We start from the raw sequence: 114,683 nt of genomic DNA on the forward strand, positions 1-114,683 counted from the left end.
AATTCTGCAACCAATGTTTTTCCTTTTTTTCCCCTTCTTCTCTCTGTTGTTATTGTTTGTTTTTCTGCTATTGTTGTTGTTTTTGTGTGCCCCCCCCCCCCCCCCCCCCTTGTCTTCCCTATCCTGTCCCTGTTCTCTCTTCCTATCCACTCCTGAGCCTCAGTCCGGTAGCTTTATCAAAGCACCAATACCATTCCAAATAAAATTATGCACAAATGGCGATAGGAGTTTATCAGATTCCTCCTTTGCAGAGTAAAACTGCTTCAGTACAACAAGGCACCAGGAACATTGATACTGCTTGCCCCAGCTGCTGAAAAGGACAGGTTAAAAAAAAACAAACAAAACCCACAAGTGGCGATAGCTCAAAGGCAGACAATAAAGTCCGTCCACTGAGATCATAATCTACCCATTCCAAAGAGGTATATTCTGAATAGAACTGGGTGGCTGTCATCATCAGTGATCATCACAAGGGATAGCGCAGGTTTTGGTCATCAAAGACAGCCCCCTCAAGGTGTAATGATGACACCATCAGTGACATTCCAGATTCCGGATATAAGAAAGTGCTCAGTGTTTGTCTGAGATCAGTATTTTTTGCTCACTTGAGATCTGTATGTGTTTTTTTCAAGTAACACAGCCGTGACATTTCTTTTGCTTATTTGTATACACTCTGATCATGTTTCAACACAAGACGTTTCAACATAAGACGATTCGTCATATTCAGTCCTCCAAAGAAAACATGCTGACAGCAAGGGACAATGAAATTGTACAGCTTAGGGGGGAAGTCCTACATGAAAAAGCGGCCCGAGCCACAGAGAGAGTCAGGGCATCACTGCGTGAGCAGAAGCTTAAAGAGGAAATAGAGGAGTATCAGACAAAGATGGCGGAATATCATGGCATGCTCAAAAAGTTGGAAAAACACAGGCTGCAGACTCCCGAGTGGGACAATAACATGGAGTCTTTGGCAGATTTTAAAATTAAAATGAAGATGAGATCAGTACTGAAAACTGAACAGATAAAAGAGGCACATAGGAAGGGGTCCCCTCATGGTAACCTGGAATCTGAAATTAACCTCATGATGAAGAAAATAAAAATGCTTGAGGAAAGTATCCAAAAAGGAAAGCAGCAGACAGGGAATCTGGGTGCCTGGCTTAGGTTGAAGACGACCGACCTGTTGACGGATGTCTCCATATTAGAGAGGGAGAAAAAGCAACTTCACCTCAACCTGGAGTCTGTGGCTGAAGAAAATAACCTCAGGAAAAAAGAAGTGCAACTCCTTAAGGTTGAGGTTTCAACGATGAAGGCAAAGTTGAGGGATCTGGAGAAGGAGAGGGACCAACTTTCCCATGAGCTGAAAAATGAACGGGCATTAACACACTGCTTAAAAAGGGAAAACCAGCAACTAATGGAAATGGCAGAGAAGCTTCAGGAAGAAACTGAGAAGCTTGGATCAAGTCCACTGAGAGATAAGAAGAAGAAGAAGTGGAAGTGTGCTTGTGTGTTCCCTTCTCCTTGCAACCATGCAAGACAAGTGCAACCCCTGAACGTCAAGGATTCAACCATGAAGGCAAAGTTGAGGGATCTGGAGAAGGAGAGGGACCAACTTTCCCATGAGCTGAAAAATGAACGGGCATTAACACACAGCTTAAAAATAGAAAACCAGCAACTAATGGAAATGGCAGAGAAGCTTCAGGAAGAAACTGAGAAGCTTGGATCAAGTCCATTGAGAGATAAGAAGAAGAAGAAGAGGAAGTGTGCTTGTGTGTTCTCTCAGCCGAGCTAACTTTAGCATCTGAAGCTAGCAAGAGCTAACGGCAAGCCAGCTAATTGGTGACCATCTGAGGGCCTGATGCTGGGTCTAACACCATTTACGCTCATGAATCTCTCTCCTCCAAGTGGCTGGAGCTCATGAACAGAGCAGGCTGTCAAGCAGGAGCAGCAAGCAAGAACCTCCAATCCCCGAGCCGGAACTAACGACGTTGGCACCAGCTGGTGTTCTATCCCACCCTCCCGGGTGGACTCACACGGACCTTTTGTCTTAACATGGCTTCAGGAGATAAAAGACCAAGAGGCCCAGATAGCAAAATTCTTCTGGCTCATATCTGGGCCACACTTCACAACTTCATGCAGCCCTTATACCGTATGGAATGATGGCACTTTGGCTAAGTGGAAGTGTGCTTGTTTGTTCCCTTCTCCTTACAACCATGCAAGAGAAGTGCAACTCCTGAATATCAAGGGTTCAACGATGAAGGCAAAATTGAGGCATCTAGAGAACGAGGTACCAACTTTCCCATGAGCCAAAAAATGAATAGGCATAAACATCCAGCTTAAAAATAGAAAACCAACTGTTACGTGTGGCCAAGTATCGGCCTGTCACACGTCAAGGTGTGTCTTCTGCTGCTGCTCTCTCTCTGCTCTTTTTTTGTCCTCCTCTTCCCTCTTTGTCCCTGCCTCCGCAGGATGGTTCCAATTCGTGATCAGGCTATAGAAGGGAGGAGGAAGGGGGGGGACTGGCTACTCTGGGGCAGCAGCAGCAGCAGCAGCAGGGAGAAGGTTTGACTTCGTTTTGTTCCATCATTCGTGGGCCTTAATCCTGATTTTTACTCTACCCTTTGTGGCGGAGTTAATTTTGTTGTTGTTTTAGTTTGAGTTGGAGACCACCGGTAGTTCAGTTTTGTCGTGGCTTTTGGGTTAAATCTGATTGTTTTCTTAGTTGGAGGGAAGTGCAGGGTGCGACGGCCACAGAGTGGTTGGCCCTGTTTTACCTCCCTTTTGTTCTTTTTGGCTGGGGTCTCCATCTCGTTTAGGTTCATTACTTTTGGTTGATATTATTTTTTTCCCCCCCTTTGTGTTATTCTTTCATTCCCCAGTGTTCAAATTTATGAATAAAGAATCTGAGGCATTTAAAAATCCTGAAATTCGTGTGTGTGGTCCTCCTTTATGTCACGGTCTCATTTTAACCCAGACATGTTTTCTTTTGATTGCTTGAAAACTTTGTGGTTGTAACACCAACAACCAATGGAAATGGCAGAGAAGCTTCAGAAAGAAACTGAGAAGCTTGGATCAAGTCCATTTACAGCTAAGAGGAAGAAGAAGTGGAAGTGTGCTTGTGTGTTCTCTCAGCCGAGCTAACTTTAGCATCTGAAGCTAGCAAGAGCTAATGATGAGCCAGCTAATTGGTGACCATCTGAGGACCTGCTGCTGGGTCTAACACCGTTTATGCTCCCGTTTCTCTCTCTCTCTCTCCTCCGAGTGGCTGGAGCTGCTGAACTGAGCAGGCTCTCAAAATTAAATTTACAATGAAAGCAACATTAGCGTATCGGCTATAAAGTGTTTTTCTTGGTACCCATGAAAAGATTTTGGAATTGTAACACAGGCGTTACCAATTTGAACAAGTGGGAGACAGATATAATAACAAACTTAAGGTAACCAAGAATGCATGCACCAGGAATCACACTTTATTTCATGTAACTTCAACTTTGTCATCAGAAATAGAGGTCGCAATGTTGTACCAGTGTGGGCATTGCAGAATATGACGCACACTAAAGTCATTTTCATGGTTTGAAGTCCGTTTGAGTGGATGTTGGTGTTGTCCTCTTCATGTTGGTTCACTTAGAAAACTACAAGTAATGACAGCCGAGTGGGGTCAGCCACACAGTCTTCTTTGCTATTGGTTTACGCCCAGTCAGTCACAGTTCACCAGGTTTTTCTCGGCATGAAGCAAAGATGTGAATATGCTTTGATATCTAGTGAAAGTTTTATTTCAGGCAGAATTGGCATTGCTTGGTTCCACATTTTGGAATTAGTTGGAAGTCAAGTCTCTTGTTAACCTCAAACTGTGCTACTGCTACGAGGTAACCGCTACATGCTAAAGGGCTGGTCAGTTGTTCATTGCTGTTAGTTTCATGCTGCAAACTTTTGTTTTGTTTCTGAGGTTTTGCTTTGCTTAACTCATTGTTTCGTAGTGGTATTACTTATTTAAAATGTAACGGGTTAACTATTGATGCAAACTTCACTGTACATGAGTTTTAATAAGATATGTTTTTAATGATGCCTGTCTCAGTTGTTACTGTGAGGTGGTAAAACAGAATAATTCTGATAATGTAATGCTAAGGACAACTAACCCTTAAGGTGTGTTCACACCAAACTTTATTCACGTGAATTTGATCGCATCATCCTGTTTATATTTGCGTCACAAACTTTTTTCCCCTGCGAGAAGAATTTCTTTCTATTGTCAACCATGGCTGACCTAACAACTGTTGCTGGCTTATATCTATTGTGGAAATCCCAGATACGGTGGAAAACCAAATGCCGCTGTATCCGAATCCATGACACAATCCGGAGGAGCACACAGCTGGGTGAATTTCATTGCTTTCTCCAGGAACTGCACCTGGACGACAGCCGTTTCCAGCGGTACTTCAGGCTGACGAGGGCCCAGTTCGATGACCTGTTAGTGAGGATCAGTGCCAGGATACCACGGTCGGACACCAACTACAGTCAGGACCGTTATTTCGTGACTTCGCAGACGCCAGGGGAATCTCAATGCTGATAGGTTCTCTCGATACAACATCATGCGAATTTGTCGTGCAAGTTGAATATTTTCAAGTTGAATATTTTCAACTTGCCCGTAGACGCGAATATGTGAAATTCTCGCCGCCAAATTCGCTTCGCGCTATTCGCGTATTCACATCGCCCCGTGAGTGCACATGCGAATTCGCGTTAAAATTGCCTCTCTCTATTGACTTTACATGTAAACTTGTCATGCGAAAAATTCGCGTTCGGTTTGAACACACTTTTACTTAATAAAAAATTACTTACAATGAAAATACATAGACCTATGTAACATAATTGTTTGGGAAACGTCTTTATTTGAATTTGGTTAGTTGGTAACATACAGGTAATCACTTCACTGTAATCACTGGAGCCTATCCCAGCAGCTGAAACCCACAAGTGGCGATAGCTCAAAGGCAGACAATAAAGTCCGTCCACTGAGATCATAATCTACCCATTCCAAAGAGGTATATTCTGAATAGAACTGGGTGGCTGTCATCATCAGTGATCATCACAAGGGATAGCGCAGGTTTTGGTCATCAAAGACAGCCCCCTCAAGGTGTAATGATGACACCATCAGTGACATTCCAGATTCCGGATATAAGAAAGTGCTCAGTGTTTGTCTGAGATCAGTATTTTTTGCTCACTTGAGATCTGTATGTGTGTTTTTCAAGTAACACAGCCGTGACATTTCTTTTGCTTATTTGTATACACTCTGATCATGTTTCAACACAAGACGTTTCAACATAAGACGATTCGTCATATTCAGTCCTCCAAAGAAAACATGCGGACAGCAAGGGACAATGAAATTGTACAGCTTAGGGGGGAAGTCCTACATGAAAAAGCGGCCCGAGCCACAGAGAGAGTCAGGGCATCACTGCGTGAGCAGAAGCTTAAAGAGGAAATAGAGGAGTATCAGACAAAGATGGCGGAATATCATGGCATGCTCAAAAAGTTGGAAAAACACAGGCTGCAGACTTCCGAATGGGACAATAACATGGAGTCTTTGGCAGATTTTAAAATTAAAATGAAGATGAGATCAGTACTGAAAACTGAACAGATAAAAGAGGCACATAGGAAGGGGTCCCCTCATGGTAACCTGGAATCTGAAATTAACCTCATGATGAAGAAAATAAAAATGCTTGAGGAAAGTATCCAAAAAGGAAAGCAGCAGACAGGGAATCTGGGTGCCTGGCTTAGGTTGAAGACGACCGACCTGTTGACGGATGTCTCCATATTAGAGAGGGAGAAAAAGCAACTTCACCTCAACCTGGAGTCTGTGGCTGAAGAAAATAACCTCAGGAAAAAAGAAGTGCAACTCCTTAAGGTTGAGGTTTCAACGATGAAGGCAAAGTTGAGGGATCTGGAGAAGGAGAGGGACCAACTTTCCCATGAGCTGAAAAATGAACGGGCATTAACACACTGCTTAAAAAGGGAAAACCAGCAACTAATGGAAATGGCAGAGAAGCTTCAGGAAGAAACTGAGAAGCTTGGATCAAGTCCACTGAGAGATAAGAAGAAGAAGAAGTGGAAGTGTGCTTGTGTGTTCCCTTCTCCTTGCAACCATGCAAGACAAGTGCAACCCCTGAACGTCAAGGATTCAACCGTGAAGGCAAAGTTGAGGGATCTGGAGAAGGAGAGGGACCAACTTTCCCATGAGCTGAAAAATGAACGGGCATTAACACACAGCTTAAAAATAGAAAACCAGCAACTAATGGAAATGACAGAGAAGCTTCAGGAAGAAACTGAGAAGCTTGGATCAAGTCCATTGAGAGATAAGAAGAAGAAGAAGAGGAAGTGTGCTTGTGTGTTCTCTCAGCCGAGCTAACTTTAGCATCTGAAGCTAGCAAGAGCTAACGGCAAGCCAGCTAATTGGTGACCATCTGAGGGCCTGATGCTGGGTCTAACACCATTTACGCTCATGAATCTCTCTCCTCCGAGCAGCTGGAGCTCATGAACAGAGCAGGCTGTCAAGCAGGAGCATCAAGCAAGAACCTCCAATCCCCGAGCCGGAACTAACGACGTTGGCACCAGCTGGTGTTCTATCCCACCCTCCCGGGTGGACTCACACGGACCTTTTGTCTTAACATGGCTTCAGGAGATAAAAGACCAAGAGGCCCAGATAGCAAAATTCTTCTGGCTCATATCTGGGCCACACTTCACAACTTCATCCAGCCCTTATACCGTATGGAATGATGGCACTGGAGCACTTCACTCCTGTTTGCCAAAGGTGGGCCACAACCAATCCATCACATTGCTAAATGTCAACCAAAAGCAGACCAAATAGACCACTACTCACCCAAATGTGGCCAATATACATTTTTATTCTGGCCCATATCTGGGCCACAATCCATGTCTTCATTCGGTCCACATACCTTACCGAATGATGGGACATAAACATGGCTTCAGGAGATAAAAGACCAAGAGGCTGGAAATAATTCTCAATGTTCTGTCATTTTAACAACGCATTTTGCTCCCATAAAGGAGAAAAAAGCTATATTTTACTCATTAAAAAAAGCATACAGTTTTCACAGACAGTCTTGGCGCCAGCGTTATTTCATGTTGCCTTCAGTGGTTCGCGTACGCATCCTCCTTTATTCGGCTACCTCTATACTAAACATGTAATCCATGGAACACATTATTTACCATATCAGCTATTAACCTGTCTGGATGTCTGTCGTCTACCTTTATGTCTGATATCAAATATATGTATTTATTGTATATTTTAAAACTCTATTTTTTCACAATAAAAACTCCCCTATTTTGTCCGACATCACCTAAAAGCAGCATTGAGGGTCTTTGCGCAGCCGCAGTGCCATGTAAACAAACTGTCGGGGCAGGCTGTGATTGTTGAAGAGGCTTTTATAGTTGGTTAGGTTGAACGAACAGAATTTTAGTCTCTCTTGGTCTTTGGTGAAGACTTTATAGGGCTTTCATAGTAGGAACTAAACGAGTTTGAATAGTAATTTGCTGTAAACAGCTATATAAGCGCCTCTGCCAAGAAGGTTAGCTAGCGGGGACGTAAGCTAACACTATGTGTCAGCTAGCGTTTTAGCCTTTTTCTGACATCGCTAACTAACTAGCTTCTTAATGCTCGATATTTTTGCATTTTGGCCAGCAGGATACATAAAGTATTCGTGTAGTTTTCCTATTTGATTTCATTTTGTTGATGTTGCCAGGATGGCTAATTTTATAACATAATTTTTAACCTAATTAGCTAGTCAAGTAAGACTATTCTGCTAACTCATATGATAGGCCATCGACTATCTGAAAACAAGCTAACAAGCCGCTAACGTCAACCAGCCGGGTTCTCCAGTCTGGACTGAAACTCATCGAGTTGGGTGTATTTAGTGTCATCACATGTTGACTGAAAACAGGCGAGTGTGTCACACAATACTTTACGTAACGCAAATAATGAAATGGAGCTATCTTGTATTATATTGGGTGACGTAGTTGGCGTGTTTTGGCTTCAACAATGGGAGCAGCCATTGAACATACTGGGTAATGGATAAGTGATGATAGCATTATTATATCGTATATAAACATTGTGGCAGGACTAAATAAGGGTGCTTACTTTTTGCGTCAATGGCTGCCTCTGTTATCAGATTAGTTTTTGTAGGGTGTAACCATCACATGTCTGGCTCAGTGATAGATTAGTTTCGTGCTTGCTTTATAATACTGTGTTTATCTATCTACATGTACCCATACAGAAAACGACAGCACAGTGGCAGCGATGAGGAGAGCGGCCACCTGGTGCCTCAAGCCAAAAGGCAGAACAGAGCTCACCCTCTCTCCCCTGAACCAGGACGGGATGCCTGGGACCCAGAGGTAACATTACAAGCAAAAGCCAAGTCTTTGTTTTAAGATAACATATGTTTGCAAAACATTGCCTTGTCATAATAATTGTTGTACATGAACTCGTAGCAATTTGCAGCGATTATGGTAGATGTGAGGCTCCTTATGAATTAGTAAAATCATCCTGTTTCATTCACAACTGCAAATTAAGGGATGATCTAGGTGTGACGTTGATGTTTTATAAATGTGAACCAGCCAAGAGCAGGATGAACATTAAGTGTCCCGTTTCCCTGCATTATCATGTCGCACCACTTCAGCTCTCATGATTATATTCATTTTTAATGCACAGCACTTATTGACTTTCTCAAGTTCTACCCCCAGAAAATCATATCATTGTATTCACACTAAAAATACACAAATTTTCGTGTTGGTAGTTGGTTGTTTGAATTGAACCATGACACCACTATAAGATCATGTCTATTACTACTCTTAACCATGTTTTGCCATTTTAATTTTAGCCAAGTATAGTTATGCAAGTTTCTCTCACATGACAGTGCAGGATCTTTAGATATCAATGTATCCACATCTCTCTGGTCTAGTTCAGGATGATTTGGAACCTCAAATCACAGACAGACCAGTGTTTGCTGGTTACGTAAATGAAAGCTGAATGCAACCCCCACCCCCCCAAAAAAAACAAAGAAAAATGAAATGTAAAAAAAAAAAACAGTTATAAAAATTATGTTTGACAAAGGCAGACATAATTAATGTTACGAGTGTCATCAGAGATCAGAGCGGAGAGTTTCTGACTGGTAATTTCTGAGTTCGACAACATAAAATGTATTTTTCTCAACTGAGAGCTGTGTTTTGTCTCAACTTCTGAGTTGTCTTGAATGCTGAATACATTTGTGTATTGGTTTGTCAGTACCCTGCTAATGTGTTGACCATCGTCACAGTCATCCAACAGTGAGAGCAGCAGCAGCATCAGTAGTCCAGAACATGCAGTTGGGAGCTGTAGCAGTCAGTGCGTGGTGGGCCCCTGCAGTCCCCTCAGCTCTGGCGACTCCTCAGAACTGGTCGGCCACACAGACCTGGTGTCCTACCTGCAGATCAACCGCATCCTGAAGGAAGCCCATTTCCAGAGCCTGCAGAGCAGAGGTCAGGTCAGAGACGCACGATGACCTAATGTCCCGCGGTCGGCTATCAGAACCCCTGAAGCCTCATGGGGAGTCACTTCACTCAGCTCTTCCTCGCCCATCTCCTGTTACTGTGATATCTCACAGCTCTCTTCTCAACATATTTCCAGATTGTGTGTGTGAGCACGTGTGTCGGGACAGTGTTCATCATTCAAATAAAACAAAAAGATAATCATTTTAGCAATAATGACTGTGGTCAACATTTTTTGCAATCCACCTGTTTTGTAACCAGTCTGTTTACATGCTGCTCAAAGAGCCTCTAGATTTACTGATTGATGATGAATCCCTGCGATTTGTCTCAAATGGATGAAAACAGGAGCTACGGAAAATCTCACCAAACCCAATTTTAGGCCGGTCAGTGTGACTCGTTTAGTCTCCTAGTAGATACTCGTGTTGTATAATGCTGAATCTGACGTCTGTGTTAAGTACATGGGCCAGTCTCAGGGAGGATTTGCACTTGTTGAGGATTGCTCATTTCCTTTCATACTCAGACAGGGACGACTTCTTCACAGGGGGATGTAGAGGCCATGGCTGTTAACTTTTCTCTCCTGTCTCTTTGGTTTTTGTTCATAGAATATCTCCCGATCCTGTTGACAGATTAAAAAAAAGAATTCTAATCGTGAAGTAAAAGCGTGGAACAAGTAGACGTAGGGAATTGGGGACACATTTCTCAAGTGCCATAGTTGACTTAGATCCGTCAGGGTGAATCCTTTATTTTTATTAGGTAATAACAGTGTAGGAACAGGTTGATGCCATAAATTAAAAGAAAAACAAAACTAGTGCTACAACTGATGGTTCACCTTTTGATAGTAGACCTACAAACACAAAAACATGTCAGTCAGAGAGAGATGCAACAATTAGTCTTTTAGTTGAGACGGATTTGGACATTTGCTGGTTCCACACTCTTCATTCTGAGAATTTGCTGGGGTTCCTTCTGCTAGTTTGTTTTCTTTATGTTTTGTTTCCTTTTTTTTTGTTCAGAGAACAATGAGTCTTTTTGTTGTAGAGTGGAAAAAAAACAAAACAAGCAATTCTTTGTCAGTTTGGCCTCGGCGCTACTTCCTGACATGTTGCAGGTTAAACAATTAATCGATTCATTTTTGGAAGTAATCAACAGATGAATCAATAATAAAATGATGGTCAGCTGCTGTCCTAGTCTGAGATGGCCTTGTTTGTGGTCGTTCGATGTAGCTGAGAACGTGCATATTTTTCATTAATAATGCGAGTAATTGGTGAATTTCAAATTTGATCACATATTTATGAATTAAGATGACTATACAGAGGTCAGAAATAATCTTTTTTATTCTCATGCAATAATTTCAGCTATGTTAGATTGTTTTTCTTTGTTTTCATGCAATGCTTTGTTTTCTCATAATAGCACAGAAAGCCTCAGTTACACCCATGAACTCTACAACCCTCTATACATTTTAGGCTGTGCTTTTATTGTTTGTTTGTGTGTGTGAGAGCTGTTTGATGTGGCATGTACGGAAAGAAGTTCTGTCTGTTCAGAGAGTGTTAAAGCCTTTAGGAACCAAAAGTCATTCTCATGGCTTGCATGGTTTGCAATATTACAAGAGCAGCACTAAAAAGCTGTTATTGCAGACGAGCCTCTCTGCCTGTGCACTATCGTTTTATGATTTCTGTACACAAGTGTCCCTGTGCACTGAACATCCAGGTACAAGCACTGACCGTAAGGTTGTGCATCTCTCCTTGCTGTTAACCCGGGGTTTGGTTTCACCGCTGATCCCGTAACCTTGGAGGAGAAAGCTCAGCTTTTCATTTCAGCTTTTATTTCCAGACCGCTGTGTCAGAAATGAAAGTATTTTGAAGATGTGGTTTGTTATTATTTTTTTAATTAAATATATTTTTTTTTGTAATTAGTAATTTACATGACATTAACATGCCATTGACTTTTTTTCTTGTAAATCATTCATTTCAAAAATAAAGATTAATGTTTTGGAACAAAGGCATTCTGTTGTTTGTAGGTGATGAATGAAGCACGGTGAAATGTTGGCATTCGAAAAACTCCATTGTATATGATCGGTATGTGTATTATCATCTGTGAGGACGTGATTATATGCAGCATGATTGTGTTCCATACATCGCGTCGCCTTACAGAAATTCCCTCCATTCTGCTTCCTCCCTCCAAATAGCCATTAATGAATGACTGGCCGTGCGTTGAGATGGTCATTAATGAGCTATGACCTGTGTCTGAGGGAGGAGCAGTGAGGGGTTTCTTTAATTAGCTCACTACACGTCCTTGTCTTTGTCACAGGCACACACACACACACACACACACTAGCAGATTACATACATTAATGCACTGCACGTAACCACGGTTACCTTGACTGCTACTGTGGGTGCTCATTATTTAGCTCCCCGGTCTTCACCAGTCCGCCTCTGCTAAGTTAAGAGATGACGGATGAGCCAAAGATAATTCAGGATTAGAGGTGTTTCTGATCCCTGACAGCGTAGCGCTCTCTGCTCTTAAAGTGCGCAACTTCTCATTATCTACAGAGGCGTATCAAATAGAGAGGGACAAATAGTGACTGGTAAGTGAACGTCTCACGTGTCCTAGTATGTGTCTTTGAAGGCAGGTTTATGTACAGAAGGACAAATGTAATATTACATCCAGGAAAGTGGATGCAATTCAGGGCATCTTTTGGAGTTTCCCAGGTTGTCTTTCGCAAAAAATATTGCATATTAAACTTGGATTTCCACAGCAAAATGCAAAAGCAGTTAATTCCCTGTCAATCTGATGTTAAGGCATAATGACCTTACAACATGTAAATCACTCACCAAGAATGTCTACTTCTAGTGTTTATTGTTATTTACTACTGTCTATACAACAGTACATGCAGGATAGTCACTCATGGACCAGGTGCAGTATAAATACACGTAGACACACGTTAACAATACAACCGTTGAAGCCTTACATAGAAATAGAAAAGTATACTGTGTAGAATATATTCCAAACAGTATGGCGGTAAAAATAAAGATTTTGTGTCTGCTATATTTCATATAAATGGAATGGAAGTTGGAAGGAGATAAAGCTAGATTATTATGGTGAATTAAACTTAAACTTATAAAAATAGGTGACTGCAGTAGATCTCTGCCAAGAGCCAATCAGCCCCCTCAGCCAATCAGAAAGAGTCCTGCTGGTTTACAGGTGGGATAACGCATAGATCAAATGAATGTCCATTAAAAAAAAGAATATACAAAGAATTTCAGTTACAGGTGGGTAAGTGTGATGCCGCCTCTTAACACCCGGCCAAAGCGGATGTTCTGAGTTGTTCATAAAATGCTCAGCAGAGGGCAGCACACTCAAAAAACCCAACACACAATCTTATACATTCAGGAGAATCCTACAACTGAATCAAAATCGTATTTATCCTTAATCTGTTTGCACGCAGACACACACACTCAATCACACGCTCACGCACACACTGTCCTTTCCCTGCAGGAGCACACCGATACGAAGGTGGGCGGTGATGAATGGCTCATATCAGTTGAGTAGGGAGGCAGGAGAGAGTTAAATGAACTGTCCTTGTTCTTGGGTCTATGTATGCGCATACATTGTTATATTTTTACCTTGGCTAGCAAAAAAAAAAAAAAAAATCTGGGTTAGTCTCCTTTTCTTTGTGTCCTTTCTGCTAAGATTCCCATCTCTCTTCAATGGTAAAAGCACAGAGAATCAGCTCCACTCAGCGAGGCAGTTCTGTATGTTTCTTATTTATCAGTGTCCACTTTACCTTCAACTTTCACACTTGACCGTGAATAATCAAGATTCTTTTGGGGGAAAAACTTCAGAAGACTGCCCTTCAAGTTGAAGAACCTTAAAAAAAAAGATTAATAAATCTCACAGCTCAAGGGACATGAGGGTAAAATTTAAAAAAAAAAAAAAAAAAAAAGGAAAAACAAACGGGAGTTAAATCTGATCTGGTCACCCTTTGCTCCTCTTTGCCAGACTTTGGCTGTATTTGGGCAGCTGTTGCCTGGCATGAGATGGTGATTGGGTTGGCATCTGAGTATCCAAGCTTTCCCTCACCAGCCAACACAAACATCTGCTTTGCCTCCCCACAGCCATTTCACCCAGAATCAAACAACAACGCTCGCTGCTCTGCCGCTCTGCTGCTCCTATGGCCATCCTAAGAATTAATGACCCACCAAGCACATTAGCGGAGCCCTATGGCCCCGTCCTGGCTGGAGTAGGGGGTGGGCGGACGGGGCGGTGCTGGGGTATGGCAGGAGAACAAGGAGAAGAGAGGGTTAGCGGGGGTTAGTGGGTCAGGATGGTACGGTGCTTTACAGGTCGAGGTTTTAGATGGATATTCAGCCATAGTAAGTTCTGTCTCATTCAGAACTAGACCGAGAGATTGAATAAATTATGGGTTTCATGTAAAAAGGGCTGCAATTTTGGAGGAAAGCGCTTGTGAGCAGTACAATTGTGTCACTTCACCAGTAGCCACAAGGTGAGGCTAAACACCAGTTTGTTCGAATTTATCAAATACGGTGAGTTCGTGAAAATATCAAATATGTGCCAAGAGAAGGGAAATATTTGAATGAATAAAATTTTTAATGGCAGAAACAAATTCTAAGCAGAAATGGGCGTGGCCTATATGAGTCTTCTTAGCAGCCTACAAGGAACACACTGAGCAAGTACTGTCTTAATAGGCCTCATGGCTCACCACTTATGAGCCAAAACACATAACATTTACAAACTGACCACATGGTGGCGCTTTTGGTTTCCCCCCCCCCTTTTTTTTTTAGCATGTCCCCAGTGCACACTTATGTGAAACTGGAACCGATTAGCACTTGTAATTTATTAGGTATAAGCTTTCAAACTGTCTTTCCATTGATTTTCCATACTAAAATGAAATGTCTTTTTTTTTTTTAAATATACACTATAGTCGTATTGTATACGATCATCGAAACATATTAAATTAAAGATAATAAATGTCCTTTTGACTTTGAGACAAAGATTAAACAGTAAGTTGTGTCGTATAATATATGAAATTATCTGAAAATATTCATAATAATTACTACCAGTAATTACTACCAGTAATTCCTTTTGAATTGAAGATGCATTCAAAATACAAAACATAAGACTACACATGCCCAGAACTGAGAATACTTGCTCCTCATGGGGAGGATCTTCTTCCAGCCTGCTGGGCTCCTGAGAATCCTCTTGGTTGCTGTCAAGGTCCAGAGAGGAGGACTGGGTTATCTCACTGACTGAAGCCTAAACATGTTTCTCCAGTGCCGCTGAGAAACACTCGTCATTTCCCCGAGCAGAGGACTTCTACAGTCCAACCCCTTTCTGCAGAACTTTAGCCTGGCTGTTCTGAACGCGGATAACCGGCAGGCTTGGCATGCTTGGGTCAGTGTCTCCGGTTCCACTTTATGGCCTCTATTCAATTTCACACAATGTGCTCCAGAGACGATGTACAGTAGACTGTTTTCATTGCACAGCGAAGTTACCGTCAAGGCCCCTATCGATCATAATAAATGTTCACCCCAGAAGACAGGAAGACAGTCTGAGCAGTTTTTTTGTCCCAAAGGCCACAGACGTTCCTCCTTTTATGGTTGCTTGTGAGGTGGTCTTACTGTAGCTGAAACTTGTGCTGCCTTGTATCTGTAGAACGTGATGTTTTTACACGATTCGGTTTTTCCTTGTTCACTAACAGCCTTTCCACCCAGAGCGCGCCGTGCAGCAGAGGAGCAACAGTTCAGAGAGACTCGTGCTAAGTGGGACTGTTTAGGGTTGCATGGGTGGGGAGAACATGCACTCAGTGCATCACCATATAGACCACTGCTTCCTAAATGGCCCCCATTAACTGAATTGGCGTAGGCTGCACTCAGTGAGCTCAGAGAGGGACAGGCTATAGGAGTCACATGGCCTGGCTGATGGCGAAACTGCCACGCTGCCATGTTTCATCACCAGAGGACTGATATGGCGCCGCTCACAGCCACCGAGGTACAATTTGATGCATTTGGACTATAACTGTCAAGAAGAGATATACTCTCACTTAAATAGCTGCCCATAATCTGCCCCTCTCCCTGTATTATCCTAATTGAACCCATGGGCGGCCAGCACCATCAATAGCTGAGCTCATCTGCAAATTAATAAAACATGGGCGCTCACCAAATCTATGCCTGTGATAGAGCTCGAAGCTACTTAGACACACTAAAGGAAAGAGTGTTTGGAGCAGTTATTTGCAAAAGAAATGGACGCGCAATAAAATGTTCTCATTTGGTTTTTCAGCAGGGACGAGTTCTTATGGCTCCCACAGTCCGACATTTAGTCCCAAATGAGCTCCTCTTTCTCTTTTTCATATGTGAAATGCTTATTAAACCCATCACACGCCACTTACCTAAACATGCTTCCGCTGCCAACACATCCCATGATGTGATGAGGTTACATCAGTGGCTCGCAAAATTCCAAGTGATTCAACAGGTGATCACCACCCATGCTGGATGTTGACGACAGTGGAGCCACTTATTCCTTGGTCAGGGCTGAGACATGCTGGCACCATCAACAAGTCAAGTGCCTCATCAGCAGAAGCAAAAAGGGGGGGGGGGGGGCTTTTTTTGAGTTGTGTTTATTTTGACTGTCTGGACCTAAGCCCAGCATGATGTAGGAGATGATGAAAGGGGTGGTCATCATAATAAGACCTTGGTCTTAATAACAACAAATCTTTGAGGACACTAAAAAAGCAGCCAGAGGTTATTAAAGACATCTATCATGTCTGCTGGGCTGATGATCACTCCTCTGTCGAACATGAAACCAAGGCCACTGCGAACAAACTTTCTGCTGCTATCTCTTTTTTTCCGTCTCCCACACAGTTTTCTCCCATGTAGTCCCTTTTGTTTTCACACATATAAAACCCAAGGCAGACTTTCAAAAGACTGTGAACTCCTCTAAAAAGAAGGCCAAGAACAAAGTGGCATCACACTCTGCAGGATTCCTCCAATATCAACAGAACTTTACCTGGCCTTGAGTTCACCTCAAAGCTTTCGGTCTACTATTCGTGGTATTATTCTACAGCGCGGTGTTCAGTGTGCACAACTGTAAAACGGAAAAAAAAAAAAAAAATCATCTTAGGACATAAAGAAAGGTATGCTGTAAAAACGGGAAGGCCGTGACAACTTAATGAGCCATCAAGACCGAGCGTGAACAACCAGAGATATAAGAGAGAGAGAAAAGGCTGAGGTTGGGTGGATGGGGTAATGGATGCATGGACAAAATAGAAGAAGCAAATAGATACATCCAAAGAAAACAGTGAGTAATACTTGGACAGAGTATTGTTGGGCAGTAGTGGTGCTACGAGTTACTGGTGTAAGTACATTCGCTCACTAGCGTAGCTTAGCAAAGCTCCAAGTAGCATCCGAACAGGATACCTGCTAAACCCCTGTTCCACAGCACATACCTGCGCTCATGCATCTCTTTTTAGTCCAGTCCAGGTAAACCCTCTCAAATAACGGATCGTTCTCTTTTCTGTGTTGAGTAAAAAAGTTGCCTTGCTCGTTTTTTTTTTCTTTTTCCTGGTGCATCACAAGGACGCCAGATAACGGCGTTACTCACTGGTGTAGTCAAAAGCAGCATGGAGAGCTGTGACGGTGCTTTTGTAGTTTTTCCTACATTCTCTTCCTTAAACTTAATACAGACGGAACAATGTTAGAATGCTTCTTGAATGCAGACGCCACAACATCCACAGCAAATTCGCACATTAGCCTGGGATGTGTCTTCTGATCAGTGCTGATCAGAGCTGAAGCCAAAAAAATAACCGTTGTCTTGCTGCAGGTTCAATCGACTCCATGCAGAGAAACATCTTTCCCGCTGCAGACAAAAGCCAGATGTTAGCAAGTGTTAGCATGTTTTTGGCTAGCGGACGGGGCTTCAGACACCCGAGTGGGACTACAGTTTAGGTCATGTTGTTGAACACAACTCTGCAACACCAAAGTCAAGCTCCTGCATTCTCGCTTGCCACCTGATTTAATGTCGGGCTGTAGCCTCTCAGGTGTGACTGTGTATGTTTTCCTGGTGCACAATCCCGGTAGGCCCCCAGGGCGGTCAGGGTCCCTGTAGGACCCCAGGGGGATCAGGGTCAAGGTATTCTGCAAGTTTACTCGTCATATTATTCTTCACCATATTATATATTGCATGCAAATTTATACAATATTCATGTTTTTTTTGTTTTGTTTTACACAGATTGCAAAACACGCTTTAAATAACAAAAAAAGCTCACACGTCATTTGATTTGCAAGTAGAGTTGGGATAAAACTAAATGCATTTACTCAAATCTGTCCTTGTGTTTAATATTACTGGCACTGTCTTGAATATTCCAACATTTTGTGACTTCGTTTCCCGTCAATTTCAGGGAAATATTGCACATTTAGAGAGTCACTCCACTGGTTTTACGCATGACAGTCACTTTAGTCATCACGAAGAACACTTCTAATAACAGTTGAATTGTTTCACTTGTGGCTCTGGAGGGAGCTTTTCAGAGTAAAATAAAAACAAATATTGGGTTTTCTAACTGCAAACCCACATTACAATTGTGTAGTTGACAAAAGCCGTCAATCTGTAAGCAGGCGGTGTCTTAAAATGCAAAGTATCAAGTTACATAAGGAAAATTATGTTTTGGGAGACGTTCAATTAAATATCAGTACGTGCGCATTCATTTTTAATAATTCCATATGTATTCTAATAACTTCGCACAGCGCAATTGCTCTATTTTCCACTCCTCGTGTGAAAATGTAATATTTTTAACACTTATGTTTGATCTGATATACCGATCCAACCACCCTCTTCACAGTATCCTTAGTGATATTTTACCCCGCTGAAATCAAACTTCTTCAGAATATAAACTTATCTCGGCACATGAACTGTAGATTTCAAGTATAAGAAATCACAACCTCTTCATTCATATTGTGTGTGTATGGTTAAGTATCATTAATAAGACTACAATCAATGCCAAAAAAGATGGACTAACACATTTATCTCATCAAGTGTTGCCCTCTCGATGGCGTAGTCTTCTGGGTTGTCTGGATTCAATTGAATGATTTGCATATTTAAAACTTCAGTGGAAACATAATATTTGACTATGAATGTCTTTTGTTGCGCAACAGAGCGTAATGTCAGCTTTCATTACCGGAATGGTAGTTTTTAAGAGTTAACCTTGGAGTTTGTCCAGAAAGCCGTGTAAAAATTTGCTGTATTGATTAACTTTTTTTTTTTCTTTCCAAAAAATAAAAGAAGTCACTCACTCACTCACTCACTGTCATTGTCACTACCCATAAAATGTGGAGCCCAGAGGACATTAAGTGGAGGATTTATGACGGTGATATATTTAAGAAGAGGGCTGCTAAACCTTATGAAGTCTCTCTTGGCGCTGGAAGGTTTTGCTTTCTCTGTCTCTCTCTTTAAGTTTTTTTTCCCTGTTGCTTCAGAGTGCCTACAATTTCCCTCTCTTTATTTTCATTGGCATTTAAAGAGCATGGCGCTCTGTTGAATGTACTCATTCAATAGTGAGCTTTTCAACACACACACACGCGCGCGCGCACTCACACACGCTCACACAGTACATTAGAACACACATGCACAAAGAAAGCTGCCGCGTACATTCAGAGATTTTTTATTTATTTATTTATTTTTGCCTGCTCAATGCCACATGCTGTTAGACCTCAGCAAGTTTCGGACGCTCCGGCTCTGAATAGCGTTTTTTGCTGTCTGTGCTCATCATTGTTGTTGGGTATTAATTGATTGGCTTGGTTTCTATTCCCTTTTGTGAAGTGACTTTAGTCCTGGCTTTATGAAGGTTGCTGAAATCTATTCACACCTTTCTCTTTGCTGAGAACCACCCCTCCCTCTCTCCCTCTCTCCCTCTCTCTCTCTCTCTCTCTTTCTTCACCTTTATTAGTGGAAATCACCCCCGCACATTTTAATCTGCCATTTCCTCGGGTCTCATAACACTTTATAGCTTTATATGTCTCATCAGGTTTTATATTCGAAGGGAAGCACAAAAGATAACTTTACTTTTTCTGTCCCTTCCATCATCTGCTTTTCAGTTGCTTCCTATTTATACATATGACATTGCTCGTAGAAGGGCCTTGTTTTGGGTACTTAAATTCACCTTCACATATGAATGCTGTCAGTGTGTCGCCGATTCGTGAAAGTAGCGTCCGGCCTTCATGATATAACTGACCACACATGAGATCAAAATGTATTTATGCAGTACAGATTTTTATGATCTGCTTTTCCAGTAGAGAAATGTGACAAGATGCTGAAAGCCTATGTACACACTCCAAAATATGTTCCAGGCATTAAACATTTAGCTGTTTTTGCTTCCATAAAACAGCCGATGTGCACCTTGAGGCTCCACAATAATCCTGACAGGGTGTAATTGGAGAGGTTTCAGAACTGAATCGTCAAAAATAGGAACGTTACTCCATTTGAGCTGCGTGTGTGTGTGTGTGTGTGTGTGTGTGTGTGTGCGAGCGTGCCTGCTTTCTAAACACACATCCACTCATGCAGATGGTTCTATATCCACAACAGCTGGAGTTATGAGCACATCTGTTCCATCCTCAGTGGAAATACAGAGAGTTGCCGCTGCTACTGCTTTAATGCTGACCTTCTATCACATATTTTCAATGCACAGTTGTACCACAGCAGCCCAAACCCAACACTTGCAGTTATAATCTCCTGATTCAGACAGAATGACCTATCAAACTCACCCAGGGGGAACAAATGTCTACCCAAATCATGTCGTTTAGACTCTCTTTCACATTGTTTTCCCCTTTCTTTGTGCTCTCGCTTCCACAGCTCCACTGACTTTCACTCCTTCTTCTCCTTCTTCTTCCCTCTCATGTCGACATTGAGGCGAAAGCTGAATCCACTCAAGCTGCTTTGTTTTGTGCACATTTTCTATAGTTACAATGATGCGATTGTCTACGAACCACCTCTGTATCTCAGCATAACAGAGCTACACTGTCCTTGGTCATGGTGGGAAGAATATAGATTGAAAAGATGCATACAGAATGTGACACGCAGCCCAAGAAACATGGCCTGTCTGGTATTCGTTTAATTTTTACGCCGCCATTCTTCTTTCTGGAGCTCCATGAGACCTATTTCCTTTCTCCTCCATCACCTTCTACCTCGCTACATCTTACTTTTTACTTGCCCCATTTCGCAATCAATCTGCTGTTCATCTTATCTAATGAGCTCATTAGGGTGTCTTGAGCAATGGTGATTGATAATAACGGCTCAGAAATGTCCCATTGATTCACGTCTTCATCAGGCCTTTAAAGTAAAAAGCTCTGCATTAAAAATCATGGCGAGTCAACCAAACCCTCTCTTCTTCCATGGGAAATCCTTTGTTTTCTACTGCCCCCATCCCCCTCTCTCCACTTCATGATGGGGTTTTGCAGTTTTGTAGCAAATGCATCTGTCCTGCCTGACAGTACATGTTCATAAAGCTTCCTGAAGAAGAGCGTGGAAATACAGTTTGAAGGATATATGACCAACCTTGGCAATACAATGCTTTTTCCTTCAACAGGCTAACAATTCTCTGTGTTTACCCGTAAAATATAGAGAAATATGTGAAACCATGTTGACAGTGGCACTCCTCTAGAGGCCCCCCCCCCCAAAAAAAGACGTGTTACAGTTGCTGGAAGTCTTTAATTTTTATGGCTAGGCTTCTTAACAGCCATGACTGATGGAGCCATTTGACTTTTAAGCTGCCAGAGCTCCTTCTTGTAATGCAAGCAAGTTTGCGAGGCCTCTAGCAGTATGTCTGAGGATATATGTGTGTGTGTGTGTGTGTGTGTGTGTGTGTGTGTGTGTGTGTGTGTGTGTGTGTCTGTTTCTGTATGTGTGGTTGCATTATGTGCATCAGAGAGGTTACGATAAAGAGAAAGAAGCAGCCTGCTAATAATCATTTGGGAGCGAATAATGCACAGTCAGCACTGCAAGCTCAGGGTCACATCAGTAGTTTCACGTCAACCAATTTAATAGCACAATCCCAGCCAGTGAAGTTTTTATTCCAAATCCTGTCCGTAATCTAATGGCCTTTGAAAGTCTGCCACTTCCCCCTGGCTGACAGGTTGTGCATTTGGATCTAATTGAATCCATTTACATCCTGCGCAAATGGAAAGCACATGGTGGCCTACCCACCTGGTTCTGATCAGCTACTGGAGTACTCCGAACCACACGCTCCAGAGTACGCCCGGTGCCAACAGGGGATTCACTACACAGCCTAGTGAGAGAGACAGAGAGGGAGAGAGAACACCTTCAGTCTTTTCTATCTGTCTGGCAGCGCTCTCCCAACAGTCTGGGGTGATTTTCTACCACAAGGGGGAGTCCAGCGACGTGTGTCACTGAACTGATGAGGATTTAATATTTGGAATTTGTCATCAAGGCACAGTCAGACATCAGGGCAAAGTCTTCCCTAAGTTAAATGTTTTATATATATATATATATAAACTAGAAAATTACAAGGAGTAGACAAAATACATAACAACAAATTAAATTAATAGATTAATAAAGTCCCTAATTAACATTTCACAGGCTGCTACAAAGGTCTGGAATATTAAGTTGAGGGCTAATTAAGAGGTTTGGACGGATAAAGGAGATTTGACACTTTGAAAATATGGTACTTGGCAACAAATAGAGTTCTGACGAAGGAAAATGCTGGACTCAAAATACAAGAAGGTATAAAAAAAGAGCAATGATTCAAAGATATAATTATTGCAGTGTACAAAAACTGCCTCGACACAGATGTTGGACTCAAACTGAAGCTAATCGCAGTAAAATAACTTAGCAACCTGATGCCTCACCGTAAACTACCACGTATTTATAGTGTTCAAACATCAGCAGCAGATGAATAAATTAGCTGAATCAGTATTAGCCTACCAAAGTTAGCTTCTCTTCCCAACGTCTGCTAAGAGTTAATATCAGGCACTAACATTACAGTTCATGTTAGCATGTCAGTGTAGTAGTTAGCCTCTTCAGCTTGGTCAGGGGACAACTTTTGTTGTTATTTGGAGCTATAGATAAAAGTGACTTGACACTAAATTTGTATCAGATTGTCTTTGTGCAACTATTTTTACTTAAAGAAAACATCTCCACATCATTTCAAAGTTATGCTGACTTATAACAAAGACAAATGTGTCTATTGTTGGACTTTAAATAAGACTATATATTAGATTTAGAGTGGGGCGGCACGGTGGTGCAGTGGTCAGCACTGTCGCCTCACAGCAAGAAGGTTCCGGGTTTGAGCCCCGGCTCGGATACAGGATCTTTCTGTGTGAGTCTCCATGTTCTCCCTGTTCCTGTGTGGGTTCTCTCTGGTACTCCATCTTCCTCCCACAGTCCAAAGACATCAAGAGGGGACGAGACTGATTGATACTCTACATTGACCGTAGGTGTGACTGTGAGTGTGAATGGTTGTCTGTCTCTATGTGTTGACCCTGTGATGGACTGGTGACCCATCCAGGGTGAACCCCGCCTCTCGCATGAAAGCTGCTGGGATAGGCTCCAGCCCCTTGTGACCCTTAACAGGATAAGGAGATGGATGGATGGATTAGATTTAGTCACATTTTTAGTTATTTCAACTTTCATAGGATTTTTGTTGTTGTTGTTGACACTTAACATTTAATTTAAGTATAAAATCAAGTCCATGAACATTGTTAGTTGCGTGACCAACCCATGGGAACTATCTTTATCCATTCAAGGAAAATATCAACTTCTGGGAAATACTTTTATTTGCCATCCTCCCCAGAGTCAGACAAGTAGATAGTGTTCCCTCATAGGTTTGTGTTTTAGTGAGCTGAGACCCACAGAGACCAGCTCACTGCTAGTTAGCTTAGCGCAAGTAATTGTAATGATGGTTGTAGGTGGAAACTGAAGCATACCTCAATGAAGAGTACTTAAATACATTTTCCTTTAAAACCTATTAATAAAAACATTAATATAACTAGGAGCAGGACATTCACTCTGAAATAATTTGAATTTGCAAGACATTTTGGAATCACATTCTTAACAAGGACTACTTTTCTAGCTAAATTTCACCAAATATCGAGACTGGATATCTGGTTCGAAAATGACAATAACCCCTAACTTAAGATTGTTATTTCATAGCCAACATTTTGTCCAAACTTTGTCCATCCATTTTCTACTGCTTATCCTGTTAAGGGTCGCGGGGGGCTGGAGCCTATCCCAGCAGCTTTCAGGCAAGAGGCGGGGTTCACCCTGGACAGGTCCAAACTTATTTTCTGTATATTAATGCAGGCATGGACTGTTTGAGGAAAAGTGTATTTCATATTTTTGACTGAGGAATGCTACCCTGTCCACCCACTCTATTTGTTGCACTAAGCTAACTAGCAGTCAGCCGGTCTGTGTGGCTCTCAGTAACGCTCACACAGAGGAGAGAAGGATATCTATCTTCTCGTTTGACTCTGGGGAGGACAGGAAAAAACTGTATTTCCCAAACAGCTGGTATGTTCTTTTAAGGTGAAGGAAAACAAGGCAATACAGTGACAAGCAGACCATCAGAGGTGCTCTGACACTAACAAATGAGCATAATGCAGCTGAAAAATAGCACTAAATTGACAGTAGTAAATCAAAATTCAGGTCCGTCCATCTTAAGTGAGCCTTGGTTGAAATTTCAAGCTTCAGGACAAGCCACCTTCACATTAAACTAGTGCTTAGCAAAACATGGGAACACAAAGATATGACAAGAGAAAAGTCCTTAAACGTGCCATGCTATTTAGACACCATCACATCATATCTGTTGGCCTGTTTCTCTTTTTTTGAAGCACAAGATTGCTGTTACATTCGCGCTACTCCATGCTCATCTTACACACCACATACTGTTAGTATGCTGGCTGGTAATGCTACTGTTCGTGTAAGTAGTGATTTTGTTTGTTTTTTTGTTTTTTAAATATGAGATGGAATACACAGTTTAATCTCTGTGTGTAGGCAACATTCATGTGTATCTGCTTGTGAATATGTTTAATGAGGGCATTGGATAACATCGTGACCTTCATCAGGCCCCCACTGTGGTCCATCCTAGCCCCTTCTCACGCCACATCTGGTTTGACCATCTCCACCCCAAACCCCTGCTAGCCACCCCCGCCTGCACCTCATCAATCCTCCATGTCATCATTGTCACACTTCTGGCTATTGCCAAAGTAATCCATGGCACTAAGACGTGAAAATGATGAATGGACTTTTCCGGACAGGATGCAGCGAGACACCCCACCCTCACTCATCTTTCCTCTCCATTTTTCACTTTCTTTCCTCTGCCGTGTCTCGGTTGTCCATCCCTCTTGAGTCAATATGAACCAAGTGGTTATGTTCCACAAATATACCCGTCGGCTGCTGTATAACTCCTCCTGCGCTCGTTGTTAACAATTCACAGAGAGCATTCTATTTATTTGTTTCATTAATTGACAATCTAAAAGGAAATATGTCACTTGAAAGTTTTCATACACATTGTAATTACGTTATATTTAATCCATTTTATGCTCCATTTTCAGGTTTGACACTTGAGATTTCACTGCGATCACAAATTTTTATCTATGTTTGTCTTCACTTCCATAACCACAGTTGAGTGTTACAGTCACGGCTGTACACCATTTGTTTGTCTGCCTTCTCATTACATGTCCTGCTTTCACAAAAGCAACATTCACAGTCTCTATTTCCATACTACTGGCTTTGATGTTCAATAATTATTGCTACTTTATGCTGCAGAGCTTCTTCAATTTATCAATTTAAAACCATTCTTGGGACAAAAACCCACAATAACCCGTGAGAGCGAGCCAACAGGAAGTGTCACCAACCAGATGTAGCATTAGAAAATAAGTAGTGGCAAGCATTAGCTCCTTTAGAGACGGTAAGCATTCGTCCAGTTGTTTCCTTGTTACCGTCTGACAAAGTTTATGAGAATGTCTTGAATGCCTGCTCTGAAATTGTATTACCTGAATCTTTTAAGGCTCACAGTTTTTGACGGCCTCCCTTCCTAACTTTGATTCTACAAAATGTGGTGCCGTTTCACTGTCTTAAGGATTTATATTCCATATATTTTATTTTAAGTTTATGGCTTCTTCTTCTTAAGTGAAGTTGGCCTCTCAATATTTGCCCCTGAACTCACAAGGAAAACCTAAGGTCACTTAACAAGTTGAAAACTTTCAGAAACACGGCTGGTATATGTGATGCCTCAACTCCCAATTTTTTTTCTTTTTACAAAGAAGCCCATGCTTTCCCACACTTTTTCACTAGGCATTAAACTTTGGTCAGATTTGGTTGTTGACTTCCCAAACTTTGAGTATTTTTCCTCCGTCATATGATTTGAATGTTTCTCGGGTGTGTGTTAAGGCTTTAGGGGTAATTTTTGCAAGCAGAAACAACTGAGAGGCATTTTACCCTCGTGAACTTTCACTTCCAGCATCAGACCAAATGCCTCCTTGTTTCTATTCTCCTTCAGGGCAAAATGGCTCTGATAGATATTGAAAAGATTTAAGCTTCCTTTGTTTAAGAGTCTGAATCTGCTCCTCTAGCCCACTAAAGCACACTGCTTTAGCAAAACCAAGGTGCTTTTGTGCAATATCTTAATCATCTATACATCTAATTTAAGCTAGGGAAGACTTATGTCTCCGTCGAAGGGCTAATGAATAAAACATCCGATGAAGTTATATACAAGATTCCTTGAGAACATTTGTTTTCTGAGCCTTTCAAAAATAATTCTCCATGGATTTAATGCAGTTTGTCTGACATCAATTATTTCGAATAAGACAAACTGCTCTCATTAAAGTCACGATACACAGCAGGACAGATGTGAAGATTCAATAAAAGACATAAAACTGCAGGTTAAACATTCCCCAAAGTACAAGTTTTCTGATGCTCATATTTTGTTTAATTTATCTTGCACATAAAAATTATTCTTCTGCAGTATTTCAGCGTGTGATGAGAGATTCCCTTTCATGTAATTTGATTAGTGGACCAAGATTACAGACAGCCCTTCCTCATTTTTATTACTAAGAAGGAAAACAATTAGGCTATACATGTTAGTTATCAAGGAGACAACGTAGCCATGCACACATACACACACAAGTCTCATTTAATCCTTTATGATGCGCCTGGAATTTGTAATGATTTTAATTAGGAAAGGTGCAGTAGGACTCTACTCCGTGGCAACACTGACACTCTAGGGGGCCTGGAGCCAATTAAAAATATGTGCTGATCAAACAGCCTGCCCTCGCTATGCACAACTATCCCCAGAGCCTCTGCTGCTGCTGCAGAGGGACGGCCAACCTCAGGGCCTCTTGCTCCCACCAAACATGCTGCAGAGGAGAAGGCAGAGCTCCACCCGACACCCTAAATCTGGTTCAGGGTTCAGCTACTCCCATTAGCTGCATATTACGGAGGGCAATGACCAGCAAGCGGCGAGTGGAAGCCCCGTAAGAGTGAAATCCTCGAATTCACAATCAAACGTCTGTGAAAAAAATGTCACACACCCATTGGATGCCCACAGAGATTCCTTTATTTCCACGTGGAGACTGGCTCAGCCCAGTTTTCTCTCACACTCTGGCAGAGATCATTGCATTAAATTAGAATTATATGACAATTCAGAGTGACAATTAAAACTGGTATTAATTGCAATGTTCTTTTTTGTTTCACGTGGTGCCAGCAACCCAAAATAGATGAATTCAAATGAATCCAAAATATATTTTCCAAATGTTAATAATCTTGAGGAATCCTTAATCTCTGTCACATCCTTCGCCTCCCCCTCTCCCTGTGTGAAGCCCCTCATCCCTCTATCATTAGGCATCTCTGACTCTGGTGATTAATGATACTAATGAGCATGTGCAGCCATTCACTCTACCACACATTATTCTATCCTCTGGCCTAGGCCATGTGTCATGTCCTCCTGAGAGCACAGAACATGGACGCCTGCATATTCATCCCAACAATAACATTAACTTTTGCAGTATCAGTATCAGTATCTTTGTCAGGAGGGCAAATGATGGACGCATGAGAGCATGCAGAAACGTGCACACGGCCCAGCTTCATTTTGGACAATCGCAAAGACATAGATGGTCTAAAAAATAAGAACAAAATCACTATATATTCCTGTACATTTATGGTAAACAGTATTATTGATAAGACATTGAAATAACTTTTCTTTGCCTCTACCTTTGTGTGCACCCGCTTGGAAATCAGCATATAAGCTGATTTTAATGATAAATGCACAAATTCTTGCGTATATAATCTCAGCTCGTCCATATAAAGGATCATTCTGAGGTTTTTCGTTCACACGTTATGCCGTGTCTTCATTCCCACTTTGTTTTAATGATCCATCACTGTAAAAATACGTTGTTGTGGACTTATCAGGTGGGCAGCAACGAGAGATAACTGCATATTTTAAGATCCATTCAAAAGACCCTCATATCTTTGGGGCGTCGTATCAGCGTGGACCCTGAAATAAAGAGACGTAACTTTTATGTCAGAACTACAATCAGCCGTTGGGATGTGAAATTAATGTGACAGGAGGGCCGTTTACCATACGGGGCGCAAAGGCATCCATGAAAACTGTGTTTCAGAGGTTAACAGAGGACATTTTTAATAGGACACTTCACACAAAAAGCATATATATGTCATATAAACTGATTTGTTGGTATAATGACTTACAGTGGGAGAGAAAGAGATGTGCTTAGGAGGAATGGAGGATGGATACTTTGCAATAAGTGCAACACATCTCCCTCTCCCTCTCCCTCTCCCTCTCTCTCTCTCTCTCTGTCTCTCTCTCTCAGGTTTTGTTTCATTGTTGCATCCGTTAACTGTTTAATGTTGTATAGGCTGCTATACTGACACCCATTATCTACATATTCCCTGATAAAAAAAAAATTACAAGAGCAACCAAATCCATCTGAATGCTGATGATTTGGAGTGTTCTGTTACGCAGCAGTCAACCTGAAGGAGCCTCAGCAGCATGACACAATCTCCTTTATATCACTATGTACACATGACAAATGTCTGGCCTTTGTTTGCAGCTCTTCGCTGCCAACAAAAATCCTGCGGTAATCTTCCATGGTGAAACTGGCAGGAGAAATCAGAACATCCTAATAAATCAGGCCTAACATGCATTTAGGGTGTGGTAAAAGAAGGAAGAGGACGAGAAGGAGGAGGATAAAGCGTTAGTTGTGTGGAATAAATGCAGGGTCTCTTCTGTGAATATAAAAAAAGGGAAGCCCAGAGCTGGATTTCCCATGAACAGACTTAGATTTAGGAGATACCCAGCCTGTGCATGGGACCCTGCAACTACATGATCACCGCCCCAGTTCAGCCATGTGATGCTTATGCAATGCTCCTCAAACCTGCAGCTGTGTGTGTGCGTGTGTGTGTGTGTGTGTGTGTGTGCCTGTGTGTGCGTGTGTGTGAGGGGGGTCTATCACACCACAAATCCCCCTTTCTTCTCTCAAAGAAGAGCTTTTAGTGACAGCAGCCATCTTGGTCACATGATCCCTGGTGCATCATGCAAATCCCCAGTGTCTCCTATAGCACCCCTCGCTGCAGATGTTGGGTAAGAACATGGATGACGAGCTCAATCATGGAGGCACAATGTTGTTCTTGTGTTGTTAAGCCTTCGACAGCTGTTTTCTACCATCACAAGACATCTTCAAGTGACACGATGAGTTAACGTGTGATACAGTTGGAGGCAATCAGGCCGATTCCACTAGGCCTGCAAAGACAAAGGCCCTCAACACATATTAGAGTTTAATATTCAATGATTGATGGAGTCTAATATTATGTGTTTTTACATGGCCAACAATCTCTAGCTGCACCTCGGCGTGCAATGCCATTATAGCTGTAGGCCTACAGTGCAGTGCTGGCCTCCTGTAATCCCCGGTTTGGCAAAGAAAGGGTTAAACTATGATGTCAGGTTCCCTGGGCGGCTGAACTTAAAGGTAAAGAAGGGCAAACATGCCAGAGTGTTTCAGAGTCAACAGGAATGTTGGCTGGCTGCTGCAAATGATTATGATCCTGCATTTATGTGGACAAATGTCAATCACGCTTCAGCACTGAGATCAGTGACTTCAAAATGCTGTAATGTTCTTTTTTTTTAGCATTAATTGTTAATTGTTCAGGGGTTCAGAACATCCTTGTTCTTCCTGATGAATGTCACAGATCAGTGCATTGTGTGTGTGTGCGCGTGTGTGTGTGTGCATGCGTGTGCACGTGTGCGTGTCTGTCTATGGCTTTTTGTGTGCGCTCACGCTTCGAATGATCTTTTGTTTTCAGTTTGAGCCAACAGAGGAAGTATGATGTGAATTAACAGGACCTGGTTTAAACAGACTACCTTTTTGGTTCAAGCTGGAGAGAAAAGTGTGTGTGCGTGTGTATGTGTGCATCTCTGCAAGAATGAACGAAGAATTAAATCATTTTATTACTATGTAAGATTCTCAAAGTGTTGACAAATGCATTTTAGATGCAGTTTAAAAAAAAAAACAGTGCCAGGCTTTTCTTCTAGTTATACCACTACAATTTTAGTAGTTCTTATAAAGCTCCTACACACACACACACACACACACACACACACACACACACACACACACACACACACACACACACACACACACACACACACACTTACCTCAATCCATCTTCCAAACCTTGATGATGCCAACCCATTCATGACAATCATAAAGAATATTTTGTTATGTACATGCAAATTACGAGCTGCTTAATTCGCTTCCGAATGGATGTAAAGTTATTATATATGTTAAACGCTCCATATTTCAACTGACAATCAATAAGATCATGTGTGCACAAATGAACCATTACGAAAACATGCACACAAACACAGAGGTCAAAGGTTAACCATTGTCAAACCAATACATTTGTTTTTCTGGTTTGAGGTCTTAGCTTGACCGAAGGAACCATGTAAAATCAAGTCATGCTTTCAAACATCATGAATGAAATGCAACCCAAAAATAACCAAAAAACAAATATTTAACTATGTAGGTAAATTATACAAAATATTTGTTAAGAACACAAGACATATTTCACATAAATAACATCCTCCTTTGTAGAAATAAAAACATACATATCCATATATGGACTTATACATATGCATGTATATGTGAGTATATGAGTGTGTGTATCTTTAATATCCATGAGCCCTTTATCCGCCCGTAGAGGTGGGTGGGAGTCACAGCCTGTCATTCATCAACGCTTCATTGATCAAGGACAATCGTCGTCTAAAAAAATGGCCTTTTTCTTGAGAAATCACTCACTCCGCTTTAATTATCAGTCAGCCTGTCTTGTGTGTGTGTGTATGTGTGTGTATGTGTGTGTGTGTGTGTGTGTAAGAGTGTGTGTATGTGTGTAAGTGTGTCTGCGTGCACATGGGTATAAGTGAATATGTGTGTATGTGTGTGAGTGTTCAATGAAGGAGCACCTCTATGACTTCACGTTGAATACAATCCTTTGAGGCTGACACATGATGAATTAAACCAAGTTCCAACACTTCACGTTAAAATACAAGTTCGCTAGTATTCCAACAGAGCACACAACTTTTTTTTTTGTAAAAGCTCAATTCAGTCTTTGGTACATTACAATGTGGTGAATGAGCGGGCACAAAAAAAAAATCCCACAAAAATATATTAAAACATGAAAAAACAAATTCAATTCTGCCACATTAATTTTTACAAATTAAATATAATTTCAGAATTATCCTGTACACTTGTCTTGTATTGTTATTGTTTTATGACTAATTAGGATTAATTAATCTAGACTACAAACATTTAAAATTGATAAATAGGGTTTTACCTTGCCAAAATAAACACATATAAAGCACACTTATACTGATAAATAAATGTTTATTTTTCATTTTTATTGTTGTCAAGCCATTTATAATGCTTAAATAATAAATAAAAATACTGTCCAGGTCAAGGATCACACAGAGTGGTGGAAATAAACAAAAATATTCTTGGTAAAAATAGTTATACCCTTCATATATCATTTGATATTATATTTTCCTGTGACCTGACAATTTAAAAATAGATATATTTCCAAACCATGTTTTCCTTGCAGTATTTTTTTGGCGCTTCAGTTGTTCTAAAAATTATAATAATTACAAATACATTAAAAAAATATGAAAGCAATATTGAGCAAAAAATGACCAAATGAACACATAATACTAACAATGTTATCAATCTTGAAATAAAGATATAAAATTGAAAAATGAATGAATAAACGTCAGGCTCCATAATATGGTGGCGGATATTGAGGCTATACAAGTAAATCGGTAACAGGAGGCCTCCAAGTGGAAAAACTTGAATAAATCTTGAATAAACGTCTACTGAAGAGGCAGGAACCTTGGTAAAATATTCCAAATATTCTAGCTACGCCATTATGGTCTCTGTTTCAACCTTACATGTGCTCCATACGAACAATTTACACCCTAAACTTGAATAAAAAAAACAAAACAACACACCACAACTATTACAAACATCCGAGTCACTCAAACTATTTACTTCAAACAAATTACGCTGGCTTTTATTTGCACCGCACTAACCCACTGCGACAAACCTCATGCAGCCACACGTTAAAATGGTGAAAAGACTCCATGCAGATTTTCTCCATTAGAGAAGAGCGGACTTCGGCGGGGCGATCCACTACCAACCCGATCTGCTCTCCTCCCCCTTTCACCCTCGCGCACTAAAAACCTGTTTCGAGGCTCGTTTCACCTGTTTTCCTAAATTTTCATGATGGTCCACATTTAGCCGAAAACGAACCTCGATTATTCTAAATAGCCAACATATAATTCCCCCCCCCCTCCCCCCCGTCTGCAGTATTCCCTTTGATTCACGCTTGACTCATATGGCTCCAGGGCCAATAGGGGTCCGCCTTTGGGGCGCCTTGAAACCGCTTCTTCTTATCCCCTTTCATCATCTAACCCCGGACGCCTTGAAACCGCAGGGCCAGTTATTGCCTTTTTTTTTTTTTCAGACAGCCCAATGCGGACTGGCCAACAGCCAATCAGAATCTTGTTTACACTCGGTGACTGACAATGCTCTGGCGCCGTGCCAGCCAATCAGAGCCGCACACACAGGGGCTGCATTTGTAAACATTTAGCATAATGTAATAACCTGAGTCCATTGTAATAACATGAAGGGGATATTGGAATTGCTGTCTAGTCTGCATGATTCAGTGTAGAGTTGGGAGGAATTGGCTTTGAAAACATTTGTCAAAAGCCTCTATACTTCCTCTGTGGAGGAAGCAGAGCTGAAGCCACAGGAAAAACAACAAGTGATTTAATGTGATTTCATATATATATATATATATATATATATATATATATATATATATATATATATATATGATTGAATAATTGTGTTTAATTTATTCTATTATATTTATTTATCTTCTTTTGACCTATAGATTTGAATATATTTAGAGATTATTCAACAATTGAAGCCTGGCATTCATGAATACATGCCTGAATTAATGCGTCTAAATCTGATGTAAACACTTTATTAGATTGGATGATTCTTCTTTCTTATTAACTGCCTGTGTTTTTTTTTTAATCTGAAAGCAGCCTGGCATGTATGTAACTCTTTGGTTATTTGCTTTTCTTTCTTTTGTTTTCGCTATTGTTTGAGGTCGTTGAGGAATCATCAGGCCTCATTCATGAAATGTTCTTCACAGGACTTTTTTTTCAGGACAAGTTATTCTATTTGAGTTTTCCAGATGAGAAATAATATCATATATATATATATATACATATATATATACATATATATATACATATATATATATATATATATATATATATATATATATATATATATATATATATATATATATATATATATATATATATATTTGCAATCCTGACTGGTAGCCAGTGACAAGAAGCAAGGGTGTTGCTATAAGATGGGCAAACCAAGCAGGTACCTGGGGCCCTAAACTAGAAGGGGGCCCTCAAAGATGCCTCTACTAATTTTCTAATATTGAGTCATTTTGATTTTATCAGTATAAACACATTTGTATATGATGATCACTTTTTTTGTAGACTGAAAAATACATGTAAACATCTGATGATGTTCTTTTTTTATTTCATTTTAATGACTGCAACTAACCTAAGCCATGCTACTAGCCTGAGGTTAGGTTGGGTTGGTTTGGGTTGGTCAAGACTGGTCAGGTTGGAGGTTGGGGGGCCACCAGGTCCCCTTTGCCTGGGGCTTCCAGAGTACCTAGAGCTGTCCCTGACAAAGAAGTATATAATAGATGTCGGAGGATTGTCAACAGGCTTTACTTCCTGTCTGTAAGACTCAATACTGGGTTTAAAACTTTGATGCTGGTCTTCTAATAATGTGTATTTGTGAGGTGCCACGTAAAGCTTTGTGTAAATCTCTTCTTTTCTATTTGGAGCATTATCCAAGTCCACTATTGTGAGTAAAGTTTGGATTTTGTGGAAACACACAGCTGTGATCATTTGCTCTACCGTCATTTGTTTTCATATTACATCATCATTGCTGGTATCTGCATTTTCAGCTGCACCTTGGCTGCTTCCAGCACCATCGTGAGGGATTCCGTGCTTTAAATCTGGCGCTCTTCTCTCTGTTTAGCATTCCCAGTCACCACACCATTGGACTGCGCTGCCGGCCAATCAGAACCGCTCATATCCCCGGGCGGCCGGCGTGAGCTCATCAACATGCAGTTATCCCACCAATGGGAGGGCGTGTTTACCCTGCGCGAGACGCGAGGTACGCATTTGCACGGGGAGAGAAACCGCTGCTTGAAGATCCGAGCCGCGATCCAGCCAGGCCGGAAGCCTCAGTGCCACTGCATCCGTAGACTGAAGCAGGCAGCGGGCTACTGCACATGCAGCCTCAGATGGAGATACTGTAGGACTCACTCTAGAGCCGCCACATGCTTTACTGCATATCTCGATTTTAAATGGGCGTCGCACCTGGCATTGTACCCTCATTCCCAGTGTTTTGTGATTTTATAATTTATTGGTATGCAAGGATTTAACATGCCAGTAAGTAGTCATTTTATATACTTGATTTTATTTATTTATTTTTTTCATCAAATAAAACATTCTAGGCTTGTTTCTTATTTGTAAGACTACAGAGGTTGTATTTCGTCCAAAACGCTGTGGACATGTTATGCATTTATATATGTAGGATATATATATATATATATATATATATATATATATATATATATATATATATATATATATATATATATATATATATATATACACACACACACAGTGCATTGCTAAAGGCCTAATTTCCATTCAAATATTTAAAAACAAAACAATAAAAGTGAGATACACGATATACATATTTTATAATTCAAGTTATGAGTTGACAAACAAGAAATTGCTACAGCGCAATTATTCTAAGAATCATTAATATATTATTGTTATTTAAAAAAAACCCGATTGTTTTGTTTAAGGTTAAGGTCAGATATATTTTTGTGTCAAAAATGTAAAATGATCATCAAATGAGCCCCTTGTAGGCGTTTGTTTATTATTAATATTCTGTTTACAGTATCAGCTACGTAGGGTTTTTTTTGTATTTGGTTAAAATATAAGAGTCTAGTCCTCTATTTAACCGTATGTTGTGGTAACATCGATGGGATGTATAGACTCTCAGGCCGGTGCTATATAAAGTTAGTGCCGAAATGTGAACGGAGAGGAGGGGAGGCGTGTTGCTACTCGCCCCGGCCGGGGTGCACTCCCTCCCGGTCAACTTCTTCTCGGAGGGCCGCTTGTCTCGCAGCACGATCCGGACTACTGTATACGACATAATTTGATTTATCAACTTCATTTCTGCTCTCGATTGATATCTGAAAATGAAATCGACAGCAGCTTAAGGAATAGCATTAAGGGCGTCGATCATTTTGAGGTTTTTTTTATATATATATTTATATACATTTGTGGAGAGAATTCGCATATTTAGAGGCTCGACGTGGAAGAAAGCGGTGAATATTTGACGCTACTGCAATCGAATCCTTGTCGATTGTGTAGGGTTCCTACAGCAGCAGCTTCTTGCCAGGTTGTTAATGCAGAATAATTTTTTATACTACGGTTGTTAAGAGGACTGAGCTGGATGCAACTGCATGGCGAGGTAATGGCTGACTGCAGAGCTCTTTCTCGGTGTGGAGGAGACAAAGGCAGCCCTGCTGACGGGCGGCCATTCACCTTGGATCTCCACACACACACACACACACATACACACACACACACACGCACAGTCCAGCTTTCACGCGAGCCATAGCAGGCCCTGTTATACATTTTTTATGATATGGACCACGGGCATGCATAAACATTGGCTCACAAAACTCCACTTGATCCTGTTTTGTTCCAGGTAGCTTCGAGTGGAGGGATTTTATTGTTGTTGATGTAGCACTGGGTTGCAGGCTGCAGGCTCCTAACTGGTTCCATGTGGAGATAATGGTGCTGGGGGAGCAAATTGCTTTATATGACAAGAATGTTTGCTGCTCATTTATCGTACAGTTTTGATATTTTACTTAATTTACTTTATAGTGAAATCCTACATTTATTACCACTTGCAACTCATTAAAAACTTGTATGACTTGACAGTGGAGCTGTATTTAAAAAAATATAAATGAGAAATATTCAATTTATTAAATCATTTAGCAAATTAATTCAGTTTATTCGCTTTAACCGGGGCAGATAGTGCGTTAAAGACAAAATAAAGCTTACTTTTTTTTTCTCATCTCAACAAAAATAATGCTTTTTTTGTGACATGGCAGAAGATTTGGTCCGTAATGTATTTACTACTTCATTTGATTACCTGACCTGAAATAGGTCAAGACATGATGTAGGCAGTGAGAGTGCAGTTATTCATATGCACGCACGCACGCGCACGCACACACACGCACACACACACACAGACACACAAGGCACGGGTGCGCGTGCACATGCAGGCACACACGCTTAAGGGGAGAGAGAGAGAGAGAGAGAGATTCCATTTTTAGGAGATTGTTATGGAAGGTATCATATTGTAAATTTTAGGCAATTTTATTGTTTGAAAATGTCACGACTTGACAGTAAAGATATAAATATACATCTTTTAAGGTTATTTCATTGCGTGTAGATGATGCAAAGTATAATTCAGGTATATTTAACGCCAAGTAAGTGTGAATTGTATTACGGGTTTGAAGAGGCAGAAAGACGCCTAATCAATAGGAGACAATAGGACGAGCAGGGGGAGGACAGGCACCTTGAGATGTGGGCTGCTATCACTCGAACACAACAGCACATGCACGTCCTCGGCGCAATGTCTCATATTGCAGCGATCACCATTTCATAAAAATGTTAATATTCTCGCCACGGCTTTGACAAAGAGTGACAGCTGCTGACGTGGTGTGCTTGAATGGATTGTTTCCACATATAGAATAGGAAACAATATTAAAGCCCCCCCCCCCCAAAAAAAAAAAAAATGTGTCAATGTGCTTGTTATGGCCGAGTGTGTGGAATATGAAGTGGGTTTTTTCTCTCCGTATCAGGCAGGCCTGTGTCCCAGGTTGATCAATAGAGCTGAGTGTGAGCCCGGCTCAGTGGGCTGCTGCTGCTGGAGGACGCCTCGCTGCCCGCTTATTTTCTAACACCACTTTCTGGTTGGAAAGGTTTCTTGCAGCTTTTACGCACAAGATAATGCAGCAATTGATTCATGATTAGGTTGTTTTGTTTTTTTTTTTTAGCATCGATTTTTATGGGACTACAGTGAATTTGTCATCGTGTGATTCTTAAACCGGGCTGCTCATCTTTGTTGATAACGACCTCGAATCTCTCCTTTGACAGAAAAGATGATCGGGGGCGACGTTTTTGGCTGGAGAAGCCTGCGATCGACTGGATGCAACACATAGATCTGACGGAAAGGATTATTATATGGGCTGCATTTGATTTTCCTGACCCGCCCAATCCGGATTTCGGATTATTCGACATTCTTCGGAATGGAAGGACGGGATTTCACTGCTCCGGCCCACCTCCTATCAGAGCGGGGCGCCCTGGTGCACCGAGCCGCCTCTCGGATCGCTCCCTCCGGCCACAGCTCTGTACAGCACGCCGGTCACTTCCCGCCGGGGAAATACTACCCGTCACACATACCAATGGCTCCCCACTCAGGTTAGAACCAAAATCTAATATAACTTCAGAAATGTGTTTTAATCTCATGACATTAATGTTTCAAATGTTCTTTAATATCTTTGCGCATTTATCAGCGATGATAATGAGCTATGGCCTGCAGGCAGAATGGAAAGGTGATTATTAATATCTATTATTATTATGATTATTATTGTTATTATTTTGCACAAAAGGAAAGGGTCTTTCTGTCTGTGTCGAATGAGTGGTTGCTCGTGTGTGTTTGTTGACAGACTTACACTGCTCAAATATCAGCTAATGAATCAGATGAAATTGTATTTACACTGATTAGTCATTTTGATGAAGCTGATTCAACATTTATAGCTCAAATATCCCAAAGGTGATAAAAGGCATCTTAGTCAAACACATTGGATAAGTCAGGGAAATGCTAGGATATTTAAAAAATGCCATTTATAGGTTTTGATCCAAGAAAGTTGAAGCACTGGTTTTTACTCTTAATCTGAAATGAGATTTTGTCACTTCACATCAGATTGATTAGTGCCATCACTGAACCAAAACCTTGAGCCAAGATTTGGTATAAACTGTGTGAGCATTCAAGTGTGCATGCGCACGTGTGTGTGTGTGCGTGTGTGTTTGTGTAAGTATGTGTGTGTGTGGTGGATTTCGAAGAAGAAGAGCAGGACTACAGGATGGAGCTCTATATTGAGCTTGGAAGTGACGGGGTGCAAATGTGTTCACGGTGCATGCATCAGGTTTAACAAGTGACTTGGGTATGTAGTGTACCCGTATGTGCACTTTTGCAAACATCAGGAACCCCCCCCCCCCTCCACACACACACACACACATACTTGTTTCCACATAGAACAGCTCAAATATTTCAACAAAACATAAATAGTGGACACTTGCAGTCAAATAAACCTCCAGAACTTTATCATCTTCAATGAATGTGTCACCTCATTTAACTTCAGGGGCATTTTAAGCCAAACTGTGAAATTGTAGCAGCTTAATTATTATGAGTAAATATCTGGGTTTTCTTTGTGTTTTTTTTCTCTCCTTCTTTTCCAGGAAGGGTAGGGGTGGTGGGAGTGGGGGTGGGCAAACACAGAAACTAGTTGGATCAATGGATCAGTTTATTAAAAACTGCCAGAATTCTGATCCTTAGAGTAAAATACTTTTGTACATTAAGCTGTTTCTCTTTTTTATTTTTTTATTGTTTTGGATATATTTTATTTTATTTATTACCACGGGCAACGCATTATGTGTGTAATCAATAATAATTGTCAAATTACATCATATTACAAAGAATGAATGGGTTTGGAAACTAATGGAAAACATGAGGTAGAATTAGTCATTCAGGAGAATTCATGGATGCTGTTCACCATTCATCTCTCACGTTCATGTTTGCTTTTGGCAGTATTCTCTCTCTCTCTATCTTTATCTCTCTCCCTCTCTCTCTCTCTCTCTCTCTCTCTCTCTCACACACACACACACACACACACACACTGTTTGTTGTTGTTTTTTTTTTTTGTTTTGTTTTTTTTGGTCATTTGTCATAGATATTTTGTTGAGAGCATGCAGGCTACTACTGGCTGGCTAGAAGGGTTCAGGTTCTCCCCCAAACCAGATCTACTGTTCTCTTTTGTAGTTTTGTTCTCCGCCAACACGAGGACATACCGTCCAAATGTCATCACTGTTCAATGAGCAGCACAGGTGGTTTATTGTTCTCCCCAGTCTTCTCATTAACACATGGGCGTGACTGGTGAGAAGAAGAAGAACCTAATCTCCCCCTAAAGATTTAGAAAATTAGTTAATTCTCTGCATTCCGGGTATCTGAGCGAATGAACATGGAGAATCATTTCTAGATCAGTCGCGTAGAGGCTCTGTCACAACGTTTCTACTACCTTTGATTTATGAGTTTGATAATATTCAAAAGTGTCACAATGCAAATTGGCGGACAAATTCGCAATTATACATGTTGTATATTTTCATGGTGGTAATTCATCAAAAGAAAAAAAAAAACACATATGGGAAATTTATTATCCATATCATTTAAAACATTTTTTGTTGTTGTTGTTGTTTGCAACTTATGCGACATATTACCTGTACATCCCCAGGCAACATTTTCATGTTTCTCCTTTTAAGACTTAATATGACGTCCATGTCTATTTTTTTTAATTAAAAAAAAAAAAGAGATTGACTGAACAGAAGTGCAAAGGTGAGGAATTTTAGATGGTAAGATGTTTATTTCCTGTTTTAATCAGCAAGAGAGGCTGAGAAATGAAGGTTTTAGTGGATGTCGACAAATCTATCAAGGATATTTATGAAAATGCCAGATTAATTTTTTTCTTGTGTCGGAACGAGTTAAAATCGACCCATCTTTAGTTTTTATTTTCATATCTAAAATAAGAAAAGAATGTATTTATTTAGTTAGTTTTTTTGGGTGTTTCTTTTCCAGAAAGCAGTTTTTAAACTCATAAGTGCCACACACACTCCATGTCACACCTCACTGGTAGGTTGCCTGACCAAAAATGCTCCTCGACTGTTGTTCTCCTTGACAGCTCAGGTCATTAGTGTCCCTTCAAGTGTCCTGTACACTAGCTACATTAGCACAACTGAGCATGTTGTTTGCTGTGTGCGTTGGATCCCCTGCATTTCCCTGCACCTTTCCTCCAGGGACTAACTTGCACACTGGTTCACATGAATACTTTACAAAGAGAATGAATATTTCAGGGTTGATGTAAAAATGCATTCAGAGGCAGGTTTCTGATGTGGCTCGTTGAGAAGGCTCCGCTGACTTTGCAGAGGTTTTTTTTTCTTTTTCTTTTTCTTTTTGTGTGTGTGTGTGTGTGTGTGTGTGTGTGTGTGTGTGTGTGTGTGTGTGTGTGTGAGAGAGAGAGAGAGAGAGCGCTTCCTTCATCTTCGCTGCTGAGAAGAGTGATAGCAGTGGCAACACCCTCCCTTGGCATTGTTTCTTGCTAGGTTGCAGGAATTTTTTTTTATTATTATTTTTATTTTCTGAGGTGAAATTTCTTTCTGCGCAGACTTTGGTTGCTTGTTGCCCACTGAACCATGTTACCTAGCGCCAGGTTCACTGTGCATTTGCCTCCGTCCATCTTCACCTACTACAAGCCAGTCATTTGTAATGCGTGTCAGGTGGTCGATTTATAGTTTGCACCGTGTTCTTGGAATGTGACATTGGAGCAACTTTTCCTCTGCGTTCTGTTGTGCAGCGACACCTGTAATCTCATCTAATGTGTTTTAATTTAGACAGTTCATTTACAAGGTCGTTGAAATAGTAATTTTATCTTCTGTTGGCTCCGGTGAAGAATTCGAGACAGTTTTGACTTGGCTGCGAGGCCGGTATTCAGATGTTGGATGGTGTCAAGGCAGGAGACACAGTGGAGCTGTCTTTACTGCTGGCATTTATGGCTGGAGGCTCATCTTTCAGCCATATTGTTCTGATCAGTCTCCTTTGGTGGAGGTGTGGTTGTGTGAAAGCAGCAGGGGGGTTCAGAGGCTGGCCATGGCTGAGATCTGTTCTAAACACCCCATGTAATCAAAGGTCATATTTGTGTCATCTCGCTGGCTCAAGCTCCGCTTCCTTTACATCTCCCCTGTTTTCCCTTTCCATAAGCTGTCCCCTCTCTCCTCCTCTCCATTTCTGCGTCTGCTTTCTTTGCAGCAGGAAGACCCTTGTGTCTGGGAAGCGGTGGTCTTCCTGCCACTTGTGTTCAAACCACCCTCCCCTGCCCCGGGCCATTGTTGCAGACCCCAGCTTTGTGTGTGTTTTACGGCTGCTGCTAAAGATAAAAACAGTCCCTTCCACCCCCTTTATTGTTTTCTGGTAGGATGTCCCTGTCATTCCCTTGGTTTTTATGTCCTTGCTGGATGTCCGAGCAGCTTCCCCCTTCAAAGGTTAGCTGTGCTGTCTGCCGTCTCTCTTTTTTTTTTTCAAAAGGGGAATAAATAACTTTACTGAGACTTTTATTGAAGGTCTCATTGGTGGAATATCCCATGGGTCTGTGGTTGTTAGGACGATGCTTCAAAGACAAACACAGGTGTTTGGTGGAGTTAGCAAAGGGCTGGTTACAACCAAGGTCTTTAAAAAAGAATAAACTTCAGTGAATGGGTGAGGGTTGTTTGTGGGAATGGACACTTCTTAAGTTTGGCCTTGTGGTTAGTGACCAGCGCGTACCGTGCGACTCACTCATGTTGACCTTGGCTACATCACTCATACAAATTCTTCTTCTTTTTTTTTTTTTTTAAGTAAACTACAGTTAAGCATTTTATCACCAGTTCAGTCCGTAAAATGACAGTTTACATAAACTGGGCATGTATGGCGTAAAACTACCGCTAGTCAGTGGAGCTAGCTCGTTAGCAGCTCCATTTGGACACGGTCACATGAGGTAACGTGATCCATTTAGAACCAAGAATTGTTCAACCTCACGTTAAAATATGTTTCTGTTCTTCTGCGACCCTTCCGGTTTTGTCCTCACTATCATATTCAATTGGAAACATGTTAAAATAGCGCGGTACTCCGCTAATTTTTTTTACAGCAAACACATTATTATGCATCAATGACCTTCTCTTTTAGGTCATGTTGTAAATTACACTTCCACACGCAGACATTTCATCCTGTGCTGACATTGAGACTTAATGCTCAGTTACATTTCAATATGAGGACAAAAAAAAACTGCTGTTCCAAGAAATGACTGATATGGATAAAAGTGGAAATGATAGCCTCTAAGTAACAAACTAATATTTAATAATTCGAATGCTTTGATGGACTAAATAAATGAGGAAATTAAACAGTGTGTCTGGCTCTGTCAGAAAGATGAAAGACAGAAAATCAGCACTTGTCTTGATGGTCCAACTCCTAATAATCACATTACAGTTTGCGGATGAAGGAAGAATGCATAAATTCCTATTTGCCTTTGCCAGTTATTTGTTAAATTTATGAAAACTTAATCTCATTTACTCTGTGAGACTAGGACACGGTTAAAACTCAAAGGCCAGAGTTGCGCTGATGCAAAACACATGAATTTTAAAATGAAAACGTGTAAATGTAGCCTTCATGGTAATTTTTTTATTTTTTTTTTAGATGTGGCAGTTGAAATTTGGGTTAAAAAAAGTTTTCTTGAATCTTAATTGATCAAGACATTAAATAACTGTATGAGTGAGCTGCTGTGGTGATTATAGAGTGACAGAATGTGAGCCTTATGTGTTCCCTCTCTGCAAAACAAGAGACCCTCAGCCTGTTGGGGGGGGGGGGGGGTGGTTTGTGGATTGTTGCAAGATTACACAGTTCACACGCAATGACAGAGGAGCCCTCCTGAATTGTCAGGCGTTGCTTGGCATTCTACAGCTTACTGAAATAGCACCTTGCCTGGTGTTGCCGTCATCTATCACCTTCCCATGACTCTCCCATGGGAAACCCAAATGACTGAAGTGTATTTCGGCATCAAAAGTCTTGCATCTTTGTACCAGGTGTGCAAAAACATCAAAAATAGCACTGCAATTCTTGCTCAAGTAATTGATTCCTTTCCCTTTATTTGAATATTTAATAAAGGTGACTAATCAGCAAACCTGTCGACAGAAAGTAAGGGTCTTCACAAGAGGACTTTGGCAAGTAAGTGGCCATGCTGTCCCAGAGAAGGCTCTTCAAACAAAGCCGCCACCCACACTACACCGTGTGCATGGTGCCACCAAGCCCTTGCTCCAGCACGGGGCGTGTACACAGGACAAACACAAAGGAGACCCACGGGTGAGAGCGACGGGCAGGGTAATACCTTCTTGGTATCGGCTTTCGAGGAATTGAATTTCAAAAACCTTCCTTTTTTTTTTGCTTTCTTTTTTTAACGTAAAAAAGTACAAATCCTGTGAGGATATGAAAGAATTATTGCTTTTCCCAAGATGAACACACAGAAAACCTAAAGGAAAAGAAACATGCCCTCAATATATTGTTGTGAGATTGAATAGACGGATAGATTTGCCCAAGTCAGCCATTATGTTTCGTTTGTGATTTAGATCTGTTTTGCTGCCTTTGCCCCCCCCCCCCCCCCCCCCCCCCCACACACACACACACACACATACACCCTCCCCTAATGTCCTCTTCAGTATCAGGCTGCTTCTCATCAGCCCACCTAAGCGCACGGCCGCGTTGCATGTGACAGCTGTGAGACATTATTAACGGCTCAAGCAGAAAATCCAGATTACTTGTTTTTTTAATTTCAATTTTATTATTGTAATCGCTCATTGACAAGAACAAAAAAAAGGAAAAAAAAAGCAGTTGCCCTATTGTTGGCCGCGTATTTGTGGTCAGTCACAATATTGCACAAATACAAGAGTGTGTGAGTGGTGTGTGGTTATGTTTGGGTGGGTGGTTTTGGCATGTGTGTGTGTGTGTGTGTGTGTACGTGTGCACGGCAGACTATGTTCTCCAGACACCCCCTACTAGAGCTGAAGCCCCCCTGTGGTTGGCTGTGAGGCCTAGACAGGTGCATTGTTAACCCTCTAACGTCCTGAGTCTGTCCATGCTCCTGCTCCTGGCTAGATTTCACGCTCATGATGCAGTGTTTGTGTAGCTGCACCACCTTTTTTTTTTTTTTTTTTATAGCTGCATGCTCAGCAACCAGTAGTTCTGCGCTAATGATGTGCTCTCTAAGAGGAGTTTTAATTTCCTTCTTTAAGCCTTGAAAGCACAGTCTTGTGTCTTCTTCAGTTACGTGATTTAAGAACAGGCTGAAGGTTTCATCATGTTTAGCACTAACTGTTCATGTATGGAAGGCAACATATTAGCTTTCCAATTTTAATTGATAAACTATGAACCACAGATGTAGATAGTGTGTGTTGGAAGGCCAGATAAACTTAAATAATGGGCCATGATTCACTGACTGCCAGTGGAACAGCGGTGACAACACAGTACCAAACAATGAGATGCACTAACTATATGCAGGGATTTGGCATTAAATATACATGCAGTATGCCTCTCAAGGATGTGTCAACCCTTTCGTGAGAAAACAAAGATTAGCATCAGGAATTCCATTTTAATAAGTCTCTTGGGATCGTGCAACCAGCTGCCTAGTCCTCAATCCCATGGGACTTGTTGCTCTCTCATTTTTCTTCTTCTCTATCTTGGTCTCTCTCCCTCTCTCCCTGTCCCTCTCTCTCCCATGCATGGATTTCCTGTATTCCCTCTGACATTGATTACAAAAGAAACCTAAAAAAAAAATTCATCCTCCTTCTGATTTTTTATGTCAAATCGCTTGTGTTACAGCCTCAATTCTTTCATGTCAGCACATTGTTTCTTGATGATCCACGTCTGTCTCTGACGTTACTCAGCTTGGATTGTTTTTTTGTTGTTGTTTGTCCTTCTGCCTGGTGTGACCACTAGGCTACACTGCCTCCCTCTCTCTGTTACAGTATATGTCCTGAGGATCTGGGGCAAATGACTGGCTCCTCAGCAACAGATGTGTGTTTGTCTGCCGGTGCAGCGTGCATTAGCTCTCTCTTAGCTTGCCGTGCTCGACTACTGACCTACCCTCTGGTGAATGTGGGGGAGGGGGACTGAGTGAGAGTGTTGTGTTTGCACAAAAGAGAGAGAGAGAGAGAGAGAGAGAGAGAGAGAGAGAGAGAGAGAGTGAGAGAGAGAGAAGAGAGAGACGGGTAGCAGCGAGACTAGATGCACACTGTCACATGCTGTCATACACTTACTAGCGCATGGCGAGCAAATGCATACAATTGTGCGCGTGCACACAAACTCACATGTCATACACGCTAACACGTCTTGCCTCCCAGGAGGCCATGGGGCAAGTGGGACAGAGCGAGCTTGAGAGTCTGGTTCGTCTGTTTACATCTAATTATAGAGACGGGACTATTTCTGCAACCACTACTCCAGCTTTTTATATTCTTACGAGAGAGAGAGAGCGATAAAGAGAGAGCGAGGGGAGAAAAAAAAACAAAGCTTTGACAGCCTTTTCTCACATGGTAAGCGGTTATCTCATACCCTCAGCGCTGCTACTGTCTGCAGGCTCTCAGTACTGTACAACATGAGACGGGGGGGGGGGGGGCAGAAGGGGAGGGGAAGAATGTCCTGCATCATAAGCCCGCTCATCCTCATGTAACATGATTGTGCACATTTACGAGACGCGAGCCTGTGGAGAAGGAGACGATGTAGTTTTCCCATTAGCCTCTGCAACACATTCAGTTGACAATCACACCCGATAAAGAGAGATTAATTCCTTCACCTCCGCCCACCGTCGGCTCTCTCCGCGACCCAGCGTAAAGGACTGTCCATCACAACAGTCAAAACAAAAGAAGGAGTTGAAGTTGGGGATTAGATTTGCATAAAATATCTTTTGTATTAAAGAGACAGAGATGGTGCAGGAGTTTATCCTCTGGTCGGCCTGAAGATCCAGGGAGATGTTGGACCTCCTGGCCTCAGGGGTCTTGTGTCTTGACCAAGCAGGTTGCAGTTTTCTTGCAGGTGCTTTCATAAAGAGCAGCCCTTTGGCAAAATTCACAGCTTATACAGAATGCAGCCTAAACCAGTTGTGCCCCACCCCCCGGGTGCGGGTTGCATACGTCCCCGCTCCACCCCTTATATTCTACGACAGGTAAATTAATTGGCGGTGAGTATGTAACATATACGCGGAGATAAAGTGTGCTGTCTGGCCGAGGCGTAGCGTAACGGCTGTAATGATAGCTCTATTGTGTTGATGTTGAAGGGGGTAGTTAGCGGCACAGCTAGCAGGGTCCTTGCTGGAGGGCTGGGTAGTCTGATTAATAGTGTGGAATGCTTTGAAGTGACACCCAAGTACAGTAGCTCTCAGGCTAATAGCAATACCATGAGGACTGGGAATGCCCCCCCCTCCTCAGTCTTCATTAACTAACATTTCCCCAGCACATATTCTCACCTATCTCTCTCCCTCTCCCTCTCTCTCTGTCTCTCTCTCTCTCTCTCTCTCTCTGTCTCTCTCTCTCTCTCTCTCTCTCACACACACACACACACACACACACACACACACACACACACACACTCTCTCACACACACACACACACACACACACACACACACAGCCAAAAGGAACTCAGGATTTTTTTTTTATTTTTGCAACTGCATCATGCTTCTGCTGCCGTTTCTCTCTGTCATGTTTAGTAAAACAAGAGATTTATTTATTTATTAGTTTGTCCCCCCCCCCCCCCCCCTTGAAGGCGCTAGAGAAGGGAGCTCTGGCGCACAGGTGAACTGCAGCACACCGTAAACACTCATGGGATTGATGTGGCACAAGTGGGACATGACTGGGGACTATTCCCAGGATCCATTTTGATCTCCCCATACTGACAGACGAGCTACAGCTGTGGCTGTTTCTATGTGTGTGTGCGTGTGTGTGTGTGTGTGTGTGTGTGTGTGTGTGTGTGTGTGTGTGTGTGTTTGGGGAAAGCGAGGCAGGGAGGCTGGGTTGGGTCTGTCAGCTGTTTGAGTAAAGTAAACTATTAGTGGTGGGAGAAGGCAGTGTTTCCAGTGAAGAATTAGAACCGCTTCTAATTGCAGCGAGGTTGTGCTATGATTACATGCTGGCTAATGCACTGACAGACCCCTCACTTGGCTGGCGCTCAGAATACTGCTGAAATGGCTGAATGCCTTTTGGTTATACAGCGTAATGGGAGGGTGTGTACTTGCACACACGTGTGTGTTTGTGTGTGTATGTGTGGGGTGGCTCCTATTCTGTATCTTGGAGTTGTTTTCCATGATTTCTGCATGGCTTTTTTTTGTGGATTTTTTTTGTGGATTTTTGTTTTCTGTGCTCTGCTTGTTTCTCCTGTACCCTTCATTATTTGTAATGGAGACAACCTTTCTTTCCAAATCAAAACTGGTGCAAATGCCTCCTAACATTGTGGAAGAAGTGTGTGTATTTGCTTGTTTTGGTAAATATATATATATATATATATATATATATATATATATATATATATATATATATACCGGTATATGTGTGTGTGAGTGTCTTCTGTGTGTGTGTGTGTGTGTGTGTGTGTGTGTGTGTGTGTGTGTGCGCACGCGTGCGCGCGTGTGTGTGTGTGTGCCCACGGGGAAGAGCAATCAAAGAAGCTGTGTGGTGAAGAAATGGCGTGTAAAGGAGTGAGAGAGGAAACCGAGTGGAAGGCAACTGAGAGGGCAGCGTGTGGGGGTGGACAGGGGGCTGATGCAGGTGCCTAATTCTACTTCAGCCTCTGGCATGTTTTATTCCAACCATCTCTCTCTCTTCTCAGCACTTCTGCATGGGGAGGATGAAGTAATAGTGGTGATATTTCTGTGACATCAGAATAAAATGCAGAGACAGAGGGATGTTGTTGTGGCATCTCCAGGAGGTCAGGAGGTTACAGAGATCTCTCAGTGCTTGCGTGCAGCTCCGCTGATTACTCCTGGGTTTGCTCATTGATAGGCCGGAGTGTTTCCAAGGACTAGTCAAGAGGTTCTATGAGGTTTCTGTAAGGAAGGAGTTCAAGGTTAGCGGTGGATCTCGGCTGCTGTTACCCGACTTGTTTATGGAGATGCATCCATCCGCAGTTTTCAGTTCAGTTCAATTTTTACCTGATTATTATCACTGTTATTGTTTGTATTGTGTTTAAGGTTACATAATTATTTATGATTAAAAGAGAAAATGAAAAAAATATCCACAAATGCATCAAATTTAAATAAATCAAATAAGCAGTTTATTTGAATAGTATCAACTGACTGGTCTGGTGTTAAAAATGAATTAAACAGGACTCTCTCTGGATTATTGGGGCAGAATATTTTTATTAATATTATGATTTTATATCTTATATCTTTTGCTTTAGTTGGTTTTTAACAATCAATGCTGACTGATCGGTGTTAGAGGACGACACATTTTAAACGCGGCATAGCTCGACACCGATTAATAACCACATTGACGTCGATGCCGATGAGCGCCGGAGCCGTATCTACTGCAGGATCACGGGACGGGGAGCTGAATCTGATCCCAATCTGTTCCTATTCCAGACAAAAGCCAGATGTTAGCGTGTTTTGGGTTGTCCTGGCCAATGAGAAAATGAACATTAGTAAAAGGACACCACCAGCCACACCAAAGTCACGTAGAGACTGGACGGATCGATATCACCAGCGCGGTGGAGGTGGAATAAACTGTGCAGCTGTAGAGGACAATGGTGTCACAATGGTGGTGGCTTGTCACAACGTGGAACATCACGTGACCGTGAAGCAGATGTCTGTTATTTGGAATTTTATTTATGCTGAGAGATCGGCATTGTGTTATCGCCTTTTTTTCCCCTCTCCGTGTGTGTGTGTGTGTGTATGTGTGTGCGTGCATGTGTGTGTGTGTATAAATGTGTGTATCCCCATTTGACAGATCTCCTTTCAGAAAGTGGAGCTGCTTTGAGGATCAATACTGACACACTGCCTGCGCACATACACACTCTTTCACGCTCACTGTCTCATCTGTCACATGACAGTTTTCTCCACATCCATGGCTTCTCTTTCCAGCCAAGCAGATGGCGAACATTCACAATGAAAACAGATCCTAAATCCTTTTGGATCTTCATCAATCCGCCGGTCTCTGAGACGGTCCTGTACGGCGATGGGGTGGGGAGTTTCGGGGTGGGGGTGGGGGGCTCAAGTTTCTCAACAACTAACCGAGCCTTCATTTCCCACCGCAGTTCAATCTGACTGCAGTACTTTTTGATGGTCATTTACCTGGACAGGCTGAAAAAAGGTCTTCACACAGCAACAGAGTGCCTCTCTCTGGTTCCTTTCCAAACATGTGGTGCCCCTTGTGCGCATATTGCGAATAAAAATCTAAATTCACACGTCTTCCATCATCTGCAGTCTTGCAGCCCTTCACCGCTGTGTTTTTATAAGACAGAACATGCAGGACATATTTTAACACAGGTGCGTAGACCCTGAAGCAGAGCTGTTTTTTTTCAAGGTTTTTTTTGTTGTTGTTGTTTTTTTGGGGGGGGGGGGGCACTTTGAAGACCGCACCGCTCCTAAATGTAAGTGTTTTATGAGTCGTGCATCTGTGCCAGTCATCCAGGCCAAACGCTACACCCAGATTGGTAGGGAGCAATGGGGGATGCCATTCCAGCTCACACCATCTGGGAGTGTGTGTGCAAAGGCAGAAAGTGCGCCTTCGTGTGTACGTGAGTATTCACATATGTTTGCGTAGGTGTGTGTTTGCATGCATGTAAAGGCATAGCGGTGGTTTGCGCTAGCAGTGAAGAAAAAAACAACAACAAAAAAACCCCCGTCTTGGCCGTTCGACGGAGGCCTCGTATTGCCCCTGCCCAATTCTACTGATTTATTGTACTTGTGAAGGAAATCTCTCATTTGTCACTTTTCATTTCTTTTCTTCACATCATCCTCTTTTTTTCTCCTTCTTTTCCCTCACTCTCATCGGAATTCAGCTTATTCTTAAATCTTCCACTGGTTCCAAAAAAACTGAGAGGAAGGGAAAAAAAAGAATGACGAAAGAAAGACAGAAAAGGGGAGCGAGAGCGAATGGGAGGGAGCCAATTTCTGCTTGAAACCATGTTAAACAAAAAGCTTGTCTTAGCGGACATGTTTCAGTAAAAAAAAAAGAAAAGAAAGAAATTGTAGGTGTTGACATGCCAGCCTGATGCATTTTGTTTGTGATGAGAATGGGTGTCATTAGTGTATACTCCCTTCCTGTAAACAATTCAAAGTCTCTGCTGCTCGGTGGTTTGGAGCGTTATGGTGGGGAATCAAGGAGAAGAGGAGACATGAGGTCTGAATCTGCTGCTGTGGGTCTCTGTTATACTTCTGACCACAGGGACACATGCACATAGATATGCTGCTAATAACTGGAAGTCAGTGCATTACCACACTGAGGTCACAGTCAGGTCAACTGCAGTCTGGAGACTTTGGCGTGAGTGTGTGTGTGTGTGTGTGTGTGTGTGTGTGTGTGTGTGTGTGTGTGTGTGTGTGTGTGTGTGTGTGTGTGTGTGTGTGTGTGTGTGTGCACCTTACTCAGGTGCCGGGCTATAAATCTGCTTCAGCCTTCCCTGGCCTGCTGAGGACACGGCAGGGGTGGTGGTTGGGGTTTCACCTGTTTTCAAAAGCAGGGGAGGAAAGAGGAAAGGGGGAGGGAAGGAGGGAGGGAGGGGTTGGGTTAGAGGGGAAGGTAGATAAATCAGGGAGGGGGCTTAATGAAAGCTCTTGCTCATATGATTATGGGACTGGCTGATAGAAATCAGGATCTTTCTCAAAGAAGTCAATTAACCCCCCCCCCCCCCCCCCCCCCCCCCCCCCACACACACACACACACTCCCCCACCCCCTTGCCTAATTATGCATGGATTGCACCACTGGCTCTTTACTGATATGGCTGCTCAACTCAGCTCGATATGCAGACTCATGCTGTCTTGTCTACCAGCCTTGTGTCCCGTGAGAAGCATGTTCAGAATCTTTTGGCTTAAAATTCAAGATTTGTGTTTTTTGGGAATTGTTTTCTGCGCCACTCACAATAATTATTATACAATAAATAGACATTAACCCCAATATATTCCCTCATTTCTTTGTGTGTGTTTGCTTCCATAAAACAAAGAAATACTTTGAGCATCCGCTTTAATAGGCATTCGCATAAGAGAAAGGTTCGTCAATGAAATAGTTTTTTTTAGCAAAATTAGCACTAAAACATTGCAAAAATTAATGATACATTGCAAAGTTAACACAATGTGATTCCTTTATTAATCATTTTTGGATCAGAAAATTTGTCTCCAGTTAATTTTTTTTCTTTCTTTCTTATGTCTTCTTTGAAAGGGTGCATTTGAATTATGTTATTTTATTATCATTAAATCAGAGTCATAATACGCTCTTAAAATAATTTATTGCAATAATTTCAGGCACAATTTATCATTCCAACAACATTTATCACCCCCCCCCCCCCCGACATCTTCCTCCAGTCCACCAGATAAACCAGTACTGGGCAGAGCCAGGAGGGGGCTCCACAAGGGGAAGCCTTCTGGTCATTAGAGCATTAGATGGATAGATGATGGCTGATCTCTGTGGTCAGAGTAAATAAGCAGTGTTGTAGAATGTCAACACGACCAGGCGGCTTTTTCACAGCACCCAATGTTGACATAACTGCTCTCTTATCTGAGAAGTGCAAAGCCCAACCCCGCAATAGAGAACTGTGCCAGAACAAATACAGTAAGGAGATAGATACCACACTCTGCAACACACACATGCGCGTGCGCACACACACACACACACACACACACACACACACACACACACACACACACACGTTAGCTACAATGGAATGTGTCCCCTGGTGATACAAGGTGTCAAAATGGCACAATGCATAAATGATAATACAGGGTAATACAGCAGCGATATAATCAAGTATAGGCAGGGATTTTCATGCTTCTAGACTGCCTCGTGTTCATGTGAGCTCGTGAAAATAATGATGTGTTTAGGATCTTGGGTAGTCTGGGTGATGATCCTGGACTCGGCCTGCACCGCTCAGGAACCACGGCCAGTTTGGCAGCGATGAGACAAGCTCTGCCATCAAGGCTTGTGCGTGAAGGAGCGGTTTGTAGAGGTTGCGGCTGTAACTATCGCTTGTGTAGGTGTGTGTCAGACTGAAAAGGGAGGAAAGGAGTGTGGGGGTGCGGGGTGGTGGTTGATGGTGGTTGGGGGGGGGGGGGGGGTTGAGGTGGTGGTTTGCTTTTCAAGCCCACATTTAAGTACCTGTGTCACATTTGCTATATCTCTGTGTCAAAACATTTCAGTAGGCTCTTTTCCCCTCATTGACTTACATCACCCTAATAACTCTTTTTTATTCTTCATCCCTGTCTCTCTCCAACACTCCCCCCCCCCCCCCTCCACCCTCCCCCTTTTGCTCCATTATGGCTTCTGCCTCATCTGGAATGAGCTCAACTGTTTGCATTGTGATAACCTGCTCTAAGGTGTCACCCCCCCCCCCCCCCCCAGTTCCCTTTACCTCCACAGCTGTTGTCCTTAACACAGGTTCTCTGAATTATTCCACCAGTCAGGCCCCGTCACTTAGCTTCTGGTTTGTAGGCGCTGACATGTTTTATAGCCAGTAGAGCTAAGCGTATATTAAAGAAAAATAAGAAAAGCCAACGTGCGTACTCATAAGCACGCTGCTAATGGTTACTCTGGGATGTCAAGTTTTTGGTTTTTTTTTGAGAACTAAAATGCAGCCAGTAGGTCTGCTGAGCTGGAGACCATGTTTTTGTTTTTTCAAAAATCTGCTAACATATAGGGAAAAATCTTCTTCTCTGCGAGCCTGCGCGTGTGTTTCTGAACATGTTGTGACAAACAAAGCGAGCAGCTGCAACACATCTGTTAACTCCGATCAGATGTCGTAACCGCGTTTCCTCCTCTTTGCCATTTCTGAATACAACCTGGAGACAAATAACAGAGCGAGGGGCGGGTATCATGTGCACGCCGCCCACCTGTCCAGCCGACCTCATGCGATCACAAGGGGGGGGGGGGGGAGAAAGGAAGAAAGAAAGACGACCGCTATGGTTCCTGTGCAGCCAAGCACCTAAACAGAGAAGCCATGCGCAGTTGATCAAGATGATGTCCTTCTGCTGTCTCCCTGCTTTGACCTTGGATTGTGCCTTTTTCCTATTCCAAGCTGTTAAAGCCCACATCAGTCTAACCAGCTGCAGGAGAAGGGAGTGGAGAGGGATTTTTTTTTGTTTTGTTTTTTTATGACTGCTCTGCTCTGTGTAAAAACTCTTGCGCTCATGTGCGAGGTGAGGATGACCTCTCATCTGTTCAAAAAAAGAGAGAAAAAAGAAAAGAAAAAAATGTCAGGAAGTGCTACTAATTTTACTCATCTGTGTATGTGTTGCTGCAGATGTGGAGCAGGCTGCACCCTGTCAGCAGCTGGGGCGGAGCTGGAGGGTTTTTTTTTCGGTAAGGGCGCGTTCATACTTGGCTCAGTTGCCGTATACAGTTAAGAAGAATGATTGGCCCTCGTCCCCACCCCCACCCACCCACTCCGCCGGCCTGTGTTTCTTACATCATCACTGAGCTGTACATTAAGGCCAGAAATACAGAGTGCATCTGCAACACATAACACGGACGGTTGTTGCAATCAATAATCCTTGTCGGAGCAGCGATACTGACCACATTACTGGTGTGAAACAAGCGAATGACCACATGACGGATTGCCGTTTTGGTTTTTTTTGGACATGCAGTGACGTAGTTCTCCGAGCACTTCTAACAACAGAATCTCCACAGAATCTGCTCAGCAGCCTGGATTTACATGGCCCTGGTGTATTTTAGCCGTAAGATTAGGTGAGACGGGCAGGTCCACTCCCATGTCAGGCTGTAGCCTACACACTTTGACACACACTTTATCCAAAGGTGACAAGTTTGGCCTCCAAACTGTTGTTTCGATACTTGATTTAACACACATGGCCCATAAAAAATATTGTCATACCCTCATCACGCTGAGTATGTGTTGGCAATTTTTTGTTCTTCTGATGACAATGCTGTAACCGCTGGAATTGATCCGCCAGATTATGACCACGTTGCGTGACTATACACGTGCTCACATACCGCTCTGAAACCCACTATGTCCAACTGTGCCAGAGCAAAGAAGCCTGAATCTGCCAGCATGAGTGCACCCCAGCAGCGTGTGTGTGCGTGTGTGTGTGTGTGTGTGTGTGTGTGTGTGTGTTGGGCGGGGGGTCTAATGGCTAACATGAGCACCACAACTGTTGTTTCAGTCTCCACAACATGCCAAATTAGAATGAATGACATAGATTTCTAACATTTTTAGTGCACCAGGGATATAAAAGCTGTCTGAAAATTGCTCACGGCTGTAAACATGCTGTTTACCTGTGAAAATTCTATATTTGGCTTGAATTTAGGATGATGAATGACTAAAAACATGTTTTAGGTTGAATGGCTGATCACAAAACAAGACAAGCCATTTCACACTTTTTTATTCCTTAATATGATATCAATCATCAGAGAGAGACAGAAGCACCATTTCCTGAGATCTTAGTTGTCCTGTGACATCCGATGGTGACATAACACAACTTCAAACCCCAAAATGCAATTCAAAAAAAGTGTTTATTGTGTGTTTTGACCTTATATGCACTTGAAAGTGGAGGCTGATATGGCAGCAGGAGGGAAGGTTGTACCTGTTTTGGCCCGCTGGAGTATTGGGCTGAGAGGCTTTACAACAACAGAAGTGAAAGAACAGCACTGGTGATCATACAGCGTTCTCTTTACAAGGTAATTCTGTTTGGCCTTGGCTGTGCAGGTGCCTTCCCTCCCGTTTGTCTGTAGGTTATCAGAACAAAAAAATGCTTGCATTTCTTTTAGCCAATGCTACAAGAATTAAACACGTCTCCTTTGTTCCCCCTTATGAACAAGCAGCAAATTATATTCAGGGCTGCAGAAAGACCTTGGGCTGGCCTGTGCGGCGGCTCTCGGCTCCGTTATCTGCTCTGTTCTGTCTCTACGTCTCTGGCAGGGCACATCAGACAGAGAGAAGCCAGAGCAGGGAGCTGCCTTCTGTTTCTTTTGCACACATCACTCCAGGACGTTATCATATTACAGGCCAATCCAAGAGAATTCAGAGGACAGCAGCAAGGCAGTCACTTCAAACAGGGCCCCTAATGTCCAGCTCTGCTTTCTGTGACCCTAAAGGAGGAGCTGGGCCGCAGATGCAAGAGGGAGGGAGAGAGAATGGGAGGACGAGAGAGAACAGGACATTCCAATGATCTCTGGTTGCTGGTATAAAGCTGGGATGCTGATTTATGGGTGGTTCTGATGGAGGGAGGGGTGAACCTGTGACTTTCCATAAAACAAGACGTTCATTATCCTCCCAGGCCTCTGGAAAACTGATGGACAAACAAGAGCAGAGAGAAACAAGAGTAGGACGACAGAGTGGGAGGGAAAAGTGGTTTTTAAAAAAAACCCTCAAAATAAAGAGAACGTGTTTCCATTTTGAAGCACGTGCATGACAGCAACTAAGTGAAGAGAGCGAGGTGATTAGGGAGGACAGGAATATAGAATTGAACATCAGATGGAGGATGGGAGAGTGATGGAAGGATGATGGAAAGGGTGTGAGGACATAGAGGGAAAACTGAGAAGAGGAAATAAGTGATGGGGAAGGAGGGGAAAAGAAAGACAGCAGGCGAAATCTACCCAAATGAATGGAGCTGCTCGTAGATTTATGTAGTGTTGAGGGTATCATTATACATCAAGCAGAGGAGGAGGCAGACTTTAGCAATGTGACGCCTATTGGGCTGTGTGTGTGTGTGTGTGTGTGTGTGTGTGTGTTTTTATTTGAGTGTGTATTGCACAGCACTTTTCTTCTACCCTCTGTTCATGTCTCCTCCAAAGCAAACTGACTTCTGAGTTTGACAGAACATGCTAGTCTGTGGCGGGGGTAACATCCACCCACATTCACTCTCCACTTTTCCAAAGCCTATCTATCCAGCACTGCTGGTTTAGAGAAGACCACCCAGGACTCAGTAATCAAAGAGCCCCTTTGATGTGGCAAAAGCATATGTGCAGTGTATGGGCACAATCTCTGCTAAAACACACTCACGTACAGTTTTACTGCCTCCTGCGCGGCACCATTACTCCTCAACGGTGGAGTGGTGGGATGCTCCAAAAAAAAAGAAGAAAAAAGAGAGAGAAATACAAGGAACCACCTCCTGCGCCAGCCAGTGCCAAGCTGAAAAACTGGAGCCGTATGGTCACCCTGAGGGAGGGGAAATCTGCCCAGTCTAACCACATCTCTATTATCTAATTAAGTTCAAAAGTTAATACGGGACTAGTTCGAGAGAATAGTGCTGAGTACTTGTTTCCCACTACCAGGCGTGTCTGTGTCCGTGACCGGCATCACCTGGATCACCATACCGCCACGGGTCACCCACCCATCACTTACAGGACGGATGTAGGCAGATCAGTCATCAGCAGAGTATTCCTTGTGATGACTCCAGTGGAAAATGAGAACCATGAGAATGGATCTGGACTTGTGAAAGAATGTGGAGGACAGTTTTTAGTCATATCTGGCTATTTCCTGTTCGCCCCCTCATATTTTGCTCCTGCAGATGGGTTTTAATGGATGCCAAATGGGAGGTTTAGTGCCTCGCTATTGGCCCGCTGGAGTCTTCTGTTTAACGCCGTCATATTAAATGACTTTGGACTTGAGGCTGCAGCCTTGTCATCAACATGACATGGGACAGAAAGTGTTTGTAACTTAGCTCCAAATGTAAAACTGTTATCCCTGTGGTCACGAGGGGGGGGGGGGGGGGGGGGGTTTGCCATATTGGCTGCTACCAGCAAGTAAAACCTTGTGGTGCTGTACGACACCATCATAGCCCAGCTGATCTGAGCCACAGAGCAGTTTACAGGGAGAGAGAGGTGAGAAATCCCTCTTTGACTCTGCTGCTGCTACAGCGGGGACATCTGTGCGCTCGGATATTTTGACTTTATTTGAAGGCTGTGACAATTTAGGTTCCTGCATGGTTGATTAACTGTGTTCCTGTGTGTGTGTGTGTGTGTGTGTGTGTGTTTGTGTGTGGTAAGGGGAGGGGGGTGGGGGTGAGGAAGAGGGTGAGAAGAGTCTTGGATGTCAGCGTACAGTTTGAGGGGGTGAAGAACTCCCCTGTTGTATGTAAGACCCTGGAGGACACCCCCCCTCCTCCTCTTCTTCCTCTCTTTTCCTCTTCCTCCCCCTCCTTACACTCATCTCTTCCTCTGTGAGATCCACAATGCTGGGAAGAAATGTGTCATTAACAGGGGAGACCAAAATAATGTTTATGGGCTCAAGCAGGACTGAAATCATTTTCCATATCAGTGCAACTGCATGGGTCCTGTGGGGGAGTAAATCAGATTTCCTCCTCCCTGTGCCAATGGGAAACATCATGGGAAAGAAAACAGATTGGATTGTTAGAGAGATGGCCTGACACAGCTGTGGGCGTCTCTTTTTGTGTTTGGGTGTGTTGCTGACTGTGTGTGTGTGTGTGTGTGTGTGTGTGTGTGTGTGTGTGTGTGTGTGTGTACGTGTGTCTGCGCGCATATATCGAGAGGAGACAAGGGAAAGAGGAGAGCAAGTACAATAAAAATGGGAATGTTTAGTGTGTGTTGATGAGAGAAAGAGATAGATGAGCCCCACTATGATAATTGCAATTTTCATGCCTCAGGAATAAAAAGCCTGAATGCAACAAACAGTTCTGGTTTTAAGAAGAAAAAAAATCTCATGTAACAATGGGTCAGTTAACAAGCACATGCAGCAAAGTTTAGACAGATAACAAATGGTTCTCCTTGAGGAGTGTGTAGCTCCCCTGTATACAAACACAAAGTGCTTCTGACCCTACGAGCTCTCAGCAGAACGGCAGGCCTTTATTGGCCATTCCATAAGAAACACTCGCATTATAGCTGAACCAGGAGACCGAAAAAGTGATGACTTTAATCAGTAGGGGGATTTAATCAAGTAAAATGCTTATGGAAACAACAAGGTGGTGCTTAGAGAGTAAACACTCTTTAATGAGAGTCCAGATGAAGAAATACTGCACAGGTCTGGTGTAATATCTACTTCCTGTTACATCATAAATATTTACATCCTCGGGAAAGCAGATATTGAAAGCACAGTTTAGCGATTCTGTGTTGAGACATTGCTTTTCTTGTGCGCACTATTAAATGTGTGTTGTGGGAGTAGGGAATGTGAGTGTGCATGTGTGGGTGGGTGTAAAAGGAAGGTAATGGGCCTTGAGCTCATCAGGCTTGGTCCTGCTGCTGTTTCAAATCTGTCCTCCCACCTCCTGTGTCCCAGCTTGGAATGTCTGCTTGTTCTCCACGGATCAGGCTCGTGAGTCAGCGCGCCATTGCGTTTTTTTCTTCTTCTTCTTCTCATGGATCACAGGAAGCACTCCTAAACACAAGCCCTAACCTAACAGCTTCATCATTTGTCCATCCATAACTCCCAATCATCCCACTATCCCCTGCCCCGCGCTTCACGCTTCACCTCTTCGCCCGTGTGCCAATTTCTCCCCCCGTGGCCTTAACCCATCATCCCCTTATTGTTTGTAAAATGACACGCTTCCTGGCCTGCTCTTTGGCAAATAGCTGCACCGTTGCTATGTCCAGCTCTTTATTTACTGTGACCATAAAAAGACTTTAACAGGAAGTCTTCCAGGCACTGCCACCCTCCTCCCCACAACTGTCGGCACAGAAGTGGCGAAGGTGGAGCTCTTTCTTGTTCTTTTTTTTTTGGACAATGATCGCCCTCTGTGCAATGGAGGTTTTATGAATGATTAATTCTGGTAAAACAGAAGTGGAATACTCCGCCCTTAAGGAGGCTGCTTAGGTCCATCACCACTGTTGCAACTCTGATGTTTTTAAGAGTTTCCTGTACGAGGAAAACAAGAAGTTATTGGTGGGAAATGTGCATTTTCTTTAACAATATTCACAGGAATGTTCTCCTGTGTGTTTTTCTCTACAGCCGATTGTCATGTTTCCATTATCATCATGTGTTTTGATGTAAATTTTAAAGTATCCAAGAAGAAAAGGTTGATGGAAACATTAAACCAAAAAAAAAAAAAAAAAAAACCCAACAAAAAAGACAATTTGATTTGGATGACAATTATGCATTTTGGTCTTTTTTCTAAAATGAGTTACGTCTTCCTACCCATTTCCACACCATCTCTTACTCTGGTTTGAGCTTCTTTTTTTTTTTTTCATGGTTTTATTTTTTTTCCCGTAAATGCAACTGTTGTTTCGACAGCCATTGCAAAAAGTACATGACTCAACTTGGAGGCAAACATAACTGCAGCGTGACACAGCCGGGCCGTGTAGGTCGCGTGTTAACGCCATGGCCTAGACCCAGCACCTATGAGCTTCAAATCAAGCTTTAGCCTCGTGTCTCAACAGGGGCGTTTTTCAGTTGTTGGTGTTTTTGTCGATGCGGCGTACACACCGGCTGATACTAGTTGGCACAGGAGAAAGATTACAACTTGCCCAACTGAAAGTAACTCTAAAATTTGGCTGGCTGTAGATGGCCTCTTCTGGAGTTTTGCCTCTTTTTTTACCATGTTTCTTAAGTTTGCTATTAATTTTCCTGACAGTAACATGGAAACTATTGTTGTTTTCCGGCTCCCTGCTAAGCTAGGATGTGCCAGTTGGACTACGCTTATCATGTCAACTCTTATATTGTATAAACAGCTTGTCGAAGTGGGTTGGGTGTTTTGGCTGACCTCCCTGAGACAATTTTATTTGCGTAGCACTTCTGCAAGAAAAAGAAAAAGAAATCTCGGAAAGCCTTTTTTTTCCCCCTCCTGCCATCAATTGCGAGCGAGCGGCTGACCACGAAGCCACTCTACAAACATGGGCTGTCAACTTCAGTGTGACGACCACCATATGCACACACACACACACGCGCGCACACATGCACACTCACACAAAAGTTAACATATGTTCAGCAACACACGCGCTCCCACACATTCTGTTGCTCTTTTGCTCTCTTGACAGTTCCTCACACCCATATCTACACTTCTAGTCTAAACTCTCGCCCTTTACCCCTCCTCTGGATGTTTCCCCGTAGCACAGACAATCTCGCTTTCCTCTTCCATCCATTCTTTCAAATTGCTTCTCCCGTTCCCTTTCCACTTCTACCGCCCCCGCACTGACCACATCCACTAAAGTCAGTCCACAGGCACGCAGTGTGGAGAGTGTCGGAGGCGTGCGCTGCTGGCACTTTCCCCCACCCCTGCACTGGGCCCAGCTCCAGGACTGGACCGCCTGCTCGCTCTCTTTTTCTCACTCCAGTATGCCTCTGAGCACACCATCCTCCTACTGGAGCTGTAGATGTCTCCCACCATCCAAAAATCACCCACCAACCCAAAAAAGACAGGGAGGGAGTTTGCAACAAGGGGGGGTAACCGAAAAAACAAAAACGCCTGCAACAGTTGTTTCTTAAAGTGAGGAGGAATTTGGCTACCAGTTGAGTTAATGTTTTCAAGATGACTTTGACTGTTTGAAGGAAATCCCCCCACTTTAGTAGCCATTTGAAATTCTTGTGTGTTTTATTGTGAGGAAGTAGATGCTGAGTTAGTCAGCGGCCCTCCAGGGTGGCGTGTCCAGTCTGTCTTGGGCTGCTGGTGTGTACAGTTGCCCAAACCAATCTAGTTCCCCCTTGTTACCAGAGAGGGTCCAGAACCTTGTTAATGAATGAATATGTACTGCATGTGGAAAGTCTTGCCGGCTTCTTCTGGGGCGTCTGAATTCCTGGGCAGAGCACTGAAGTGCATGGATAGGAAAGAGTGATGTGGGAGTGAGACTTTTACCAACTGACATCCTCCTAAATATGTTTTTACTTGGTAAGTAAACATTCAAAATGTCTTGTTTTCTTCCTCCTTTCTGTCCTCTTTATCTACTCCCTGCTTTTAGATTCCTCTCCTTTATCAGTCAAGTATTAAAGTGCCAAACCATTTATCCCAATAGGTCAGGCACTTATTGGGGAGAAAAGAAATCGCAAGTGCTTAAAAGAGGAAAACTTTTCTGAATTCAGTTATGCCATTCTAGTATTTCACAAAAACATGCTCTGGCGCCTCGCCTCACTGTGTCAGAGAGTTGAGGCAGCAGCTGGATTTAAGCAGCTCTTGAATAAGAAAAGGAAAGTGTTTCCTCTTTGAGCTAAAATCTGATTCTGATTTAATTTATTTATAAAAGAAGAAGAAGGAAGGAAATGGTTGTTTTGTCACATGGCTTTGCAGGAGCGTTAGCGAGTCGGCCGGCCGCGTGGCTCCGGCTGCTGACTGTGAGGTCTTATAAACTAGGGGTGTGTACTCCTATCCATTGCTTCTTCTTCTGTAATCCCCTGGCTGATCACTGAGCTGTAGAGAACAGGTTGATGCAGTCACACCTGCAATTTTCTATCTGTCTCTTCTTCTCTTGTCATCCTTCTTCGGTCTGTCTGGTGTCCTTGTCTAGACAACACAGCCATCCGTCCCCTCGGGCTGCCATCTACGCACAAGACAAAGAGCAATAGACTACCTTGGTTCATTTTTCAAGAGGAATGTATAGGAAGCACAGTAAAATAATACTTTTAGACTAAAGGCATAGACCTGCTAGTGTGTGTGTGGGGGCATGTTTAAGCACAGAAATGCTCTAGAACTGGGTGTGTATTTCTCCAGGAGGAAATGCTGATCAGATTCCCAGCATTCAAAAGAACAACATGTTGTGGGTGGGTGCTTGTCGTCTTCGCAGCTTTTTTTTTTTTTTTTTTTCTTAACCATCACTGCTTGGCCCACACTTACATGAATCCCTTTACATCCTATTATGGCATAATTCCTTGTTAAGACAGCAAACAACGACTCACTAAGGAGTTACATTAATGGGCAGGAATGCTCATCGGAGCAGATTAGTGACCCAAACAGGGTAAAGATTATGACAACTCCTTCCCTGCAGCCTACCAATTGAAACCGGATTAGATTCAGGCAGAAAGTGTGTGTGTGTGTGTGTGTGTGTGTGTGTGTGTGTGTGTTATCAGCTACGCAGGGGTTTTAAGGTAGGCTGGTTGTTGCTGTGCAGCACACTGACCAACTGCATCTGCCCACTGCTGTTGTAATGGCTAGCGTTCAGTCTCCTTGCCTCCAGCGCTGTTTCTCTTTCGTTCCCATGACAACTGGGCCTTTATTCTCCCTGCTCCGCCTCCCTGCCTGCTGTTCACTCTGGGCCGCCATGGGGGCCTCTGCAGGTCCGTATAAATGTATTTATTTTATTTTTTTTGCGGTTGTGCAAAAAACTGGTCTGGATCTAAACAGGAGCGCTACTTAACACCTCCACCCCGAGAGGTTTTGGGATATTCGTGTTTGTTTTTGTGCGTGTATATTTGAACCCATCTGAGCACGACTGTGTAGCGCAAGTGTGTCAGGGTGGCTTGTTTAGGAACCCCCCCCCCCCTTCTCAATGCTCCCTTCTCCTTTAATTCTCTAATAGGATTAATCTCCATCGCTGTCAGGGATCGGCGCCGATTCGGTGCCCATACAAGTGCACCGCTGGCACCACTCAAGAAGTGGAATAAAAAAAAAATAAACACAGTTTCAAACAAACACTGGCAGAGAAAACACACAACTTTTACAAGGAGTTGGCTTAGTGGCAGCAGGCTCGGTGGAAACGGCATCTTTTAATAAGCTGCTAAATAAACAGCGGTGGAAAGTCCAGCACTGATGCCCTCATGTCTCAGACCTTCGCTCCACTTGTTCTCCATTGCTTTGGTTGGCTCCTAAACTGAAACACCAAGGCAGCCCGGCCCATTTTCATAACGTGGACTTTCTCACAAACACCTCAGATTCATTAAGCTTTAAATAGGTTCAGGGAGGGTATTATAGTGAAGTGTTGTTAGCAGAGTTCACGTCCTTAGATTTATAAGAACCTATAAAGTGTAAGAAGAGAGACGGAGGTTTGTATGTTCCCACGTTTTTTTCTCAGTAACAAGCAAATAAAAGGACGTACAACGTAGGGAGGGGGTCTACGACAGGGGGTGACAGGCTGTGGAGTCAGCAAGAACTGATGTGACAGGTGTGAAAACCACTGCATTTTATTTTACCTACTCAGACTGGAGCAGTGAGTCAGTCCCAGTTCAGACCTTATGGCCAAACTGGATTATTGCCAGGTTTGATCTGGTCATGTTGAGAGAAGTGCTCCATGAATTGATCTGAGACCATCCTGAGGTTTCCTCCTTGTATCTTGATATTCAGACAAACCCCTTTTCATGTTTTGTCCCTCTCCTCTCCTTGTCTTCCAAGCACATACACCTTCCTCTTCTTCCTGCGTGAAGAGGGGCTTCGCCACCTCTCCCTGTCACTGTCGATGTCTCTCTCACCCTGTCTTTCTCTCTGGGGCGACGTCGTTAATAATGCAGGAGGATTAGCTGATTTATGTGAGCCGGAGGGGCTGAGGAAAGCTGGGGTTCCTGGGGGCGACGAGCAGAAAGAGGGGCAGCCGAGTGTGCATTGTGGATGGTGGTGCCATACAGGAGCCCTGGGTGTTTGGATGATGAGGGCTGGATGTGTGCCTGCCAACCCTGCTGGCCATAATCCATCCCCCACTGGCCCGACCCCCAACCTGCCGTGCGCAGAGCTCTGACAGGAGTGCGCCGCGGGGACATGGGTGATTGGAGGTGGCACCAGAGATGGACAGCAGGGAGAGGGGGGCAGAAACACATGTGTATTGTAGCGTGTCACCAGGCTACCTCACAGTACCTCCTTGGACATCTACAATATTGCTTTAACACCTGCCCGTGTGCATAAACAGGTAGTGCACAGAAGGATTTTTGAGCTGTAAACTTAATGGAATGAAATGCTTTCCAGTTCTTTCCTCATATATGTATAAAATTGGCATTTCAAGGGTTTCTATTGTTTCAAATCAGTCCCGAGCCTTGGCGGTGAATGCTGACAGTCAACCATGTACAGGTTCTGGGCACAGGGACACTACTGTGACTACTATACTCCTGCTTCTCCATCTAGCTGGAATTGCAGGAAAGCAATTTGTTGCATAGTGAGTTGGAACAACACATTACGTGGGCCAAAGTCTTGATCTTCTCTTGGATTTCATGAGATTTTGGAGGGCAAATTCATCCGCAAAAATTTAGAATGTGTTGTTCTTTGGATTTCTCCCTGACCAGATCATAACCTTCAACTGCTACACGTCACTGACACCCCATGTCTTCTCAGCTCCTCCTCATCTGTTTGGCATTTCTCAAAATAATGTACTGAACTGTACTGTTGCGTTCTGCTCAGTCCTGGGTAGAAGTTACACTCTAAAGGCCTCCCCAAAATCTTTTAGGGCCTGATTTGATCTTTGTATTGCAGTTTTTTTTTTTTAAGTAAGTGTTGCCTGTGTTGTTATTAGTATCACTCTGAGTATTCTGGTATTAAGAACCATAAAATAAAAAAAATAAATAATTTGCCTCTGAAAGTTGACTTGTTAAAAGCATTTATATAGCTGCTCATGTTCCACCAGACAATCCATAAAACAAAATTAAAACTAGACAGCACCAATAACAACCAATATTTAAACAACAAACACATTTTTATTTTTTCACTTGTGGTTCATTTTCAGAGGCGTTATGAGTTCTAATATTAAATGTGCGAGGTTAACACTAAGATGACTGTTATTCTTTTTCCAGGAGTTTGCGATCTGTTCGACGTGGATGCACACAAATACACACTCATTGGTTTTATGGTCGTTTTCGTACTGGAGGTCTAGAAGGTTGGGGATTGTGGGGGATTTCCACTTGTCTGGGGCTCTGGTGTCACAGAGGTGAAGCGTGTGTGTGTGTCTGTGTGTTCCTATTGCTACGTGTCCAGTGTTTAGGGGTGTGTGTGTGTGTGTGTGTGTGTGTGCGTGTGTGTTCCTGTGCTGTGGCCCATGAACCGCAGGCTATTCAGTGCAGGAGTGAGCAGCAGACTGATGGGTTTATCCCTGCTGTCTGCCCAGAGGAGGTGCCCACTCACTGCCTGGCTGATTAAGTCTTCCAGGCAATTGTTCTCACACTCCCAGAAAAGGATCGATTCATGTTTGGACTTATTCATGTTTAAGAGAAAATCAAATTAATGTTCTTTATAAGATCCGCTCATCGTAAGGGCCTGATAATGAATTTTTACATCTCTCTCTCCCTCTCCCTCTCTGTCTACCTCTTCTCTCTCCCCTGTCTATGTTTTTAAAGAAAAGCGCTGTGGCACAATGTACACCGATGTGTGCGTTTGTGCGTGTGCGCTCTCATCCAGGCACCTTAATACATATGCATGAGACTTCATGGCAGTGTGACTTGGGGGAAATGAATGTGCAAAGAGCCAGGCACCGGGGCCCCTTGCTCAAGTGCACTGGCGGGCGTGTAATGGGAATGCAATTTAAGCAGTGGTTAATCAGTGTGTTTTCTCTGGCTTGCCCAGCAATGCATAATAGACAATCAGCCCCCAGTCACACAGGCGTTGCTACGAATGGTCAATTACTCATCATAGTCTTGTTAAACACACAGTTCAGGCAGCCAGGGACAGATTGCTCTGCTGGTGCCATCATTATGGTAAAGAACAAAGCAAAGTAGTGCTATGTCTCAGAAAAAAAGGGGGACAAAGGGAGGAAAGAGAGACGATAGGCAGTTTTCCACTGCAGGAACTCTGGGCACTCACCGGGTGGTGGGAATGTTGACAGGCATGCCCCCCGTCCCCCCTACCATCAACCATTTCAGCCTTCTTTGTTCCAATTATTATTGTGATAATAGCTTCCATGGTGACGTAAAATCCACGCTTCCCAAACAATGACAATATAGAAGAACCCACTGCCTCCATTCACTCTGTTGATATCCAGTTGTGGTTTGGCAACATCGAAACTTTTATAAAATTACATTAACTCAGTGAGTTAGTAACTCAGTTCAGTCCGGACTCAACCAGATTTCTGATGGGTGGTTCCCATGGTTGGAATAAGCATGAAGGTGCAGGCTTGACATAAATGGAAGGATTTTGTAACAAATCAGAGGGAGAAATACCTAAATTTAACCAAAGCAAAAAAACCAAAAAAAACATTTGAGGACAAGACTGTCTGCAGAAAGAAAGAGCGACAGGATAAAAAACAGGAGGCGAAATGGAGCAGAGATTTGCTGGGTATGAAAGTGAGAGATAGAGAGCGCAAGATAATGGAGGGGGGGTGAAAAATTGAGAAAGGGACACTTGGGAACCGAAGCAAAAGTGTGTGTGAGAGCGAGAGGGAGAGAGCCTGAGAAACTGTGTACTCAGCTGTGAGATGAGACCTCTGTCTGCCCATGGGGAGAGGCGGTGTGAGGGGAGACGAGGAGAGAGAGAGAGGACTCTTCTGTCAGCAAGGAGGGGAATGTTACACTCTCACTCATTCATCCTCTCCCCGGGGCAGTGTTCAAATCTGCCTGCCTCCCATCTTTTGCATCTACATGTTGATCTCATGCACTTTCCAAAAAATAAAAAAATCTAATTTTAACCATGTTTTCTCTCCTTATCTGTGTCCCTGTGTGTAAACAGGCAGCGGATTGATGGGCAATTCCTCCGCCTCCTTCATGGGGACCTTTCTGGCCAGTAGTCTGGGTTCCCCTCCTTCTCACCCGTCTCACCCTTCCCGGCCGCCCTCCTCGCCTTCCTCACCCTCCTTCCGGGGCGGACCCCATTCCAGCGCTTCGCAAATCTGGTTCCCCCATTCGCATGAAGGTATCTCGAACCACACATGGACATAAACACATGCCCACAGTCTAACCCCCTCATCTGACTGTACCGTCTGGATGAGGAGATATTCATATCTTGGCTGTGCTGGGGACAGAGCTTTGCAGGGTGTATTGTTACTCTGATATTGTTTATTTTTGGGCCGTGTTAGCTTTCCGCTAAAGCATGGCTTGTAATCGTCAAAGCAAAGAACCAGGTTCCCACCCTTTTATTTATGCACCAAAATAGGCCCAAGCCCAGCATGTTTGGGATGGAACGCTGTGCCATAGTTTCTGGATGGGGACGCAGAGTCAAAAGTTCAGCCAAGGAATCTTGCGGTATTCAACTCACGTCAGCAGGAATGTCACTCAAGGCTCTGTGAAACTGCACGTGCAAATTCAGGCCAGTAGAAGGGGGAAAAAAAGTTGCAGTGATTGCAGAGCTTTCAGCTGGTGTCTCCATCACAGCTTAATAGGGTAGTTCCCACCCAACACTCTGCAAAACCCTGACACACAAACACACACACACACACACACACACACACACACACACACACACTCAGGCAAATACACACACTGCTAACAGCCAGGAAGTCAAACCAGGATAAAGTAGTGGTGTGTAGGACCTGAATGTGAAATCTATTGACTGCATGTGATTGCTATATGTGTTTCCCTGCGACCTTGCATCTTTAATATTTACATATTTATAATCCGGATGTAACGGCGATCCAATCCCCTCTTGTGAACCATGGTCTTTGAAGCTGACAGCCTCTTGTTTTTTCAGCCTTCTTGTATTCATTTATTTATTTACCAAGAATAGCCCAGCTGTTAGTCCATGGGATGGGGGGGTTGTGGTGATGGTGGGGGGCGCCAGTGGGGAGTGATTGTTATTTGTGGTCACTGATCTGCGGCGGCCCAGTTGCCTGATGTGTGGTCAAGTCCAAGTGTGATGCAGAAGAGATGCTGCCTCCCGCTGAGTGGGGTTAAGCCATTGGATGCTTCCCAGATGACCCCCCCCCCCCCCCCTTTACAATTGCACATCTCATCCACCAGGTGCTGAGCCAACACACCGCTGCAACCCAGCTGGGAAGCAGTTTAATGTCAGGCGTAAACTTTTAGTTGAAAATGAAAGCTGGTTTGATGTCAAACAATAAAATTGGACGTAAAACCGAGAAAATATCAATGCTGAAGTTGTGTGGACAGTTGGAGGAAGTTGGATTTTAGTTATTTAACATCACTCAAACGCACTAATAATTTGGCTGTCATCAGTGCACTCCATTAAATTTAAATTAATGGTGTTTCAATTTAATCGTCAAGGAAAATTTTAAGCAAAATTTAGAAATGCAAATCAGGCTCATTTCAATTAAACAGCTTGGAGGGAATGGACTAGTCAACACAATGCATAATTTATCAGAGGATGGTGCTATAGGCAAGGTAGCAAACAGAAGGTCAAAATATCAGGAGCAAAAGTAGGATTCTAGGCCACCTGCAACACTCTACTAGTGAAAAATGGTGAGGGCTTGAGGAAATACTTCCAGTTGGGCAAGTTGAAATTGTTCTTTTGGGAAAACTATGCGGAATGATGTTTTTTTTTTTTTTCTGTGCAAAATTCATATTGATTGGAAAAACTTTAAGACGAAGGAGTTTTTTTTCCCTTCTAATTATTCCATTTCCATCAACTTTTCTAGTGTAGTCCTACAAAACAACAACAAAAAAAACATGTCAAACTAGGACGATGCCGGTGTTAGATGGTGTTCTGATGTACATTCAACTAAAACGTCTAGGTCTACTGGTGTTGGCGGCCAGCTGGTCACCTGCTGACTCCAGTGATGAGAAAGGATGAAACGACAGACTTCTCCAGCGAGCAGGACCAATGACTCTGAATGGGGTGTGAGCTCAGTCGGGAACATTTTCCCCTCAAAACTCAATTTGTGAACGTCACTGATTCTTTTACCTTGTGGTTTCAGGGTTTCATTGTCAAAGGCATTTTTTTTCTTGTGGAAGAGTAGAATAATATTAATAAGAGTGATGATAATAATGCCAAGCCTAATAAAAGTAATGGAGGTGATTATGACTGGGATTATTACTCAGTTGGCAATGAAGGCCATTATCTCTATTGCAGTTTAATTGCATATAACGCACTAAGAGCATGATTGAATCCAGACTGTTCATCAACCACATTCAGCTGTTCCCTCCTCAAGATAATTGCATATTGTCTTTTTCCTGTTTTGCATAAAAAGCGAGTCATCAAAATGAGCGGCACAATTACCCAGACTCGCGCCTCCTCTCTCTGGGTGTCAGCAGAACTCCCACCAGCAGCAGAGCAGACGCTGACTTGTGTGTGTCTGTGTGTGTGTGTCACTTGTAACCTTTTTTTTGGCGTGTTTTTATTAGGGTTTTTTCTTTTAAGGTTATACAAAATACAATGTGGTACTGCATTTGCAATATAAAACTACTCGTAGGGAAACTGGCCGTATGTATATTTCTTGCATATTTCTCCAAATAGTAAAGTAAATGGACATATAAAATGTTTCTGAGTGGCCCACTATCCAACGTTTTCTGCTAACAGTCCTGGAGAACTTGGAACACCTAGATTAAGATATATTTTAATAAACAGAGAAAAAAAATAAAATAATACGTTACTGTCTAGACTTCTTAAGGCTTGTGATTGAATGAAAAGTTCTCACAAAAAAAAAGCTTTCAGTTTTTGCTTATTTATCAATCTTGAGGTTTCCATACTAGACCGTAAAATTGCGACATGATTGACAGTCGCACCCACGATCAAATTACCCGCGAAAACAACTGTTGTCTTATTCGCGTCGGTTATTCACAACCAAGAGTTTGATGTAACGATTGGCTAAGCAGAAGAAATTTTACCGTGCCTGTAAAAAAAAAAAAAAAAAAAAAAGACTCTGACAGTCACACACCAGCCCACAGCGCACCAAAACTATCATTTTCTAATTAATTTAGATGGGAATGAGCTTCCAATCTCCGTTTCTGGGGTTGGAAGTCAGAGAGAAAAATATGTATTTTTAAATTAGAGCATGTCCACACTAATGCCCACACTAATGCAGATTGTGTAGACTGAGCCAGTCAAGTCATGCATGCAGAACCACATTTCTATTAGGAGTGTGAGTGACAAACCATTAGCTGAATGACACATTCACTGAAACTATAAATAACATCACCACATAAGAGCGGCAGTGTTACTACCCAGACGGACTCAGTGAATGCTGTGTGTTGACTTTGCCTGAAGATTTATTGTGCTGGCAGAAGGAAACTGTAAAGGAAACTGGATTTCTAGGTATTTGTATAAAATCAGGAATTAAAGCAATAGCGTCTGTGATGATGTCAGATTCTCGCTTCAGTCCGATTGAAATATTGCAATAATTATTGCGTGTACCACGAATTCTGGCTTTCTATCCAAACGTGTCGCTATTATTAGACCGATTGTAAAAGTTGTGCTCATGAAGATAAAAAGCTGGTGCTGCTAACTCTCTTGTGGAGAGCGCAGAGGGGTGCAACAAGATGACGCAATTAAAAGAGCAACAGTCCAAACTCAAATTATGGAAACGCTAGTAACTCCCAGCATGTACCTATGTTTGTTAGCAGAATATCTGAAAAACTGAAGGGTGGAGTATGATGAAATTCGGAGGAAAGATAGATAATATTACATGGAAGAAATTATTAATGTGAAAGAGGCGATCTGGATAAAACTGTAAAGCCATGATCCTGAAGCTTGTTCTAGGACCTTGGCAGTTTACGGTAGTATTTTTCAAACCATGTCATTGACAAATTTGGAACAAATTCCCTTAGTACAAGTGAAAAAATAAAAGAAGAACATTCCAGCCTCTGTTGATCACAATAACTGTTGATTTCAGATTTGTAACAGTCTCTTCAAAAGTCTTACTGATGATTTTGTCTGCCAATTTTTCTCCTCTTTAAATCGCTCATCAGATTGAAAGCTTTTTAACTGACGCTGTTCATTCTAGCAGTGTCACGATTTATCCAAGCTTTGTTCAGCGAGACGCTTTTGGTTGTTTTGATACGGAATATCCGTATCCGTTTACTTCCCTTGGCTAAACTAAAGACTGAACCACAGAGGCCCTCTTCCCACTAAATTTGTTCTCCCAATTGGTGTGGGTTCTTGCCGAAAACCCAAGTATTTTTCAGTTCGTGCTTTGAACCCGATTTGGTAGTTTGGAACGAATGAAATGGGGGCGAGAGTGCACACAATGGTTCAAAATAAAGTTCGGGAACGGCAAGGGAGAGGAGACGGACCTGCAGGTTTGAGTCGGTTCATGGGACTTTGTGACCAAGGAAACATCTGTTTGCAGCGCTCCGGCCCTTTCACAGCTTGTGGTATTCATCCCGTCCCTCCTAAACTGTGATTGGGCGATTAGGTGTAAGGTGACAGTGAGGAGCACGGCCTTGTACACGAAGCTGAACATGGTTTTTAACTCTGAGCGAGCAGAAAAAAAAACAACAACATGACACCCGTAACGCTGCCGGCACTTGTGGCATGGCATAAAAACAAGGCAAACAATAAAAAGACAGTTTGACGGCCTTAAGTCTCCAATCCTTTTGATCAAAACCATCATTGCGATTGTTTTACATCAGGAATTTCAACTCATAATTTAAAATGTATATCAAGTGATAGTAGGAGATGTGGTGGTTGATACAAGAGGAGCAGGACAAGACAAACTGACGCAGTGCTCCATTAAAATAATGTCATATTAAATGTTTTTCATAACACCTGATTAAATGAAGTAGACCTTCAGTGCCTTTGAATGTTTTGTTTAATCTCGGAACAGTTTGAGGAAACCCCACTGGAAGAGTGGAAACATTAAAAAGAAAAAAAAAAAGGTAACCCCCCCCCTTCCAAAAAATACATAAAACGGGCAAAAAAAAACAAAAAAAAAAGCTAGGCTTCTCACAGGCCTGAGGCCAGCTGGATGAGGTCCAAATGACTTCCTACTTTATGCCAAAAACAATCACAGCCTCATATCTCATGTCTGCACATAAAGACACACATCCATGCACACACACAATTGCCTCCACACACACCTGTCTAATCCACTTTTGTTTGATACGCCTTTCCAAGCCTATCTTCAGTTGTCCATCTTTACGTCTGTGAGCAGTCGCTAGCTTTTCTTTTGGTGGGATTTAAAGCGGCACCCCCATTTCTCCTCTCCACCATACTCCTGCCTCTTGCATTCTCTCTCTCTCTTTCTCTCTCTCTTGTGCCAGCCCGCATCCCTTCCTTTCAATTAGTCAAACCTGAAGAGATCCACCACAGGGCTGCCCCTCCTCCGCCAAACATTTTTCATCTCCTCTCTTCCTCTCCTCCCTGTCTGTGTCTTGATGGTTCTGTCACTTTTCTCAATTAGGGGACCTGACAGGCAGCTCAGCCTGCTCCTCCTCTCCTCTTGGTCTTCTGCTGCCATGGTCTCTCTCTCTTTCTCTCTTTCTTTTCCTCCACTGTCCCTCTATCTCTGAAATGTTGCAGCAATTTTCTAGAGTGTCCTGACGGCTTCAGTGCAGGTATAAGATGAGTGGATGGAGAGAGGAGGGCTCTTAAGTGAGAAACAAAACAGTGTCATCTGCCTCTAATTCAGCACACTTAATTTTCCTCTGCCTCTAGGTGCTGTTCTATATCCAGCCCCCCTTTTCTTTGTCCTCCCTGTCGGCCTGCTTCTCTCAGCCCACCAAGCTGTGAGAAATACCTTCAGAACTTCTGAAAAATCCCAGCTCTGTTTATCGTGCCTCTTGCCCTTGTTCTGCCCGTAGAAAAAGAGGACATGCTCTGTGAACTCCCCTCCATCACTGCTGACTTGTTTATGTGAGTGTCAGTGTGTTGAGGGAGAGAGAGAGAGAGACAGAGAGAGAGAGAGAGAGGGAGTGAAGCTGCTGTGTAGTCAGCAGACTGCACTAACACCCTGCTCGCGTCGCCTGCAGCAACAGCAGCAGCAGAAGCAGCAGCAGCAGCTTCCCTTGTCCTGACCAGATTAATGGCTGAATAGGCACTGCCGTGCCCAGCAGTCCCCCTCTTGCCGCCCCAATGGAGGGCATGCTGAAATTGAGCGGGCTGGCATTATCGGGCACAGCCAGACCACGCTGTGAAAAGGGATTACGCCGTTAGTCGTCACGCTCACAAAAAACATGCTGCCGCAGAAAAAAGAGAAAAAGAAGGAAAAAAAAGCCCCTCTCCCAGCTTGGATAAAGACTGCCAAACAGCTCTCTGTATTTCTCCCTCCCAAAATCAGAGAAAAATGTCTTAAACAAAGCATCCCTCCTCCTCCTTCTGTAGATGAATTGGCATAAATGTGCACGCTTATTAATCATGACAGCAAAGACAAAACGGGAAAGGAGGGAGAAGAGCAAGAGAGATAGAGATGAAAGTAAGAAAAAGAGAGAAAAAGTGAGGGTATGTAATCATCACCCTCCTGCCCTCCTCTGAAAGCAGCACCTCCTGTGTTATTGCAGAGCTGTTTGCCCTCTCTGTGCTTTTCATTAATTAAGACGGGAGAATACAGAGACCGCTCAGAGACGAGGTCATTAAGCCCACCACAACACTCCTCCCTGGCGCGCAGCATCGGCCCCATTGTTTGACCAGCAAAAGTGAGACATTCAACACTTGGAACTGCTGTAAAAACTGAGGCAACATACACACACACATGCACACGCACGCGCATACACACACACACACAGCAAATGAACTTCATCTGTGCTTTCCGGGATCAGGTCACAAGCTTGCCAACACAAATACGTCTGTCTTTCATTTAGCTTGTACAGCCATGTTTTGCTCCCTCCTCCCCTCACACTCCTCCTCCTCCTCCTCCTCCCTTCACTCGGCCTGTATTTCCAAGTGACGATGGAGGGTGAGACAGGTGTAAAGGTGGGGGAAAAGAACACAAAACACCTGGACTTACCCGGACAGCTCAGAGGTCAGAAAGATTTTAGTGCGCAATTCTTGTGGACAGAAGACGACACGTCTGTCATAATCACGGTTGCACGGATTTGGTATTAAAGCACAATTTAGTATTTATGTGATACCAGTAAGGAATTTTAATAAACCAATACTGCCCTATTTTTGTAATTTACAGAACTATTTAAAGACAGGTCAGTTCCATTCACAAGGATTTGTTTAGATGTTATATTTACCCAGTTGCCATGAAAGTAGGTTGTCATAGTGATGCCGTTTCTTTGTCCTAATATTGCGATGGGCTTTCATCTCGATCCCATGTTTTCTCCCTCCTCCACCTTCAAAGTCCTTTGTGTTTTTGAATGTCCCATAGCAAAATGAGATCTGTGTTTGTTTGTTTTTTGTTTTTTCTTGGTAAAATATCCTCCAGATGGGCTTGGTGGAATGAGCCCAGGTGTACTAGCTTATTGGTTCAACATCCAGTCGACCCTTTACTCCAGATGTAGGTCAGTTAAGTTCAGCTCTATTGTGTTTGTAAACACAAGCTTCAAATCTATCTTCATCACTGCATTCAGATGGAGAAAGTTGCCAGTGCCATTTCTGAGAGAGCAAAAGAGAAAGAGCCATATGTTTCAAAGACAAATTTCAGACATTACAGCAATTCCCAAGACTGAGCTTGTCTTGTATTGTTTGCATTCTAAACTCAGCCAGGAAAGGCAAACATGACAGGCAGAGCCAGTACTTATTTGCGTATGAACACCACCAGCTGCATTGGAACTGAAGGATTATGCTGGGTTAGTCTGGGTCTGGATAACTGCATCTTATTGCCCTGTCTTATCAGTTGTCTCTTGCTATCCATTTCAGCTGCTCCAGGGTATCCTCGATTCTCAGGGAGTCTGGCCCACACTTTCCTTCCCATGAGCCACTTGGATCACCATGCCAACAGTGGAGTTCTCTATGGGCAACACCGTTTCTATGACACCCAAAAAGGTGAAGCAAGAGATGATTAAAATTTAATCAGACAGAAATAAGATGTTAAAAACAAATTTTTGAAATATATTATGGCTGAAATTTGATTGGGATATTTATATTAGAATGCTCAATGACACAAACATGAGAGCAGAATATTCTAATTCTGTCATAGCCTTTTCTTATTTGAGTAATATATTACTTTTTGCTGACTTGTGTCCCTTCCTCTTGTAGAGAACTTCTACCTTCGAGGCCTCCCGTCCCAGCCACCTCTCATCTCAACCAATCACACTTTGCCACCCATGTCCAGGTCAGGCTCAGGACTCTCCCAGGGGTCTTGCAGCAGAGACAGAGACACAGTGGCTGGTGTTGGTCTACATAAGGGTCTTAAAGAGGGTTCTGTGGAGAGAGGAGTAGTACCTGTAAAAGACAAGGAGAGGTCCAGTAGCAAACAGGAAGCAAAGGAAAGACAGCAGCAGCAGCAACAGCAACAGCAGCAGCAACAGCAGCACCATAGCCACCAGCCACCCCAGCCCACACACCACCACCACCATTCCCAAACCCATCAACAGCACCCACACTATCCACAGCACCCTCTGCCCCTGGAGGAGGTCAACAGTCGAGCCTTGGAGAGGCACAGGGCAACACTCACCATGGAGTACAGCAAGGAACACCCCCAGAGTATGGGCAAGCCCTTCAGTGCCTGCTTACACAATGGCAAGATGCAAAATGGTGAGACAGGAAATGGAGCAGGGGCTAAGGCATCCATGTCCAGCTGTGGAGGTGAGGGCACCCCCCTTGGCGTTATGGGAGGTGGGGGAAGCACCCAGGGCAGACATATGGGCTCTAGTGGCAGTAGTCGCTGCACCAAAGAGGGGGTAAGTGGGGAGATGAGGATCAGTGAACAACCCTCAGACTGTCTGGAAAGGGGTCAGGCACCACTCCACCATTCTCTGCCCTACTCTGTTCCCCCACCCTTACACATGGGTTCTGCTGCTGGAGGAGCACACCCCCACACACATCCTCATGCACACCCTCATACACATCCTCACCCAGGGGGCTTCCACTGCCTTCAGCTGCACCCCAGCCACCCACACCACCCGCATCATTCCCACCATACACACCACCACCCAGACTTCTTCTGTCCGCCTCCTCCTGCCCCTCTAGCTAACCCTACTTCACATGAAAGGGGGCCAGCCAATGCAGGGCGAGACCCTAAAGTCACAGGGCCGACATTTGTGCCATCTGTGGCAGACCTGGGGGAAAAACCCAGTGGCCCATTCCAGCTTGGTAACCCTGATTGCCAGGGTGTGGCAAGTGGAGGGGGAGGTGGCAATACCAAGGACAAAGTAATAGAAAAGAATGGAGGTGGTGGGCACCATAGTAGCTGGCACAGAAAACAGCAACAGCAACAACAGCACCCGTACAGAAAGACAGAGAAAGCGCCAGACTGGATGCAGACCCACCACCAACATCTTCAACCATCACAGCTTCCCCCACCTACCCAACAGCAGCAACAACAGCCTCCACATCCCCAAAAGCAGCACCAGGTTGTACGATCACGTAGTGCTGAGTGTGTCAACACTGGTGTAGACATGGATGTGTTCAGACCCTCAATGTCCCAGGGGCCCAAGACTGGACACTCTGTCCCCCATTCTGTCAACACTTCTCCCTACAGAGACTGTTCCCATCCGGGACCCCCACCTAACTCCTCCCCACTTGGAAATAAAAATATGGGTCAACATAGTGGAGCTGGATCAGCCCATGGCCCTGGTCCAGGAGGTAGCTGCTCCTTACAGAGAGATGGCCAAAAAGTAGCCAGGATACGCCATCAGCAGCATGGCCGACCTGGCCCAGATGCTCCTTCTCCAGCTGAGCTGAACCAGGGGACTGGTCAGGAGATGAAGAGAAAGATGGATATGTCCACTTATGGATACAGCAACAATAGTGGGCAGCACCACCACCAGCAACCCCCAGTACCACCCTGGGCCATGCGGCCTTCCCACCACATGTCACAACCTGAGGAGGAACAGAGAAAGTCCTACATGGAGTTAGGAAGCAATAGTGGGCCACATTCCCAGCAGCAACAACAGCAGCAGCAACAACCACCAGGAATTAACCTGCCCCCTCCTCAGCCTACTTCTGCACCTCCCCTCAGTCAGCAACAGCAGCCACAGCAGCAGCCTGAGCCCCAGGGTCCAACGCAGGGGGAGAACAGTGCCATGAAAAGCTTACTCAAATACAGCAACCAGCAACAGCCACTGCTCCTCTCCCAGAAAAGCCCTTTTGGTGGGCTGGGAAGCCTGAAATCAGGTCCTGCTGGGGGAAGCTGTGCCCTACAGAGTAACAAACAGACTCTACCTTCCAGAAAAGGTCCAAACAATGACAACGAGCGCCCTGATTATGGTGGGCGAAGCAGGGATATCGGGGATGCAAATCATGGGGAAAGTGAGGTACGGCAGCCACCAGTGGGAATTGCAGTGGCTGTGGCCAGACAAAGGGAGCCATCGTGTCGCTCATCAGACGGTCACCCCCCAGGGCGACACGGCAGGGTGCATCCCTCTGTGAAAGGTAAGCAGTCCGGGTCACTACCTCATGAAAAGAGGTGAGGTATTTTTAAAAAAAGAGAAATGATGAAAGAAATAGGCCATGAAGAGTTAAGTATATAAGAATAAGGTTAAAATATTTTTAGTAGGGCAATTTAATAAGCACTATCAGTATCTCCAAGTCTCAACTGAATTGAGATGATCTTTTGAGAAATGATGAGAGAAGAGGGAATATATAATCACCAGGGGATTTAAAATCAAATGGTTAAGCTAATGTTTGTCTCACAGGACCACCCCACACCATGTACCCCTCAGATCCTACCACCGAGGAGGAGAGGAAGATGATGAGTGGGGAACATATAGGTCTGACTTGTTTGGACAGAGACAGAGATGCATACATCAGGTAAACAAATACCCAGTATATTCAACTGGACCGTTAGAATACTGCTAGTCTTCATTTCCTTATCTTTGTCTGATTCTGGTGCAGGGATAATAAGGAAAGGGTGGAGTTTGCAAGGATCCATCCCTCTAACAGCTGTCATGGAGACCTCACCTCTCATCTCATGGTCCCAGGCGGGACTTCCCTCCAGTCTGGCCAATTAGGAGATCATGCTGCACATTCTGCTCACCATCACTGGATGCCAAGGACTGGAAGCCCATCTCTCTGGATGACGGGACATTCTTATGGTAAGAGAATGATATTTTCCAAACAAGACTGTGATACCATCACTTCAACCCAATTATTTTTATTGGTTCCCTGCTAAGTTTAGAATGAATTTAATGACTTCATGTATATATAAATTAGTTTATATGAAGTCTAGATCATCAAAACTCACATCCTGTCTTACAAAGCAGGTATAGGTCACACTGCCCTGCACCAGAATCTGCCTCCAGGATTCTCCGCAGCCATGCCAGGCCCTCTACAACCAGTCCTGCCTCTGCCTCAGGATCCCTCAGCCCAGTTGGTGGTCCTCCCCACTGAGCCCCCTGCCCATCCGGGAACCCATCACCTTGGTATGTCATGACCTAACAATAGCCTTTGTAAAGTCAAGTGTGTTTGTGAAGCACATTAGTACACACAGACTCTGTATATGATAAGATTCTTCATATAGGTAGGAGCTCACTTCTTCCTTGGCAGGATATATGTCATTACATTTTACCAATAATAAGCAGTACTGATCCTTGAAGCCACATAATAGGCTGTCCAACCTCAGGCATGGGAACTAATGTTCTTTTTGGGCTGTTACACAAACCTCCTCTTCAATGGTTTGGCTGGACAGGTGGGACTTTTTGCCGAAAAGGCCACACTGAATGCTCTATTGAGACAAACACACATTTCTAGTGAAGCATTTTGACCTTCAATCAACCTACAGACATCATCATCTGTTTGCATTTCATCACTGTCAGGACTTTTTTCCCCAGCATTCCAGTAAACTCTCAAGGCAGTTCTTAGGAGACAGCTTTCTGTTCATAGCGGGGGCGAGTGTGGGATTGCTTTTGCCTGGGGAGATGTTGTTCTGTGAAGTCAAAAATCTTTTTAGAGAAGATTTATTCATACCGATGTTATAAAATGTGGATGCAATTATTTCTAAATGATCCATAATGGTTTTGCTGTTTTAAAATACGTGTGTGGGAGATGGATAATGAGAGATATAGATAACACAGTGACAATAACATGTTGCTAAAGTGTGTATGTTCAGGCATGTATTTTCATTCTAAAGTAGCCACATCCATCAAAATCCTCCTCCTTTTGCTCATTAGATGTGATGGAACAGCCAGGGCTGTGGCCCCCTGTGTATGGTGCCCGGGGCCCACCCTCCCACATGCAGCATCCTGCTGTGTACTCCCGATCCCAGTTTCTACGGCAACAGGAGCTGTATGCTCTCCAGCAGCATCAACAGCTCCAGCATCAGCACCAAAGCCACCAGTCACAACAACCACAACCACATTCTCAACCCCAACAACAGCAGCAGCAGCAGCAACAGCAGCAGCAGCAGCAGCAGCAGCAGCAACAGCAGCAACAGCAGCAGCAGCAACAGCAGCAGCAGCAGCAGCAGCAGCAGCAGCAGCAGCAGCACAGAGCTGTGCATGGCATGGACATGCAACATCAAGCCTCTCACAATGTACAGGTGAATGTAAAGCCAAAAATATATCTTCAGTAAGTCTATGCATCTACCTTAACAAGAGAACAAGTCTTAATATGAGTGTGTTTATCTGAAATTTTCAAAACAATGTAGGATATTCAAATTACATGAACTCCATTTAAGCGATCACAGGCATTTTTCTATTAGTAGGATATCTCGAAAATAAAAACTAATACAGATTAATGTGAAAATGGGTGGAAAGACAGAGGACATGTCAATGAACACTTGGATGCAATCTGGATAAAATTGTAGATCCTGGATCCTCACAACTCTTCTGTTTTTTTTTGGGATGTTTGAGAGATTCAGTCAAATCCCTTGAATTGAAGTGAAATGATTGACAAAAGGAACATTTACGTATTCTGGATCCGATAGCCAAACCCCCCCCCTCCCCTAAAAAAACCCACTTTTGATATAATGGTTGAAATTTTTGAAAAAAAAGTGAGCATATTTGAATGCAATTTTGAGCCAATGTCTTTAAATTAAAGGGATAAATATTATTCTCCCAGACTTAAATGTATGAAAGACAAAACCATGAAGGGATGATTGTATGGTTGTATTTGGTAGCTTCCATGTGCTCTTTGCGTGCTTTCTTCTTCTATTCATAATTATATTGCAATGCTTTGCACACAGAAAACAGATATTTAATGGATTTCTTTCGAATACCATAGATCCAGAAGAGGCCAGATGAGCCTTCTGTTGACCTGGAGGAACTTATTTCAGAACCCAGGACATCTAAACCAGCCAAGCCCTATTCCTACAACCCAGCTCAGAGGAATACCTCTCCTTCTGGAGCCTGCGCTGCTCATCTATCCCCATGTTGCCAGTCTCCCTCTCTGCGACCACATCCCAAAAGTACTCCGTCTACACCTTGTCCTGCTCCTAGTCCGGCTGTTACGGCTCCTCACTCTCCTGCCATCAGTCCAGCCCCACCACAGATGCCCAAGGGGGCCGAAACCCAGGACAAGAGAGGAGAGGGTCAGCCCCCGCAGGATTACCCAGATTCTCTTGAGCCTGGTAAGCAGACAGAAACATAAAATAAACAGATGTGCCACAAAGCCAGGTGAAGCCTCATCAAAGGCACTGCTGTTTCTAATAAGATGCAGATGATTACAGATATTACAGCAACAGAGCTGGAAACTCTCATATAACAATACCTTTTACAGTATACAATAATAAAAGGGAACGGCCACTGTTTTTAATTATCCTTTTTTCTGCCGGTGGGGTGGTAAAGTGTGTGGGTGGCTGTGTTGGCAAGATTCTGATTGACTGAGTAGTTCAAAGCTATAGAAAAATGGCTACTAGCTGAGCTGGGGCTTTCCTGTACTGTTACCACCGCTAATGACTGTGAAACACCTCAATTCCAGCCCTTGCATCTCCACCAACCCACAGACCCCACACTCTCTTCATCATCATTACTGTCTGGCTCAAGTCTGCTGCACGCCAGAGGAATTGATTCAGGCATTGTGATAAACCAAAGGCCTGGCCCACTTCAAATTACACTTTCACAGAGGGTTACATGTGCTCCTCCACCGTGGGAGATCAAGGCAGAGTGCCATTCCATTTCCCTTTTCTGGTTTTCACCTCTCATGACCTAAAAGGTAGCAGGGAAATGAAGTAAAGCCATTGGCCTGGTGTATAAGGATTTGCTTAACAGCTCTAAGTGTAAGGTTTACAAATCAAATCAACAAAACTGCGTGATGAAATGTTTTTGTGAGACATTTGATCAGAATTTTGTCTGACTCTGATTCTTTTTCTCCAAAGACTTGCCACCCGGATACACGTATCCTGCTATCACAATCGGCTACAGGAGCGGGCCCTCCCCCCAGGATGTTCAGCTGGCTGAACCGGCCGATCTAGAAGCGGTCCAAGTGGAGCCTGCTGAGCGTGCTCCCCAACCTCTCTCAAGCCTAGGGGAGGGGCTAGATTGTCAAGCCGTGGTCAGGCCTCTCCCAGAACCCCTTTCACCCAAGGAAGTAGAGCAAGGAGAAGAAGAAAGAGTTGAGAGAGTTCTGGAACAGAGGGAGGAGGTGGAGGTAGCAGGAGTGACAGTATCCAACTATGTGCCTGGAGAGAATGAGGTGGAGGAGCAGGGGGCCGCTGAGGAAGAGGTGATGGTCTGTCCCCCTGCTGATAGCCCAGTGTGCGAGGCTGCTTCCTGTCCAGTCACCCTTTCAACAGAGGAGCCTGAAAGGCCAGCTGCTGTCATCACCTTGGAAGAAGATGATGAGGCGGCGGGTGAGGAGAGCCAGGTGGAGCATTCTCAAAAGGTCAACATGCCTGGAGAGCAGGAGTCAGTGCTGGCCACCATCATCGAGCTTGACCCTGCTTCCCCTGCAGCCCCTGAGCAGCAGTCTTCCTCCCCCGAGGAAGCAAAGGACAGCAACCAGCAGCACAGGAATAAAATGACCCCTGATGACGCCTCAGTGGATTTGACGTGTCTTTCCCCCGCCTCAGCGTCTGTCCCAAGCCCGAGCCAGGCAGCCGTCACTGTGCCCCACAAACCTCTTGTGCCATGCTACTGGAGTCTAGAGCTGCTGATTGCTGCAGCATTCTGCACCGATGTACCTCCATTCCCCTTGTTCCCTTTCAGCACCCCATCAGTCGCTCCAGTACAGCCCAACCCCCATCAGGGTATGGAGCTCCTCAGTGAGCTGGTAGATCTGGAGCTACAACAGCAAAGGCACAACTGTGGGGAAAACCAGGGTGAGGAACACATACACATTTATGTGCAAACAAAAACAAGCTAATATCAGCAGAATACCGTTCTCTCTCGTAGTTTTAGCTTGTCCTTGGCACCCAATGACTCCCACTCCCTCCCCAGGCCTATCTTCCACTGCTCTGTCTTCCTTCCTAGATGTGTCTCTTTTCTTGCTGGCCTTAAGAGCCTCTGGTGAATTCTAACATCCCCTAGAGAAGCCGTCTGAATGGTTGCTTGCTGCTCCTTTCCTTTGGTGTACTAAAGGCACTTTTATTTCCTAAAAGGTTGTTCTCACGATGCCGAGGCCTCAGGAGAGGGAGAAGAAGTAGGAGGACAGGGCTGAGTGAGGGGTGTACACCTCCCTTCCTCACTCCCTGTCTCTCCCTTACAGCTTTCCTTTGGGAACAGTCTTTCTGTCTGTCTACCCTGCTACTGTTTGATACATATGTGTGCACAAACACACACAATTGCAAATATGGGAGAAAGAAAGAAAAAAAGAAAAACACCAATTGGTTTCCTGCTCCCGCATACACAACACGGTACTGAAAGTTAGCGTGTAATCACAAAAGCAGTCAATGTTTTCAGCACCCTGGAGCATTGCCTTGCTAATTAGACCCCATTGTTTTAAAGTGCCTTTAAAAGCTTCCTTGTTTTTCAAAGTGCCATGTGTTTTTTTTTTTATTCATGCAAAAGGATGTTTTGTGTTTACCACAGCATCCTAATGCATTTAACATCTCCCAAAAGAGGCTTGTTTAAAAAAAAAAGGGTATCATCAACTGATTCCAGAGTCAGTGATGTTGTCTTCATGATGCAAAACTGTTGACAGCTCAGGGAAGTGGCACATGTCGTTTCAGAGTCACAACAATCGTCTGTATCAAAACAAGTACTAACAAGAAGAGAAACAAGAAGACTCATTATTCTTTATATATTCATGTAAAGACGTGACACAGTCAGAGTTACTTTAGCGTCTCTCTGAGTCTCTGTGACTAGACTGCAACTCCTCATTTTCACTTTCTTGCTCAGTCCATGAATGCCTCTGGCGGAACAGTAGTAGTCTGGTTAATTTACATCAATATGACCTATGAAATATGTTGCTCCTACAGGGTTAATGTGCCTAATTTCCTGTAATGGCTTTCGCCCTCATCATTTGTTTGCCATGTGTGCACGTGGCTTTCACATGCACAATTTTTTTTGAGTTGTAGGGTTTTCCAAGCATGCATAGACACAATTTCAAGCATTTTTTTTTTTTTTTAACCATAACAGAGGGAGAGTTGCTGTTTGACCTCCATAGCCTTGCTACCTTGGCCGCAGCCCGATCGCTTGAGACAGGCACCCAGGAAGGCAGCAGCACATGTTCGGAACGACAATTTCCAGCTCGCAAGATCCTCAATTTACGCAGGAAATGCAGCTGGACGCCTCGCAATGAACCGGTAGGACTGCACCCCTTGTTAATGCCCTGAAACATAATATATCCCTTGGAATTTTCATGGAACAGATAAGTGCAGAAAATACTGCTTATCATGTGCGATTCAGGTGTGCCAAGCTAAAGGTAGCATGGAAACAATGGACGGTCCTGAGCTTGCAATGCGTGTGAAGTTGGCTGAGCTACAGCGTCGCTACAAAGAGAAGCAGAGGGAGCTGGCTAAGCTTCAGAGGAAACATGATCATCAGTGAGTTGTCCTCTTTTCCCTCGAGCGCATCTCCACCCTGGCTACAATATTTTTGAGTTAAGATGCTACATATGCGGTCTCTTTGTATTTGTGCACAAACAGGAAAGAGGAAACACCTCGCAGCCCTGCAAGAAGAGGACCAGGGCGGCCCAGGAAAAGAAAACCCATCCTGACTACGGGACCAGTGTCGTCTTCTGAGGGCCAAAGAAAAGTCAAGTGAGTGATTATTCGGTCCATCTTAGCAGGTTGGATTCAGTCCAGTCTTGCTTGATAAGCCCCTGTGTATCATTGGCACACAGGGACTGCCTTGCCTTGGCATAAACAGGAAATGGGAGACCACAGATGAACCATTCAAGGAAGTCCACTTACCCCTTTTCAACACTGGCGTTAATTGTATAACAGCTTACATAGAATATTGCTAAATATATACAGACTGCAAAAACACTCAAAGGTCTCATTAGGTTTTATCCCTCCTAATCTCAGTAGCATTACTGTTCTGAATGCTGTTCTTAGTTGGGTTGGGTTTGAAGGGAGACGGCTGCTGGCTGAGGGATGACAGGCAGAGGATGTAATTAGAGTACTGTGAATTCTACTGTAATCTGTCCCAGCAGCAGGAATGTGACACACCACTGCCATTACAGCCCCACAGGGTCACCACGGGTCCAAAGGATAACATGACGGTCAGACAGCCCAGGCGCTCAGAGATAAGCTGACATTTAAGAGTTTTCATACAACGTCCGCAAGTCTGTCTGTGAGAGAGAAGTATAGGGGAATACGCTGAGAAGTACAGGCGAATAAAAAGAAAAGAGTGGAAGAGATATAAAGAGATTATTCAAGAAACAAGGGCTCGAAATGTGATGATTACATCTCAGAAAAATCAAGTCAGCTTTTGTCAAAAGAGGGGACACAATTTTGGTGGTTTGCTGTTGTGGCAGAACTGATAAGGTTTTCTGTCAGGCTTCACTTATTCTTGTCATCAGGGTTTGGAAAGGCTTGGAGCATTAAATGTCAGCATGTAGGCTTCTCTTCTCTCCTCTCTCTCTCTCCCTCCCTCTGTCTATCTCTCTCTCTCTCTCTGGTTTCCGGGCAAACGTCCACTGTCCCTCTGTGATGTCACCTCTACTCTTCTTCCACCCGTGTACCCCTGCCCCCTCGCCAGGCCAGAGCTGCTCAAATTGGGGACACTGATGCTGGGTGACAATGACACCCAAGTGAAAGGGTAACAGGGCCAGGGCTCTTCAGTGAAGCGCACTAGATGGAGGAGGGTGGGTGCCATCACAGGGATGCAGGGTGTTTTTACAGGCCGAAGTACAGTAGATTGCGGTTTTGAGCCCCAGTTATGAACAATGGTGGTATTTTTATTTACATGGCAGGGTTATATAAACACATTTACTGCACCTGCCATGTCGGAGGGTCGTGGGTCAGCAGCCCAGCCCGTCTGCCGTATGTCAGTGTTGGAGTTAGCAATGCATCCAAGAACTCCTGCTCGTGCGTTCGATGCATCCAAGCAAAGAGCATGCAGCTTTATGCATAAAGAGCATTTACGCAGGCATTGTTTGTTTTCTGCGTGCTTGTGTTAGCCCTGTGGGTAGAGCACAGGCGTCCTTTGTGTGCCTCTTTTGACTGAGGGGAAGGGGGTAGAGCTCTCCAGCAGGGAAAGTACTGAAACAAATATCCAGTACAGATAATTTGCCTTTTACTATCATGATTGTCATCTTAGTAAAATGCGTCAATACACGATGAAGGAAATCCTCCCTGCATCCGCTTGGTTCTGTGATAGGCCCACTACACACAGAGAACCGCCCCCTCCCTACACGGACCGGCGCAGTTCTGCTGCACAGCTTGCACTTCCAGATGGGTTGAATTCATATTATTTTGTATATGTATATTATTGACAACACAACTCGGACTGCGTGTTGTTTGTGGGTCTGAAGCTGACTGTAAATGACCAAGTTCACCCGGGTTTTGTTTTTGACTGGATTTCTAAAAAATAGAAAAAGAGTTCTAAACAAAGGGTTGAAAATAGAGAGAAAAAGCTAAAATCGACTTTGGAAATATATTTAATATATTTTACCTCATTCTTGTAATACTGCATGTGATGCGTGATTGATTTCCTGAAGTTTCTGCTTTTAAGTTTATTTTAGGAAATGATATATGAAAAAATAAATAAAAAAATTATATGTATATACATATATACACACACACACACACGCGCATATATAATGTGTATGTAGATAATTATGTAGATATGCTCAACTCGTCCAAGTGCGCGCACACACACACACACACACACGCACGCACGCACACACGCACGCACGCTCGCACGCACTTACGCCCCTTGTTTAAGGCCGGCCCATTCAGAGTACAGATCTGGCTCTCTGTTTGGTTTTAACCGATCCAGATAAAGCTGCACTCGCTCATCTCTACTCTCCAGCATACACTGCTAATCAATTCTGTTTAATTAGTCACTACTGTATGCTCAGCCCCAGCGGGGGTGGGGGTGGGGAATCTGTCACGTAGTGTTTGTCAGCAGCAGAAGGCAGCTCGTGGTGGGATCCTCCTCACAAGAACAACTCACACTCCACTGCTACCTCTGTCACTCTCTTGTCAGTCAGTCAATCCAACAATCGCATTCATTCTTTTCTGATGTTTTGTTACGGACGCATTTGGATGATAGAGATTTTAACAGGGCCTACATAGAGTACTCTGTATTTTCATTCTGTTTTCCCACAGTATATATAAAGGTCCAGTGTGTAGGTTTTAGTGACATCTAGCTGTTAAGATGGAGACTCCAGCTCCTAATATCACCATTAAGTAAAATTAAAATAAAACTTGAACACATCTATCACTGTTGTTTTGCCAGCCCAAGCTGCTGCTTAGTCAGCTCAGCCAAACAAAAAAGAGTCACTGATCTTTGGAATTAAATGACCTTGTTAGTCTACAAATGTTCAAACACGCTTATAAAAGATTAAAAAGAAGTGTCCAGTTTTATCTGATCAAAGTGAAAACGTGAGGAAAGGACGGGAGTGTGCAGTTCAACATGGTAACTGAGAGGTCACACGTGGTTAGTGGTCAGAATCAACCTGTAAATATTCACCCTTCATAACTGGATAGCAGGAGAGGAAGAGGCGCTTGTTAAGTAAATGCAACTTTTCTGTCCTTCATCAACCATGGCTTGCAAATATTGCCGTTTTATTTTTTAGCTCAGCTATGGTGTTTTTACGCAAATAGGAGTTTAAAATACTGCTGAAAGAACTCCATCATGCTTTGGATCGATATCACCTTTGAATTCATGCTTTGTCACATCTGTCCATGCAAACAACGTTTAAAATGCTTGTTTTCTTAATGGAATTTGGTACAGAGATGCAGTTTACTTCTCTTTCGGTCTCTGTTCCTCATGTATTTGATCATCACCCTTATCCTCTGTATAACCTCATAAATTCAGTGCGTTGTTGCCATGATGCCTGGCCAGCTAGTTTACTGATCAGCTGCTGTTGAACAAGAAGACTTTTGTGTAAAGCACAACTTTCTGCTAGCTTGTGTAGAAAGGGTACAGCTCAATGAAGCTGCTACTCGTAAAAAAAAAGCAAAAAAAAAAAGCAATAGGGCTCCCTCTCATATGCAGACACCAGCGACAACATAACTCCATGACTATAATATTCAATTACTCCCAAAAGACCCCTCAACCGACTATACACTACTTCTTTAAAAGAAACATTGGATTCCGACACACGAAGAGGTTGTGATCTGGTACAATATGCAAGCAATAATGGACTGTATTTATCTGCTTCACATTTAAACTCTGATTACTCTGTGAATGTGACTGATTTCACAGGCTGTATGCACACTAGGACAGGGGAAGTTAATCTTTTGTTTGAGCATGGCCTGGCTTATGTCGGTGTGGTCTATGGGCAGGCTTCCAGTGGGAAATTCAAGGGCATTTGAAGTGGTTGGCCTGTGATGCTGCTCAGTGTAGGGAAACGAGTGTGCCACATATGAAATACAACTGGAGAGCTATGATTTTCTCAGAGAACAATAGAGCTGCATACAAATGCAATGCCCTCCAACCATTCACCGTATTCTTCAAAGCTACACAGTGTTTCACAGGCTGAAACAACACTCCCTAGATGAAGCGTTAAGACTGCTTATGACACTGTGGCCTCAAACAATCCCAGGGTCCCTTGTTAGATCCCAATTTTTCAAGTATGCCGTTCAGACACTGGGCTATCCTTGTCCTTTTTTTTTTTCTGTTCATCAGAGAATGAGGAATTATTAGATCCCACTGGGAGGTGACTCAACTCTGTATTTCCCCTGTGATGTCCTACCCCCTCTTTTTTTCTTTTACACCACCGCCATTCTTTTCTAATGAATGCATCTCTCTTGTTTTGACTGGCAGGTCGATGGTGGCAGGGCATTCCCTGATGCCTGAGGAGATAGGAGGGGGCGGAGACAACCAGAGAAGGAAGAAGAGGCTGTCCAGTCGAGGCTTTGAGCGACTCAGCAGCACACAGGTCAGGGCTCCATTGTCGTCCTCCTTTTTGTCCTTGGTGTGACTAGAAATGAAAGAGGCCACACTTTGTCTCTTTGTGTTTGATGTTTTCCTTTGTTGCAGACTATGTCTAATGAGATGTAACCCTCACTGGTCAAATCTTTTGCATCTCATATTCACATCTTTTTTTTTGTTTTCCACAGGGTTTCATACCATTCATGTTTCTTCACTATGTAGTGACTTTTTTTTCCTCTGACACATTGTGATGCTTTGGCGGCTGCTGCGACCGGGAGTGTAACTGTCTCTCTCATCTCTCTCTGCGGTTGCAGATAAAAGCGCAGGGCTGCAGAAAAAGTGGTCTCCACAGTGTGCTCAGCTCCAAGCTGGCCGCTGATGTGGCACAGCTCAAACAGAAAGCCCAGGGTAAAAAGAATCTCTCGGGACTCGGCTCCAGGGACAAGGAGGTTTCACCTTGCAACCCTAAGCATGGACACAGAAACCAGGGCACGATTAAAGCTGAGCTCAGGCGAGAATCAGGGGGACAAAGTGACACAGGTACACCCTGCCATATGCCGTTTGGTTCAAATACGCACAGTACTTTGTTTCTGCGTTCGTATCACTGAATCCCTAAAATTCAACCTACAACTCAAGAAACTCTGAAAGGTTTTCAAACTCTCTCAGCAGCCAGTGTGGACAGTAGCCCCCAGGAGAGCTGGCCTGGACAGGTACGACGTGGACGGAAAAAAGGGAGCATCACCCTGACACAAGATTCCTCTCGTCGGAGCAAGCCCAGAGCACGAGTTCTCCGTGCTCAGAGACAGGAGGCCATGGAGGTGGGGGAGAGCTCCCCCCCAGAGAGTGACTCCTCTGATCATGGTGAGACTGCGGACACAAAAGTTAATGAAAGTGGCCACGGAAACCTGCTATAGTTGGATTGCTGGGCTTGGACCCTTGACCCCCAATGTATTACAAATTCTGGGCTCTCCTTTGCTGCCTTGAACACACATGATTAGCAAAGACGAGGTGTGTAGAACCGTTTGCCCTACACATGATTAAATCCTTTTAAAACAAAGGAGTAAGCTGGGATTTAAACCAAAAACAGGCCTGCGTTAAAACTGCAGACTGCGGTATGTTGCATCATTTAGACATGAAATACAATCATGGAAGTCCATTTGAAGTAAATAGATCAGCAAAGGCTTATCAGATACCAGTATGTGTCCCAACTGATGCAACAAAGTTAAGACTTGCATCAATGGGAGACAGAATCTTGATCAAAGAACAGTCTTTACTTGCAGGGTACCGTCGACAGGTCAATCAGAGGAAAGGATGACAAACCTCGAAGGGAGTAGCTAAAGGCACGGTACAGGGGAAAACAAGGCAAAGATCCAAAAACCAGGGGAGAAAAACATTAAGGAGGATGTGATACTTAAGGACGAGCTGGCACAGAGACAGGGGGAGGCAGGTGAGGACAGGGGACGCGGGACGGAAGGAAGACTGGGAGAGATGAGAGCATACAAAATAAAGAAGGAAACAGTGAATAAAACACAAGATATGAGGCAAAATGCTGCTCAGTGCTTTATGTCAACCTACTATAAAACTCCATGTTATGGCAGCAACAACCCTTTTACTCCTTTTTCTTTCTCACAAGATAGGGTGGACAGTAATAATCCACGCACGTCACAAGGCAATCTAGGAGTTTTCTCGTACAAATGTCATGCCAAAAAAGAGAGGAAAAGTTGTGTCCAACTAAAATGTTTTACGGATGTTTCTTTGTGGGAGCCATTGGCAGAGACGGCTGCATTTCCTTTCACACAGGGCTAAAATTGTCTGAATTGGGTTTGAAAACTACAGCACACAAAGAAGATTTATTTCAAATAAAAAAGTAAACAAACAACCCCTGACATATTTATGTCTCACAAGAGGATAGCGAACACATAAGATCCGGTATCCGTCACGACACATACAACGGTACTCCATCTCTAGTGTCCGTTTTGTGAATTTGTAAATCATTTTGAAAGCAACCAGACTTGGGTGTTAAAGGTGATGAATTTCTTGTGAAGCGCCGAGGTGTTCACGGACGCTTGGCACCTCAGTGATCAACATTGTTGGCCGGTGTGAGCTACATGTGCAGCTGTGGACACTTGCCTCTGAGAGGCTTTGACAGCCCTGGAGACTAGCAGACTGGGTCAAAGAGCTGCTTGAGAGTGAAGTGACAAACACACACATAAAGTCAACCCCACACTCCAAATACACCAGGTCTGTAGCATGTGGGTTCACACCGGGAAATACCATTGAAGCGAAGCACTTCATACATCATTTCTATGAACAGTTGAACTATTTACTTCAATGCTAATGAAGTGCTTGTGAACGGATGGAGAAAAGTTAAAGAGTTTCTCTGGTTTGTTATGGCTTGAAAATATATATAAGCCAAGTAAGCTCATAAAACTATTATTTTCTTGCTCCTTTAGAAGAAGAAGAAGAGGAGGAAGAAGAAGAGGAGGAAGGTAGTTATGATACGGATGAAGGTCAAGACTTCAGAGCCCAGCCCTCCCGAGACGTCACCTCTAGCTCCTCCGTGACAGGTCCGACTCCTTCCTCCATTGTTAAACTTGAGGCTAATCAGAAAGCCAGGAACAAAAAACAGAGACAGGAGCTTTATGGTAAGACTGTCCTTTGACTGGTGATTTATATGTAATCATCATGGGAAGCATCTGTTTTGTGTTTCTCTTTCAGGCTTGTAAAATTGGTCTAAGTCTGTTTCTCTAATTGAACTGCTCAGGCTCCCAGAGTCTGTCTCGAGCTGAGGGGGAAGTCAAAGTGAGGAAGAAGACCCCCTGCAGGCTGGGCCTGGGCACTGCAATGAAAAACCACCATGAAGACCACAGTCCTGAAGCGGTCAGGAAGCCATGTGCACCCAGGGCGAAGGAGCCTCGGTGGGGAGGCCACGGAAATCGAGGCAACCGCTTCCGGAGGAGCATTGGACTGGTGACCTTTCAGACCACGAGTGAGAGGCTGAAGAGGGCAACCCGCAAGAGCACCATGCTGAGAGGGGCAATTAATAAGGTTAGCTGAAGGCTTTACATGAAGGTGGTTAATGAGTTGATTATCTGTTATGGAAATTAATCATATAGTGCTGAAAAATATATTTCTGCTCAAGAAAAGGTTTCATCTCATCCTAATCATTAGACATAAGCGACACTTTTCAGAATGTTGGTTTTACCAGCAAATAATACTAAATTGCAAACTATTTTACTGACTTTTTTTTAACCTACTGAAATAAAGCAGCATTTCAGTTTCAGCTGCAATTTTCAAGTGTAAAGTAATTACTGAATAAAGCTACTAGATAAAGCAATGAGGTAAAATTACCTCTGAAATGTGGTGGGATCGAAATAGGAAGCGACTATAACATGAAGTAAGTCAAGTACTTGAGTAAATTAATCACAATCCACCACTGCCAGGGAGAAGTTTGGACATGTATTGCTAATTTCATGTTTTTGAGTGCTTGTGGAGATATAGCACTATCTCACAATTCATCTTATCCACCCTCATGTTGACTTCAATAGCGGCGAAGTTGCTGGTCAGTGGCGGCTCCAACCCCACCGAGCGAGGAGTGCAGCAGAGGCAGAAGGGCCAAGGACCAACAGGTACCAGATGCAAATCCCAAACGAAACACCATCCATCCTTGTCTTCTAGTAATGATTCTGGTGACCTCTTACTGTCCCAGATTCATCGCTCGTCACTGCAGAACTATTAAAAGTACTCAGCACATTGCATATAGCTCACACTCCTGCTGTGTAATCTTAGGGGAGGAGATCATGGGAGCGTACATGCTAAATAATGTCATCTCTCATCTATCACACGACTGTGTTTATTTTTCATTCATCCCGGCATCTTTGGATTCCTCCTTTCCGTTGTGTTCTACAGTCAAAGGGAAGGGCGGTGAGTCGGCTGCTGGAGAGTTTTGCGGCCGATGAGGGTTTTCAGATGGATGGTAGCAGCTTCTCGGAAGAAGAAGAAGAAGGAGACAGCAGCAACTCAAGCAGCAAAAGTCCTGAAGGTAAGAGATAATGCACACATCTCGCTGCCGTGCCTCAAGGAGCTGATGGTTTCAGAGGTGTTGAAATATTCATTGTGATGCTCTCCTCCTTAAGCAGCTCCTAATTGTGTCCTGACCAAAGAACTCTTAACTGACGGACTGAAGGTGCTGGTTTCAAAGGAAGATGAGCTTCTATATGCTGCCAGGGTCCACACTATGGAGTTCCCAGACATGTAAGCCTGTACAGTGTGTTTTTGATTATACAATTACATTTATATATTTATACACCTCATTCTCCCTGTCTCTCACATCTCACTGGTCCATGTACCCTGTGCATTTTGATTACCGTTCCGTTTCCGATATGACATAACCCCATTTTCTGCGCTTGTATTCCCAAGAAGAAGAAAAAAATACCATCTTGTATTCAGAACAATACAGTACATTGAGAGCCAAGAGATTGTGTTTTTAAGACTAAAACTGGACATTTTAACTACATATATACACATTTATTAGTATTTTCCGAAGTCAGACTGGAGTACCTAGACACCGTAGTCAGAGATTGATTTACTCAGGTATGAATACACTTCAATTGGCTTCAAAATGGCCTAAATGTTATGCACATGTTCCCTTGGTCCTGCTGCAGAATCAAGGAAGGTGTTGTCAGGGAAGATGATGTGACAGAAACAACGCATTTCTGGACAGATGAGGAGAAAAAGATGATGTTGTGTCAGCCTAAGGAAGAAGTCAGTTTGTCTTCAACAGTCTTTGAATATCCAGTCGTAGCGTCTAAAAGTCTGATTGCCACCAGCCGCAGGGGGCACACCGCCACCTTCCAGACAGGCTTCCGTCAATAAATTGATTTTAACCTGGTTCTTGACACTTGAACAATAATAGTTTTTGAATGAAATTGCTTAACTAAAGCTGGACTGCAACTGTACATGTAAACACTGGCAGTCAATATGTTGCAATAACAAGTGTGAGAGAAATCATGTTAAATTTACTGAGGAAGGCATCTTTTACATTTTTTTGGGGCCTATCTTCAGTATCCTTCTTCCTTACATAACAAAACTTGCACCGCTCCATTCCTGGCGTATCGTATCATTTGGGCTCATGCTCAGGCAGCGACGAGATGCTATTGCAACTGTAGAGTGGGAATAGTCTGACATGGAAGCCAGCAAGCATAGTTGAACCTGCTGAAAATATCCTCATATTGTTTTCTCTCTCTCTCTGCTGTGCTCTGTTTCTAGCTTTAGCGTTGTTATTGATGGTGAAAGAGGAAACCGCCCAAAAATCTATTCACTGGAGCAACTGTTACAGGAAGCTGTAAGTTCACACTGAAACATTACACTGAAACACTTTTTTGTTACAAGAAAAGCTATGTCTTGTTTAGTCTTTGGTGCTCAATCGACACCTCTGGTCCTCTTAAACATCCCTTTGACCCATTTCTCTATGGCCTTCCAGTCTTTCTTTGACTGACTATCGCTTTGCTTTGTCTCTGTCAAGCTTCCTTGACTGTCTCTCAGGGTGTAAAATCTCTAAGTGAATACAAATAGATTGGAGGCTTGATCTTCGGGTTTGTGTGTGTACGAGTCAGTGAATTAAACTCAGCTCTGTGTGTGTGTGCGTGCGTGTGTGTGTTGATCCCACTAATACCAGAACACGTTTTGGAGTTTAAAGAGGAAATGATGTGAACCTTAAAGGGGTATTTCAGATTTATTGGACAGGGGTTTAATGAGGTATTCATACATAGATAGAATGGCTCTTACCGTTTAGTAGATTTGGGTCAGCGCGTCGTCCGTGCCAGGAGTCCAAAGCAGCGGTAGCTCTGTAGTTTAGCATGACACTGCTAAAGACAGTAACAGCAGAAAGAACGTATCTGATTCAACAACAATGCCCACCAAAAAAAGGCCATATAAATTTACTGCTTTTCTTCCGCCATTCAAAAGCCCTTGGTTTTGGCAGTTCAGCTCAGTAATACTGTGCAGGAGTGCATGTAGGATTATGAGGAAATGCTAAGGTTGACAAGTATACTGCTAAAAGAAAAGGCTGTCAAGACGGCAAAAGCAGCACAAAAATACTTTGAATTCTTAACAATACCAAAGTAATGCAAAGTGTATCGAGCAACGACGACACATCTGCGAATACTGGAGAGACGGAATACGCCAACGGCCATAGGAGCTGTAGACGTCTTTTTTTTTTTTTTAAGTTGTACCTTAGGTTTTTGAGATGTCTCGCAACCTGAACCACAAGATCCTTTCACATCGAGTCAGGTTTACCTAAACCATCCATGTAATGAGTCATAATCATATAATGCAAAACCACAGCACATTCCTGGCCCGAATTCATCTGCATTTAGGTAAACTGTGCTTCCTTAGGCGCTTTTGCATCCAGAAAAGAATGTTAGTGCTTCCTCCAGCAGGTGACCTATGTCCCATTTTTCACCAAAGCACTAACAACTAACACAAAATAAACAATTAATACATCTTCTCCAGCTGTAGAAAAAGTCTTCACTGTTGCCAAACAGGCGAGAGGACACTGTATGTGCAAAACAAAGGACTAAGTGAAGATAAAGACCCTGGTAGAGTGAATTTTCCATTTGTGATTCTGAGTCCCAGCATGTATGGAAGTGAATAATGTGCTTCCTTTTGAATACCTCTACAGGTTTTTCACCTTAGATCATGCGGATGATACTTTTATCAATAGTATCAATGCGCATGTATGCACATAAACTGAGAAATACAAATTTAGATTCATGTAGCAACATTGTATACAAGTACATTTGTGTTTAGGTATCAATCTAAGCTCCTCCTCACACATGTATTAGTCGGTGTACCATGTTACATCAGCTTCCCCTCATACTTATCAATGATAGTTTACCTTCAAAATCATTCACAATGTCATTTCTGAAGCTTCCACGCTGCTTTACACACAGACCTTCTGGCCCCTTTGGTCTTATCTAAACACACCTCAGATGGCTAATGGTGCCATTCTTCCACTGACTTTAAATTTGTCCTTCGGCGCTTTAGTGTGAGTCTGAGACCAATGCCACGATTTTCACCAAGCTCCTTCTCAATCTACATGCACGCACACGCTCACACCCACATCCACACCTCATCTGTCAAAGGGTCTCTCGCCATGGCAACAGTAAATGAAAGCAACCTGAAAGAGCCCCCAGTGAGTGGCGGATGCTAGCGCTGGCTGCATTGTTGGAGGGAGGATCTGGCAACCTGCAATCACAAGCTCTCTATTCAGGCCCTCTTTAGTATTACTCAGCAAGTCAGGATTTACTGCATCATGGCTTCCGTTCTTTTCATCCCTGACTGGCACATTGGCATGAGATAAGTGCCGCTTGGAAACGTGGCACAGTGGCTGCCCATGCACAATGCGCTATTACTCTCATACTGTTTCTACGTGTATGTGTGTGTTTGTGTAGCCTGTAATGAATCTTGATTACATTTTGGGGTCTGACTTTTCAGGTCCTGGATGTACGTCCTGAATCAGAGGCTATGCTGAATGAAGGAACCAGGGTGTGTGCGTACTGGAGCGAACGCTCACGCTGCTTGTACCCTGGCTATGTTCACAGAGGTAAGACATCAACCTTTCTCTTTTTCTCTGTATCCTATCTCTGGACATGGTTAGGAAGGGAGCTGTTGTCTCTTGCAGGTGCTTCATCTGATGAGGGGAAGCAGGGAGGAGTGATGATCGAGTTTGATGATGGAGACAGAGGGAAGATTTCTCTCCCAAACATCCGACTTCTGCCACCTGGATACCAGATTCAATGTGGGTGGCCCATCAGTTTATATGCCTTTTCATGTTGCCTGTATTGTCAATGTTCAAGTGAACTCTAATAACCCCCTATCCCTTTATCTTTAAGGTGGAGAATCATCTCCTGCTCCACTCATCCCTAGTGGGACAACAGCCAAGAACACTTCCAGTCTGGAGCCTGCTCCCATCAGTGACCGTCCCTCTGATGAACTCAATACTATAAACCAAACTGTTCACAAAAGAAGACCAGGTAAGTCTCTGTCTCGCAAATGTGTATTCACCTTATTTATTAACTTATTTATTATTACTTATTCCATAATCTTCTGTTTTAAATAATAAACATTTTTACTTTGTAGATGTCACTTAAGCTGAATGATGCATATGTTGAAAGAAATATTGAAACAAACAAAAAAAAGCAATACTTTTTGATATTTTTATGATTTGAAATTCATTGCTGAAATAAATAAATGTTTTGTTTACTCTAGGGAGACCAAAGGGTTCTGGGAAAAAACAAAAGCAACAGCAGCAGGCTGAGAATGCCAAGAAAAGTTCTTCACTATTCCTTGGTTGGCCTTCATTTGCCAGCACCAGGAAGAAGACGTCTAACAATCTATTCCAGCTCAATGGGACACCCAGGAAGGCCGTTAGATCGAAAGAGGATGACCTTTTCTCCTTGCCTCAGATGCAACCGCTAGTCTCCACTCCAGCCAAAGGACTGTTCAGCAGCAGCTCCTTTGAAGTGGACTCCTTCAGCAGTATTGCAAATGGTTACTCATCCTTTTGTACTCAATCCATTGGGCCGGGTCCAGGTTTATCACTGAGTTCTAGAAGTGGGCTTTATGGCCAGAAACGCAGACAAGATGAGATGGCAATGCCGAGGGGGAGGAAGTCTGGACAAGAGTTCCTGGTCAAGTTAGATCATGAAGGAGTGACTTCCCCCAAGACCAAAAACAGCAAGGCTCTGTTGTTGCGAGGTGGATCTTCCAGTGTGAGCGGGATGCCCAGGACAGAGGCTTACTCTCATCCAGTCCTGCTGGTTAAAGACAACAAAAAGGGTGGTGCCTCCAGGGTAGAACTTGTCTTAAAAGGATCCACACCCCAAAGAAAGCCCTCCACTTCTTTGCATCTAGGGGAATATGGAGACATGGGCTTCAGCTCCCATCGAGAGTGTCATAGCTCATACTCTGATCTGGATGATGAAGATGAAGAAGAAGAGGAGGAGAGGAGGAGGGCTGCGCTGGCTGTAGCCTCAGGGGGACTAAGGACAGCTGGTCATTTCCTCTCTCGACTATCTGTTTCATCCTCCTCCACTGGTTCTTCCAGCTCCTCCTCTTCAGGCTCTCTCTCCAGTTCCAGCCTGTGTTCCTCTGAAAATGACTCTTCCTACAGCTCAGAGGATGAGGAGGGTTCTACACTCATGCTGCAGAGTTGCCTGTCTTCTCACCGAGGGCTCCTACAACCCACTGAACCCTCAACGTCTTCAAGACCGCACCAACACTCCTTTGTGGCTAAAGCTGTTGCTGTTTCCAATTCCACCGATCATGTCTCCAGTAACAAGACGCTAAAGAGGAAAGAATGCAGCGGTTCCATCTCCAAACCATCTAAGGACTTTGTCAAGAAACCTAGGATGCTACCAGATGACAACACATTTATTCCAAGGCCCAAGATGTCAGCATTCCTTGCAGGACGACAAATGTGGAGGTGGGCAGGGAACCCTACACAGGTGAGCAAGAGTACTTTAACAGTGTTTTTATTGCATACCTTCAATTTCATCATGGTTTGTACACAATCTATCTATCTATCTATCATATATATATATATATATATATAAAGATAGATATATAGATAGATGTAGATATAGATGTATATGTCTGTCAATGTCTGTCAAAGAACATTGATCCAAGTTTCTGGTTTTCCTCAGAGGCGAGGTTTAAAGGGTAAAGCCAGGAAGCTTTTCTACAAGGCCATTGTGCGAGGCAGAGACACAGTGAAAGTAGGAGACTGTGCCGTGTTCCTCTCTGCTGGACGACCTAACCTACCGTATGTTGGTCGAATTGAGAACTTTTGGGAGTCCTGGACCTCCAGCATGGTGGTCAAAGTGAAGTGGTTCTACCACCCTGAAGAGACCAAGCTAGGCAAGAGACATCGAGATGGCAAGGTGAGCCATGATGTAAGCTACAACTTCATTGACTCTTATTATTCATTTGTAGCATATTGTTACAAATTAAAAACCTGAATAACCTGCAATAGGATGCTGACTATTTCCAAGTTAGAAGAAAAGGAGAAGATTAACATAGAAGGAGACAAGCACCTGGATTTAGCAATGAGTCGAACAGGACTTACCAAGCCCCAGGTGGCAACATGACTTGGAGTCTGCTCTTTCTCCGCTGGGACAGTTGTTGGGAGTAAAATTTACAGATATCCACAATGTGGTACAAGCATGTGAATTCTCTCCAAAAAGTCATGTGATGTGTTGAGAAGTAGTCTTCAAAAATTGATACAGGGTTGCAAGCAGTGTATTTCCTTGCTAAATAAAACAACAACAACAGCAACAAAAACACCATTGCAAAGTAGAGTGGTCTTAAGACAGTAGTACTGTATTTGTCTGAAATACTCTCTTCATTGGAGGAGGCGGTAAAAATATTCCATGACGCATTTTGCAATCCAAACATTATCACGTTCAGTCATACACAAAGACCGACACTTTCACCTCCTTCATTGTCTTGCCTGGGATAAGATAAGAAGCAACTAAAGAAAAAGAAAATCATTGTAGCAGGGGATGCATTATATCCTTTGTAACAATATGGAACATTCAAATGACATTGATTCTTTATTACTTGGTTGATTATGTTGCAACTAACCCTAATTTGTCCCTGTCCAGCACGCCCTGTACCAGTCATGTCATGAAGATGAGAATGATGTCCAGACAATCTCTCATAAGTGCCAGGTGGTGAGCCGGGAGGAGTATGAGTGTCTGAATCGCAATCAGAAACCACACAGCACCTCCCCAGACCTCTATTACCTGGCTGGGACGTACGACCCCACCACCGGTCAGTTGGTCACTGCTGAAGGGGTTTCCATCCTCTGCTGAACCTCTATGAGGACACTACTGAGGGATTCCTCTTGAGGAAGGATCAAAGTCCAAAACTTTACCTGCAAGGCAGCATGTGTTCTTGGCTTCAAGGGCCCATGGACTACATGCCAGCGTCTAAGCGTGGCTGTCTGAGGTTACACACTGGAGACTATTGGTGTCTAACCTTCATGGAAGTGAAGGAGATATCCGTAACTGGTCCTTTCAAGAAGAACGATAGAAGTCTGGGTCTTCCTGTGCATCGCAAAATTCAACAGCTGGTGTTTCATTGGTTTTCCATTGGTCTAACTAAAAAATGTCCCATGTGGTTGACAGCTTCATTACTGGTTTTTGGAATCACGCACCCAGCTCCCATTACACGTCATCAAAAGCGAGCTGAGAGCGCACTGAACTGGGCCAAGCACCATGAGGCTAAATGGTCTCTGAGGACCAATTCTTTAAAGGTAGCCTTACCTGAAGAAATTAAGTGAGGTCCCCTAAACCTCAGCATTCCAGGGAAGTTAAAAACATGTAAAGGATGTAAAGGATGTAAAGTTGATGTCTGTAAATATTTTGAATTTACCCAAATCAAGCCATACACTTCAGTACCTCTCACCTGTCTTAACTGTTCAGGTGTACATTGTACAGTTGAATTATTGTATTGTTGTCTGTTGTCTATATGTACATACAAATTATTTTATATAGGAGTTTATTGTATATATGAGATGTATCTTTCCATGTTTGCAATTGATTTATTTTTATATGGGTATAGATTATGTTTTGTTTGTTTTGGTTTTTGGTTTTTGGGAAATCAAGATTGAAGATGTTAGTGTTGCACTGCATATGCCCTGCTGAGACAGAAACAGACAGAGCACAGACAAAGACAGAAGGATTTAGTCTACAACAGGACAAGACTCACTTTCTGAGAGATATGGGGGTCATCCTGTTTAAAAATAGGTCAAGTGGCTTTTTGTGTAAGTGTTCTGTTACTTCGCATTTTTTATTATCCTCTCATTTTTATTTATGTACCTCTCAGCTGGTCATCACAAGGCAGATCTCACCGGACTGCATTCACGGGTCGAAAATTATATAAGATTAATGATTTTGACGCTATTTGTGTGTGATGAGTGTCCTGGTATCATAATAATCATGTCCACACAAATAAATTTAGACTGGGTCTTTTAATGAATATGTGTTATTGCTCCCTTCAATGCATAGCACGTCATGACTTAAAAAAAAAAATACCAAAGTGTCTTTAGTATCCTTATTTAAATTTGTCAAGCACCTGTACTGAACTTAAATCAGAGATCACTGGTAACTTATAGAATACTCTGCCTCCACTATGTGCATATATTTTGGCTTTGCATTGTGACAATGGTTTCTTGCACATGTACCTGCTGTTTTGTCTTTTGCAAAAATATGCAGCAAAACCCCTCCTGGGAGTGCGACTATGAACGTCAAGGTACTGACAAAGTAAGAGATTGAGTACTGACAATATGTTGGAATTTGTCTATTTTAATTTCATCAAACTTATCTGTGTCTATTTTGTACAGTTCATGCACATATTCAATGCTAACTGTGAAGGACAATCAGATTCACAAAGCAATGGACAGAGTAGGCTCACTCAATCTGAAAATTACTTATTTAATTTTGTGCCATGTACATTTTGTCTATTTTTGTCTTGTTTGATATGCAATCCTGAGTATTCTGTGTTCACAAAGGTTTATTTTGTTCGCCAACTCTTTATTTATTGTCAATGTTGCTGTTTGTTCATGCCAAGAGCGCTTTATGAGAATGTGACATTGTTTTTCTTGGTGTGATGTCACATTTGCATTTCTTAAATAAAACTGGCCTTGTAGAGGCCAACTAGTGAAAAGAAATAAAGCAACACTGGATTCTTATCATCCACAAACTTCTGTGAATTAAGTCTATTATTTTGGCTGTGTCCCCTACTGCACCTACCACTTCCCTCCAACACGTTAATCTCTGAAATGTGCTGCTTAAACTATCAAATTGTAAAAACAATGGGTTTCCCCTGTTTTTAACAAGGAGAGATGACAAACTGCATGTTACCATTACAACGCGAGCTCACAAGTTAGCTTACTTATGTCAAACAAAGGGTCCTCTTAAAGAGACGGACAGGGTCGAGTTTTGCAATGTGACTCAGATAATGCCTTTGAAAATAAAAATACACTGACATTTATTATTATGATGTGACAAAAAGACATAATTGGTAACAGAGATGTTTTATGAGCAGCCTAACCCAGAGCAAATGCACTTTTAAATGAAAACATAGTAACCATGAACGTAAATGAGCAGAGCGCTCAAGTCACACGTGTTATCAGCTGGTCACTATCATTTAAAAAAAAATCATTATTCTTATCATCTGCCATTTATGTGACTGATTATATTTCTTACCATGTCACATGTCCCTAAACCAGCCAGCCAGCCTCCATCTGATCTTACTCGTTGCTGTGATGGCTGTTTTTTATTTGGGTTTTTTTTTTTTTTTTTTTTTTTTTGCCCTGTTGTGCACTATGTACACACTCTTTTCTTTATATTCCTTAGGGATCATGATCTACTTTAGATTACTTGGATTCATTTAGAAAGCACCATCAAGCACAAAACCATTCTCTGCCAAATCTGTTATTTGTTGTGATAAATCTTTTGATGTAAGTGTCTCCGGCTGAACTAGGTTTATGTGAGCTTTGAGTTCCTTGGTAAATAGATAAATCTGTCACAGCATCAAATAAATCCTACTGGGTTTAGCTGCCAAGCTCTGTAAATATAATGTCGACTGATTCAGAGATAGATGTGAATTTTTATGATTCATGATAAAGTACATTTGCCTATTTTCTTTTAAAATGAACTGGTTCTTTGATGGTGTAACTGTGAGGTGGTAGAGAAGAAAAAACATTTTAAAAAATGAGATAGGCCCAAATACTAATTTCAAAAACTTTTGTCCTATACGCCTTTGAACAATTCAGTGTGATAATGTTTTCAAGATTTGTAAATGTGTAATTTATTTATTTGTGCTGCATTTTTATATACCAATCTGTGGTAAATGATGAAGATTTTTTTATAGATGATGTTTGAATGAACACAACTACAAAAGATGTAAGATTTTATTCAAATTAAATGTTTGTTCCCTGATCAAAATAAAGAGATTTCTAGAAACACTTCAAAATCTCCTAAATGAAATAAAGGAGGGCGCTCTCTAGTGGAACATGCTGTGTCACACAAAAACACTGAAAACATGCTTGAGCTACATTTGACACAAAAACACACTGTTGTATCATGAATGTCCAGTTTAGTCTCGCAGCAAAATGCACCTTTCTCCACTCGGCTCCGTCTTCTTCGTTCATCGCCCCCGGCGTCTGCTCATTTGCATACCCGTCTTTGACAAAGCTTATCTCTGCAAACGGAATCAGTGAAATAAACACTGACAAGGCCTTAAGGAGACACAATACGGGTCAGTGACCTTTCTCTCCTGGCCCAGGGGTGTTTTTGTCCTGAGTGGAGCACCAGTGCCACCCCCCCCCCCCCCCCCCCCCACTAATGCCCAGATAGGAGTTAATGGGTACATCAGTCATCTCCAACAACAGTCGAGTGAACACAAACAGGACTGTTTGCTACCACAACCTTTTGTGTTGACTGTGGGCACTGCCCCGTGTCCGAGCCGTGGCCCCTGCTGCATCAGCAGCACTGGAGTTTGGGTTAAAAGTTAACAGCAACAGTGTTTCGGTTACTTTCCCGTTTTCAAAAGTATTTGCCTCATGACCTCACTTTAAAATACTCAGTTAAGATAAGATAACCTTTGACAGACAACCAAAAATGTGTTGTCCGTGGGAAAGCCACCAAAGCTCTATATTACTCTTCTCATTTGGACCCCATTCTCAAGTCTATAACCTGGATTCTGTTACCTCTCACTTGACATACTGATGTGCCTGCCTTACCTTTCACTGCTGGTCTGGTTCAGCTGGCTCAGCATCCACTGTGTTGCTCTGTGTCAACAGGAGGAATACTTTCCTGCACAAATATCTGCACCTCATAAATGTCTTGCCCTCTGCTTGACCCTGTCTGGCCTCTGACTTCGAGGGGATTGAAGTTGAGCAAGGGAACAGGCAGCCTGGTGTGTGTGTGTGTGTGTGTGTGTGTGTGTGTGTGTGTGTGTGTGCGTGTGAGGAAAAGGGGGGTTAACAAGGTGCTGGCTCGCCCAGCAGGACAAACATATCAATCAGAAGCTGAGTGCCCTTTCTTATAAAGGGCACTAAAGCTGGGATCATTCATTGTTGAGCATATCAATTATAGAGCAGTAAAAGTCACTCCAGAATAAACCGGACCAAACTGATGCAGCAGGAGCAGAGGAACGATCAAATGATTCCTCTATAGGGGCTCCAGCGCTTGGCCCGGGTGCCTTGTCCTGCTCTGGAGCATGACTATCCCTCCGTACCAGTCCGCCCCTGATGGTCTGAGCTCATATTCCCCAGATTCAGACATGGCCTGAGCACGTCTATGCATACAAATGAGCTGTGTACACAGGCCAGTCAAAGCAGGTCTTTTGGGGACAAACATGCTTTGATACAGTACACATTGAGCAGTTGAGGCCTCAGCATGAAAATGCTAACATGTATTTGAAGTTAGGGTTGAGGAAAAAATATAAATACCATAATATATCAGGTCCTTCTGGTAATACAGTATCACACTGGCACCAAATATCAATATTTTATTACAACAGCTCATTTCATTAACCAATTCTCCTGTTTTGGCTGTTTATTATACGTGTGTGTTCAAGGGGCTCTAAGCCTGGACAACACACTTTGCTGGACATTATTTTTGCTTTGGTTGTCAAATGTCACAAAACTGACAGTACTGACAGTATTACTTCTTCACTTCCACAAATCTTGTGATCTCTTGAAGATGATTACTGCAGAATCGCTGCATCGTGATACTCTGGCTACCGTGAGCAAAGCATCGTCTTAGTGTTATACCGTGTGATTGATATCTACATTTAGAGCTGCACATTTGCAGCTGAGTTAAATATGAAGGTGTGAACAGTCTTCAAGTGGCTATGAGGGTAGAAAATGTTCCATGATGGATTGGATTCTGGTCTTAACCACCTGCATGTTTTAGGAAACACCTAAACACACTGCCTAAACACACATGCCAGCACACAGTCAACGAAAATGACCGCGCTGTGTGTCGCTTTCCATGGCCCAGATCCAGCCATACCACCCATAATCCATTCTCTGTCGCTCATTATTAAGCGCTTGTACAGATTCTGCATCAGTTACGCTTAAAAAACAAGAGCTTTTCGCGGTATTACAGGTTTACTGTTACTGCTATCGGCATATGCTACCCACGAACTCGCATGCACTATCATCACCCTGATACTTGACTTTTTATCCAGATATGACACCTCAAACACTTAATAATTTGTTGCCTTCTGTTCTGTGATGCATCTGATTTAACTCTCAGGGAAAGAAAAGACAGTGGAATTTAAAACAAATCTGGGGAGAGAGGTCGAATAGAAAAGACTGGGAAGAATAGTGTACGACGGATACATGTCTACATTCAGCTTGACGGATATCGCTGATCACTGCGTCATCAGGGTGCATAAATTGGTTTTAATCCAGGAGAAAAATCCTCTCCTGGTATCTCATTATTGCACATGACATAGCACTGGAAAAGACAGTTCAGCAGTCTGCTGAGATCATTGGGGGCTGTCGACAATTATGGCCCCTAAATAGGCCTCAACACTTCCACAAATATGGGTTTGATCTACCATGTAAATGTCCCTCTTGTTGTGTTAAAAACATTATATTGTTCCACAGTTGTTCTCTCAGTGTCAACAGTACTGTAATGACTCGGTAATGGCAAGAAAAGTTACAGCCTGTCATAAAATGGGTCAGGTGTCTTTTAATCTCATTTGTAAGTGCAGGACAGCTGGAAACGCTGTATATCTCATAAATAATGAATGTCTCCTCAGGAGGGAAATGTATGACCTGGTAAGATTGATACTATCAGCTGTGAGTGCAATTAATCACCAAAAATCAAATCAGAATCCAATTAAGCCACATGGTTAATAATTAACCCTGGGCTCAAATTAAGATTTCACATCTGAGAGACTGGGATTGCTCTCCAAGCTATCAGATATTTTTTTTTGCTCAAATTTATCCATCCCACAATATACGAGTGAGACATATGGGAACTTCAGTTGGAGAAGAGCATGTATGTCTCAGTACACCCCCTTTTCCTTCAATTCAGTGTAGTAGTGTTTGTGCATTCCTGTGTCGACCCCCCTCCATCTAGTTCTCTGGGGTGTTTACCCCCTTTCACGGTAGCAGGGAAGCAGCTCCCACCATCCCATCTCTGTTTACATTGCTCTTCTCTGCTATTTACTCTGTGCTTGCTCGCTCTGGCGCACTGTGCTCCAAACAGCTGTTCCATTATGGAGGGAGCAGGCGTTTCAACCACAAAGCTCTGCTACACAACTCTCTCTGACAGCCCACCATGGTTGCCATCATGATGACTGCCTGGCTTCGCTGGCACGCCTGCTGCTGTTGCCATAAAGCTTAGTCTCCTGCAATTCAGAGCAGCTTCTGGATTAAGAGTCAGCCAGGGCAACTGTCAGAGATTGTCGTCAAACTGCAGGACAAATTCGCTAGGTTCCGCTTTTGATCAAGTGTCTCTGTATGGTGCGCAGTTTTGGGGGTGATTCATAACATGCAGTAAAAATATTCAAAAAATCTGAGCAACAAACATCTTTACAATGAAACTGATTTGTTTTAATAGTACAGAAGCAGTAGCAGTACTACATTAATGCATTTATATCAGGTACCTTACACTACTCCAACATTACATCCTCCATTATTCCCCTGAGCATGAGACCCCATTTGGCTTGCTGTCGGGTTAAAGAAAGACTATTGTCTAACTGACTGTCTTAGGGTCATACTATACCACGAACCCCTGGTGAATTATTTTTACCCTTTGCATGTTCTTTTTCCTGCTGCTGCGCACAGCTGGTGCTGAGTCAGGAGACAGGAAATGTGGGAGAAAGGCCACTGAGCATCCTAAGGCTCCCAGCGGACTGCTGCGAGGCCCCGTGGCTACGGGGACAGGAGACACTCCATTCATCACAATACAATAGCTGCTGCCTATTGAGTCGGTGGAGGACGGGCATATCGGGCTACTGTATGTTCCTGCATTTGTATGCATCGGCTGACCGGGTGTGTGATGTGTGTGTGTCTCTCTCATGTTGTTTTCTCTCATTATGTTTTTGTATTTATGACTACAGGTGCTCCATAACATATGTGACAGTCATTGCCTCCTAAAATTTTGTTAGCAAAGCGATGCATTATAGATTTAATGAACTTTTAAGGGCAGCATGCCACCACACCCCTAAGAAACAAGTGGCTCATTTCCAGTAAGGCTGGCTGTAAGTAAAATGTTCACGCTGCAATTCAAGGAACTATTTGCTGTTCAGAAATTCCCAAACTTGGGTAGGTGGAGTGTGAATGGAGTCAATGTCACTGTTGCCTGATCGTAGTATTTTGCCCTACTTAAAGGTCATCACATGATGAAGTGAGGCTTTTATTGGTGCAGAGGATACTTTTTCCGATGATCGGATCTTAGTGCGCCCCGAATGCGTTCCCACCTGAACGTAGAGCTGTCTACTTGTTGATCGGATCAGCTTACTATCAGGTCTGCACAGACCACACGCACAGGTTTAAATAACCACGATGAAAATGGCAATCAACATCTATAAGGGCCCTAGTGGTGAGTGAATGTATTAAAGAGACGCGTACAGAGAAGACAGACATGCACGCATGCCTATGTGCGTGTATAAAAGTGCCAGTCATAGTAGGATATAAAAGAATTCTGCCCAGCTGCCAGGCCCCGGCACTGGTTGCCAGAACCCTTAAACACATCCATGTCCTTCACTGATGGCTCTTCTCTCTTCTCCTCCTCGTTATATCTAATACTTTTAAAATATATACAATCTGCTTAGATACGAGGCAATCATAAGCTCCATGACTGGCACTTGGACATCTTATCAACATGAGTTGAAGCCCCTGGGCAAGTAAGCCAGGCTTTGATCAGACATTTTGGAGACATCTCTCATTTTCTTCAAACAAATCCACTGGGGTTGTGTGCTAAATTTGAAACCAACTCAAAGCACTAAGTGTACCTTATGAAGCAGGGAACAGAGGCAACACTATATATATACTATGCACGGTCTATTCAATGAGGAGGTGAAAGCAATCAGCATAGATGGTGAAGATGGAACACAAGCCAAAGACAGATGGGGACGTACAAGTTAGGAATAAAAATCTATGAAAGAGAGAGGAAGGCAGAGCGTGGCATGCTTGGGCTGCACTATGAGATCAAGTGACAAACACCTCCGCAACCTTGGCAGAGACAAATCAGCCTCCATCCCCTGTGATAGTTGCTAGGTATACAGACCCAATTTCACCTCAAATCTTCTCTTGAATTTTAGCCTCTGCTCCTGTCAGTGGGAGAGAAACTGAAAAGTGAGTGAATGAAAGAGTGAGATAGAAAAGTCAGTCGAAGATCCTGCTGCTGAACAGTGGGGGAGAAAGTGAACAGAGTAGAGAAAGACGTAGACAAGACAGAAAATGAAACCTAAATGGACCAATTCAGTTGGTGAAGCCACACAGAGAATTCACCTGAGGGCAGCCTCATACCCTGTTTGTGTCTCCATGGAGACGAGCCTCCTGAGTGTGCGCTTCTGTATGGCCAGACAATGGTCCGGCTAGCTTGTCCAGCCGATTGATTTCCACACAATTTCCTTGACCAGATGGACCGGCGAAGCTCGCCTGTGGTCATGATCTCTTCTGCAATCTGAACTGATGTGAAGTGTACAGAGCTACTGAGTATTTTCATTTCTTACATAATATCCCTGCATGTTTTTTGTGTGTGTTTGAACACTAAAGCCCATTTCGTATTCTCAGATGCATTTCTTTAACTGCTTCTAACTTCAATCGCGTCAGATTCTCAGCTCCTAACACCCTCTGTTTTGTATCCTGCGTGGTTTCGAGACCCTTAATGATGAGGTTCTTTTCTGCCATCTCCTCAGTTCCCTTGCAACGCTGACCATAGGAACCAGATCAGACGCTCAAGATGGCCTTTATCTGGGGTCTACTGGCCAGTGTCGGCTTACAGGGTCCACTCTGTACACAAGGCACATTATGGAAGTTTTAATAGGTGATCAGAGCAGCTGTTGCCAGCACAGCGTTGATTTACTGTGGCTAAGAGAGGGCTTAATGACTATGGAGGCAGACAGCGCTTAACCCTTTGATGTGCATTGGATAATGTAATAGGATCAGGTAGCCCCCTGGGAAAGTCACACTAACATAAGCATACACAAGCACAAACGCTTCTGGAGTACAATTACACCGGCTAAAAGCTTTATAAGGGTGCGCCCACCATTTACTATTAAACAGCTGACTTAAAACAACATATGGGTTGGACTTGAACTCGGAGTACCAGTCGTGGCTTGTGATACGCTTGTAAGGTCCGTGCATTAATTTATAAACACACGGCACACACACGCACAATCCAAATCCATCTAGAGTTGTGTTGCTTGCTGACAGGTGGTGCATGCTCAAGGAAATACAAGCTCACCCGGCACAAACTGGCCCAGCAGGCTTAGCAGCTCAACAGAAAGCCACTGGAGTACTTATGTAGAAGCTAGCGCTATTCAGACCATGCAGCATCCATCTTAAGGGTCAAAGGGCACAGGTTCTGTTTGCACCTTGAAGACACCAATATCCTTTCTTTTGCAGTGTGTTTGACATCACAGCTGAGCAAACAAGACAGACCGGCCTGACGAAACAGTCAGGATGTGGATTTAACATCTCATGACTTATAAGCAGGGCGGAGCGACTCGCTTCAGTACTTTTCAAGGATCGAAAGACGTCATGTCATTCAACTCCAAATTTAGACACCTGAAAATGTAAATCTCCAAAAATCTCCAACCAAACCAGCGTGCATGATGCGACACTACTGGGCAGGCCTACGACCTTACACTTCATGTATCAGTTGTTGGTGAAAGCACTTGGAACGATTCAGAATTAGGTTCAGGAACAGGGACTGAGCCAGTTACCTGTCAGTGGGAAAGGCCAAGAAGTTGTAGTTGATATTTTATTTTGAAAAAATGCTTTGAGTGGAATAATGACTATTAAAGAAGCATTAAAAATATATATATTTTAAACAAGAGCAGTTAAACCATATCTTTGTAAATCGGTTTAAAATGTTTTGTAACACTTGTAATGTAATTGTTTTAATTGTGTGAAAATGGAAAATATATCACGAAAAAATTGCAATGCAATGTGTAATATAATTGTTAGTTTGCTGTTTTTTATTGTTTGTGCAATTTTTCTAATCAGTACTGAAACAAGTAACGGCCAAGAAGTTGCACTCAAGACGTAAAGTAGTCCAGGTATCAGTGAAGTAGTGGTAACTGATACCAACTGATACCTTTTAAAACAAAAAATGTAAATATACTTTCCAAGGACGTATGCTTTGCACATGTGGAGGAGAAATTGTACAGCAGCATCTGTAACGGGTTGCAGGAGTATGAGATGTCTCCGAGAATTACTAATCATTTTGGATGATACAATTGAGGGTTTGTACACTGACTTTTTGAATATATTTGCTGTTGTTAATCTTCGGTCTCAATTCGCTTCCAACACGTATGTAGCCATCTTAATTCAGGATTAACCAAGAAGTTATGCAGGGGGGAAAAAAACTCATGAATATAAGACATCTGACGGCAAGTACCGGATAAATAATTTATAAACTTATAACCTTTAAAGTATATACTTTATACTCCTATATTTTCATATGTCCTGACAAACATTAACTTGAAATAAACTTGAGGAACTATAACACTCATTCAAGTAGAGTTCAATACTGTATATGTCAATGTACATGATATGATCATGTACATCATCAATTTTCAGGCCCACTATGCTGCTGGAACCCTAATCCCAGAGCAGCAGTCATTGCTGTAATAACTGAAAATCTTTGCCAATCCAGTGTTCTGAACCCTGACGTAAACCTCCAGCCCGGGCCCCATTAACAAATCTAGGAATGATAGCTTGATTGTACGATAGCTCTTTGAGGCCGGCCAGGATGTAATCAAAAACAGACGGAATAATCAACAAAAATGCTCTCAATTCCGGTAAGGATGTCTCCCAGTAGCTCATGAATTACGCTGAAGCAAGCACTGGGACTGTGAATGATGTTGGGCTTCCAGCACCAGCCAAGTCACTATCTCCCAATGCCAAGTGAGAGGATGCCAGGCACTTCCTGCTGTAAACAATCTACCCACAGACCGGGGAAGAGGGGAGGAAACCTCTCAATGAGAAACAACAAGAGACATAGAGAAGACCCACTAGCTCCATGAAAATTTCTCCCATGAACAAATGTGCTCAATTTGTCAGACAACCTATGGATGGCTGTTAGCAGGAACGTGTATACGTGAGGACAAATGGCATCTCTGTGTATTTGCTTATGGAGACAAGACAGCTTGGCTGAGTTCACAGTCACACTACATAATAAGAGCTTCCTCTACTTTCTTTATCGCCCGCTCTCCTCCCACACATGCCCTCTTTTCCTGCTGGCCTAAACTGCTGTCTTTTAGCCATTATTGTTAGCTAACGGAGCCAATATAGACCTGATCATAGCCACAAGTTTGATCCCAAAGAATCTTACATCATAAAACTGATGTAAACTTCAATTTGAATGTACATTTTCCGTTCTAAACTCCATTAAATACCACTAAACAGGGTCCTGTTCTTGCACTGTTTTGCTCCTTTTCCGCCGGTGTCTGTTCTAACAATGCTGCAAACACATTCTGTTGGGACACTAAACAAACATACCCCTGTGACCCTTTGAAGGAACCCAGAACCAAGGAAAGCTTTCAGATCAGCATGGGAGAAGAATAGTAAAAAAAGACTGTATCACCATCTCACACTATATATTCACTTGGGTGTAAATCACTGTCTTTTACAATCTCTGCGTGTGGGAATGCAGTAAAAATTGAGGGAGGAGAAATGCAGTGCAAAGTATATCTTGTGTATAAACCATTGAGTGAGCAGTCCAACATGTGGAGACACTGAAACATATGTGTTTGCACATAAATTACAGTACCACTTATGCATGCACATGCTCAAACAAGGACAGCGACTTGCAACGAATGCAAGATCACATCTGCCAGCATGTTAGCTCACCCTCAAAAATGTATGGATACACAGGATTTGTATGACGGTTTTCTTCAAATGAACAAGTCACGTCAGGAAAATAGAAGCCGGGACACTGTAATTGCCCTGCTGTTCAAGTGATACTTGTACAAAAAAGTGTATTTTGTCTTTCAAGTCCTTACAAATGAGCTAACAAAGACATTTTTACCTGCTGCATTATTTCTTTGTGACTCCACCACACAAACGGAGCGTTTTTCTGCTTAAATCAAAGCGTTTGTGGATTCCTGAATCTATGGCTGGATAAGGAGGATGTGGATTATTCTGGACAACGTACTTAAGAGTTTTTAAAAAGATGTTTCTGGGAAGTTTTGCTGTTGTTTTTTTTTAACTGTACTTTTTCAGCTGTTGTTAGCAGTCAGTTGCCATTAGCATCCCGCTAACATGGCTGGCTCCTCATGCTGGGGGGGGAGGCATCTTTGTGATCTATTTGTGAGTATTTGAAAGGTAAAATACACTTTTTTTGGGTGAGGTATTTCTTTAAAGACACTTGGCAAAGGATGACAACATGAGCACTCGTGTCCAGTGTGAGCACAGTCAAAAACCTGGCAGTTTATTCAGAGAAAAATATTTGTATTGCTTAGCTATTTATAGGCTGCTCTCTGTGAGACATGAGGTATAAAAATATTGCACTGATAGTAATGTAATCTCCAATTACCTCTTACTCTCCCTTCAAGACCAGTTCTCTGTCTTCACTCCTTTGACATAGAAGGAGGGAGGAGGGGGTGGGGGTTTTAACAAGTTTGGCTGACTCTAAAAACAAATGACAGCCTACAAAACAAATGTGGCATTATAACTGAGAATTAAAAGGCTTGACATTTACCAAGACTCATTTATATGGCTGACCATACTCTGCTCATTGGTAGACCCCATTACGCTGCAGCAGCAAGAGGGCCAGGGCTGGGTTGGGCTGGGGCTGGGGCTGGGCAAACACAGTGGGGTGAACCGTTAACGGTCTGTGGGAGGTTCGTCCTGTAGATGAATGAGCACCTGGATTAATGGGGTCAGTGAGCACCAAGCTGCTGAGGAAGGAGAATCCCAGCCAATACAGCCATTTTACGTTTTACTTTTACTGCCTGTCTCACGGACCATTTTCCTCTCCTAGTTTTAGAGGGGGCAGTAGAAGGGTCCCAAAGCGACACAGGAGAGCAAAGAAAGGACATTTTTGGACCAAGGTATTGAATATAGGACATGAGTGGTGGGGGTGCTGGTTATACAAATAGGATTTTATGAACCCTCAGACATTTCAAGGACACAACTACGCAGGAATGGGTTTATTCTGAAATGTAATAACTTCTAACACGTAATGATGTAAAATGGTCACTAAATGAGCTCATCTAAATTGGGGAATGCACATTTGTCATGACACGATGAGATACGCCGTCTTCATTTATGGATTTTCCTGGGGTAGCTTACTATTTCAAACGTTTACACCTTGCAGCCCTTTGAGAGTAAGTTCCGCTCAATGTGCCACTCAGCAACCTTGTCTCCTCTCTTAAAAGTGCTTTACAATGCGAGCTTAACAGAGAGCTTGCTGGCCCTTTAAATGGAGCCCCGAGCGCTTGGCAGGCTAATAGATGCCGTCTAAAGGCGCTAATGGATGGCAACCTAAAAAATGGTCTTATCTGAAAAGGTCCAGGACAGTTATAAATGAAATAATCGCACTGGGCACATTAATCCGTGTTCATGGCCTCGGGGGAGACCTCAGCTTTGTGTGAGTGCATGTATACAGTATGTGTTACCTGTGTGCACAAGTGACCATTGCCTTCTATGGATTTTTTTTTTTTCTGTCGCCCTCTTTCAATCATTTTCTTTGACAGCAAAATGAAAAGGTTATTATTCTTTCTGATTTGCTTTTAGGACCTCCAGCATGGTGTGTGGCACAAGGAAAGACAGGTGTGAAACAGTGCCAAAAAAGAAAGGTTCAAGGGTAAAAGGACTAAAAGGAAACAGAGAGTGTGGAGAAAAAAAAGAGAAATTAAAAGACATTTAAGCCGTATTACGTAATTTGGCTTTGCCACTCGACCACCGCGGTCAAAATAATGCAAGGTTATTGCTCACATGGAGTGCCAGGTAACCTAGCTTTGCAAGGATATGTGGATGAGTGTCCTCAATAGTTTACTATCTTCATCAACAGAGATGGATTCATCATCATCATCGTCATCATCATCAGGCTGTTTCATTTTATTTCTGATGGGCAAAGGATGCAGTAATAGGCCAGACATCTCAACCTCAGTAATCATTGGTGTAGCAAAATACAAATTCACCCACATCCGTACTTAGGATTCATGCTTAAGATGAATAACATATCATTTTATTTTGTAGTAATTTAGATCTATTTGTTTACTGTGTAACTCATAATTAGCAACAATTTCAGCTTTTGCCTGAAGCTTTTACACATTTATGCAGGTTATAATCATGGTGAATATATTCCTGGATTATATGGGGGGGGGGAATAAACTAAAAACAATACTTAGTAAAATGTTATGAGGTGTCATCCTCTCAGACTGGGTTGATTGTTAAAGTTGCTCAGGTGACTTTGTGTTAATGAGTGAGTGAGTTTAGATGCATGAGCACATACGTGGGCTGACTGAAGCTCCTTCAGACCGTCAAGATTCTGGCCCATTCACAAATCTATAAACTGCATTGCATCTTAAATTAATTCATATTTTGGTTTGTGACCAAGTATCCAAACAACTCCCTGTCTTAAAGAAGAAAGAGTGAGAAAAATAATCAGTGGTAAAAAATGGTTCCGGTGGTATTTCCCAATAAACTTCAACCAGCAATTTAGAATTTATAGTCAATACTGCCATCTACTGGCCATGATGCAATTCTCTCCAACATAAAATCACCACTGTGTGAACACATGCATGCATGTAAAACCTGCTTTATCATTTGCACAAGCAATTTATGGTTCCATGACTCCAATTTAAGAGCTGACCCGTAAAAGCTAATCTTTGTGTCATATTGTTCAGCTCAAAATGTGATGATAAATAAATAAAGAAATCTGCACTCCACTGATTTGAGGACCTGGTGAGTCAGAGAGATGAAACGGTCAGCAGATTTTTGAGATCTTCTCACTTTTGGATGCTGTCCTGAACCTCCAAAGCACTGAATACAACACTTTCTTTCCCTCACATCATTAGTGCTTTTTTTTTTTTTTTAACCCT

At 43.1% G+C, this 114,683-nt stretch overlaps 2 protein-coding genes and 1 long non-coding RNA gene across 13 annotated transcripts; 2 read left to right on the plus strand and 1 right to left on the minus strand.

Annotated features, from left to right (window-relative positions):
* Positions 1–3,225: 3,225 nt before the first annotated feature.
* LOC147245051 (protein VCF1) lies at positions 3,226–11,636 on the plus strand. Of its 3 annotated transcripts, none has more exons than XM_086186169.1 (3): positions 3,226–3,422; positions 8,259–8,376; positions 9,297–11,636. In XM_086186169.1, the coding sequence occupies exons 1-3, from the start codon at positions 3,346–3,348 to the stop codon at positions 9,519–9,521; spliced, it is 420 nt and encodes a 139-aa protein (XP_086042295.1). In that variant the 5' UTR covers positions 3,226–3,345; the 3' UTR covers positions 9,522–11,636. The 3 variants fall into 3 exon arrangements, with proteins under 3 accessions (XP_086042295.1, XP_086042296.1, XP_086042297.1); XM_086186170.1 differs by lacking the exon at positions 3,226–3,422 and adding an exon at positions 6,652–6,778; XM_086186171.1 differs by lacking the exon at positions 3,226–3,422 and adding an exon at positions 7,354–7,925 and having other exon boundaries at positions 9,297–11,635.
* Positions 11,637–34,329: 22,693 nt separating this feature from the next.
* On the plus strand, positions 34,330–102,394 carry bahcc1a (BAH domain and coiled-coil containing 1a). 8 transcript variants are annotated; one of them, XM_086184006.1, is made up of 29 exons: positions 34,330–34,588; positions 37,388–37,711; positions 66,742–66,924; positions 74,704–74,829; positions 75,043–77,379; positions 77,643–77,757; positions 77,842–78,041; positions 78,207–78,368; positions 79,116–79,483; positions 80,167–80,512; positions 81,260–82,201; positions 83,460–83,626; positions 83,730–83,866; positions 83,969–84,082; positions 88,263–88,377; positions 88,685–88,910; positions 89,037–89,231; positions 90,824–91,015; positions 91,135–91,418; positions 91,919–91,999; positions 92,280–92,412; positions 92,507–92,624; positions 93,639–93,714; positions 95,868–95,976; positions 96,055–96,171; positions 96,266–96,406; positions 96,642–97,879; positions 98,078–98,326; positions 99,038–102,394. In XM_086184006.1, the coding sequence occupies exons 2-29, from the start codon at positions 37,540–37,542 to the stop codon at positions 99,245–99,247; spliced, it is 8,853 nt and encodes a 2,950-aa protein (XP_086040132.1). In that variant the 5' UTR covers positions 34,330–34,588; positions 37,388–37,539; the 3' UTR covers positions 99,248–102,394. The 8 variants fall into 8 exon arrangements, with proteins under 8 accessions (XP_086040132.1, XP_086040138.1, XP_086040133.1 ...); XM_086184012.1 differs by having other exon boundaries at positions 98,078–98,314; XM_086184007.1 differs by having other exon boundaries at positions 92,510–92,624.
* Positions 74,667–94,194, minus strand: LOC147245053 (uncharacterized). 2 transcript variants are annotated; one of them, XR_015109942.1, is made up of 3 exons: positions 94,158–94,194; positions 75,011–75,228; positions 74,667–74,812 (listed from the first exon to the last, which is right to left on the minus strand). It is a non-coding gene; the product is annotated as an uncharacterized LOC147245053 (long non-coding RNA). The 2 variants fall into 2 exon arrangements; XR_015109943.1 differs by lacking the exon at positions 94,158–94,194 and adding an exon at positions 80,277–80,945 and having other exon boundaries at positions 75,011–75,207.
* Positions 102,395–114,683: the final 12,289 nt, after the last annotated feature.

Source organism: Aulostomus chinensis, chromosome 18 (assembly GCF_037954235.1).
Source record: "Aulostomus chinensis isolate RoL2024-O1b breed Wild chromosome 18, RoL_Achi_v1.0, whole genome shotgun sequence".
NCBI lineage: Eukaryota > Metazoa > Chordata > Actinopteri > Syngnathiformes > Aulostomidae > Aulostomus > Aulostomus chinensis.

Coding starts and splice junctions, on each gene's coding strand:
- bahcc1a (XM_086184006.1), top strand. CDS start 37,540: ATGGAAGGACGGGATTTCACTGCTCCGGCCCACCTCCTATCAGAGCGG. Junction 79,484..80,166: donor AAGCCTCTCACAATGTACAG/GTGAATGTAAAG, acceptor CGAATACCATAG/ATCCAGAAGAGGCCAGATGA. Junction 92,625..93,638: donor ACTATGGAGTTCCCAGACAT/GTAAGCCTGTAC, acceptor CTCTGTTTCTAG/CTTTAGCGTTGTTATTGATG.
- LOC147245051 (XM_086186169.1), top strand. CDS start 3,346: ATGAAAAGATTTTGGAATTGTAACACAGGCGTTACCAATTTGAACAAG. Junction 3,423..8,258: donor GATATAATAACAAACTTAAG/GTAACCAAGAAT, acceptor GTACCCATACAG/AAAACGACAGCACAGTGGCA. Junction 8,377..9,296: donor GGGATGCCTGGGACCCAGAG/GTAACATTACAA, acceptor CCATCGTCACAG/TCATCCAACAGTGAGAGCAG.